Source organism: Pan troglodytes, chromosome 6, assembly GCF_028858775.2.
Source record: "Pan troglodytes isolate AG18354 chromosome 6, NHGRI_mPanTro3-v2.0_pri, whole genome shotgun sequence".
NCBI lineage: Eukaryota > Metazoa > Chordata > Mammalia > Primates > Hominidae > Pan > Pan troglodytes.
Window position 1 is genome coordinate 109,348,302 of NC_072404.2, and position 143,118 is coordinate 109,491,419.

Genomic DNA, 143,118 nt, shown 5'->3' on the forward strand with positions numbered 1-143,118 from the left:
GAGTCCCTTGATTGTTTTTCACTTGGGAACCCAGATTTCTGTAACGCCTTTCCACGCAACCCTTTTGAGAAGACAGTCTGAGTAATAATATCTAGTCTCTTTTGCCCACAGGACCCTTTTGAGGGTTTCCATGTGCCATATCATAGGAAAGAAGTCAAGGAATAGAGGCAGGCAGTTCCCATCCTAGCTGTTGATCGTACTCCAATTTCACAGACAACATGAATATAACATGTCAAGAGATTTCAGGTCGAGTGCGGTGGGTCACACCTTTAATCCCAGCACTTTGGGAGATGGAGGCAGGTGGATTACTTGAGGTCAGAAGTCTGAGACCAGCCTGGCCAACATGGCAGAACCCTGTCTGTACTAAAAATACAAAAATTAGCCAGGCATGGTGGCACACATCTGTAGTCCAAACTACTCGGGAGACTGAGGCAGGAGAATCACTTGAACCCGAGAGGTGGAGGTTGCAGTGAGCTGAGATCGCACCACAGCACTCCAGCCTGGATGACAGAGTAAAACTTCATCTCCAAAAAAAAAAAGAAAGAAAGAAAGAAAAAGATTTCAGACACAGAGGGAAAAGAAAAAAATGGCATAACCCTACCTCTCCTTCTTATGCACTCCGATATCATTCTCATACCCTGCTCTTCCTTTCCATTATAGGGATATGTTGACCTCTTCTTTGTTTCTCCATCTCAACTCAAATCCTAAAATGTTTTGCTTCACTGATATTTGCTGGTTGTTTAAAATTGTGTAGCACTCTCCCCAACTCTCTCTCACTCCTGCTTTCTCCATGTGACCTACCTGCTCTCACTTTGCCTTCTACGGTGAGTAAAAGCTCCCTGAGGCCTCCCAAGAAGATCATCAGACACAAGCACCAGGCTTCCTGTACAGCCTGCAGAACCATGAGCCAATTAAACCTCTTTTCTTTATACATTACCCAGCCTTGGGTACTTCTTGTAGCAATGGAGGAATAACCTAATACAGATTGCAAATAATTTCTCTCATTCAATAGGTGGGCTTTTTATTTTTATTTTTTATCGTTTCTTTGCTGTGCAGAAGCTTTTGAGTTTGATGTCTTCCCACTTGCCCGTTTTTGCTTTTGTTGCCTTCTTTTGGTGTCATACCCAAGAAATCATTATAAAGGCTAATGTCAAGAAGCTTTTCCCTTATGTTTTCCTCTAGGAGTTTTATGGTTTCAGGTCTTACATTTTGGTCTTTAATTCATTTTATGCTGATTTTTGTGTATGGTGTAAGAGAAGGGTTTAATTTCTTTGTTTGCATGCGGATATCCAGTTTTCCCAAAACCAGTTATTTAAGAGACTATCTTTTCTTTTCTTTTTTTTTTTTTTTTTTTGAGACGGAGTCTCACTGTTTCGCCAGGCTGGAGTGCAATGGCATGATCTCGGCTCACTGCAACCTCTGCCTCCCAGGTTCAAGCAATTCTCCTGCCTCAGCCTTCCAAGTAGCTGGGATTACAGGCACATGCCGACATGCCCAGATAATTTTTGTATTTTTAGTAGAGACGGGGTTTCACCACGTTGGCCAGGATGGAAAAGAGACTATCCTGTCTTTATTGTGCATTCTTGGCACACTTCTTGAAGATAAGCTGACTGTATATGCATGGGTTTATTTCTGCACTACCTATTCTGTTCTGTTTGTCTATCTGCCTGTTTTTATGCCAATACTGAAGGACATCATTTGTCTGGGGAAATACCCAAGGTTCGTTGTCTTGTGCTAAGGAAATCAAATATGAGGACACATACAAGGAGTGGGTTTAAGAGCAGAACTTTAATTAAAGTGAAAGAAAGAAGACAGAGCTTCCTCATGCAGAGGAAGGGAACCAAAGTGGGTTTCCAGGTTTGGGGTGAGATGCAGTTGACTTTATAGAGGGGCTTAGAAAGGCAGTGTCTGATTTTCATAGGGCCCATGGGATTGGTTGGACCAGGTGTGCCATTTACATAGCCCATAATTAGGCTGGCCATCCCACCCTAATCTTTTATTATACAGGTGGGGTCTCCACCTGGCCAGCACCATGACATCTGCACATGTGGCAACAAAGAGAAGGGAAGAGAAAACCTCCATGTTGGATGTACCTGGCTTCCAGGTATCTCTTTTGTATTGGCACGGCTGCCAGTATTCACCTATGCAAGCTTCCAGCTTGTGTATCAATGCTTGCAGCTTGATTTTTCAGGCTGCTTTTTGTTAGAAAAGAAATGATGTGGGGGTTGCTTTTTATTAAAAGGAAATTCCACTGAGAATTCTTTTACCCTTACTAACTGCCTAAATAATTCCTTTTTAACTTCTATATCAGTATCATGCTGTTTTGATTATTGTAGCTATGGAATATAGTCTTAAATCAGGACTTGTAATGGCCCCAGCTGTGTTTTTCTTGCTCAAAATTGCTTTGGCTATTTGAGGCCTTTTGTGGTTCCATGTGAATTCTAGGATTTTTTTCTATTTCTGTAATAAATACCATCAGGATTTTGATAGAGACTGCACTGATTCTGTAGGTTGCTTTGGTAATATGAACATTTTAACAATATTATTCTTCCAATTCATTAACATGGAATGTCTTTTCATTTATTTGTGTTTTCTCCATTCCAAAAACAACATAATACACATTCTTATCATCTGCAATGGCACATACTCTAAAATCAACCAATCAGCCATAAAACAATTTTCCACAAATTCAAAAAAACCAAAATCATACCAACCACACTCTCAGACCACAAAACAATAAAAATAGAAAACAATAATAAGAATAGCAATCAAAACTAAACAATAACATGGAAATTAAACAACCTGCTACTTAATGACTTCTAGGTAAACAATGAAATGAAGGCAGAAATCAAGAAATTCTTTGAAACTAGTGAGAACAAAAGATATAATATACCAAAATCTCTGGGACATGGCCAAAGCAGTATTAAGTGGAAAGCTTATAGCACTAACTGCCCACATCAGAAAGCTAGAATCTCAAATTAACAACCTAATATCACACGTTGAGGAACTAGAAAAACAAGAGCAAACCAAATCCAAAGTCAGTAAGAGACAAGAAATAACCAAAATCAGAGCTGAACTATATGAAATTCAGGTGCAAAAAAACCATACAAAATATCAATGAAACCAGAAGTCGATATTTGAAGGAATAAGTAAGATTGATAGACCGCTAGATAGACTAATAAAGAAAAAGAGAGAAGATCCAATTAAACACAATCAGAAATGACAAGGGGACATTACTACTGACCCAATAGAAATATTTTAAAAAAACAAAAACCTCAGAGAGTATAACAAACACCTCCATGCACACAAGCTAGAAAACCTACTAAAAGTGGCTAAATTCCTGGAAACATACAATCTCCCACGATTGAACCAGGAAGAAATTAAAAATCTGAACATACCAATAACAAGTTACAAAATTGAATTGGTAATAAAAAGCCTATCAACCAGATAAAGCCCAGGATCAGAAGGATTCACAGCTGAATTCTACCAGATGTATAAAGAGGAGCTGGTATCATTCCTGCTGAAACTATCCAAAAAACTGAAGAGGGACTCCTCCCTACCTCATTCTATGAGGTCAGGATCATCCTGATACAAAAACATGGCAGAGACAAAACAAAAAAAGAAAACTTCAGGTCAATATCCTTAAAAAAAAATAGATGGAAAAATTCTTAACAAAATACTTGGCTGGGCTTGGTGGCTCACACCTGTAATCCCAGTACTTTGGGCGGCCGAGGAGGGCGGATCACGTGAGGTCAGGAGTTTTAGACCAGCCTGACCAATATGATGAAACCCTGTCTCTACTAAAAATACAAAAATTAGCCAGGCGTGGTGGCACGTGCCTGTAATCCCACCTACTCGGGAGCCTGAGACAGGAGAATCGCTTGAATCCGAGAGGCGGAGGTTGCAATGAGCCGAGATCATGCCATTGCACTCCAGCCTGGGCAACAAGAGCGAAACTCCATCTCAAAAAACAAACAAACAAAATGCTAGCAAATCTAATCCAGCAGCACATCAAAAAGGTAATCCACCACTATCAAGTAGGCTTTACCCCTGGGATGCAAGGTTAGTTCAACATATGCAAATCAGTAAGTGTAATTTATCACATAAACAGAACCAAAAACAAAAACCATATGATTATATCAATATATGCAGAATACATTGGGAGTCATCCACCTGCCCTCCCACCTGGGGGTTGGGAGGGCAGGTGGATGACTACAAAGCGGATACATAGGGTAATGATAGGATGATGAAACTATTCTATTTGGTACTGGAGTGATAAATACATAACTCATGCATTTGCCAAAACCCATAGAACCATACATCAACAAGGAGTGAACTTTGATATACACAAAATTTTAAAAATTAAACAGGATGTTCAAAGAATTCCAGGATGAAATGCAGACTGTGAGGATGACTCTAACTATATTACAAATCTATTACACAATCTCACTGAAGAATGGAGTGGTAGGGGAAGGAGCTGAATAACTTTGGAAAATGCTGTTTTGATGGAAAAACATAAGGTGAAAAATAAAAGGAATTGTGCACAAACACTGTACTCCAGTTGATAAATTTCTCACTGGGATACAGGTTAACAATTCTGAATCTGCTTTGCATGTATGATGGGGTTATAAATAAACAGATGGTGGATGATGAGAGCCAGGTTTCTATCAGAGAAGAAAATTACAGATGATAAGAAAGGAGGGAAGGCTAGAATGAATCTCATGGAGCTGGATTACAGTTGGAGACATTAGTATTAATTCATGCTTAGCTGAATATAAATATAGATGGGTAGACAAAGAAATAATTCTAGAAGTGTGTATATATATGGGTATTGTGATGGTTAATAATGAGTGTCAACTTGATTGAAGGATGCAAAGTATTGATCCTGGGTGTGTCTGTGAGGGTGTTGCCGAAGGAGATTAACATTTGAGTCAGTGGGCTGGGAAAGGCAGACCCACCCTTAATCTAGGTGGGCACCATCTAATCAGCTGCCAGCACAGCCAAGATATAAAGCAGGCAGAAAAATGTGAAAAGGCTAAACTGGCTTAGCCTCCCAGCCTACATCCTTCTCCTGTGCTGAATGCTTCCTGCCCTCAAACATCAGACTCCAAGTTCTTCAGCTTTGGGACTCTGACTGGCTTCCTTGCTCCTCAGCTTGCAGACAGGTCTACATGATATGCAGATACCACCGGAAAGTGGACAACTGCAGCACTACAGCCCCTTTCTAGGACATCCCTGAAGGACAGGAAATCTGTTAGCTAATTCACTGCATCAGACTGAGCTGTAAGGGTGTGTGACTTAAGGTCTGTCATGGCCTTAGGTCTTATTTATAATTTGGTATCTTATTGTCACAGAGCCCATTTTGTTAATCCTGTTGTCTCTATTTTAATATTAATGTTGGGCAGCTGTTGTGTCTAAACTCCAAAAGGGAGGAGGTGCACCTGAGACACGTCTAACTTCTCAGCCCATCATGGCCAGAAATTTGTTTTTCAGGCTTCTCCGGAGTCCCCTTAGCCAAGAGGGGGTTCATTCAGTCAGACGGGAGGCTTAGGATTTTTAGTTTACAACTGACAGTTTATTTTCAATCCTGTTTGTATATCAAGAAGCATGGGAAAGAGTTTATGGGTGGATTTTTTTTTTTTTTTGGTTGGCTTTTTAAATAAAAATGAACACCTAGGTCCCATTCCATACCTGAGGAGACCAGAGGGGTCAATATCAAGACTCAAGCACAGAGACAAAGAATTGTGAAGAATAAGAAGGGTAGGGGAAAAGAATTTTTTCTATGTTGAAGATGCAAGTTCTTTGCAATCGTATGAAGGGGAACTCATGAAGGCTTAAAAGGAAAAGTTTGGAATCATTGCCACCAAAGACGTTAAAACAAGTCAAGTGATTAAAAAAAGTTTACCATGCAGCTCAAAGGGCCCACTTGAAGGCAGAGAGCAAGGATTCATAGCAGAATCAATCAACCTTTCAATAGGCAGAAGGAAGAGAGGAGGGAAGGTACTGATGAGTTTCCAAAGGATTAGCTATTAGTAAGACAGGCACTGAAGGACGTCCTGAAGGGCAAGTGTAGTCATCATTTCCTAAGGTGGCCATAACAAACTGGGTGGCTTAAAACAATGGAAATTTACTGTCTAACCTCAGTTTTGGCAGTTAGAAATCAGAAACCAAAGTGTTGATGGGGCCATGCTCCCTTCAAAGCTTCTAGGGGAAGATTCTTCCTGGCCTCCCCCAGCTTCTGGTAGCCCCAGGTTCCTTGGCTTGTGACAGCATAACTCCAATCCAATCTCTGCCTCCATCTTCCAGAGCCTCTTTCACGTTGTTTCCATCTGGCATTTTCCTGTGTGTGTGTGGGCATGAGTGTGTGAACATATGCATAAGTTTCCTTCTTTTTATAAGGACACCAGTCATATTGGGTTAGAGCCCACCCAAATGACCTTATCTTGTTTACATCTGCAAATATCCTATTTCCAAATAAGGTCATATTCACAGGTAGCTCTTCAACATATGTTTTTGGGGAACATAATTCAACCTATAACAGCAAATATCCTGGGAAGTTGAGAACTCAGTAGAAACTGTTGAATGAGGGGGCTGCTCAGGCTGAATAGGAAGACAAGCCAAGATGGTTGATGTATAAGAAGGGGAGGAGGGGAGGAGGAGTTAGGGAAGATGCTGTAAGTTGTGTAAGAATCCTCACTACCACCATTCAACCCAGCAATCCCATTATTCAGTATATGCCCAATACCCAAAGACATCATTCAACCATAGAGACATATGCATGTATATATTCATTGCAGCACTATTCACAATAGCAAAGACATGGAATCAACCTAAATGCCCATCAACAGTAGACTGGATAAAGAAAATGTAGTACATATACACCATGGAATACTATGCAGCCATAAAAAAAGAATGAGATCATGTCTTTGCAGCAACATGGATGGAGCTGGAGGCCATTACCCTAAGCAAACCAACACATGAACAGAAAACCAAACATCACATGTTCTCACGTATAAGGGGGAGCTAAACATTGAGTACCCATGGACACAAAAAAGGGAACAACAGACACCAGGGACTACTTGAGGGTAGAGGGTGGAGGAGGGTGGGGTATCAAAAAAGTACCTATTGGGTACTATGCTTATTACCTGGGTAATGAAATAATATGTACACCAAACCCCTGTGACATGTAATTGATCTATAGAACAAACCTGCACGTGTTCCCCTTAAACTAAAATATAAGTTAAAATAAAATCCTCGTTAAATCACTGCCTGAAAGTCTTTATTGAAAATCTGGGAGAAAATATATTGAAATGTTAGTAGTGCATAACTTTAATTTTTATACTTTTTGCATCTTACAAACTTTCTACAATAAGTACACATGACTTATATAAACAGAGAAAAGCAATCATTATCTTAAAAATAACTATCCAGTAACTGCCACAATCTCCTGAGTCCAGACAATCTAGAGCAGAAGGGTAGACTGAGGAAAATATACACAGTATAAAAAAGTAACAAAATCAAAACCTGAAACAAAGATCAACATCCAATAAATGCTTCTGAATAAAGGGAGAGTAGATAAGAACATGGGCTTTCATCTCAGACAAATCTGGATTTTAATCCCAACACTGCCATTTACCAGCTAGCCAATACTGAGCTAGTTACTCTAAAGAGTTTGGTTTTCTCATTTGTACAAATAGGATTTGACTTTCCATCTCACTGAGTTGTGATGAGAGTCATATGCAACAGCATATGAAGAGGCTAGCAAAAGGTATTTAACAAGCGTTCCAACATTCTCATGATGACATGAATAACACTGTACATACAACATACCAACTTGATAAATACACAGCACAGTTAATAGCTGAGGGCAGAGTCATGGTTGGGAAGAGAGAGAGTGCAACATGGGCAGAGTGAGGGGGGATTCCCACAATTTTCTAAGACAGAAAAGTGGGGGAATCAGTAGTTACTGGAAAGAATAGGCAATGCCTGACTGGATAGAAAAAGATTCTATGCCTTTGTCAAATTTCACAAAAGTGACATAAGCCTATACTGCGGGATGTTCACACTACGTCCCTTTAGTGCAGTTACGGTACTTCAGGCTGCAAGTAACCAAATACAACTAAAATTGTCTTATACAATAAGGGCATAATTATCTCATATAACAAGAAGCTTGGCATGAAGGAAATTTCAACAATTTCACAACGGCAACAAAAACTCTGTTTCTTCTACCTTTCCACCATTCCTGTGTTCTCAGTTCCAATATGGCTGCTAACATCCATATGTCTTCCCCGCACATCTCTTTAAAAGCTACAAAAAGATTTCCCAAAAGCATCTTGGAAAATTTCCTGTCCCATCTCCATTGGCCAGACCCACCTCCCATGGGACTGCCTCTTGTGAAGCACACAAAGGGCAGATACCAAACGGTACCGTTAGGGAGACCCAGAAGATGGACCATCCAGGATAGAGACATGAAGGGCAGAAGAGGGCCCAGGGATGTGTGTCCCTCATCTGGACTACAGGGAAGGAGTTTTGGTCAGGGGAAGAAAAGCCTCATTTCCTATCAGTCACTGGTGGAATGACTAAAGATGCTAATGGACTCAACCAAAAAAATGGCCGGAGGCGTGAGACAGAAGAACAAGAAAAGGTGTGCAGGTGCACTCCGTCCACAGCGCTGTAGAAGGAGACATTCCCAGTCCCACGATCCAGGTAAACCCCCACTCGGTGGAGAGCTGGCTCTTGCTGGGTGGGAGTTCCAGGGAAGCCTATCAAGGGCCAATAGCCAGCAGCACTCCAATAAATCGCCCAGATGCCCACATCTGGGGACATTTTTGAACGATCAGTAATTCCCATGACGTCCTCCCGACACACCCCAACGGCAACCTCCAGACTATCTCTACTCTCAACTTCCCAGTAATGTTTCCCTGAGGTGAAAACGTTTTTTCCCAGAACACAGGGTAAGTGCTGAAATCTCTCTACAAAAGCAGTCTTCTGAGGATTCCTCCATCCAGCAAAGTAGTTCCATGCTGAAGAAAACACTGGCCAAGAACTGGCTGATGCTGTATTTTTCACGTATCTCCCTTCCTGGGAGAAGACAAGTTTGGGATGAGCTGTGTCTTCAGCTAGGTTTACAGCCACTGTGGAGAAAATGAGAGCTAAGTAGTGCAGCAGCTTATCATCAACCCTTCCCCAGAAATGCCCATCTTTTCCAGCATCAGTTTCATCTTTCTCCTCCTAACAAACACTCATGACTCCACTGCTGCCCAACTGATCCTCACCAGGCCTAGCAGGCCACAGCATGGCCTTTAGCAACCTGAAGTCCTCATTTCCCTTCTGCTCTAAGCAGAAGACTAAGCCCTAGACCGGGCACAGTGACTCATGCCTGTAATCCCAGCACTTTGGGAGGCTGAGGCGGGGAGATCACTGGAGGTCACGAGAGTGAGACCAGCCTGGCCAACATGGCGAAACCCCGTCTCTACTGAAAATACCAAAAAACAAACAAAAAAACTGGCCCGGCATGATGGTGGGCACCTGTAATCCCAGTTACTGGGGAGGCTGAGGCAGAAGAATCACTTAAACCCAGAAGGCGGAGGTTGTAGTGACGCGAGATCATGCCACTGCACTCCAGCCTGGGCGACAGAGCAAGATTCTATCTTTAAAAAAAAAAAAAAGACTAACCTCTAGAAACTGGGGATCTAATTATTTCATGCCCCAAGTTTTCACAATCAGCCTAAAATTTGGAGAGATATTAACAAATTCTCACATGTTGAATCAAAACTAGAACCAAGGCTGCCGACTAGCTGATTCTTTGGCTAGATACACACAGGTGTCACATAGGACAGAATAATGAGGTCTCTTTTCACGGGTTCCAGTTGTTTATGGGGCATCTCCACAAATCTCCCCACAGATCATTCAAAACTGAACTAATTATCTTACTTACACCCCCTTCTATACTCTCGGGACTAATCCACTTCATATGCAGACATCTTGCCTTCTATGTTCTCTAAGGTGTCAGAGTCCCCTCCACCTGAACACTCATGCTTTTAAATCTTTATTTTCGACTCTTTTTCCTCTAACCTTCAATAGCTAGTTAGTCACCAAGTCCTACCAATTCTACCTCTGAAATTTGTCACTCAGGTTCTTTTCCTCCCCTCCACTCCCATTGCCACTGCCTTTACTCCAATCTCCAGTGTCACTCAATGTGTTAATAATGTCCTCCCTGGCCTCCCTGACTCCAAATTCCCTTCCCTCTAACTCTCCATGTCTCTTGAGTTTGAGGACTTTTTTTAAAAAAAATCAGGAATGTATGCTAGAGTTTGACAAATGCTTTTCCTGCTTCCACTGAGACAATCACATGGTTTTCCTTTTTTTTTTTTTTTTTTTACTTTAGTGATATAAACTACATCGATTTTCAAATATTAAACCAACTATGCTCTTCTGGGATAAATCTCACATATTGTGATTATTATACATTATCCTTTTTGTATACCAAAGGATATATAAATTGGTTGTGATTATTACATATTATCCTTTTAATATATTGTTGGATTCAATTTGCTAAAGTTTTCTGAGAATTTAGGTATCTATGTTCATGAGAGACATTGATGTATAATTCTTTTCTCTTGTGACGTCTTTGTCTGATTTTGGCATCATGGTAATACAGGCCTCACAGAAAGAATTGGGAAATATTCCCTCTTCATCAATTTTCAATAGGAGTTCTTGAAGAATTGGCATTTATTTCTTAAATGTTTGGTGAAATGTTTCACCAAGAAAATCATCTGGGGACCAGGCGCGGTGGCTCACGCCTGTAATCCCAATGCTTTGGGAGGCCAAGGCAGTGGATTACGAGGTCAGGAGTTCAAGACCAGCCTGACCAACATGGTGAAACCCCATCTCTACTAAAAAAAAATACAAAAATTAGCCAGGCATGGTGGCGCGCACCTGCAGTCCCAGCTACTTGGGAGGCTGAGGCAGGAGAATCACTTGAACCTGGGAGGTGGAGGTTGCAGTAAGCTGAGATTGCACCACTGCGCCCCAGCCTAGGCGACAGACCAAGACTCCATCCCCCCCCCCAAAAAAAAAAGAAAAGAAAGAAAAGAAACAAAACGAAAGCCATTTGGAAGGTTTCTAATAGCAATTTCTTTCATAGAAATAAGATTATTCCAGTTATCTCTATCTTCATGAGTCAGCTTTTGTAATTTGTGTCTTTTAAGGACTTCATCCATTTCATCTATATTGTCAAGTTTATTGGCAAAAAGTTGCTCTTAATATTCTATTATCCTTTTAATATCTGCAGAATCTGTAATGATGTCACCTTTCTCATTTCTGACATTAGTAATGTGTGTTTTCTTTTTTTCTGATCATTTTGATTAAAGGTGTGTCAATTTTACTGAAATTCTCAAAGGACCAGCTTTTGGTTTCATTGGTTTCTGTTGGCTTTCTGTATTTCATTGCAATGATTTCTGCTCTGATTTTTATTATTTCCATTCTTCTGTTTACTTTGGGCTTTACTTGCTCCTCTTTCTCTAGTGTCTTAAGGTGGAAGCTGAGGTCAATGATTTGAGAAGTTTCTTCTTTCCAATATAGCACTATACACTTTTCTTTAAGTATTGCTTTAGGTGCATCCCACAAATTCTGGTATGTTGTCTTTTCCTTTTCATTCCATTCAAACTACTTCCTAATTTGCCTTTTGATTTCTTCTTTAATTCAAGGGTTACTAAAAAGTCTATTATTTAGATTCTTGATATTTAGGGGGGTTTCTAAGGATATTTTGATACTGATTTCTATCAATTCCATTGTGATCAGAGAACATACTCTGAATGATCTGAATCCTTTGAATTTGACACTTGCTTTACAGCCAGCTTAGTCTATCTTGGAAAATGTTTCACGTACACTGAAAAAAATATGTAGTATATAGCTGTTGGGTAGAGTGTTCTATAAATAATGGGATCAAGTTGATTGATAATGTTATTCAAGTCTACTATATCCCTGCTGATTTATTGCCTAATTATTCTAAAAATTATTAAAAGGTATTGAAAACTCCAAACGTAATTGTGAATTTGTCTATTTCTTCTTGCAGCTCTATTAGTTTTTGCTTAATATGTTTGAAGCACTGTTAAGTGCAGAAATGTTTAGAACTTACATTCTCTTGACGAACTGACCACTTTATCATTAGGATATAACATTCTTTATCTCTGGTAATATCCTTTGCTCAGAAATCTACTTTGATACTAATATACCCACTCCAGATCTATTAACATATCTTTTTCCATTCTTTTGCTTTAAACATATATGGTTCTTCATATTTAATGTGTTTCTTTTCCAGCAAAAAATTGGGTCTTTTTTTTTTTTTTAGCCAATCCAACCAACTTCTGCCTTTTGATTAGCGCATGCAGACCATTTATAGTTAATGTGATTATTAGTATGATTAGATTTGTGTCTATTATTTTGCTGTTTTCTATTTGTCCTATATGTTTTCTTCTTTTTCTGCCTTATTTTTTATTAATCTTTTTTTATAATTCCACTTTATTTCCTTTTATTGACTAGCTACAACTCTTTTATTTTAGTGGTTTAAGGTTTATAGTATCGTATGGCAGATGCACCTGACAGCAATAACTCAAGCATACCCTAACAATGACCCTATGGTCCAAGTAGAATGTGGGTTCACACTTCCAAGCTAAGAAATGTGGGAGTGGCCAACTCAGAGATCTGCTCCTTTTCTAGGAAGGACATCTGAACATCTGAACCTCTGGCCCGTTCTTGGAATGCAGGCTGTACAGAGGATCAAGGCCCTTTGATTCGGGTTAAATGGAGGTTGTTAGGAGCAGGTTGCTAAGTGAAAATGCTACATAATCTGCATGCTTTTTACAAACAGTAGCAACTGGTTTTCGTGTCCAGCCCACTGCTCCTGGACCACCCAGCATATAAGTCCTCAATAAATCCTATGTCTCATTCACCGGCTCCAGGTTTCTTCCACCTCTCAGACACAGTGCCATCCGTACTGAAATCAATAGGGGTCTAGCACAACAATTAGCCCAGCAGGAGGTTGGAGAAAATTCCACGAGTGCCAAGACAATGGGATCAGGGGAGAATCCACGGGGGAAATCCTGGGCTGGCTGTCCACATGTATGTGGGGCCCAATAGCCACTATCCTTGATGGGTGGGGCCCACCAGGTGAGTATGGGGATACCCCCAAAATGCCAAAAGTTCTGGAAGAACTGCTGCAGGGGGTGGATCCAACTAAGGGAAAGTCAAATGCCCAAGCTGTGGCAGCTGCAGTTGGCTGGCCAGTCCTGACTGTGCTTAGAGCAGCCCCCAAGGTTGAGCTTGTGGCACAGGCAAGGGTGTACCACTTACAAGATGAGCTGCAACTAGGGAGATATTAGCTCAGGCTAATTTCTGTCCCACCCGTGGGAACAGGATGACAAAATGGAGACACTGGTTTGTTGCGTAGCCTGTTTGAAGGGCCACTGACTGCCACATGGAGTTAGGACTATCATGACTAAATTGTCCTGGAACCCTAAGTCCTGGGACCTCATGAAGAGATCTAGTGGTGGGGAGGATGAGGACTGGGATGAGTCCATAGAGGTTCCCATCCTCTCAGCCTGTCTGATGGTCACTACCAAGATAAAAGAAGACCAACCACACCCACAGAGGGTAGCCCTACAAGACTTGCCTCCACCTGAAAGAAGGCAGACCACCACAATGCAGGATTATACCGCTGTGGAAATGGTGAAGCTGGGAAGTAAGTTCAAACAGAGTGGGAGACAGTCGATCCCACCCTCCCTGGGATTTTACACTCTCCCACTTAGTAGAAATGGATTTTGAATGTTCCCGATGCAGATAATGATAAATGTTTGAGGTGATGAATATGCTAATTACCCTGATTTTATCATTATGCACTGTATACATGTATTGAAACATCACACTGTACCTCATAAATATGTAAAATTATTATGTAGCAACTAAAAAAAAGAGCAAAAGATTTCTCAAGTCGGTTCTTGCACTCCATGGGGGAAAGGCCTAGAAAAGAATATACAGGTCACACCTATTTTACATCCTACTCCCCAACCCCCTGTATTTCCAAAATAATGAATCCCAGTCTTCCTTGTGCAAGGGGACAATCATCCTCTTATAGAACATTATAATACTCCCCACTGTCTTACTCTGGCCACTTGCAAAGCATTGCAAAGGGCCCAATCCACTTTGTATTATAAACCAGGCGCCAGGCCACTGCCAGGGGTGGTGCTCTCAGAATGACACAACTTCCTGTGTCTTACTAAATGGCTTCCCCTTTCTTGTACCCACTAAACATCTCACCTGTTGCCCACAGATGGGGTGCAGCAAACCGCTTCACCAACTGGGTGCACATGGTGACCTCTTTCCAGAACACAACAGACTATTGGGTCTGCAGAGAGTTGCCCCTCTCCTCCACAATGGGCCTGCCATGGGGCATCCATGCTGCTAACTTGAGTACCTGGAGCCATGTCTATATTTGGCATGGTAAGTCTCACCCACTTCCCTTCAGCACCACCACCACATTATGCAGTGCGTTTCCCACCATCAGTGAGACAAGATGACATATTTTCCACCTAGTATGGGAGCAGGTTAGTGCTACCCCAGCTGTGGGGTATTCCGTACACGATGGACAAGGGTGAGTAACAGGAGTGCAGATACAGGTAGTAAAGGCATGTACTGAAAGGCATGATAATAGCATGTCACAAGCTAAACTCTTAATGTGGGGTGGCTACCCCCACAGCAATGCAACCAATCCCTTCAAATAGCCAATAATATGTGGCTAGGGTGGCACAGTAACTGTCTCCACGTAGGGGCCCATGCCCTCCCCTTGGGGATGGCTACAGGTAGACGGCAACCACAGCTGGCCTTACTTACCCTAAAATTGGGCTGGTAGATGCACCTGGGGTCGTCTTCACCTGCCGGACACATTCTGTCCCATTGAGACACCATTCTTACTAACTGGGAGAGTATAAAAGCCAGGCACTTCCAGAAGTGTGCATTCTGGTGGTTCTAACCCTTGGCCATTTTTGCCCCCAAGTGGCAACAACAGACACAGAGTTGCAATTTGGAGACCTCGCTAAACATACGGCTGCAGCCTTCAAGGATACCTGTGCCATGCCATTACTCTTCTCACTGGGCAACTGTGTAAAATCGCATGGCCCTGGATATCTTAACTGCTGCCCTGGGTGGAAGCTGCACATTAATTAAAACCAAATGTTGTGTATATATCCCTATTACTCTCACATTATAACCGGGGCTATGTGAACCCTGGAAACCCATATTTCAGCTAAAAATTCTCTATCTTATCAAGTGCTTGGAAAAGCTTTCTGTAGAGTATGATTGCTACTATGCTTGTCATTGTCTTTTGTTGCTGTAGTTTCTAACGCTGCTGCAGCATCTGGCAGCAATGCTACTGCACACACCTTGCCCCAGGGAAGTTGCAGAGAATGATGTGATAAGAATGTGGGGGCCATTCAAGGGTATGCTGGACTGCAGTGTACGGCAGACACACCTGACAGCAATAACTCCAGCACACCCTGAGAATAACCCTATGGTCTAAGAAGACTGTGTATTCAGAGTTCTGAGCTAAAGAATCCAGGAGTGGCCAACCCAGAAATGCACTCCTCATCTATAAAGGCCATGTGAACTCCCGGTCCATTCCTTGGAATGCAGGCAATACAGGGATCGAGGCCCTTTCTTTTGGGTTAAATGGAAGGTCCCAGGTGGAGATTGCTAAATGAAAATGCTATATACAACCTGCATGCTTTTTACAAATAGCAGTGGTTTGTTTTCCTGTCCAGCTGGCCATTCCTGGACTGCCCTGCATGTAGGTCTTCAATAAACCCCATGTCTCATTCACTATTCCAGATCTCCTCTTCGGCCTTTCAGACACGGTGCCATCCTTAATGAAGTCAGTAGGGGACTGGCACAAGTATACACCTTTTTATCAGTCTCCCTTCAAGTGATATTATACCACTTCACACATGAGAACTGTATCATAGTATACTTTCATCTCTCCTCTCCCAATCTTCACACTACTGTCATGGATTTTACTTTTAAATATAAGTTCCAAAATACACCATATTTTGTCTGTTGAAATAGTCAATTATTAGGGTTCTCCAAAGGAACAGAACCAAAAGTATATATATGTCTGTGTCTGTGTATGGTGGGTGGGTGTGTGTGCGCACACGTGCATGCATGCACCTGTGAGTTTTCTGGGTTTTCTTTTGAGATGGGGTCTCGCTGTTGCCCATGCTGGAGTGCAGTGGTGCAATCACAGCTCACTGCGGCCTCAACCTCCTGGGCTTAAGCCATCCTCCCGCCGTGGCCTCCCAAGTAACTGGGACTACAGGCACACACCAGCACACTAATTATTTTATTTTTTGTAGAGACAGGGTCTCACTATGTTGCCCAGGCTGGCCTCGAACTCCTGGCCTCAAGCAATCCTCCTAACTCAGCCTCCCAAAGCATTGGGATTACAGATGTGAGCCACCACACCCAGCCAGTGTATAAGATTTAATATAAGGAACTGGCTTGTGTGATTACTGCTACTGACAAGTCCGAATCTGCTGTGTGAGTTGGCAGGCTCAAGACCCAGATAGAGCCAGCGTTCTAGTTGGAAGGCCATTAGGCAGGAAGAGCCAATGCTGCAGTGAAGGCCAAGGTAGTATGCTGTAGAAATCCATCAGAAAGGTCAAGCCTTTTTTTTCTATTCAAGCCTTCAACTGATTAGATGAGGCCGACCCACATTATGAAGGGCAGTCTACACAGGCTTACTGACTTAAATGTTAATCTTATCCAAAATCACCTTCACAAAAACACCCAAAATAATTTTTGACCAATATCTGGGCACTCTGTGGCCCAGTCAAGTTGATGTATAAACTTACCATCGCAATTCCTTTTTAAAGGAATAAATAATGACAATAATATATATTTATTCATGTCATTACCATTTCTGGTGCTCTTTTATTCCTTTGTGTAGAGAGATTTCCATCTGGCATTTTCCTTCTGTCTGAAGGACTTCTTGAAGTGTCAGTCTGCTGTAAACTCTTTCTTTTAAGCTTTAGTTTACCTCCAAACTTATTTATTTCACCTTTGTTTTTGAAGGATATTTTTTGCCAGTTCTAGAACTCTAGGTTAACAGTTTTTTTCTTTCAGGACTTTAAAGAGTTTGCTTACTGGCATTGTTTCCAATGAGAAGTGTAATGTCAACTTTGTCTTTGTTCCACTGCAAGTAACTATCCTCTCCCCTGGTTGCATTTAAGATTTTCTTTTTATCACTGGTTTCCAGCAAGTTATGATGAGCCTTGGCATATTTTTCTTCATATTTCTCATACTCAGGGTTTGTTGAGCATCTTGGATCTGTGGACTTAGTTTTTATTATATTCAGAAAATCTTTGGCCATTATGTCTTCAAGTATTTTTCCTATTCCATCTCCCTCCCCACTCCTCTCTTTCAGGGACGCCAATCACCATAGATAATAAGGCTGCATAAAGTTGTCCCACAGGTCACTGATGCTCTTTGTGTTTTTGTAAATTGTTTTATTCTGTGTATGTTTCATTTTTTTGTAGTTTCCATTGCTCTGTCTCCAAGTTCACCAATTTTTTCTTTTGTAATATTTAATCAACTATTAATCCCATCCAGTGCATTCTTCACCTTAATCACCACATTTTTCATCTTTAAAACTTTGATTTGGTCTCTATATACCTCTTTACAGAATACACTCATAATAAATGTTTTAAAGTCCTTCCATGCTTATTCTAACATCTGTGTCAATTCTAGGTCAGTTTCAGTTGATTATTTTCCTCCATTATGGGTCACTGCTTTCCTATCTTTTTGCATGCATATTTGACTGGATGCCAGACATTGTGAATTTATATTGTTAGGTGCTCTTTTTTTGTTTATTTCTACCAATTTTCTAGGGCTTTATCCTGGGATGCACTTAAGTTAGTTGGAAAGAGTTTGACCCCTTTGGGTCTTGCTTTCATGATTTGTAAGGTGGGTGTGGAGCAGCACCCAGTCAAGGGCTAAATATTTTCTGCTAATGAGGCAAGATTTTCCTGAGTACGCTACTCAGTGCCCGTGAACTACGAGTTTTCTGGTGTGGCTGATAGGAACTGGCACTGTTCCTGGCCCTGTGTGAGCACCAGGAACCGTTCCCTCTAATCGTTTTAGAAGCTTCTATCTCCAGCCTTGAGTAGATTTTCACAGGCATGTGCTGATCAGAACTCTGCCAAACAACTAGGAAGCTCCTCCATAGATGGCGAGGGTTCTCTCTGTGTCCGGCTCTCTCCTCTCCAGGATACTGCCCAGTACTTTGCGAACTCCCACTACTTTGTTCTCCGTGAACTCCCAGGTCTATTCCTCAACTCAGCAAGTCTCCCTGGCTCTACCTCAGTTACCTCAGCCTTACATGGTCTGGAAACTCCCTCAGGCAGAGGGTAGGGCAATCATAGGCTGACCTCATTTGTTTCACATTTCTCAGGAATCACCGTCCTTCACTGCCTGACGTCTGGTGCTTTGAAAACGGTTGTTTCACATATTGTGCCTGTTTTGTTTTTGTGTTTTTATTTTAGTTGCTGCAGACAAGAAAACAACTCGTTTATTTACTCCATTTTGGCTAGAAGTGAACATCTACAACATGGTTCTTTTTTGTTTGTTTGTTTTTTGAGACAGAGTCTCACTCTATCGCCCAGTCTGGAGTGCAGTGGATACAATCTCAGCTCACTGCAACCTCCACCTCCCAGGTTCAAGCGATTCTCCTGCCTCAGCCTCCTGAGTAGCTGGGATTACAGGTGCACACCACCATGCTCAGCTAATTTTTGTATTTTAGTAGAGACAAGGTTTCACCATGTTGGCCAGGCTGGTCTCGAACTCCTGACCTCAAATGATCCGCCTGCCTCGACCTCCCAAAGTGCTGGGATTACAGACATGAGCCTTCGTGCCCGGCCTACAACATGGTTCTTAATCAAACATGTGCACATAAGAATCGCCAGCACAGCTTCTAGAGCATGTACCTGCCTTGGTGCCTCCCTGGAGATCCAATGAGTTTATTTTCATTCTGTCCTACACTCTTCTTCTCAACCTCAACCTCTACCTTTCCTCAAAATACACCTTGTTCTTTAGCCTCTTTGGATACCCACCCCTCCATGTTCTCCACACCTTAGCTCATGCTGCTGCTTCTGCTTGAAACAGTCATCCCTGTTTTCCACCTGCCAAACTCCTACTAATCCCTCAAATCTCAAAACTGTTGCCTCTGCTGTGAAAACTTTCCCATCTCGCCCCCAACAGAGCCCTTCCTCTGGATTTCTGTAACATTTTATTCCTACCACCAGCAAACACTGGCTCCTACTATATCACTGTGAGTGCTGTGTGTCTGTCTCTCCAATGTGCTTACGAACTCATGAAGAAGTGAACAGGTCTCTTCTTTTTGTATCACTAGCACCTTGTAACAGTGTGTTAAATAAATGTTTCTTGAATGAAGTGTATACCCATTTATTAACCACCTTTCCTGACACTCTATTAGCTGCATGCTGTTTCCTCTTTCCTCTTTATTCTCCTATTTGAAAGATTTCTAAGGAGCCCCAAGTCCTAGAAATTCTGCTCACCTTGGAATCGCTTTAGCATTTCCTTCATCAATGGTATCTGGCACACTGTCTTCACCTTTACAGCTTCAAGGGAATAGTTCACATCCTGGATCTCACTCCTAAGAAGGTAGAGAAGACTGCTCTTAGGGGACAACTAGGGTAGCCAAGACCTCCACTCCCGGTCAAAGGTTCTTAGCCCAAAGTTCAGATGGCTTCTGTTCCCATTCCTCCTCCCAGAAACAATCAGGAAAATTTTTCCTCAGACCCCCATTAGGGTGTGCCCAGACTGACCTATGGATCCTAGGCCTTGTTTCCCCTCTGCTCAGCCTGTATCTTTACCATGCCACCCAGGTCCCCATAAGAGAACAGGAGTGCATACCTGGTCAACACTTCTTTTGGATTCTGTGAAAAGAAGGAAGACATAAGCAAATTACGAACCTTCTCCTGGAGACCTGGAATACAACTGTGTGAGCAGGTATTTTCTGACGGTTGCTTTTGCTCATGTCACATATGATCTCCTGCTGCCAAAGCCAACAGATGGACAGAATCTGGTCCTTTCTTTCACGTGACCCCTCTGCACTTATTCAACAATGCTGCCTGCGCCCCTCCTCTTTCTCCTTTGGCACTATGACATAAACTGGCTCCTGGCTTCCTGCCGGCCTCCCCAACTAGTCTCAATCACAGAGCCTGCTCCTTTGCGTGCCTTTTGGTGGGTCCTCAGCAGCTCCAGCTTTGAGCTTCCACTCTTCTCCTTCCTGTTGTTTTACAAGATTGCTTTTAAATTATAATCGCAAGGGATATTTTATCATGCCCAAGTCCAAAGAGATTTTCTACAGGTGAATTTTACTAAACTTTATGGAACTGAAAATACCCTAAGTTATAACACAAAAGAGAAAAATATAAATTTTCCCAACTGATTTTTCAGAGACTATTATAACCTTGTTCCTTAAGCCATGAAATGAAACAGTAGAAAAAAATTACAGACCCATTTTACTTAAAGACATAGATGTGAAAATTCTAAGTAACATATCAGGTAACCAATGGCAACGTGTATTTAAAAAATACAGCTCCTCCAAAAACCTGTAACTCAGCCTAATCAAGAAAAAAACAGACAAATTCCAATACGGGAGCATCCTACAAAATACCTGACCAACACTCCTCAAAACTTTCAAGATCATCAAAAACCAGAAAAGTCTCAGAAAATGTCACAGCCAAGAGGCACCTAAGGAGAGACAATGACAACCAAATGAAATCTGGTATCCTGGGTGTGGTTCTAGAAAATAAAATGAATACTAGGTAAAAACTGAGGAAATGGAAATAAACTACAAACTCTAGTTAGTAAACTGTATCACTGGTTCATTAATTGTAACAAATGAACCATATTAACACTAGATGTTGACAATAGGGGAAACTGGGTGAAGGGGTATGTGGGAACTCTGTCCCATCTTCTCAACTTTTTGGTAAACCTAAATTGTTCATTTTTTTTTTTAAACTGGTTAATTACCACATGAAAAGTGCTCAATCTCACTAGTTATCAGGAAAATGCTTTATCTGGATGGGTACAGTGGCTCATGCCTGTAATCCCAGCACTTTGGGAGGCTTAGGTGGGTGGATCACTTGAGGTCAGGAGTTCAAGACCAGCCTGGCCAACATGATGACACCCCATCTCTACTAAAACTACAAAAATTAGACAGGCATGATGGCGGGTGTCTAATCCCAGCTACTCGGGAGGCTGAGGAATGAGAAATGCTTGAACCTGGGGGGCGAAGTTGCAGTAAGCCAAGATGGTGCCACTGCACTCCAGCCTGGGTTACAAAGCGAGACGCTGTCTAAAAAATAAAAAATAAAAATTAAAAAAAAAAAGCTTTATCAAGGAAAGGTGTACATACATATATATATATATCCATATACCTTTAGGAAGAGGGAAGGGGTGCTGACTGAGGGCAGGAGATGACATTTTGCACCTTTCAGGATGGCTAAAGTTAAAGAACTGACAAATCTAAGTATTGGTGAGGATACATAGCAACTGGAACTCTTAACTTTACACACTGGTAACAATAGTGTAAACTGGAACAATCACTTTGTACCAGTTTGAAAATGGTTTGGAATCATCTACTAAAGCTAAACACACATGTATGTCCTATGACCAGGAATTGTTCTCACAGGTATACAACTGATAGAAATGTATATAAATGTGCACCCAAAAAGATATGTTCACACATATTCCTGTTTTTAATAATAGAAACAGAAATCATCCAAATTTCCCTCAAAAGAAAAATGAATAATATGCTTTGGTATATTAATATAATGGAATACGACAGTACTATACAGCGGGCACTACTGACATTTTGGGCTGGATAAGTCTTTGCTGGGAGCTGAAGGCAGGCATGTCCTGTGCATTACAGAATGTTGGCAGCATCCTACACACAAGAGATGCTGGTAGTAACCACCCTCCAGTTGTGACAACCAAAAATGTCTCTATATAATATCAGATTTTGCCCTTGGAGGGAGCAAAATCACCCTGATTCAAAACACTGGTGTACAGCAATGAAAACAAATACCTACTGCATGGATTCATCTCACAAACGTAATGTGAGCAAAAGAAGCCAGTACGAAAGAGTGCGTCCTGAAAGATACTCACTCAAAAATAAGCACAACGAGTGCTGGGCGTGGTGGCTCACGCCTGTAATCCCAGCACTTTGCGAAGCCAAGGCAGGTGGATCACTCGAGGTCAGGAGTTCAAGATCAGCCTGGCCAACATGGCAAAACCCCATCTCTACCAAAAATAGAAAAATTAGCCGGGTGTGGTGGCACATGCCTGTAATCCCAGCTACTTGGGAGGCTGAGCCCAGAGAATAGCTTGTACCCGGGAGGCAGAGGTTGCAGTGAGCCGAGATCGCTCCACTGCACTCCAGCCTCGGCCACACAGCAAGACTCCATCTCAAAAAAAAAAAGTAAAAAAAAATTAGAGTGTGAGAAGTCCAGAGGGAGGCTACCCTTTGAGGAGAAGGGAAGAGGTACTGATTGGGGACATGAGGAAGCTTCTAGGATGCTATGTGTGTTCTATTTTTTTGACTTGGATAGTAGTTACATGAATGGTCACTTTGTGATAATCTGTCAAGCTTTTGATTTATACATTTTTCTCCACGAGTGTCATACTTTTTTTTTTAAATAGAGACAAGATCTTGCTAAGATGCCCAGGCTAGTGCAAACTCCTGAGCTCAAGAGATCCTCCCATCTCAGTTTCCCAAAGTGCTGGAATTACAGGCGTGAGCCACTGTACCTGGCCTTAAAATGTGTTTTAATGTTTATTTTATTATGACAATAAATATAACAATTTGTCAAAATCTGTGGAATACAGAGCAATAAAGGTAAAAGTATAACTTAAATTTACCAGCAAACAAAGGGGTAAATATAAAGGAGCCAAGCATTCCAACTCAAGAAGTTGAGAAAAGAGCTAGAGAAGAAACCCAAGGACCAATTTAAAAAAAAACAGCTGGGGGCGGTGGCTCACACCTGTAATCCCCGAACACTTTGGGAGATCAAGGCAGGAAAATTACTTGAGCCCAGCAGCTTGAGGGTGCAGTGAGCTATGAGCACACCACCGCACTCCAGTCTGGGTAACAAAGCAAGACCCTGTCTCAAAACCTAAATAAAATAAAAATAAAGATAAACAATAAAGAGCAGATATTAATGGTTTCACTGCAGCATTATTTGTAGTGGTAATGGTGTTGGAGGCAACTCAGGTAGCCATTACCGGAAAAAGAAACAGGTAAAATGTGGAAGATGTACATTAGAAGTGGGTCATGGGGTAAAAGTAAAGGAAATCAATTTTAAAAATGGGTAGGTAGATAGATAAGTACAGTAGTTCTCTCAGGCTCTGAGATTCTATGTTCTAGTTTCATCTGTTTGTTTTGTTTTGTTTTGTTTTTTGGTATGGAGTCTTGCTCTGTCGCCCAGGCTGGAGTGCAGTGGCACAATCTCGGCTCACTGCAATCTCTGTCTCCCGGGTTCAAGCGATTCTCCTGCCTCAGCCTCCCAAGTAGCTGAGATTACAGGTATGTGCCACCATCCCCAGCTAATTTTTAGTAGAGACGGGGTTTCACCATGTTGGCCAGTCTGGTCTCAAACTCCTGACCTCAGGTGATCCACCCACCTCAACCTCCCAAAGTGTTGGGATTACAGGCGTGAGCCACTGCACCCAGCCCCAGTTTCATCTTTTTTAATCGTTTCCCTAACTTTGCATTTCCATTTGCTGATATAATTTTTTGTAAACATTCTGCTGGCTCACATGTATCTTAGAGGTTTCAGATTCTAATTAGATGTTAAGCCTGTATTTTAAATGTGTTATTTCAGAGATTCTTTTATGACACATATTTGGATATGTACTTGCAACTGCATTGCTTAAGCATGTTGTAAAACTTTTATATAATTCTTGGAAGTCATTACATTTAATTTTAACTGTTAGGTTATATCTATCATATAAAACCTAGCTAGCAATTTCTTATTGATAATAACTACTGGGTGGGTCCAGGTTTCTGACTTCCTTAAGAGTAGAACAGAATGTTGTCTCTTGCTTATGAAAAAAAAATAGTAATGGTAGACAGAAAATGTTCTTGAGAACACCTTTTAGAGATCTTTTCATCTTCATTCACGTGATATGGAGGAAAGAGAGGTTCTGAGGCATCCGATACTCAACATGAATTATTTCAGCAAAAAGAAAAAGCAAAGTCACAAATGTAGGACCCTATCCAAAAACTAAAAGAAGCTATAAGGACACTTCACCTACAGAGGATATAAAGGCAAAGATTAACTCAAAGGAGGGGCTTTTGATAACAAACTGGCCTAAAGACCCAAACTTAAGTGCTGAGTTAGAATTATAATCTTTTAAAGGTTGCTAGTCATTGGAAATTATTTAAATGAAAGTACCACTCAAAATATGGGGATAAGAACAAAGTTTTATCAAGCTGTGATTGTAATGATTAAAAATAAGCAAGAAAGTTAAGTGTCTCTTAATTGTTGATAACAGTTATGTACTTGGGAGTTTTATGCTTGCTTTGTTTTATTGTTTAATAATTATAAATGTACACATAAGATGAATGAAAAAAATCTTATATGTGCTAAGTCTCAGATCCTAGATGAACTATGAGACCGTGTGAATCAACTTATCTCCTATGAGCTGAGCTCAGCATACCTACATTTCACATTAATTTCCTTTGAATGGTGAATCTTTGGCTTTTTAGTTATGTGACAGCACAGAACTAGCAAGAGATAAGACATGTCTATGAAACCCACTCACCAGGAAGGACATTCAGCTCTAAAGACAAGAGAGAGTTCAGTTAGTGAAGATGAGATCACCCCCACCCGTAACTGTCTCACCTGAAGCAGCTCCAGGGTGGGGGCCTGGCTCTTCTCCCCCACCTCTAAGATGAGCTTCTTCAATGAAGCGATCGTTTGATTGAGTTTTAACGTGTTCTCATTCAGCTTCTTCTTTGTCTCTTCTTCTTCTTTGTTCAATCTCTGAAGAAACAGGTCCTCTTCTTCAACCAGGAAGTTGTGCAGCTTTGAAAACTCCGTGCTGATTCTCATTCGCTGACTCTTTATCTTATCCTAAGGCCACATGAGATTTGCTCACTCCTTTTTCTGCCTGACCCCAGCTACTAAATTCCTTACACAATTCCCCAGTAATCCACAGTCAATCCTAATCAAACCCTCTTGAAAAGCTCCTGCCCACCCCCACTAAAATTTCCATTACTCCTTTATTTATACCTACTTGATAGCTCTGTCTAGTCATTATAGTATTCATTCATTCTTCCTAACATTTCAGTCTCTACTACTGACAAGTTTTAAACTAAAACAAACTTTCACATCTACTACTTAGTTTAGCCTTCAGAACTCGTTTAGTTTTACCAAATCTTTAGGAGTGTGAGGGTGTGTGTGTGTGTGTGTGTGTGTGCATCCATTCATCTGTTTCTTTCCACAATGCCATGGGCCCAAACCGACTCTAACCTAGGGAGTATATTTAGGAAAAAGTAGGAAGGAGAGGGGTGCTACCTTAAAGTAGAGACATGGGGATGAAGTATGCGGAACTCATTATCACCCAAAGCCACTAGCAGCAGGGACAGGTACTTCCTCTCCTATCCCCGTATCTACAAGGGGCCTGATAACTGAACTGACACCCAGAAAGCTCTTCTTTCAGTCACATGATATGGAGGAAACAGAGGTTCTGAGGCATCCAAGACTCTACGTGAACTGCAAAACCCCATGACCAAAAGGACCTCAGAAGCAAGAAATGTCCCAGACCAAAAGGACCTCAGGAGCAAGAAATATCCAACCACTTCTGCCATTACCTTCCACTGTGTGGCGTTCTTCACTTCTACATCCTGTAAATGCATGACTTTCTTCATCTTGGCCACGAGATTACGCTGAGACTTAAGAAGTTTCTCCTGCCAGCAGAAACACACACAGGTAAGAAAACACATCTCCAACCATCATCATCTTCTTTTTTCTTTTTGGTTTTTTTTTTTTTTTTTTTGAGACAAAGTCTCACTTTGTCACCCAGGTTAGACTGCAGCGGCCTGATCATGGCTCACTACAGCCTCAGCATCCCAAGCTCAAGTGATCCTCCCACCTCAGCCTCCCAAGTAGCTGGGACTACAGGCATGCTCCGTCAGGTCCAACTAATTTTTTTATGTTTCGTAGAGACAAAGTCTCCCTATGTTGCCCAGGCTGGTCTTGAACTCCTGGGCTCAACAGATCCTCCCACCTCAGCCTCCCAAAGTGCTGGCATTACAGCCATGAGCCACCACGCCTGGCAACTTCATTTTTTAAGAGCTAAAAGTCACCTAATCAAAACAGAGAATGAGATTGAGAAAATGCTGAAGACGGTCACAGGCCTATGATAAGAACTATTCTGGTCTGAAATCATCACAACACTATATTGAGTTTTCCTGGTAAGTTAGCAAAAACTAAAAACTGTTAGAAGATTAGCAAATATCTACTACTGGCAGGGAGAAGGCCTCTGGCACCACAGGAGATTAAAAAGGTGCCATTTTTTGATGGACAACTGGCAGAATTTAACAAAATTTTAAATGGGTATAATGCTACTTCTAATAATCTATGCAACAAAACACTAGCAAAAATAACCAATATGTAAAGAAATGGTCACTATAGCATTATTCATTATCCACTAATTAGGAATTATTAAATAAATTATGTTATATTGATACTTTGCATCAATTTCAGGTAGCTGTCTATATATTGACATGAAATACACAATAAGTTGAAAGCAAGCCATAAGACAATATGTATTGTACAATTCTGTTTTGAAAAGAATAAACGTGTCTATGCGCATACGTGTTTATCTATGTGTGTGTATTTGTATGTGAAAGCAAGGGAAATCTGGAAGGATGTATACCCAAGTATTAACATTGGTGACTTCCAAGGAAAAAGAATCGCTTACGAATTTGGAGGTGGGGTACTAGAAATTTTATGCATTTTTGCTTTAATTTCTACAAGTGGCATATGCCATTTTTGTAATTTAAAAACCCGAGTAAGTTATTAAAAAATAAAGCAAGTCAATCAACATTGACAAATTGGGCTGAGGGGCAGCACCCGATAGTAGGATGTCAGCTGCGAGTGCAGAGATGGAAGCAGAAATGTTAGAGAAACACACAAGAGAAAAACCCACAGGAACTGATGATCAAATGGCTGCAGGAGGAAAGGGTCCAGATTTAGCCCCTCAGTTGTGGTTTAAGTAACTGGATGGACTGCAGGTTATTTATCAAATTAGAAAATATAGGAAGAAGAGCAGTGTGTAAATGGGAGGAAGGAAAATAAATTTCACCTAAATAAATTGAGTCTGAGATGCCTGTGGGACATCCAAGTGGATATGTTAGCAATTAGAGTTGGGAAGGAGATCTATGCTGCAGAAGCAGATTTCGGGATTAAAGCACAGGTGGCAGTTGGAGCCTTGGGTGAGCGTAAAATCACCCAGTAAGATTCTACAGAGTAAGAGGATCAAGGCTAGAACTGGCAACAACTACATTTAAGCAGTATGTAGAAAATAAAAATCCTGCAAAGAAGCTAAGGTGAGCAGTTGGTGAAAAACCAAGAGAGAATGGTTTCTCCTATGCCAAAGGAAAAGACCATTTAAATTACAAAACTAGTGAATAGTGTCAAATGCTGGAGGGTGGCCTGGGCAACTTTCTGTAAGTCTCACTATATGTCAAAATAAACAAAAAATTAAAAAAATTAAAAATAAATTTAAAAAACTAAAAGAAAAGAAATGATTAGAACTAAAAAATAATCTGTACAACTTTTTAAATTCTTCCCCAGAAAACTAACAATTACTAATAGGTATAACTTTTCATCCAATCATTTACAAGTGACAATGGTTAAAATCAAGTTAAATAACTGACAAGGTTGATAACATCAAAGTTGGCAAGGGTATGGAGCAACTGGAACTCTTACACAACATTAGCAGGCGAATGAAATGCTACCACCATTTTGGAAGAAGGTTCAGTGTAAAACTAAACATACATTAATCCTAGGGTACAGCAATTCTATTCCTAGACCCAGGAAAAATGAAAACATGTACCCATAAATAGACCTGTACAAGAATATTCATCGCAGCTTTATTCACAATAGCTAGAAGCTGGAAACAGTCCAGGTATTCATTGATAGGAAGGTGGATAAATAATGGCAAAAACCGCAATTACATTTGCACCAACCTATACAAAACGGATAAATCTCAAAATCAATATGCTGAGCAAAAGGATCCATACAGACAATGGAATTCCATTTATATGAAGTTCCGGAACAGGCAAAACCTAATTTGTGTTTGAAAAAAAATCAGAACGGTGGTTGCCCTGGTAGGGGAAGGGTGCAGAGAATAACTGGGAAAGGGCATGAAGGAATTCTCTGGATGGTAATATCCTTTATCTTGAGAAGGGCATTTGTCAAAGCTCAGCAAATGTACAACTAAGATTTGTGTTTTTCATGGTATTAAATTTTACCTCAAAAAATACCATAGGCCAGGCACGGTGGCTCACACCTGTAACCCCAGCATTTTGGGAGGCCAAGGCAGGTGGACAGCTTGAGGCCAAGAGTTCGAGACCAGCCTGGGCAACATGGTGAAACCCTGTCTCTACTAAAATACAAAAGAAATAGCCAGGTGTGGTGGCACAAGCCTGTAATCCAGCTACTTGGGAGGCTGAGGCATGAGAATCGCTTGAACCCAGAGGCAAAGGTTTCAGTGAGCCGAGATCACACCACTGCACTCCAGCCTGGGTAACAGAATGAGACTCTACATATTAAAAAAAAAAAAAATACCATAAACAAATGTTAAATCTGGTTAATGATATACATGCTGAAGTATTTTGTTTGCAATTGAATTTTAAAAGCATCAAAAGGAAATAAGAATTGATGTATTCAGAGAGATACAGACAAATGGACAGCTATGTGATAAAAGAGTCAAATGTTAATGGTAGAATCTACATGTGGGTACACTGGTGTTACTACAAAATTCTTCCAACTTTGATGTATGCTTGAAATTTTCATAGTAAAATGAAATAGGAAAACAAAATTAAATTATAAAAGGGATTCCTACAGTTCTGTTAAATGGCACAATACCATCTGTGCTATTCTGTTTCTACCATGATGTTTCCTAACATTATATCATCTATTTACTATCTCTAGTAGTTAACTTTAATAGGCATGTAACCCTGCTACTCTCTCATGTAATTTCACTTTATTCAATTATAACTGCCGCTTTGTGGTCACTGTCAAATTTGATGTATATGAGGTTTGTAATGAGATATATATTAGTTCCTTCAAATAGGACCAAGTTTTTGAAAGTTTTCACTTTGCTTGATAATGAAAAATATAATAATCTACTAAATAGAGATTTTCTATGTCTTAAAAAGCCCTAACAAGTCAGTATGCATGAATTCTCTCATATGGTTCTACTACTCAAGACTCTACCCAAGTTTTTTTCAATCTGGCCACAGTTGGAATCTAAACTGGGAGGTGAGTTAACTTGACAGCCTTGGTGGAAGTTAGAAAACACTTTCCCTGCAACAACAGAAACTGCCAGGAGGTGGCAGGAGCGCAACACCAAGCATTTCAATCTGGGTTAGAAATACCAGAAATTTTAAAAATCACTCTCTCAGCTAGGTGCGGTGGCTCACGCCTGTAATCCCAGCACTTTGGGAGGCCAAGGCGGGCAGATTACGAGGTCAGGAGTTCCAGAGCAGCCTGACCAACATGGTGAAACCCCGTCTCTACTAAAAATACAAAAACAAATTAGCCAGGCATGGTGGCGCACACCTGTAATCCCAGCTACTCAGGAAGCTGAGGCAGGAAAATCGCTTGAACCCGGGAGGTGGAGGTTGCAGTGAGCTGGGATCGCGCCACTGCACTCCAGCCTGGGCAACACAGTGAGACTCCATCTCAAAAAAATAAATAAATAAATAAATAAATTTTTTTAAAAATCACTTTCTCTTAATTTAGCACCAGAAAATTGTATGTATATGAAAACACAAGTGTAATAAAAGAGCATACTTTTATAGAATGAAGACATTTACTGACTTGTGATCATGTAGCTCAAACAACATTAAACTTCCAAAGATCTTAGTTTCACTCTAGACCTTCAAACCAGCTGTGCATCTGTGAGCAAGTCAGCCTTGCTTATTTCCTGGATCAAGGCTTCCTTAACTATAAAATGAAGACAACTGGACTAAATGTCTCTTAAATACCATCCCAGCTCTTGAGTTCTATGAATTTCAGTCACTGTAACTTCTGCAATTGATCCAAGCTGGTAGGTGTACTTTGGAAATATACCTCAAATCTACCTACATGCCAAACCCCACTGCCACCGCTAGTTGAAGCCACCATCATCTTTTGTCTGACAACTACAATAACCTCCCGACTGCTCTCCCTACTTACAGTCATGTCCTTCTCTCATACAATATCCACAACGCAGCCACAGTGGCACGATCATAGCTCACTGCAGCCTCGAACTCCTGAGTGCAAGTGATCCTCTAGTCTCGGCCTCCCGAGTAGCTGGGACTACAGATGTGCATCACTACATCCAGCTAATTTTTGTATTTTTTGTAGAGATGGGATCTCACAGTTGCCTAGGCTGGTCTTGAACTCCCGGACTCAAGCAATCCTCCTGCCTCAGCCTCCCAAAGTGCCAGGATTATAGGCATAAGCCACCACACCTGGCCTTGGAATAACTTTTCTAAAAACTAATCAGATATTGTCACTCTCCTGCTCAAGATTCTTCACTGGCTTTCCTCTTCACCAAGAAAATCTGAACACTTCATTGTGGCCCAACATAAGCTGACCGCTGCCTACATCTCGTTTCACATCTCATGCCACCTTTCCCCTTGCTCTTGGTCCTCCAGGTGCAGAGACCTTCTTCCTACCCCATAAACATATCCAGCTCTCCCAGCCTCAGGGCCTCTTCCCACAGTTCCTCAGATGGCAGACTCTGCATCCAGCAAGTTTCAGCTGCAATGTCACCTCCTAAGAGAAGACTGCTCCCTTCTCTGGCATAGCACTTTTTCTTTTTTTCTTTTTTTTTTCTTGAGACGGAGTCTTGCTCTGTCACCCAGGCTGAAGTGCAGTGACATGATCTCGGCTCACTGCAACCTCCGCCTCCCGGATTCAAGCAATTCTCCTGCCTCAGCCTCCCAAATAGCTGGGATTACAGGTGCCCACCGCCGCACCTAGCTGATTTTTGTATTTTTAGTAAAGACAGGGTTTCACCATGTTGGCCAGGCTGGTCTCAAACTCCTGACCTCAAGGGATCCTCGCGTCTCAGCCTCCCAAAGTGCTGGGATTACAGGCGTGAGCCACTGCACCTGGCCTAGGATAGCACTTTCTTTTTCTTTCCCAGCATGCCATCACCATCTGTGATTATTTCATTTATTTGTCTGTCTGCTATCTGCCTCCCACCCTCAGCCCAACTGGACTGTGAGCTCCATGGAAAGCCTTTACTTGTCTTGTTCACCACTGGATTCCCAGTGCTGCATCTGGTGCTGTGCCACAGCATCTGACACAAAGCCAGTGCTCAATAAACATCTTAAATTAATTAACAGAATGGAGGGATTAGCTCCTAGAGTCAGGCATGAAGGAAAAAAGAGCTGCACTTGGAGGCCTTTTCCATGCAAACAATTTGCATCTGGAGATTTATGAAGCTATTTCTCTTTCTCTTTTCTCTTTTTCTCCCCTCACCATAACGGGTATAGGATGGGGATATTTTCCATGGATTTAGGGAACTTCCAGCTGTCCAACTTTTAAAACACAGTCCATCCATCTGAGTATATGCTGAGAATGGGATGCTTGGAAATAAAGCAGCTTCACCCAGGGGCAGTTTATGTTTTTCTAACTAACTTGGGGTGGGGATGGAATGAAAGGTGGTTGAATAGGGCAGTGACTAAGCAGAGGAGGATGGAGAGATGGGCAGGTATCAGGGAATTCCGGCCAGTGACCTGGCTCCTGAACACCTACGAAGTCAACCTTGTGACATTCAGCCCATCCCAGCGTAACCCTTACCCATCCACTCCTGTCCTGTTGGGCCATTGTGTTTAATCCTGAAATCCCACCTCTTCTAAGAAGTCTTCTCAGATTAGTTGTGGCAGAGTGAAAAGTGTAAAGGATTAGGGGTTAGAAGACCTCAGTTCAAGCATAGCCACTTCCTAGTTCTGTGACCTCGGGGGCATGTAACCTCACATCTCTGTGGCACAGTTGCCTCATCTTCAAAAAGGGAATAACAGAATCCACCTAATAGGATGTCTATGAAGATTAAAGAATTACAGTATGAAAAATGCTTAGAACTGTGGGTGGTACGTAAGAAGTAATGAACAACTGATAGCTATTACTGCTGAAGATGGAAGATTTAAGGGCTATGTTCCCCTTTCATACCCATCCACTTATATTTCCCTCGGCCCCCACCCACAAGTGTATTTTCCCTTCCATTTATCTGATGGGTCCTCTCCATGTCTTTTGCTGGCTACCTACCATTGGTGTTTCCCAAGCTTCTCTTTGTGCCTTTTTTTACTCTCTATGTGGTCCTCCTAGGAGAATCTCATCTTCTTACTTCTTCCATGACTTCAAGAACAGGCTGAGGATTCTAAAATATTATCTCTAGCCTCCAAGGCACCCCACCTCCTGTCCCTCTTCCTTGGACTTCCTGTCACAATTACTTCACACTCAGTACATTCCACAAGCATGGGATCTTCTGTCCTAAGACTACGCTTCCTCCTGTGTACCTTACCTCGGTTAACCTGACAGTCATCTACCTGCCATCTGAAGCAGAAATCTGAACTACCATCCAAGACTCCTCTCTCTCTCACCCACCAAGTCTAATTGATCACCAAGTCATTCAACTCCAGCTCATTATCACTCCATCCCTCCCTCTCCATCATCCCTGCCCTGAACTAATTCAGGTCTTTATTACCTCCTGCTTAAAATGGTACAAGAGCAGCCTAATTAGTCTTCTCTTCCATTCATCCACGTGGATGTCAAAGTTACCTGTCTAAAACAAAAAAACCGATCATATCATTCCCTGCCTTAAAACCCTTTAATAACTCCCCACTGCCTGAAAGAGAAAGTTCAATCTTTTTACTATGGCAAACAAGATCCTTCATGATAAGGCCCTGCCTTTTTCTTCAAGCTCATGGCCCACCATCCTCCTTCCCATGCTCCATGCTCCAGAAGTACTGAGCAACCTCCAGTCCTCTCACACACCACATGCTATCCCACTCCACCACATTTGGAATATGCTGTTCCTTTGGCCTGAAATACCTTCTTTCCTACCTCTACTCACCCTTGAAGAGCTAACACATTTAACTCCTCAACGGAGCCTTTCCTCACTCTTCAGTGATCACTCCGACCTCAGACCTTCTGTACACTTGGTAAATACTTCAGCTACTCTCACACACACTGAAATTAATGTTCTACACGCTTAAGTTCCTTACAAGACAAAGCCCATGTCTTTCTCATCCACTTATGTCCAGATTCTAAAACAATGTTTGGCAAATAGTAAGCATCAATAAAGGTTACTGAGTGAAGGAATGAACATACACTTTCTAGTCCAGCTTTGCGTCTGTTTCCTGTTCATAGTCAGCTGGTACAACTGTACAGTATTTTACAGTTTCCAAACATTTTCACTGTGTCATTAAATTCATGTGTTTGGCCAGGAAAGGTTGCTCACGCCTGTAATCCCAGCACTTCGGGTGGCCAAGGTGGGTGGATCACCTGAGGTCAGGAGTTCGAGACCAGCCTGACCAACATAGTGAAACCCTGTCTTCACTAAAAATACAAAATTAGCTGGGCATGCTGGCAGGTGCCTGTAATCCCAGCTACTCGGTAGGCTGAGGCAGGAGAATCACTTGAACCCGGGAGGTGGAGGTTGCAGTGAGTTGAGATCTCACCACTGCATTCCAGCCTGGGCAACAAGAGCGAAACTCCGTCTCAAAAACAATAATAATAAAATAAATAAATAAATTCATGTGTTCATGTACTTACTGCATATCAATTCTGCTGGAGACCACTGGAGTTACACCATCAGTAATGGGAGGGGGTGGGGCTACTCTGGAAAGGATGATCAGGGAAGGTCTTCAAGCTAAAAGCTAAAAGGATCTAAAGGATAGATGTGGGTAGAGAAAGAGAACAGACTTGAAACAAAAGCAAGAAAGCCAGTATGGCTGAAGCAGAGTAAGGTAAAGTGATTTATTCAGCTGGAGCTTCTTAACCCATGAGATAGGACGGATAATCCCCAAATTCAAATGTTACAGGATTTTCCCAACTGATGAAGGAAGCTAGTAACAAAACCCAGCCTCATCATTACAAGCTAGGCTTTTCCCAAATCATCAGCTGTCTATGACATTTACAGATACAGACAGGCACTGTCCAATACAGTATCCATTTAGCCATACAAGCACCTGAAACGTGGATATTCCAAACTGCTATGTGTTGTAAATGTAAAATACACACCAATTTCAGACCTATTATGAAAAAGGAGTATAAAATATCTCATTGAGGCCGGGCGCGGTGACTCACACCTTAATCCCAGCACTATGGGAGGCCAAGCAGGGCAGATCACTTGAGGTCAGGAGTTCGAGACCAGCCTGGCCAAGATGGTGAAACCCCTCTATACTAAAAAACAAAAATTAACCGGGTGTGGTGGCGTGTGCCTGTAATCCCAGCTACTCGGGAGGCTGAGGCAGGAGAATTGCTTGAACCCAGGAGGAGGAGGTTGCAGTGAGCCAAGATCGCGCCACTGTGCTCCAGCCTGGGCAATAAAGTGAGACTCCATCTCAGAAAAAAAAAAAAAAAAAAAAAAATCTCATTGATAATTTTCATCTCAGCTTTGAATATTTGGGGTAATCAGATTAAATAAAATATATTATTACAATTAACGTCACCTCGTTTCCTTATCTTACCAGAAAGATTTTAAATTACATATGTGGTTTCTATCGGACAGCAGCAGCACACACCCTCTCAGTATGTTTTTCTTTATTATGAGCTCCCCAAGGGCCAGTTTATTGAAAATTCTGCACAATGATTGCTGAGGTTTGCACCTCCCCTCCTCTCATTCCAGTTTTAACCCTAGCTCTGAAATTCGTGTTTTGCTTAACTTCTCTGAGTTTCAGGGGCTTTTCATGCTTCCAGTAGGAATGACAGCCACTTCGTGGTTCTTTTAGGAGCATTAAGTAAACTTTATCGGGCAACACTGACAGCCCCGTCATAGTCACCGCGACGGCCAGCTCACCCGGTAGCTCTCGAAGGCCTCGTCGATGGGTGCCATGGCGTGAGTCTGGTGCTCCTGGGACTCCCTGCACACCAGGCACACTGGCCGCTGGTCGTCCTCGCAGAAGAGCCGCAGCGGCTCCCAGTGGCGGCCGCACAGGCCCGGGGGCACGGGGCCCAGGCGCCGGCGCTGCGTCTTCTCAGTCAGCCTGGCCAGGGCCCAGTTGGGTCGCAGCGCGGCGGGCGCCGATGGGTGCCGACATTCGGGGCAGGGGAACGGGCCGCCGCCCGGCGCCCAGCTGCGGTGCAGGCAGCCGCGGCAGAAGTTGTGGCCGCACTCGATGGACACCGGGTCCTGGAAATAGTCCAGGCAGATGGGGCAGGTCAACTCCTCCTGGATGTCCTCAGCTTCCATGCTGCTTCCCTGCCGCGGAGACGGAGTCCGACGTGAGGCGCGGGAGAGGCCAGCAAGCTGCGAGCGGCCGCGGGGAGGCCAGACGACTTCCGAACCGCCGCCACCGCCTCACGTAAAAGGGTACAACGCAGGTTCTCTTCCGGGGTTCAGGACCCAAAAAGAACGCGCGGACGTTGCCCGGCCTGAGCGCGCAAGACCGGAAGCTGCTGGGTATCCGCGCCGGAACCGCGAGGGGGTTGGTCCAGGCCTAGGCGCGGGGCAGGACGGGACCGGTGAGCAGCTCCTCCAAACAGCTATAGAGACCCAGAAATGCCTGTGGAAAGCTACAGAGGACTTGGGCAAGGCGTTAGAGCCGGACGTTGTGGTCCCTGGGGGAGCCAACCGGGGAGGTGCCTATGATCTTTCTTTCCAAATTTGAGGGTTCAGGTCTGTGTTCGCCTGCTGGTTAGACCGATTTAAGTTTTAGAGTCCCAGGAGTTCTGGGCGAGCTGCAGCCTAGGGGCCTGGAAGGCCAGGAAGACTTGAAGGATCTGTGTTGGTAGGCCTGGAGTTTGGCTAACGTGGGGATGATTTGGATTCTGAGATGCAGATACATTGCCTTTTTGGTATCCAATTTGAAAAGTAGCAACCATTTTGCTATCCCAAAGAACATCCATGGAGGCTTTCAACAAATAATATGCTCACCTGTTTCAGGGAATTATCTATATCCCTTAAGTGGATTTTCGATCTTGTGTTTCTGAGGTGCTTTGCTTTTTATTCTTCCCACTTTCTTCCTTTTCTTGTGAATATTTGTTTAAAACAAAAAAAACTCTGGACTGACAAATTTAATAGAAGCTATTTGCACAAAGAACAGTTCATGAATTGGGCAGCACTCAGAACCAAAAGAGGTTCAGAGAGCTCTGTCCAGCAGTGTGACCTGCTAGCTTTTATAGGAAGCAAAGTAGAGAAATCACCTGATTAGCTAACATCTAGCTGTCTGCCTTATTTGACAATGATATGATGAGGCATTTGCCTTATTGGGGCATGGTCTGATCAGTTGGCTGTCTGTTATTTGCTGAAGCTCGGCCGTGATTGGCTGAAACCCAGCTGTTATAAAAAATAAAGTAAGTTAGGCTTCAGTTCGTTTACATACTAAGTCAGGTTGTATTTTGTTATATGGGAACTCAAGTACCAAGACAGCCTCAGGCTAATGGGCTTTTGCTTATTTAACAGATTTTTCATTCTTTTTATGTCCCAATATCAAATACTGCCTTTCCTATAATAATTTTTCTCAGTAAGTAGTATGATTAAATGATTAGAAAAAGGGGTTCTTGAGGTATCTGTTTGGGGGTTATTGATGAAAGTTCCACTGAATATTTCTAAAACATTTAAATTGGACAACTAATGAATGGATTTTCTTTGCAAATTGGAATACTCTATGGAGAAGGGATCTGGTTCTTTAATAGGGACCAAGGAGGAAGGAATACTCTTAACAGTTACTGATGTTTACCATGAGTGTTTATGGCATCTGTGTGTCTATATGTTTACCTAAGTATTGAATGAGAAGTTTCAGCATTCCTGCAAAGTATTTATTCCCCTTACAGTAGTCATTTAAATCTTTTCAGGTAAATCCCTTAAAATCCTTATGTCTTTATTCCTGCCATACCAGAGATGACCTTCCTTCTTTACTAAGTGAGGCTCCCTAATTAACAATTTTTCTCCATCACAAAATGTCTATAAGTCTGTATACTAGCCAAGGTTCATTCAGAGAAGTGGAATCACTATGTTTCTTTATGTTCGCAGGGCAAGCAGTTAAGAAGGGAAGATGAACATAAAGTAGGGAAGAGCAAGAATGAATTGGAACCTAAGACACGAGCTGGTCATTCTTTCACTGTCTCCAACTTTAAAGATATGAGTATCCTTGCTAGAGGAGCTGACACTCTTTGCCACAGGACTAGACACACACACGGCTCAGGAATCAAAAAAGGTGAAGGAAGACTCAGGGAAAAGCTTCTGCCCCATCCCAACAAGGTGAACCAGCTGATTGGTGACAAAGTAGATGAGCCGCAGTAGCACCTAGTGTCCCTGCACCACCGTTTCAAGTATAAAACTGGAGGGATGCTTCAGTTCTCCCCTTCAAGACTTACACAACCATGTCTCTGTTGGGCTATTCTAACCAGAAACAAAAGGAAAGGAAATTCTGGGAAACATAGTTTAGCTTAGCAAAGTTGATACATTACAAAATTACCACTGTCCACTCTGCATCGAGTTGACATCCATACAGACCTCTTTAAAACACACTTTCAAAATAAAGCCCACACCCTACACATAAGCTATCTCTAGAGAAATTTGAAGTCTGTTGTGCACTGAGGATAACCACAACAACAAACTGTAAACCTAGCCCAATTTCTGACTAGACTGATACCACCGAACCACCGCTATGCACTCAAGAGCACTAAAGGCCTAGCAGAAGGAAAGACACACTCATCTCCAAGCATAAAAACAATCTTTACTTCATACTGTGAAGAGAGAATTGAAAAAATAATTTAAGCAAAAAAAATACAACATGACCAACTTCTAACAGAAAGAAAAAAAGACGCATACAGAAAGGCAAGAAAAAACACAGTCCAAAGAGATAAAACAATCATTAGAACCAGATTCATAAGACATAGACATTAGAAATATCAGAGAATTTTAAATAACTGTGATTAATGTGATGAAGGCCCTAAGGGGAAAGGTGAACAAAATGCAAGCTCAGATGGGTGATTTTAGCAAATAGATGGAAACTATCAGGAAAAATAAAATGGAAACTATAAAAATAAAAAAATATAATAATAGAGATGAAGAATGCCCTCCATGGGCCCATTAGGAGACTCAACACAGTTGAGGAAAAAATCAGACTTGAAGGTAGGTAAATAGAAATTGCTGAAACACACACACACACACACACACACACACAAAAAGAGTGACAGAAACAGAACACAGCATCCAAGACTGGTGGGAAAATATCAACATCAAATCAAGAAATAGGCGCAGTGGCTCACGCCTGTAATCCCAGCACTTGGGGAGGCCGAGGCAGGCAGATCACGAGGTCAGGAGATCGAGACCATCCTAGCTAACGCAGTGAAACCCCGTCTCTAGTAAAAATTCAAAAAAATTCCCAGGCATGGTAGCAGGCACCTGTCGTCCCAGCTACTTGGGAGGCTGAGGTAAGAGAATTGCGTGAACCCGGGAGGCGGAGCTTGCAGTGAGCTGAGATCACACCACTGCACTCCAGCCTGGGCAACAGAGCAAGACTCTATCTCAAAAAAAAAAAAAAAAATCAAGAAATAATGGCTGAGAATTTCCAAAATTTGTAAGACACCAAACCAATCCAAGGAGCTCAGAGAACACAGAGCAGGATAAATTCTTTAAAAAGAAACTAAGCTTATTGTATTCAAACTAAGCTTATTGTATTGATACCTGGTAGTTATAACTTACCAAATACACTGCCCAACATCTCCAGATGATCTATTATTTCTGAAAGTTTCCTTTATTACATTTCTTACTTCAGGGAGATATAGCCTTCGCTTCATGTTATGGTCAGTGGTGCAGTCAGTATTCTCAGAAAGAAAGTACTGGTTCCATTTTACCTCCATCTTTTGTTTCCTGTCAGAAAACCTACCATACCACCAAGTACTCCTTCTCTACACTGCCTCTGATATTTAAGTAATTTGAGAATTCTGTTGAGACTATCTCCCTTTTTTGGTATGATGAATCTGGTCCTAAATTGCATGCCAAAGACTTTGAGAACTAAACTGTAGACCCAGATCTCATGTCCCAGACTGGCCTTTTGTTACCCACACAATGAATGGGTTAAATTGCTTGGCAGGGGACAGTCCAATGACCACAACCAAGGAGGATTTCCCAGGGGGATTTTATTACTTGCGATAAGTAAGGAGGACACTGGGGAATAATTCCCCAAAGCAATGCCTCCCTGAGCAATGGTGCAAACATGGCTTTTATTAGTCTGGTTAGCTGAGTCATTGTATGTAGAGGTGGAGTCAAGGCAGCGCAGTCCCAGTTGTCGGTCATGCTGCTACATATGTCACATGTATAGAAAATGGTGAATAAGCTCCTCCTTGGACAGGATTTTAAGTATGGTGATGAGGAAAGTTGGCCAAAGTTCATCTCCAACTCAGGCATCTCTGGGTCCAACTGGTCTTTGTTTTTCCTGGGCTAAGCTTCTTCCTGGAACTTTTTAAAACAAAAATTCAAGATGTAACAGTTACAAGTGTGTAACTTTTTCACAGTGCGTACCCAAAAACCCAAGGACCCTGGGTTACACTTTAGGTGCCACCCATGTGGGACCTATCAGAAGAGTACTACAAAGGCTTTGAAAACTGAACTGACATTGGAACCACAACCCTCAGAAGGCTGGTCAAAACTTATGACTTGAACCCAAGTGGGTTAATTACCTTTTAAAACATAAATATCAACATCCTCCACCAAATTTAACCAAGACCCAGAGCATCCTAATGACATTCAAAATGTCCAGGATACAATCGATATTAATTGGCAGGTGAAGAACCAGGAAAATCTCAACTCACGTTGGGAAAAAATGTAACAGATGCAGAATGTAAGTTGCCACACATGTTGGAATTATCAAGACTATAAAGCTGCTATTCAAATGGAAAGTTTAAAAGTCTCAGAGAAGTAATAGAAAATATAAAGAATAGCCCCATGGAAATTTTAGAACGGGAAAATACAAAAACCGTCATCACATCATATCCGGGGCACATGCTGTCAACATTGCTTATCACTGTTGATGTTAACCTTGATCACCCGGCTGAGGTAGTATTTGACGGGTTTCTCCCCTGTAAAGTTATTCTTTCCCCTCCCCCTATTTTACTGTTTAGTGGGAAGTCACTATGTGCAGCCCATGCCTAAAAAGGGAGTAGTTGGTGGGCACGGTGGCTCACGCCTGTAATCCCAGCACTTTGGGAGGCTGAGTGGGTGGATCACCTGAGGTCAGGAGTTCGAGACCAGCTTGGCCGACATGGTGAAACCCCGTCTCTGCTAAAAATACAAAAATTAGCCAGGCATGGTGGTGCACGCCTGTAATCCCAGCTATTCAGGAGGCTGAGGCAGGAGAACTGCTTGAACCTGGGAGGCAGAGATTGCAGTGATCCTGCCATTGCACTCCAGCCTGGGCGACAAGAGCAAAATTCCATCTCAAAAGAAAAAAAAAGTGAGTAGTTATATTTCCCCTCCTTGCGGTGGAGTATCTACATTCTTCTGCATGAGAAATTTGTCAGTTATCTCCTATTTATTCAATTATTTATATTATGAACTCATGGATTCCTATTTTATACTTTGGGTATAATCCAATACTATGTTGTTTATTTTACTGCTCAGATTATTCCTGTGTTGGCCATTGGGAACTTTTTCAGTTGACATCTGTGTCCCTTTGACAAACTCCTGTCATTTTGTGGGGAAGAGGGAGTAGCACTTTCTTACTTTCTACCGCTACAAAATCCCCCAGTCTTATCTTGTATTTCTCTTCCCTAACCCTAAAGTCAATCATTCTCATTTCTCTAATGATAAATGATGTTAAACATCTTTTCATATGCTTTCTTATTATCTGTATATCTTCTCTGATGATTACCAAGGATGGGAAGGGTAGTAGGGGGAAAGTGGAGATGGTTAATGGGTACAAAAAATAGAATGAATAAGAATTAGTAGTTGATAGCACAACAGGGTGATTACAGTCAAAAATAATTGTACATTATAAAATAACTAGTATAATTGGATTTTTTATAACAAAGGCTGAAGGCTTGAGGTGATAAATACCCCATTTACCCTGATGTGACTATTACACATTGCATACCTGTATCAAAATACCTTGTATACCCCATAAATATATAACCTACTATGTACCCATTTAAATAAAAAAGTTTTTAAAAAAGAAATAGTGCTGAGACAATTGAATATCCACATGCAAAAGATAAAGTTTGACATTTATCTTACACCATACACAAAAATTAACTCAAAACCAACCAGAGACCTAAATGTAAGAGCTGAAACTATAAAACTCTTATGGAAACATAGGCATTAATCTTTATGGCTGTGAATTAGGCAATAGTTTCTTAGGTAATACACAAAAATCATAAGCAACAAAAGAAAAAATTGGATGTTAGACTTCATTAAAATTTAAAACTTTTGTGCATCACTATCAAGAAAGTGAAAGACAATCATAGAATGGGAGAAGATATTTGGAAATCATACATACAATAAGTATCTAATACCCACAATATATAAAGAGCTCTTACAATGCAACAACAAAAATACAAAAAACTCTATTTATAAATGGGAAAAGGATTTGAATAGACATTTCTCCAAAGAAGATATACAAATAACCACTAAGCACATGGAAAATGTTCAATGTAATTAGCCATTAGGCAAGTGCAAATCAAAACTACAATGAGATACCACTTCACACCCACTAGGATGGCTAGAATTTAATAGATAAATAAAAAGTATTCCCACATTGCTGGTAGGAATGTAAAAATAGTGCAGCTGCTGTGGAAAAGAGTTTGGCAGTTCCTCAAAAGTTGAAATGTGGAGTTTCCTTATGACCCAGACATTCTATTCCTGGTTATTTACGCAAGAGAACTGACAACATGTGTTTACACAACACTAAAACTGGGGCCAGGTGTGGTGGCTCAGGACTGTTGTTCCAGCACTTTGGGAAGCTGAGGCAGGCAGATAACCTGAGGTCAGGAGTTTGAGACCAGCCTGGCCAACATGGCAAAACCCTGTCTCTACAAAAAATACAAAAATTAGCTGGGTGTGGTGGTGCGCACCTGTAGTCCCAGGTACTCAGGACGCTGAAGCAGGAGAATCACTTGAACCCAGGAAGTGGAGGTTGCAATAAGCCAAGATCACACCACTGCACTCCAGTCTGGGTGACAGAGTGAGACTCCATCCCAAAAAAAAAAAAAAAGTGGTACACATATGTTCATAGCAACAGTGGTCATAAGAGCCAAAAAATGGAAACAACCCAAATGTCCTGAAACTGAAGAATGTATAAACAAAATGTGGTATCTCCTTAAACAAAATGTGGTATATCCCAACAGTGGAATAACACTCAACCATATAAAGGAATGTAATACTGAAACATGCCACAACATGAATGAACCTCAAGTTATGCTCAGTGAAAGAAGCCAGACATGAAAGACCACATATTGCATGATTCCATTTGTATGAAAGAGTAGGAAAACCAATAGAGACAAAACCATATGATGGTTGCATGTTTTGGGTGCTAATAAGAGTTTGAGAGTAACATGAGGGGGTAGGGTTTTTTTAAGTTGATGAAAATGTTATTAAATTGGTAGTGTTGATGGATATACAACTCTGAATATACTAAAGGCTATTTAATTGTATACTTTTGTCACTGGTAGAGGATAATGACTGCAAGTTGTCCAGGTTCTTGGCGTTTTGAACAAGGAATTGGACAAAATTCCTAGCAAAGCAAAGAAAGGATGAAGCAACAAAAGAACGAAAGCAGGGATTTATTGAAAACCAAAGTACACGCCACAGTGTGGAAGCAATCCGAGCAGTGGTTCAAGGGCCCGGATACACAATCTTCTTGGGTCCCAATACCCACTAGAAGTTTCCCTTTGGCCAGTTCATGCTTTGCAGAAAGCAACCAATCAGAGGCTAGGGAGAAGTTACGAAGTTGCAAAGGAAAACTCATCTGCAAACAGCCTGATTTGTTGGGGACAGGCAATTTCCCATCTGCTGCACAGAAAAGGTGGGGGTGTTGCAAAGGGAGTAGCCTCTGGTCCTTGTGTTACTTAGGCAAGGAAAGTTAGAGTTTTCCTTTCAATTTAGTCCTAGGAAGTTGGCGTGAAACAGCCTTAGGTTCCCTTCCTCCAGAACCTATTCTCCTGCCTCACTTTAAGTGGATAAATTATATGGTGTATGAATTATATCTCAATAAAGCTGTTTTAAAAGGGGGTGGTATAAGGAAGAATTCCAAATGATGCTATTTGCGTTTTTCCTTGGTCACTTTGGCTGGGCTCTGGCTACAGTGGATGAGGGATTCTTATGAAGCACTTGTGTAGCAGGAAGAAAAAAAATTTTTCCTAGCTATTGCCAAAGCATCCCTTGGGATCCCCTAACTTACTTGGGGATAATTTGGGATTCAGAAAGAGAAAAAAAAATAGATAACTGCCTTTGTTGAGAATTTCAGGGCAAGAGAAAACTAAGAAAAGGGGGCAGCGTTCTGTTAAAAAAAAAAAAAGGGATAGAACAACACTGTCCAACAGAAATGACTAAGAGACTCGAGAAGACTGATATTCAGATTGCAGTTATCCGCCGAATCACACTGTGATGTCAGCCTCCCTTGCTGTGACTCCCAAATCAGCAAATCAGCAGTAGAACTCTACTGCCTTTTCTGTGTGGTATTGAGGGTTATGAACTTAAAGAGTAGGAACTTGGTCCAGCATGAGTTGCTGCAGTTCTGGAGACAATTGTAACAAGCTGCAACGAGAACTGCAGAAATGAAGAATGAGAATTGAGCAGAAATCAGAGCTATCAGTGATCAAGGGGGCCTAAGCCCCTGAATTCACAGTAATTTTCCTTAAGGATATGGCCGGGTATTTGAATAAATCTATAGATATTAGAGGACACTGACTTATATATGCTTGAAGCCCAGAGTTTCTGGCTTATGACATGTGCTGCAGGTCTGAGGGGCATTCGTTTACAAAACTTTGATGATAAGGGGAGCAGAGAATGTGGAAAAACAGAAAAGAGGTAAATGAAGCCACTGAGACAGGAAGGGGCATTATCTTCAGCAACAGGAATGCCAACAGCAGTCATCAATATTTATTGAGCAGGACAGGGGAGAGACACAGTTTAGGGAGGCTTCTCCCGGCTGACTCTTGAACCAAGCCCATAAAAATTGTGATGCTGACACCAGAAAATTCCAGTGAAAAGGCACAGTCAGGAAATGCTTTAGACTACATGGCCCAAGGGGCCCTTAGAGATCCTTCAACAGCCTCTAATTTGTCACAGACATGAATCCCCACTCACTGGATGTGGGAAAGAAGATTCAATCACAGGGTTTCCTTCAGGCAAGTCAGGTGTCTTTATAACTCTGCAAAGTAGAGAATCAAGAAGAAGCTGAGATTTTTCCTAAGTGGAGAGAGACCTAAATGGAAGTTCAGGAGGGACAACGGACTAGCACTCTTGTCCTTGTTCGCTGGAAGGAACCACCAAGTTGATGGGGATGGACATTGGGATAGATTTTGAGAGCAAGAGAGAACAAAGAAAAGGGTTGGGAGTGGCGGTCAGAACACATCTGCCTAGAACCCGGTTACCTACTTTGTAACATGCAGAAGTTGTACTTCCCAGAAAGGTGAGGGACCTGCCCCGGGAGGAGATCATCAGGACACAGACATCAGTGACAGGAAGAGAGCGTGTCCTTCTCACCTGCTTCTTGAAATTGCTCTTTGGTTTCCACCACTGGGAGGCTATCGGTTGCTTTCTTGTGTCTTCTGGTGCTCTCTGAAGTTGGGAAGTATTTAGAAGAGGAAGATTTGTGCTTCCAGGTCCTCCACCATCTCCCCAAACCCAGAAGCACAAGCTCCAAAAAGGTAAACAAGAGACAGAAACCGCTGACTCCAAACATGGTCTTTAGGAAAATGGTCTTCTCAGAGGGGCGGGACAGATTGCAGGTTATACTACCAAGGCAAGGTTCTCGGCGACATGCAAAGGAGCTGGGCATCTGGAACCCATACAGGTGGTACTGCAACCCCAGGGCTGCCCCCTCCAGGACAAGCCGAGCCCCCAGCTGAGCCACATAAGCCCAGAGCAGCCTGAGGCTTCCAGCCCCTGGGACATCTGTGTTGCCCTCCCGTCCCTGGATCAGGGTCTCCTCCTCCTTCCCCTTTCCTGATAATTCCCAGTGCCAGATCACGTGATACAGAGTGAAACCCATATAGAGGGCGCTGGGTACAGCCACCAAGATGACCTGGAAGACCCAGAAACGCAGCGGGGAGAGGGGGTGGAAGGCATCGAAGCAGGCAGCCTTGCAGCCCGGCTGCTGGGTGTGACACACGAATTCACTCTGCTCATCACCATAGACTCCAGGCCCACTGGCAGCCAGCAGCACAAGACGGAATCCCAGGAGCACGGGAAGCAAGAGGCGCCCCACGGGGGTGGAGCGCCGGCTCTCCTCCGCCAGCAGCCGCCGCAGGAACCTGCCACACATCCTGTTTTGGAGCAGAGGACAAGAGATCAGTGTTGTTCACTGTCCTTCAGAGGGAGCTCCAGTCCACCTTGTCACTCCTAATCCAAGGATCACTGAAGGCAAGCTTTTTTATTCCTCTCCAAGTATCTGACTGATTAAATACCAAGACTCTGATTGCACCTCTTTACTACTTAATGAAATCATCTATGTAAAATAATAACAGTGAGTGTGTGTGGTGTGGCTCTCTCTTCTGCCCTCCCCTTCTGTACTGCTGGAGTGGAGAGGAACTCTCAGGTTGGAGAGACCAGGGTACATCTTCATCTCTCTCTTTCCCTCCTTCCCTCCGTCTCTCTTTCCCAAAGGCTGAACGTAAGAGAGTAGACTGGGATGTTTCGTTAATTTTCCTTTGAGAGGTATTGCTTCCCCAGCTGATGGCTGCCAGGCCTGGTGCTCCTACAGCATCATCTTAAGCAAATTAGTGCTGATGCTGAGAGGGAATGTGCATTCTCTTGCTGTCTTCTTTTCTCTGCCTCGATGCCCTTGGATGATCACAGGTGTGTCTGGATGTCCTCTTCTCCCATCACAGTGGTAAAGTTGAGAGGTAGTTAGGTTATGGGGCTAGATGTGATGGATGAAATGAACAGAGCAAGCATCGAGGCTTGCTTTAGTCTGATGCTCTTAGGCCTTACAAGCTGAGGAAGAAGAGAACATTTGGAAGGTAACCCAGCAGAATTTACCAGAATTACGTACTATAGGATTTGGGGCCAGAGCCAGAACTGACTAGATAGAAATTCAGATTTCGACCCCCACTTGCCGTTGTTCCTTGGGCATATTATCTCCCTCATGGTGACAGGCGACCATGATCAAGGATAAGTTTCAGAAATCCCTCTGTTCCCCAGCCAAAATACCACAATGCTACAAGCCCAAGTTCACCATCTCTATATTTGTCCTAATCAGCTGCCTTCCCCAATGCCCAGCAGCTGTTTCAAACCGTCCCCATTTAGCCTAAATTCTCACTCATCTGGTTACCCTCACACTCAGAAGACCATGTGGTATGGTCTGAATGATGATCAAGATGCATATGCTAGAACCTAATACAGTAGTCCCCCCTCTTATCTGCGATTTCACTTTCTACAGTTTCAGTTACCCACAGTCAACAGAGGTCCAAAAATATTAAATGGAAAATTCCAGAAATACAAAATTAATGTTTTAAATTGTGTGCTGTTCTGAGTAGCACTATGAAATCTCACACCATCCCACCCAGGATGTGAATCATCCCTTTGTCCAGGGTATCCACGCTGTAGACGCTCCTTGCTGGTTTGTGACTTAATCGCCATTTTGGTTATCAGATCAACTATCAGTATTTTTGTATTTTAGTAGAAACAGGGTCACTATGTTGGCCAGGATGGTCTCAATCTCCTGACCTTGTGATCCACCTGCCTCGGCCTCCCAAAGTGCTGGGATTACAGGCATGAGCCACCATGCCCAGCCACAATTGTTCTATTTTCTTAGTAGTTATTGTTGTTAATCTCTTACTGTGCTAATTTGTAATTAAACTTTATCATAGGGATGTACATATGGGAAAAAAAACATAGTATATATGGAGTTTGGTACTATCCACAATTTCAGGCATCCACTGGAGGTCTTGGAACATATCTCCCACAGATAAGGTGGAAGTGCTGTACTCAGTGTGATAGTATTAAGAGGTGGAAAGGTGGAAGTGCTGTACTCAGTGTGATAGTATTAAGAGGTGGAGCCCTTACCAAGTGTCTTAGTCCATTTTGTGTTGCCACAAAGGAGAACCTGAGGCTGGGTGATTTATAAAGAGGTTTATTTGACTTACAGCTCTGCAGCCTGCACATCTGCTTAGCTTCTGTTGAGGGTTTCCATACTGTGTCAAAACATGGCAGGGAAGGTCAAAGGGGAAGAGGGACCAAACCCAAGGGGCATCCTGGCTTTACAACAACCCACTCTTGAGGGAACTAATCCATTCCCTCGAGAATGAATCCAGTTTCACAGAAGCAATAACCCACTCACTGCCACAAGAATGGCACCAAGTTATTCATGAGGAATCTGCCCCCAGGACCCAAACACCTCCCCCTAGACCCCACCTCCCAACACCATCAAACTATAGGGATTAAATTTCAACATGAGATTTGGTGGGAACAAACAAACCGTATCAAACCAGAGGTGATTAAGCCTTGAGGAAAGAACCTTCATGAATGAGATTAGTGCTCTTATAAAAGATGCTCCAGGGAGCCCCTCCATCCCTTCCCACTGTGTGAGGATACACAAGAGGTGCCATCTAAGAGGAACAAGCCCTTGCCAGACACTGAATCTGCTGGTGCCTGGATCGTGGACTTCTCAGCCTCCAGAACTTTGAGAAATAAATATCTCTTATTTATGAATTACCCTCTCTAAGGTATTTTGTTATAGCAGCCCAAACAGACGAAGACACCACGAAAACCTCTTACTCCAAAGAGAAAATAGAGACACTGATGTGAAACCCCACAGATACTACTTTCTCTTATCTTAATATTTACTTCCTTTTCTAACATTGTAGAGAAAGAAGTGGACCTACAGTTATCCAAGTTTACTCTGCCTTCCAAATCTGTGTCCTTGGGTCTCATCTTTCCTGCTTCTTCAAGGATTTGTTCCCCAAATTATCTTCCCTGTAATTTGGACTTCCCCTGTGGTCTCAGTCAGAAGGATGGGTTGAGATGAGTCCCAGGGACAATTCTAAGGGTCTCAATTGACCAGAGAAATATGTCATCATTCACCAACTGCAAGACACTATATTTTGAGCCATTAAGAGTCAGAGTTTGAGTTCATCTAGGTTGGTCACGCATCCTCCCTCAACCAGCCCCATCTGTGAGGATACCTGCAGCCCTGCCCCATCTTGTAAGTCTAGGGGGGGTGTCCCTGGATTTATGGGAAGCATCCCCAGGGCTCTGAGGGTTTCTGTCCTTCCTGTCTTGAGAGTTATCAGACTAGATGATCATTAGGTAAATTCTCAAGTCTTGCTGTCAGCCTTGTTTTATTTCGAAGTGCAGGTCCAGCACCCTCTAAACACATTTCCGTCACATTTCCAGCAGACGTGGAATTTCACACAGGGTGGGTCTGACATATTTCAAGGGTCAGGGATTCAAATCATTTCCACAGGCCGTATCTAGTGTCCCCTTTCTTTCTGTCTCTCCCATTCCCACCCCAGGCCCATGAAGAGACACCTAAATCCTCTCAGAGGCTCTCAGAACAAAGCTGAGGTCTCCAGAGCTCACCACAGAGCTTTGGGGTTTTGGAAAGGAGAGAGGGGCAACAGTAGAACAAAAGGACCTGCCCAGGGCCCCTTGATTTGGAGCTCTCATATCTAACCCTAAGCACCCTTCCTTGTCATTCACCTGCCTTCACCTGCAGCTGTTATCGCCAACACAATGCTTATGTCCCATGCTTTCAGGGCCTTCTGGAGGGTTCAGACAAAACTGTGCTTTCTGTCCCAAAGTCTGCATACCAAAGGGACCTCCCTATATGATAGCTTCCTACCCCCTTACCCCCTGCTTTTCAGGGACCCTGTGGTCTCTCCGATCTGGTCCAGCTGTCCCCAGCTCACCTTTCTCTTTCCCTAAGACCCACATCCTCCTCTCATCAACAAGTCTGCAGCTTTGCCCCACGGTGGACAGGGCCCCCAGGTCAAACTTCAGGACCTAGAGAGCTGAGGCTGAGAAGGAGGGGGAGATGTACCAAAGCCCCCAGCTCAGCATTGTTGGAAAAGCTCGGCTGAAGGGACACCCCTGTTTCTGAGTAGAGAAACAGCTTGCAAATAAAGTTGTCTGGGAGGTAGTAGAATTGGAGCTCTGTCAGGATTTTAGTCAGTGAAGCAACACCTGTGAGCTCAAGAGTTGGGAGAGGAAGGAAAGGCCAGGGTTTGGAGAAATTTTCTAATATCCAAAGAGATTTTGAAATTCCATCATGATTTTGGTGTGAATTTTTCTTATCATCTCTTGGGAGAAAATGTCCAGGATTCTGTTGGTGGCAGAATCCATGTCAAAGATTTAAGGTATGAGGGAGGGAATGCCCACCCCATCTGGCCTGGAATACCTTCTAGATGCTTTTATCCAGTGTGGCAACAGCAGCAACACTGGCATCACCAGGCATGCAGAATCTCGGGCCGTATCCTAGGCCTCCTAAGTCATATCTGAATTTTGATAATATCCTCAGGTATGATCATGTCAGAGTTGGAGAAGCCTCTCGAGAACCCAGAGCAGCCCCCCTACCACCACCACCACCACGAGGCCCTGAGCCAGCTCAGTGGCTCTCTGTCCCTGCACTCACCCAGTGGCTTTCAGCAGAAGCATTCACAACAGGGGAGAGGAGTCCTCAGGCTGGAGCCTGTGGGGTCCCACTCTTCCCTGGCCCAGCCTCCTGCCACCACCCACTTCTTTTCCCTCCCCTTTTCATTCCTGGCAGCCTTCATGAAGGGGAAAAGAATTGCAGCTGGAGCAGCAGCAGGCCTGCTGTTAAAGAATGAGTTCTGCAGAATAACCAACCCTCTGTTGTTGAGAGTAAGGGGTGTTTTCAAAGTGAACCGAAACAGGGATTTTCAGATCATCTGAAGGGGGAGCAATGGCTTCATTGTGTTTCCAGCACTGGGGCATGAAGGCAATGACAGGTAGAATAAAACCCCCCTGCTCTCCTGCCCAAAGTAGCTGAAGCACAAGCTTACCCACAGAAGAATGTGTGTGTGCACGTATGTATAAGTGTGAGTGTGTATTTGTATGTCTTTGTGTGTTTGTGTGTGTTTGCTTCATTTCCTCAGGCAGCCTTCATCCCAGAATTTGTGGTGATTTCGGGATGTCCTCTCCTCTTGGATGGGAGAATAGCACAGACTCCCCGCGACAGCATGATGGGAATCTGCTCCACGTCCCTTCAGGAATCCAGAGAACCCAGACCCCTCTCCATCAGGCCCAGGGAGAACTGTGACGCCTGTCCCCATGGCCATTCCTAGCCCCACTGCTAGAGCCAGGAATCTCTCCAGAGATACCGCCAAGAATGGGAAGCAGCAAAGTGAGGAGAGTAACTCACAGGGCTGAGGGAGTGTGCAGAGAGGGACTGGTCTCCTGTGTTCGAAGTGACAGTGCTCAGGGTCAATGCTGGACTCTTCACAGAGGAGATGCCAGAGGCAACCTCATGTATTAGTCCATTTTCACGCTGCTAATGAAGACATACCTGAAACTGGGCAATTTACAAAAGAAAGATGTTCAGTGGACTTACAGTTCCACGTGGCTGAGGAAGCCTCACAATCATGGTGAAGGCAAGGAGGAGCAAGTCATATCTCACATGGATGGCAGCAGGCCAAGAGAGAGCTTGTGCAGAAAAAAAAACCTATGAAAACATCAGATCTCCTGAGACTTATTCACTATCACGAGAACAGCACAGGAAAGACCTGCCCCCATGATTCAATTACTTCCTACCAGGTCCCTCCCACAACATGTGGAAATTCATGATGAGATTCGGGTGGGGACACAGCCAAACCATGTCACCTCGGTTCCAGATACTGCCCCTCACTAAGGCATGAGGCTCAGTCACAGTAGTCCTTTCTATTCACGAGAACAACCACTTCCTGGGTGCAAAACATCCTCATAACCCAGGACTGAAACAGACGTCCGCCACCCAAAATCCTATTCCCAGATGGCCTTCCTTTCCTCAGACCCTCTCCAGGACTCTAGTACCTTCTTGTCCAAAATATCTGCTGCCAGCAATTGGCTCTGCAGGACTGTGGTCCCTGCAGCAGCTAAGATGTCCTAATTCTCTGGTGCTCTCCATGGATTCAAGGAGGGGGTCTTGAGAACATTCTCCAGCCAGTGAAGCTTCTTGACTGAAAGGGGACTATCCTAAGTGCCTCTGGGAAACCTTGCAACCTTCCTATGATTCCCAGAATGGAGCAGCCTGCAGAGCATCCTAAGAGAAACTAAGGTCCAAAGAGAAATTTTCTTCGCACCTCTCTCTAAAGCAAAGGAAAAAAATAGCACAAAATAGCATATCAAAAAAGCATCTTACTAAAATTATATTGAGAGCTTATACAAATTATAAGATAATTCTAAGTGCACCGGTACATAAACTTAGCAAAGACATGAAAAGACCATTCATAGAAAAGGTTATTCAAAGCCTGTAAATGTTTAGTCCAGGTAGGAATCAAAGAAATAGTAAAATAGTGATGAAATACTATTTTTATCCACTTGTCACAGACTAGTTTTGTGTAAAGTGATCATATCACACTATTTTTTTTTTTTTTGAGATGGAATCTCGCTGTGTCACCCAAGCTGGAGTGCAGTGGCGCAATCTCAGCTCACTGCAACCTCCACCTCCCAGGTTCAAGTGATTCTCCTGCCTCAGCCTCCCGAGTAGCTGGGACTATAGGCACATGCCACCATGCCCGGCTAATTCTTATATTTTTAGTAGAGATGGGGTTTCACCATGTAGGCCAGGCTGGTCTCAAACTCTTGGCCTCAAGTGACCTACCCACCTCAGCGTCCCAAAGTGCTGGGATTACAGGCTGAGCCACTGCACCCGGCCGTATCACACTTTATAACCTGGGCATGCAGGCCAATTCCAACGTCTTCCATTCATCTGCTGATGGTCTTAAGATTCCAAGGGCAGCACCCTTAGCCCTTGCTCTTGGGGAGAAGAACTCACAGCACACCTCTCTCCAAAAAGATCTTCTCTCTTGGCTGGTCAAAGTGCAGTGCTGTTTTCAACCAATTTATCACAACCAGTTACAAATGTCTTTGTTCCTTCTCTACTCCCACTGCTTCACTCAACTAGCCTAAAAAAAGAAAATAAATTTAAAAAAAAAAAAACAAAGATATCTTCTCTCCAAAGTTAATTCTCTCTCCCTGTGATTTCCAACAACTCTGCCATTTTATACAAACTTTGATGTGGGTGTAGATTTTAAGAGTAGCTTAACCTTTATTTATTTATTTATTTATTTGCTTTTCCTTTGAATTGCTGCATCTCAGACCAGCAAATCACTTTGGAATATGATATGTGTTGTATTTCCTAAACATTGCATCTCGAAATCCCAATCAAAATTTCCAGTTTAACATCCTGTTTGACTAACATTATTCAGTGCTTAATAAATGATGGATTTTTTTTTTTTTTTTGAGACAGGGTCTCACTTTGTCACCCAGCTGTAGAGCAGTGGTATGAACACGGCTCACTGCAGCTTCAATTTCCCAGGCTCAAGTGATCCTCCCACCTCAGCCCCCCAAACAGCTGAGACTACAGGTGTGCACCATCATGCCCAGCTAAGTTTTGTAGTTTTTGTAGAGACAGGGTTTCTCCACATTGCCCAGGCTTGTCTAGAACTCCTGGCCTCAAGCGATCTGCCCACCTTGACCTCCAAAAGTGCTGGGATTACAAGTGTGAGCCACCATGCCCAGCCTTGAGTTAATTTCTGTGTATGTTGTGAGGTAATCTCATTCTTTTGCATGTGCATATCCAGTTGTCCCAGCACAATTTGTTGAAATGACTGTTCTTTCCTGACTGAATTGTCTTGACACTCTTATCAAAAACAAATTGGCCATAAATTTAAGAATTTGCTTCCCAGCTTTCAATTCTATTCCACTGATTGAATTTATGTTTATGTATATTGTTCTTCTTTTTCAATATTTTTTATCTACTTTGGGTCTTTTGTAATTCTGTTTGAATTTTAGGATCTGTTTGTCTATTTCTTCAAAAAAGGAAACTGGAATTTTTATAAGGATTGCAATGAATTTTTTTATCAATTTGAGAGCACCACCATGTTAACAACATTAAATCTTCTAATCCATAAGCATGGAATATCTATTATTTATGTTTTCTTTAATTTCTTTCAACAATGTCTTGAAGTTTTCTGTGTAGAAGCCTGGCACTTCCTTGATTACATTTATTTCTAAGTATTTTGTTCTTCTTTATGCTATTGTAAATTGAATTGTTTTCTCATTCTCCTTTTTGTATTGTTTATTGCTAGTGTATAGAAATAGAATTGATTTTAATATACTCATCTTGTATACTGTGATGTGGCTGAACTAATTTACTAATTATAGTAAGCTGTTGTGGGTTCCTTAGGATTTTCTCTACACAAGATTATGTCATTTTCAAACAAAGTTTTATTTCTTCCTTTCTAATCTAGATGTCTTTTTTTCTTGCCTAATTGCCCTAAATAGAACCGCCAGTACTAGCTAGAGGTGTTGTTGAATAGGTGTGATAAGATCACACATCCTTCTCTTGTTCCTTCTTCTAGGAGGAAAGCTTTCAGTTTTGTATATGTCTTTTATGTTTACCTATGTCATTACCTTTGCAACTGTTCTTTATTTCTTCATATGGACTCTTACTAGCATTCTTTCATTTCAGTCTGTAGGACTTCTCTTAGTATTTTCTGTAGGGCAGTTATGCTAACAATAAATTCTCTCAGTTTTTATTATCTAGAATTGTCTCAATTCCTCCTTCATTTTTGAAGGATACTTTTGCTGGTTGTAGAATCCTTGACTGACAGCCCTTTTCTTTCTGCATTTTGAGTATATCATTCCACTGTCTTCTGGCCTCCATGGTTTTGAGGAGATATCAGCTGTTAAACTTATTGAGGATCCTTTGTCCTTAATGAGTTGCTTTTCTCTTGCTACTTTCAAGATTCTCTCTTAAGTTGTTGTTGTTTTATCTGGTCTTTGGCTTTTGACAGTTTGATCATCATGTACCTAAGTATGGATGTCTTTGAGTTTATCCTACTTGGAGTTTGTTGATAGCAAATGTGATGCATTTGCAACCGTATATTTTCTCCATGGAAACACTGTTTTCTATTAGCCATCTCCACAGATCCCTGAAGGTCAAGGCCCTTTGGCCATAATTTCAACCTTCCTGATTATTATAATAATAATAACTACTTTGCTTCTGATTATTAAATGCTGCCAAATAGCTTCTGCTGATTCAGAATCCTATCATTCCTATTGCTATTAGGGAACCAGTATATCCAGTATGTAAGGGCATCTGCTGTCAGCCTCTGTCTACAGAGGATGAACACTACTGAGATTCTTACAGCTTCTAAACTCCTCATCACCAGCACATTCATTATTTCTTTGGTGAAAATGAGTATTATCCAGGACTTCCCAAGGAATAGAGTCTGGTGGTGGATTTTCCAATCTTTTGTTATAGATCTATTCTCCCACATCCATTTCTCTGAGAACTGTGAACCCTTTACTCACAATTTTCCATATGAGTTCTGACATCTCAACTTTATTAATAGAAGCTCTTGTTGTTTTCCAGCTTTCCAAAAGCCACCCCAGTATCATTTCATATCAACCTCCTAAGAATAAACTTGCTAGGGTGTTAAATCCTGTGTCCCATAAGAATGCCCTATATTGACAAACTCCTACATCCAGCTTTCTATTTTTAGTCCCCTCCCTTTGATCCAGGATCTTCAGAATCTTCTCTCTGATTTATTTTGCTTGCTCCTGATGACACATGTTGTCCAAGCCTTGAAGCTCCTTTAGTATCTAATCCATCCCTCTCCTTAGTAAGTCAAGTACTTCCCCAGTTGGGCCATGCTAAGATTTGATTTTTGTTATGGGTCTAGTGGCCAAAGGGGGAGGTGCAACACATCCTGAGGGGAGCCAGCATTTCCTTACAATGAATTTGTCTAGTGTAAGACTTTTGCAAGGTTTTCAAGCAAGAGTGGGCCTCTATCTTCCAATAAAAAGTGTGAGCCACTTCTGCAGGTCCAAATGGTCCAGAATAATCTGATGATCCAAGGACCTCAAAGGGCATCTACCTAATATCACCATCCCACATCTCAGGGTCTTATTCTTTCCTATTGAGGTCCTGGTTTTGGTACTAGAAACTTCCCTAGGCTGAAAAATTTGAACTTCTCTGTAGTTGTGCCACTCTTAAAGTTAAATATTCAGCCTGGTCTCTCTGCCTTCAGGCAACGAGAGATAAGGGTCTCTTTAAATGTTGCCAAGAAGGCATTGTAACTCTTATATTTTGCTTTAAATTGATTACTTATTGTCCTGAGCCTTTCATTTTTTTCTCTTTAAGGCATCACTGAAGCTCAGTAATAGCCACCTAATTCCATAGTCCTTTATTTTATTTTATTTTATTTTATTTTGTTTTATTTTATTTTTGAGACAGAGTCTCACTCTTGTCACCCAGGCTGGAGTGCAATGGCGCGATCTCAGTTCACTGCAACCTCCGCTAAGTGATTCTCCTGCCCCAGCCTCCCAAGTAGCTGGGATTCCAGGTGCCTGCCACCATGCCTGGCTAATTTTTGACTTTTTAGTAGAGACGGGGTTTCACCATGTTGGCCAGGCTGGTCTTGAACTCCTGACCTCAGATGATCCACCTGCCTCAGCCTCCCAAAGTGCTAAGATTACAGGCGTGAGCCACCACACCTGGCTCCATAGCCCTTATACTTGCAATTTGTCTTATATCTCTTAAATGCCAGACACATTGCATCAGCCAGTGAATCTAATTCCACCTGTGTCCTAGCCTAGTTATTCCGAGTAAAAGTCTTAACACTTGCACTGCTAAAGCAAGTCAGAAACTATGCCTGCCATCAACATGGCTGTCCCCCTTGCCAGAGGGCTGACAAGTAACCCAGCCCTAGAATCCCATTCTTATGTTGTGCTTCCTAGGACCGCTCCTGGTACCCACTGTCTTAGGTTTGATTCCTTAGAAGCAGAACTTAAAAGAGACTTGAATACATGTGATTTTTTAGGTTGGACTCACCAGTAAAAATCTCTAAGGAAATAGAGGAAGCAGAAAAGGTAATGTAAAAAAAAAAAAACTGTGCAAAATGTGATCTCAGGTAAGGTTTGAACTTGATCTTGTCCACAGGGGACCCTGAAGCATAAATCATACCACAGATTTTATCCACTTAAGGTAAAAGGGCTGTTCTTTTGTACTCCAATAACATTCAGTCATTGGCATTGGGATGCCATCGGGGAGAGGAAGAAATCATATTATCCCAGGTGAAGCCATCTCTTTTTTTTATTTTTATTTTTTTTGTTTGAGATGGAGTCTCACTCTGTCACCTAGGCTGGAGTGCAGTGGCGTGATCTCGGCTTACTGCAAGCTCCGCCGCCCCGGTTCACGCCATTCTCCTGCCTCAGCCTCCCGAGTAGCTGGGACTACAGGCGCCCGCCACCATGCCCGGCTAATTGTTTGTCTTTTTAGTAGAGACAGGGTTTCACCGTGTTAGTCAGGATGGTCTTGATCTCCTGACCTCGTGATCCGCCTGCCTTGGCCTCCCAAAGTGCTGCGATTACAGGCGTGAGCCACCATGCCCGGCCAAGCCATCTGTTTAGAAAAGGAGAGAGTTCATGAGCCAATAATAGCCACCATTAACAACAGCCTGTGAGTGGGCATGCCAGCCCAGAAAAGGACATCTAGACAGGTCACCAACAGTAGATAAGAATGACAGTAGCTTTCTTGTTGGAAACAATATAAGCTAGAAGACAGTGGAAAAACATGTTTAAAGTAATCAAAGGAATAAATTGCCAATGTAGAATTATATACCCAGCAAAAATATTTTTCAGGCCAGGTACGGTGGCTTACACCTGTAATCTTAGCACTTTGGGAGGCTGAGGTGGGCAGATTGCTTAAGCTTGGGAATTCAAGACCAGCCTGGGCAACATGGTGAAACCCCGTCTCTACAAACAAAAAAATACAAAAATTATCCAGGTGTGGTGGCACACGCCTGTAGTCCAGCTACTTGGGAGGCTGAGGTGGGAGGACAGCTTGAGCCTGGGAGGTGGAGTTTGCAGTAAGCTATGATCACATCACTGCACTCCAGCCTGGGTGACAGAGGGAGACCCTATCTCAAAAATATTTTTTTTCAAAAGCTGAGGCAAAATTAAAACTTTTTAAGATATATAACAGTTGGAAGAATTCATCTCCAGAGTGAATGAAAAAACATATATGCACCATGATAAATGGTAAAGGAAGTCCTTTGAGCTAGAAGAATTTGAAACCAGATAGAAACCTGAATCTACGTTAGAGAATAAAGAACACCAGAAGTGGTAACTATGAGGGTAAATATAAAGATTATTTTTGTTATTATTTAAATCGTTTTAAAGATAATTGATAAAGATAATTAACAAGGACAAACTTAAGAGAATATAGATGATAGTCGTGAAAAGGCACTTCACAGAAGAAATCCAAATGGCCAATGGACAAATGAAACGTTTCCAGAGTCAACCCTTCCCTACTTTATCTCTAAAGATAAAGACAAAGATAATCTTTCGCTTAAAGCGAAAAGATAACAATGTATTATGGGGTTTATAGCATATATTGAGGTAAGATATATGGTAACAATTATATAAAAGCCAGGAGGGAAGAAATGGGAATATACTGTAAGGTTCTTACAATGTGTGAAGAGTGCTAAAATATCAATTGAAGTAGACTAGTAACATGAAGATATAAACCATAAGCCTAAAATAACCCAAAAAGGGTTATAGTTAATAATACAAACATGGAGGCAAAAATAAAATTATATATAAATATATGCTCAATCCAACAGAAGGTAGAAAAAGAGGAAAGGGGGAACAGATCAAGCAAATGGCACAAATAGAAAACAAATAGCAACATGAGAGTTTTAAACCTAACCATACAAATCATCACATTAAATATAAATGATCTAACCATTCCAATTTATAGGCAGAGATTAACATATTAACTTACAAAGCAAGACCTAACAGTATGCTGCCCAAAGATAACTCACTTTAATTATAAAGGTACAAGGTTAAAAGTAAAATAATGGAAAAATATACCATGCTAACACTAATCAAAAGTAACCTACAGTGACTATATTAATATCAAAGTAGATTTCAGAGCAAAAAATATTACCAGAGATAAAGAAGATATTTGATTGTTACAAATGAGTCCATTTATCAAATCCTAAATGTTTACACACGTAATAACAGAGCTTCAAAATACGTACAGCAAAAATTAATAGAAATACATGGAGAAATAGACAAATTCACAAAATAGTTAAGGAGCCAACACCCATCTCTCAAAAATTGATAGGACAAGTAGACAGAAAATCAGTAAACAAATAGAAGGCTTGAACAATACTATAAGCCAAATTGACCTAATCAACAAAATTGACAATAGAACATTCTACGCAACAATACGTTCTTGTCAAGAGCACACAGAACATCTACCAAGATAGATCATGTTCTACACCATAAAATAAGCCTGGATACATGTAAAAGGATTTAAGTGATACAAAATATGTCTTTGATCACAATGGAATTAATAGGGATGGTTTCAGTGCATATATATATATATGTCAAAACATCACATTTTACATTTTATGTGCAGATTTTTGTATGTTATACTTCGCTAAAGCTGCTTTTAAAAATATATATAAAGAGCATGAAAAAGCAAGCCTTGTTATCAGGGATATATAAAGAACTACAAATCAATAACAAGGACAAACTTAAGAGAATATAGATGATAGTCATGAAAAGGCACTTCACAGAAGAAATCCAAATGGCCAATAGACAAATGAAACGTTTCCAGAGTCGACCCTTCCCCGCTCTGCAAAATCACTTCTCAAGAAGAAGCCACAGAGTCAGGTGTGTTCAGCACATTTTTGCTCACAACATGTGATTATATCCTTGGAAACCAAGAGTTGTGACCCCACCATTCTGGGTTACACAGATGGTCTAGCCAGAGTGACCAAAGTCCTTGTCTAAATGTCTGAAGTGGGAGTGGAAAGTGGGGAGCTGCCTAGGACCCAGGAAATAGGGGACATTTTTCAGTTGCATGAGTTTCTCCTGAGTCCTCAATGGCTCCATTTATAAATGTCCCTAACCCCGGGTCAGTGTGGGTATCGGGGGAGGAGACTAAAGTTGGTGATGGGGATTGGGGGGATGGGGATTCTGCCTAATTATTTCTAAGCTTCTGACAGCACCCTAAAGCACAAAGACAAACTTCTCTTTCACAATTATTTTCTGAGGATTAATGCCAGAAAAGAAGCCCCCAAGGGTAAAGGGAGCTCTCATTCCACTTCTTCTTTCAACAATGCCCTCTTTGTCTCTCTCCTTCCCACCAGACAAGACCAGCCTCCTCCCACAGCCATACATTGACAACACGTGCCAAGGCCTGGGGCAACAGGGTACCCAGGGTGAAGGGCTCACCCAAGAGTAGGGAGTGAAGAGAAATGTGGAAGCTCAGCACCTCTGTGCCCCAAGAATGATGATGAAGTGGCGTCATTTGTCTGGAGTAATACCCAAGATTCGTTGCCTCACGCCAAGGAAATCAAGAAGGTGGAGACGCACAAGGAGGAGTTTAAGATTGGAGGTTTAATAGGCAAAAGAAAGAGAAAAAAGAAAAGCTCTCTCTCCTGCAGAGAGAGAGGGACTCCCGAGTGGGTCTTCCGGTTTTGTGGTGAAATGCACATGGGGGTTTTATAGACAAGCTTGAGGAGGCAGTGTCTGATTTACATAGGGCCCGAGAGATTAGTCAGACCAGGTGTGCCATTTGCATAGCGCACCAACGAGTTGGCCATCTCACCTTAACCTTTTATTATGCAGATGGGGTCTCTACTTGGCCATCACCACGTTGCCTGCTTTTTTACTGCAAGCGTGTTGACAAAGGAAAGGGAAGAGGGCACCTCCATGTTGAATATACCTGGCTTCCAGGTGTCCCTTTTCTATTGGCACAGCTGTTGGCATTTACCTATGCAAGCTTTTAGCTTGCTTATCTATGCTTGCAGCTTAATTTTTCAGGCTGCTTTTTGTTAGAAAAGAAATTATTTGGGGGCTGCTTTTTATTAAAGGGAAATCTTACCACGGACTCTCTTACCCTCACTATCTGCCTAAATAATTTTTTTCTAGCTCCTGTATCAATGACAGAAGGGATCTTTCTTCTCCCTCCCTCTTTTCCACACCTGGGTGCATCTACCTGGTTTGGGGGAGGGTGAGCGACACAAGGAACAAAGGTTGAGAAGGAATCAGCAGAAGAAAAGGCTCAGAACTGAAAACAAAGCATCTTCCACAGAGTCAAATATAACAGCACAGGGCCTAGGATACTGTGTGACCTAGAGAAAAGGGAGCAAAGCCAGCCTTGGGCCCATCTTTCCGCAGAAATCTGGAAGAAACAAAACTATAAACTGGTGAGTTCTTAAGAGTGCACAGGTTTTAAATCTGTAATATTGACCAACAGTCAGCAAATACATTTCTTTCTCACCAGTATGGCAATGATTCAACTGAGCAACAAGTTGAAATCAAAGAACTGGTGGTACGGAGGCAGCATCCTGGTTTTATTCCATGCTCATCCCTTCCTGTTCATGCCTGGATTTTTTTAATTCTTTTTCTTTTTCTTTGTGAAACAGGGTCTCACTTTATCGTCCAGGCTGGAGTGCAGTAGCACGATCTTAGGTCACTGCAACCTCAACCTCCGGGCTCAAGTGATCCTCCCACCTCAGCCTCCTGAGTAGCTGGGACAACAGGTGCACACCACCATGCTTGGCTAATTTTTTTTGGTTTTTTGTGTGGTTTTTTTTGTTTGTTTGTTTGTTTTGAGACGGAGTCCAGCTCTGTCACCCAGGCTGGAGTCCAGTGGCGTGATCTCAGCTCACTGCAAGCTCCGCTCCCGGGTTGACGTCATTCTCCTGCCTCAGCCTCCCGAGTAGCTAGGACTACAGGCACCCACCACCATGCCTAGCTAATTTTTTTTGTATTTTTAGTAGAGATGGGGTTTCACTGTGTTAGCCAGGATGGTCTCGATCTCCTGACCTCGTGATCCACCCTCCTCAGCCTCCCAAAGTGCTGGGATTACAGGCTTGAGCCACTGCGCCCAGCCATTTTTTTTTTTTTTTTTTTTTTTGTATTCTTTTCTAGCGCCGTGGTCTCACTATGTTGTCCAGGCTGCCTGAATTTTCTAATAAATTCTCCTTCCTGTACTTTCTTTCTTTCTTTCTTTCTTTCTTTTTTATTTTGGAGACAGAGTCTAGCTCTGTCACCCAGGCTGGAGTGCAGTGGTGCCATCTCAGCTCACTGCAACCTCTGCCTCCCAGGTTCAAGTGATTCTCCCGCCTCAGCCTCCCGAGTAGCTGGGATTACAGGTGCCTGCCACCACGCCCAGCTAATTTTTTGTATTTTAGTAGAGATGGGGTTTCACCATGTTGGCCAGGCTAGTCTCAAACTCCTGACCTCAGGTGATCCACCCACCTCAGCCTCCCGAAGTGCTGGGATTACAGGAGTGAGCCACCGCGCCCAGCCTCCACCATGTGCTTTCTAGCATATAATGGCAAGTCTTTCTGCCCATATGAGCATGCAACACTAGAAAGCTGACAGGAGAAAAAGGCTGGACATGAAGAGCATGTGGGCAGCTCTTGACCCCAGTTGCCAGGTCCTCCTTCTTGACTTCTTGCTGCCCCACAGTAGGACTCTGCAGTTCACCCCCACTGCAAAGTCCTCTACATTTTCACAAGTCCTTACTTAGTGACTTTCTCTACACCAGAATGTGTAGGCCCAGTGAAGTCCTCCCTAGGTTTCAGGCCACTGCCCACCCCAGCAATCAGGCCTTCTTCCACTATGGTTTTGAATGCAGGAAGGCTGAGTCTCTGGGATCCTGGAGCCAGGTGGTGGGGATGGAGGATAGGAGAAGATCCAAGTTCAGAAAGTCAGGAAAGAAATCTTGTGGGAATGTGAATTAATTCAACCATTGTGGAAGACAGTGTGGCGATTCCTCAAAGATTTAGAACCAGAAATTCCATTTGACCCAGCAATTCCATTACTGGGTATATACCTCAAAGGAATATAAATAATTCTATTATAAAGATACATGCACATATACGTTCATTGCAGCGCTATTCACAATAGCAAAGACATGGAATCAACCCAAGTGCTCATCGATGATAGACTGAATAAAGAAAATATGCTACATATACACCATGGAATACTATGCAGTCATAAAAAATAATGAGATCATGTCCTTTGCAGGGACATGGATGAAGCTGGAAAACCATTATCCCCGGCAAACTAACGCAGGAATAGAAAACCAAACACTGCATGTTCTCACTTATAACTGGGAGCTGAACAATGAGAACACATGGACACAGGGAGGGGAACAACACACACTGGGCCCTGTCAGGGGAGGACGTAGGTTAGGGGAGAGCATTAGGAAAAACAGCTAATGCATGCAGGGTTTAACACCTAGGTGATGGGTTGATACGTGCAGCAAACCACCATGGCACACGTTTACCTATGTAACAAACCTGTACATCCTGCACTTGTACCCAGGAACTTAAAAAATAAAATAAAGCCAAGCACAGTGGCTCTTGCCTGTAATCCCAGCACTTTGGGAGGCCAAGGTGGGTGGCTTACCTGAGGTCAGGAGTTCAAGACCAGCCTGACCAACATGGAAAAACCTTGTCTGTACTAAAAACACAAAATTAGCCAGGTATGGTGGCACATGCCTGTAATCCCAGCTACTTGGGAGGCTGAAGCAGGAGAATCGCTTGAACCCGGGAGGCAGAGGTTGCAGTGAGCTGAGATCGTGCCATTGCACTCCAGCCTGAGCAACAAGAGTGAAACTCCATCTCAAAAAAAATAAAATTAAAATTAAATAAAAAAGAAAGAAATCTTCATGGTAACCTTGAAAAACATCGTAGACTCTGCCAAGGAGAGAGAGGGCCAATGCACTGAGGTGTGGTTGGAAGGTAGAAACATGCTGTTTTCACAAGCTCATGGGGCAGCCCCAAGCAGGTGTGAAAAGGAGGATTAGCAGGAAGAAAATATCAAAGCCCTGAAGGAGAGATCAAAGGTAAAAGTAGAAATGCACAGACATTTCCCCATTTCCCAACCCAACAACACATCTGCTTCCTCCTTCCCCATCATTCTCTCATCTTCTCTCCAGGCCTCAGCTCACACAGGAAGTGATAGCAGAGTCACTTCTTATCCAGGCACCCCTGACCTCTCACCTCCACACCCAACTCATCTGAGGATGATCCCTCTTAGAAGGTATCAGACTTAGGGCTGGACATGGTGGCTCATGCTTGTAATTCCAGTGCTTTGAGAAGCCAAGGCAGGAGGATGCTTGAGGCCAGGAGTTCCAGACCGGCCTGGGCAAAAGAGCAAGATTCCCACCTCTACAAAAATTTAAAAATTAGCTGGGCATGGTGGTGTGCACCTGCAGTCCCTGCTGCTTAGGAGGCTGAGGCAGGAAGATCGCTTGAGCCCAGGAGTGAGACTGCAGTGAGCTATGATGGCACCACTGCACTCCAGCCTGAGTGACAGAGCGAGACCCTAACTCAAAAAAAAAAAAAAAAAAAGAAACTAAGAAAGAATCAGAATGGTGGCTCTGCTAGTCACTACCTGCTTGACAATGAGCAAGTAACTTAATTCTAGGCTGCATTGCATCAATGAGTTGTGAGAATTCAGTGTAGCAAAACCAGCCTTTATGAGTTTCCTGAGGGCAGGGAAGATGTGCCTCTTGATCTTCCCTGAAACCCCTTTGCCAAAGACAATATTCAGCATTTAGAACTTGCTTGGTAAATAGAGCCCATAGTTTGCAGTCCATGCTAGCTACTCACAAATTGTTGTTTTCCTTGCCACAGACTGTGAGAACTACACGGAACCCTAAGGAGCTACTAATCCAGCTGACACACGTGGAAACTGACTCAGACTAAGTGATACATACAGGCCATATGGACTACCAGACACAGGGCAAGACTAGATGCTGGTTCCTCAGACCAGGTGAAGTGCTGATACCAAGGCATGCAATAAGGGGTAAAGGGTGAAATTAGAGAACAAAATGCTGAGAATCTGGCTCCAGGAAGAGGGATAAGAAGGTAGCCTGGACTGTCTCCTAAGCAGGAGTGATTAAAGCACGGGGAACTGGGAAAGAAGAAGTTATGAGTTACAGGGATGATGGGCACTAGGTATTTACAGTAGACGGGATTTATTAAGTACTGTGTACCAGGTGCATGTTATCTCTTTTATTTTACCTTAATTGTTTTAGAAACAGGGTCTCACTCTGTTGCCCAGGCTGGAATGTGATGATGCAGTACAGCTCACCGTGATCTCAAACTCCTGGACTCAAGCAATCCTCCCACCTCACCCTGAGTATCTGGGACTACAGGCATGCACCACCACACCCGACTAATTTTTTTAAATTATTTTTTGTAGAGTCAGAGTCATTAATCATAATGCTCACTATATTGGGTAAAATCCTTATTAGGAGTTACTCTTTTAAAAAATCAGATGGAGGAGGTTGAAGCTCTAAGCCCAGGTTGCACTGATCTCAGAAAGTGGGATTCAAGGAGAGGAAAACAATGGAGAATTATTACAAATGGATGGTAGGGATGGGGACACCAGGAATTTGGGATGAGGATGCTAAAAGTAAGATAAATGATGGCCAGGTGCAGTGGCTCACGCCTGTAATCCCAACACTTTAGGAGGCCAAGGTGGGCAGATCACCTGAGGTCGGAAGTTCGAGACCAGCCTGACCAACATGGAGAAACCCCAACTCTACTAAAAATACAAAATTAGCCGGGTGTGGTGGCGCATCCCTGAAATTGTGGCTGCTCGGGAAGCTGAGGCAGGAGAATGGCTTGAACCCAGGAGGCGAAGGTTGCAGTGAGCCAAGATAGCACCATTGCACTCCAGCCTGGGCAGCAAGAGTGAAACTCCATCTCAAAAAAAAAAAAAAGACTAGAAGTAAGAATTCTACAATCATTAGACTGGGCAGATGAACTCTTAAGACGGGAAGAAAAGTTGCAAAACGTTAGAGCTTTAAAATAATTTTACTTGGTTTTGGAATACTTATGAATGTCATGTCTGGTTCTCTTACTATTTACAATATATCCAAAGAAACTGTTTACTGACTTCAGCGGCTGCAAATCTGATTTTTCTCTTCCAGCCCACTCATAGGCTCCTTCTTGTGGCAAAACATGATATTACTCCTAAGACTCAAACACCAACCTAAGCACAAATGTCTGGCAAGTGAAGACATTAAGAGTTTTGTTTTATTTGCAAACTATGCATCTGACAAAGGTCTAATAGCTAGCATCTATAAGGAACTTAAACAAATTTATGAGAGAAAAACAAACAACCCCATGAAAAAGTGGGCAAAGGAGAGGAACAGACAGTTCCCAAAAGAAGACATACAGGTGGCCAACAGACATATGAAAAAACTCAACATCACTGGTCATTAGGGAAATGCAAATCAAAACCACAATGAGATAGCATCTCATACCAGTCAGAATGGCTATTATTAAAAAGTCAAAAAATGACAGATGCTGGCAAGGTTGCAGAGAAAAGGGAACATTTTCACATTGTTGCTGGGAATGTAAATTAGTTCAATCATTGTGGGAAGCAATATGGCGATTCCTCAAAGAGCTAAAAGCAGAACTACCATTCGACCCAGCAATCCCATTACTGAGTATATACCCAGAGGAATATAAAGCATTCTACCATAAAGACACATGGGCCAGGCGTGGTAGCTCATGCCTGTAATCCCAGCACTTTGGGATGCCAAGGCAGGCAGATCACCTGAGGTCAGGAGTTCAAGACCAGCCTGGCCAACATGGTGAAACCCTAGGCTCTACTAAAAATACAAAAGTTAGCTGGGCACAGTGGCTCACACCTGTAATCCCAGCTACTCAGGAGGCCCAGGCAGGAGAATCATTTAAACCCAGGTGGCAGAGGTTGTAGTGAGCCAAGATTGCACCACTGCACTCCAGCCCGGGTGACAGAGCTAGACTCCATCTCCAAAAAAAAAAAAAACAAAGACACATCCACATGAGTGTTCATTGCAGCACTATTTACAATACTGAAGTGCCGAGACCAGCTCGGCTGGGGAGACCCTAACCCAGCGGCACTAGAGGAGTTAAAGATGCACACACAGAAATATAGAGGTGTGAAGTGGGAAATCAGGGGTCTTACAGCCTTCAGAACTGAGAGCCCCAAACAGAGATTTAGTAACTGCAAACCAGTTATTATCATTGTTTCTATAGATATTAAATTAACTAAAAGTATCCATTATGAGAAACAAAGGGATGGGCCAAATTAAAGGAATAGGTTGGGCTAGTTAACTGCAGCAGGAACACGTCCTTAAGACACAGATCGCTCATGCTATTGTTTGCGGCTTGAGAATGCGTTTAAGCGGTTTTCCGCCCTGGGCAGGCCAAGTGTTCCTTGCCCTCATTCCTTCATTCCTGTAAACCCACAACCTTCCAGCTTGGGCGTTAGGGCCATTATGAACATGTTACAGTGCTGCAGAGATTTTGTTTATGGCCAGTCTTGGGGCCAGATTATGGCCAGATTTTGGGGGGCTTGCTCCCAACAGTGAAGACATGGAACCAACTTAAATGCCCATCAGTGACAGATTGGATAAAGAAACTGTGGTACATATACACCATGAAATATTATGCAGCCATAAAAAAGAACAAGATCATGTCTTTTGAGGGAATATGGATGAAGCTGGAGTCTATAATCCTTAGCAAACTAATGCAGCAACAGAACACCAAATACCGCACATTCTCACTTATAAGTGGGAGCTAAATGATGAGAACTTATGAACACAAAGAAGGAAACAACAGACACTGGGGTCTGCTTGAGGGTGGGAGGAGGGAGAGGAGCAGAAAAGACAACTGTTGGGTACTGGGCTTAATACCTGGGTGATGAAATAATATATACAACAAACCACGATGACACGTGTTTACCTATGTAACAAATCTTCACACGTACGCCCAAACCTAAAATAAAAGTTTTAAAAAAGAGTTTTGTTTTCAAAATCCTTTCCTCCTAGGAGGTTGCAAATTTTACTGAATAAGAATAACCAGGGATGGGGCCTGGCACGGTGGCTCACGCCTGTAATCCCAGCACTTTGGGAGGCTGAGGCAGGTGGATCACCTGAGGTCAGGAGTTCGTGACCAGCCTGACCAGCATGGAGAAACCCTGTCTCTACTAAAAATACAAAAGTTAGCAGGGCATGGTGGCGCATGCCTGCAATCCCAGCTACTCAGGAGGCTGAGGCAGGAGAATCACTTGAACCCAGGAGACGAAGGTTGCAGTGAGCCGAGATTGCATCATTGCACTCCAGCCTGGGTGACAGAGCGAGACTCTATCTAAAAAAAAAAAAAAAAAAAAAGTAGTTCCTTGGAAGTTAAAAGTTAAGCTTAAGGACTGATTCAAAGGCAGGTGCAAAAAATAAACCCTCTTTTGTAACCCAGAACTCATTTTTCAGTATGAGTTTTGATACATATAAGAAGGAAAGCTAGGCATGGTGGCTCACACCTGTAATCCTAGCACTTTGGGAGGCCGAGGCGGGTGGATCACAAGGTCAGGAGATCGAGACCATCCTGGTTAACATGGTGAAACCCCGGCACTACTAAAAATACAAAAAATTAGCCAGGGGTCGTGGTGGGTGCCTGTAGTCCCAGCTACTCGGGAGGCTGAGGCAGGAGAATGCCGTGAACCCAGGAGGTGGAGCTTGCAATGAGCCGAGATTGCGCCACTGCACTCCAGCCTGGGTGACAGTGAGAGGCTCCGTCTCAAAAAAAAAAAAAAAAAAAAAAAAGAAGGAATATGATACCTGAGATAGTTTAAAATAATGGAGGTATTGATAACCATAAAGGTTGGTTCCAGGACTGTAGGGTTGATCATTTAAAAGCATAGGACATAAGGAAAATCTCAGCTATGTTGATTTAGTATTCCATTGTCATGCTTACATGATATGTCAAGACAGCTTTTCTTAAAGGCTTTTATCTTGAGAACATGATTCCTAGAGTTGTAATGGCATATCCCACAGATTTGTACTATGCTTGAGTGTGATTCCTCAGGAACGAATATGATTTGAACTCATTCACGTTTAGAGAGGGTGTCAAGTTGAAAACCAGGCAGATTCATTTACCCTAAAAATGACTCTAAAGTAAAGTGATTGAAGAAATTAGATCCCAAAGATTCTGGGTGGGAATTTTGAAGTATATTTACATTCAAGTGGACATAAAAGAGGCCAAAATTCAAGAACTGTGGGCTGACAGGAGAGCTGTGGATTAAGCATCAGTTCTATTAAAAGCGAGGCTGGGCACAGTGGCTCACACTTTTAATCCCAGTGATTCAGGAGGCTGAGGTGGGAGGATGGCTTGAACCCAGGAGTTCGAGACCAGCCTGGGCAATATAGCAAGACCCCATTACAGGTATGAGCCACTGCACCTGGCCTCATCTTTTAATTAGCATAAAGCCCTTAGTTCCTACACCTTTGCTCCACAAGAGTGAAGTCAACGCTGAGCCTCAGCGGGACATCTCTTCCCACTGTGGGCCCCGAAGCTCAGTGAAGCTAACTTGCTGGCCTCTGGAGAACCAAAATCTGTGTCTAGAAATGGTTCCAGCAACTTCTTCACACCCCATGATGAAATAGATTACTGGGCTTTTTCCTGATGTGATGCAAGATCAAATACACTTTGCATAATTCAGATTTTAGACTACACCAGCCAAAACCACAAGGACACTGTGCTACTGTCTTGAGTTGGTGACTCTCTTTTCATTCTACCTAATCACCCTGCTGCCCTGGGTGACAGCCAGCCTCTCTCCAGCCAAGAAGATCATGACTACAGTTGTGTAGTATTTGGTTCATAAAAGATCTGAACAGGAAATTCAGGCCATTGCAGGCTGGAGTGCAGTGGCTCAATCATAGCTCACTGCAGCCTCGAACTCCTGAGCTCAAGCAATCCTTCCTCCTTAGCCTACTCGGTAGCAAGGACTACAGGCATGCACCACTATGCCTGGCTCATTTTTTTTTTTTTTTTTTTTTTTGGTTTTTGTAGAGACAGGGGTCTCAATATGTTGCCCAGGCTGGTCTCGAACTCCTGGACTCAAGTGATCCTCCCACTTCAGCCTTCCAAAGCACTGGCATTACAGGTATGAACAACCATGCCTAGCCCCATATTAGTATTTTCCCTTTTTTTTTTTTTTTTTTGTACTTTTAGTAGAGTCGGGGTTTCACCATGTTAGCCAGGATGGTCTTGATCTCCTGACCTTGTAATCTGCCTGCCTTGGCCTCCCAAAGTGCTAGGATTACAGACGTGAGCCACCACACCTGGCCCCATATTAGTATTTTTCCTGTACAATATCGGATGAGCAATATGTAAAAATACTGATTTGAACAGGTTTATTCCATTTAGTCAGAGAAGATAAGCCAAAGCACTCAGGAGGAAATCGCCCAGCCAGTGACATTTCACAGTAATGTCGAATACTTTGAGCAAATAAAGAATAGCACATGACAGGAGGAACATTTCAATTTTTTTAAAAAAAGCAAAGGGCAACATGAGCAGGCCAGGGCAAAGGAAGATTTGAATGTGAGCTCTGGCCTCATGACAGGAGAGATGGGTAGGGGTAGAAGAAGGGGAGGAAACCTCAGAAGATCCAAGTCTTGGCCAGATGTGGAGGGGGAGCAATGGGGCACAGAGCTACTCAGAATTCTGCAAACTCTATTTATTTATTTATTTATTTATTTATTTATTTATTTTTGAGATGGAGTCTTGCTCTGTCACCCAGGCTGGAGTGCGGTGGTGCAATCTCGGCTCACTGCAACCTCCGCCTCCCAGGTTCAAGCAATTCTCCTGCCTCAGCCTCCTGAGTAGCTGAGATTACAGGCGCCCGCCACCACACCCGGCTGATTTTTGTGTGTTTAGTAGAGATTTTTGTGTGTTTTAGTGTGCTTTGTGTGTTTAGTGTGTTTAGTTCACCATGTTGGCCAGGCTGGTCTTGAACGCCTGACCTCAGGTGATCCACCCACCTCAGCCTCCCAAAGTGCTGGGATTACAGGCGTGAGCCACAGCGCCCGGCCTGAAACTCTTTTACACAAACCCAAGCGTCTTCTGTGCCTCAGTTTCCCCACACTCCTTGGCTCCCTGGGAGACCCAGCCCTCCACTCCAGCCGCTCCGCATCTCCACACCATGTTGGTCTTGGCTCACACAGCCAGAGCTTGTTTGAGAACCCTCAGCTCTCCAGGGCACAGCTCAAGGATACAGGAATTGGCCCTGGGATTGTCAGATCCCCTCCAAGTCCCAGGGAGTGAGTTTCCTCAAATGAGTCACCAACCGCCATGCACAGGTTTCAACCGCAAAAGACACAGCAGAGCTCTCACCTTGACCTTCTCATGAAACCTCACCTGCCTGTGTCTGTGCTTTTCCTTCCCGTGGGACAAGAACTTTCCTTACATCCTGTCCTCAGCCTCCCACTCTGGATTATTCCAAAGTCCATCCTCCAAGCTGGGCTCCTTAAGGAAATCATTCCCAGCCTTCAGAATTCTAAGTCAAACATCTCATCTTTTTGGAAAGCCTAAATTTGAAGTTATCCTTCCCCACCACCCGCTTTTTTTTTTTTTTTTTCTTAATGCTTTGGGTTCAACTTGGAAATCAAAGCTGAGAAATTACTTCTTCAGACTAATGAAATCCGCATTTCCTCTTCTGGGGCAAAAAGTTCTATCTGAACATATAGAGCCCCAGGGAAGAAAGCTCAATCAAGAGGGAAAAATACAGCAACTGTATTTTTCAATTCAAAAAGGATGACACCCTCAACAAATAAAAGGATAAAGAATCAACAGCTTAGGTCAATAAGGAAACCAAAAGCTCATGTGAGCAGGTCAGGGCTAAAGAACATTAAAAATGGGATCTGGCCTCATCTGTAACAGGAAAGAGGAGTGGGGTGGACAAGGGGGAGGAAACCTCAGAAAACTGAAGTCCTGGACAGGTGTCAGGGTTGGGGAGAGGGGCACAGAGCCACTGAGTCACCCAGAGAAAAACCCCTGCAGGGAATGATGTATCAGAGATGTGAAGACCTAAGAGCTTGCCAAGAGGCGGTCAAAAGAATGTTTCTGCCAGGGGAGGTCAGTCACTACTGTAATCCCAGCACTTTGGTAGGCTGAGGCTGGTGGATCACCTGAGGTCAGGAGTTTGAGACCAGCCTGGCCAATATGGTGAAACCCCATCTCTACTAAAAATACAAAAGTTAGCTTGGCATGGTGGCAGACACCTGTAATCCCAGCTACTCACAAAGCTGAGGCAGGAGAATCACTTGAACCCAGAAGATGGAGGTTCCAGTAAGCCAAGATCACGCCACTGCACTCCAGCCTGGGTGAGAGAGCAAGACTCCATCTCAAAAAAAAAAAAAAGAGTGTTTCTAACCAGGTCAGCATGAAACAGCAGGTGGGTGTGGGGGACACAGGAGCCTGACAAGGGAGGTGACCTGGGGGTAGGGCTGAGCCATGAGCATAGACTAGGCATCAGGGATGATAAAGGAGTCCAGAGAACCCAATGTGGTTCCTTCGACAGTCACTGCTTGCTCCCCCAAAGGAGGACCACCGTTAGATTCTCCCACAGGTAGGACCAAATCCAAGTGCAAATTGAAGAGGCCCCAACCCAAAGAGTCTCATTGCCAAAAATGATCTCTTTTAATAATTTCTCAGTCACCTTAGAATAGCATGTCACTTTGTACACCCCATGTTATACTGTTCATAACATTTAACAGAAGAGAGGATGATATTACTCCCAATATCACAGGAGGTGTACACTCCCCTATGATATTGTTCCTAATCTCCAGAGGGGAAGAGGATGATACTACTTCCAATATCCCAGGGGGGTGTACAGCTCCCCTGTGATATTTTTCATAATATCCAAGAGGAAAGAGGGTGATATTACTCCAAATATCACGGGAGTGTACACCCCCCATGATATTTTTTTAAATATACATGAGGAGAAACAATGATATTACTCCCAATATTGCAGGGGGTGTACACGCCCTTGTGATACTGTTCATAATATTAAGGGAAAAAAAGAATATTATTCTCTCCCGCCTGAATATTACAAACAATATCACGGGGGGAGGTTCATCCCCTGCGATATTGGGAGTAATATCATCTTCTCCTCCCCTAAATAGTAAAAACAATATCATAGGGGAATGTACACCCCCTGCAATACTGGGAGTAATATCATCCTCCCTTCCTGTGAATATTACGAGCAATATCACAGGGGGTGTGATATTGTTCGTAAAATTGTTCGTAATACACCCGCTGATATTGTTCGTAATATTAAGGGGCAGAGATGATAATATTACTCCCAATATCGCAGGGAACATACACTCCCCTGTGATATCATTTATAATTTTCAGGGGCAGAGAGAAAAATGATCTCCTTTAATAATTTCTCAGCCACCTTAAAATAGCATGTCACTTTGTACACCAGATGTTATATTGTTCGTAATATTCAACAGAAGAGCGGATGATATTAGAAGAGGGGAGGTACAATCCCCTGTGATATTGCCCGTAGCATCCAGAATAGAGAGGATGACATTATTCCACATATCGCAGGGTGTGTACACCCCCTGTGATATTGTTTGTAATATCCAGGGAGGAAGAGGATGATACTGCTCCCAATATTGCAGGAGATGTACACCCCCCTGTGATATTGTCCCTAATATCCAGGGGCAAGAGGACGATATTACTCCCAATATCGCAGGGGGTGTACACTTCTCCTGTAATATTGTTCCTAATACCAAGTGGGGGAGAGGAGGATACTACTTTCAATATCGCAGGAGGTATACATTCCCCTGTGATATTGTTTTTACTATTTAGGGGAGGAAAAGATGATATTACTCCCAATATCACAGGGGATGGACCCCCCCCCCCGTGACATTGTTTGTAATATTCAGGGGGGAGATGATACTATTTTCGATATCATAAGCACTGTGTGTGTACACTGTCTGTGACATTGTTCCTAATATCCACGGGGAAAAAAAGATGATTTTACTCCTTATATCATAGAAGGTGTACACCCCTCTGTGATATTGTTCGTAATATCCAGGTGGGGAGAGAATGATATTACTCCTTATATCGCAGGGTGTGTACAACCCCCTGTAATATTGTTTGTAATATCCAGAGGGGAAGAAATGATATTGCTCCCCATATGGCAGAGGATATAGACCCTCCTATAATATTATTCGTAATATCCAGGAGGGGAGAGGATGCTATTACTCCCCATTTCACCGGGGGTGTGCGCCCTTCTGTGATATTGTTCATAATATCCAGGGAGAAAGAATATAATATTACTCCCCATATCGCAGGGGTTGTACACCCACCTGTGATATTGTTTCTAATATCTAAGGGGAAGAGAATGATATTACTCCCATAAACAGGGAGGTGTACACCCCCCTGTAATATTCTTCATAATATCCAGGAAGGGAGATGATATTACTCCCAATATGGTAAATACCCTGTGTGTACTCCATCTGTGATATTGTTCGTAATATCCAGGAGGGGAGAGGGTGATATTACTCCCAATATCGCAGGGAGTGTACACTCCTCTGTGATATTCTAGGGGGGAGGATAATATTACTCCCGATATCGCAGGCAGTATACACCCTCCTGTGATATTGTTTGTAATATCCAGAAGGGGAGAGGATGATATTACTGCCCATATTGCAGGATGGTCACACCCACAAGTCATATTCTCCAAAATATCCAATGAGGGTCAGGATGATGTAACTTCCCATATGGCAGAGGGTGTACACTGCCCCGTGATAATGTTCATAATATTCAGTGGGGAGAGGATAATATTACTCCCCATATCGCAGGGTATGTACATCCCCCTGTGATATTGTTTGTAATATCCAGGGAATGAGAGGATAACATTACTCCTTATATGGCAGAGGGGGCACACCCCCCCGTGATATTGTTCATAATATCCCTGGAGGGAGAGGGTGACATTACTTCTTATATCGCTGATGGTGTAAACCCTCCTGTGATATTGTTGGTAATACCCAGGGGAAAGAGGATGATATTACTCCCCATATTGCAAGGAGTGTACACCTTCCTGTGATATTGTTCATAACATCCAGGGGGGAAGAGGATGATGTTACTTCCCTGTGATATTGTTCATTATATTCAGAAAGGGAGAGAGTGATGTTACTCCCAATATCGCAGAGGGTGTACACCCTTCTGTAATATTGTTCGTAATATCCAGGAGGGAAGAGGATAATATTACTCCCAATATCACAGGGGGTAAACACCCCGTTGTGATTTTGTTCGTAATCTCCTGGAAGGGAGATGATATTACTCCCAATATGGTAAACACCCTGTGTGTACACCGTCTGTGATATTGTTTGTAATATCCAGGAGGGGAGAGGATGATATTACTCCCAATATCGCAGGGGGTGTACATCCCCTGTAATATTGTTCATAATATCCAAGGGGGAGAGGAGATTACTACTCTTCATATCGTAGAGGGTGTACACCCGATTGTAATATTGTTTGTAATATCCAGGAGGGGAGAGAATGATATTACTCCCCATATCACAGGGGGTATACATCCCACTTTCATATTGTTCATAGTATCCAGAGGGGCAGAAAATAATATTATTTCATATATCGCAAGGTGTGTACACCCCCCTGTAATATTGTTTGTAATATTTAGAAGGGGAGAGGATGACATTACTCCCCATATCACAGGGAGTGGACATCCCCCTGTGATATTGTTTGTAATACTTAGGGAGGGAGAGGAAGATATTACTCCCCATATCGCAGAAGATGTACACCCCCCTATTATATTGTTCCTAATATCCAGGGGGGAAGGCATGATATTACTCCCCATATCACAGGGGGTGTACATCCCCTTGTGCTATTGTTCATAATATCCAGTGGGGGAGAGGATGATATTACCTCTCCGTGATATTGTTTGTAATATCCAGAGGGGGAGAAAATAATATTATTTCCTATATCACAGGGTGTGTACACCCCCCTGTAATATTGTTTGTAATATTCAGAAGGGGAGAGGATGACATTATTTCCCATATCACGGGTGGTTCACATGCCCCTGTGATATTGTCCATAATATTTATGGAGGAAATGGAAGATATTACTCCCCATATCGCAGGGGGTGTACATTCTGCCTGTGATATTTTTTGTAATATCCAGGGAGGGAGAGGATTATATTACTTCGAATATCACAGGGGGTGTACACCTCCATGTGATATTGCTTGCCATATCCGGGGGGGAGAGGATGACATCAATTTTAATATTTTAAACACCCTGTGTGTACACTCCCCGGTAATATTGTTAGTAATATCTAGGGAAAGAGAGGACAATATTAAACCCAATATTGCAGGGGGGGTACACAACCCTGTGATGTTGTTCATAATATCGAGGGTGGAAGAGTATGACACTACTTCCAATATCGCAGGCAGTGTACACCACACTGCGATATTGTTCCTAATATCGAGAAGGGCAAAGGATGATATTACTCCCAATATCGAAGGTGGTGTACACTCCCCCTTGATATTGTTTCTAATATCCGGGGGGAGAGGATGATATTACTCCCAATATAGCAGGGGGTGTACACTTCCTTTGTGATGTTTTTTCTAATATCCAATGGGGCAGAGGATAATATTACTCCCAATGTCGCAGGGGTGTCCACCCCCCACTGTAATATTGTTCCTAATATCCAGGGGAAATGAGGATGATATTGCTCCAATATCGCAGAAGGTGTATTCCTCCCTGTAATATTTTTTCTTATGTCCAGGTGGAAGAGAAAATGACATTTCTCCCAATATTGCAGGTTGTGTGCAACCTCCGTGATACTGTTCCTAATATTCAAAGCGGGAGAGAATGACATTACTGCCAATATCACAGGGGGTGTACAACCCCCACTGTGATATTGTTCCTAATATTCAGAATGGGAGAGGATGATATTACTCCCAATATCGCAGGGGGGTAACACCCCCTGTGATATTGTATTTAATATCCAGGTAGGGAGAGGATGATATTACTCCCAATATAGCAGAACGTGTACACCCCATCCCTGTGATATTACTCCTAATATCCAGTTGAGGAGAGTATGATATTTCTCTCAATATAGCAGGGGGTGTACACTCCCCCTGTGATATTGTTCCTAATATCCGGGGGGGGAGAGGATGATATTACCTTAATATCGCAGGGGTTTTACACCCCCCTTTAATATTGTTTTTAATATCCAGCGGCAGAGAGGATGATATTACTCCCAATGTCGAAGGGGGATACACCCCTTCTGTGATATTGTTCCTAATATCCAGGGGCAGAGAGGATATTACTGCCAATATCGCAAGGAATATACAACCCTCTGTGATTTTGTTCCTAATATTCAGAGGGAAGAGGGTGATATTTCTCCCAGTGTCGCAGGGAGTGTATCCCCACTCCGTAATATTGTTTCTAATATTCGGGGGCGAGAGGATGATGTTACTCCCAATATCTCAAAAAGTGTACACCTCCCTGTGATATTGTTCCTAATATACAGGAAAGGAGAAAATATTACTCTTAATATCGCAGAGGGTATACACCCCCACTGTGATATTGTTCCTAAAATCCAGGCGGGGAGAGGATATTATCCCAATGTCTCAGGGGGTGTACACTTCTCTGGTAATATTGTTCCTAATATCGGGGGGGTAGAGGATAATATTACTCCCAATATCGAAGGGGGTGTACACCCTTAATGTAATATTTTTCCTAATATCGAGGGCAAAAGAGGATTATATTATTCCCAATATCAGAGGAAGTGTACAACCCCCGTCATGTTGTTTCTAATACCCAAGTGGGGAGAGGATGATATTACTCCCAATATCGCGGGAGGTGTACACCCTTTCTGTGATATTTTATGTAATATCCAAAGAAGGAAAGGTTGCTTTACCCCCAATATCGCAGGGGGTGTACATACCCCCTGTGACATTGTTTTTAATATCCAGGTGGAGAGAGGATATTACTACCAATATCGTAGGGCGTGTACACACCTTCTGTGACATTGTTCCTAATATCCAGGGGGTGAGAGGATGATGTGACTGCCAATATCGCAGAAAGTGTACAGCCTCCCCCCAATGCCGTGATATTGTTCCAAGGAGGGAGAGGATGATATTACACCCATTATCGAAGAGGGTGTACACCTTCTCTGTGATATTGTTCCTAATATCCAGGTGGGGAGAGGATAATAGTACTCCCAATATCGCAGAGGGTGTACACCCCCCTTGTGATATTGGTCCTAATATCCAAGAAGAAAGAGCATGATATTATGGTCAATATCGCAGGGGGTATACACCCTCCCTGTGACATTGTTCCTAATATTTAGGTAAAGAGAAGATGATATTACTTTCAATATCACAGGGGGGGTACATACCCCCTGTGACATTGTTCTTAATATCCAAGTGGAGAGAGGATGATATTACTCCCAATATTGCAGGGGGTGTACACCCTGCCTGTGATATTGTTTTTAATATCCAGAAGGAGAGAGGATGATATTACTCTCAATATCGCAGGAGGTGTACAACCTCCTGTGATATTGTTTCTAATATCCAGGAAAAAAGAGGATGATATTACTTTCAATATGGAAAGAGGTGTACACCCCCACATGATATTGTTCCTAATATCCTGGTGGGGAGAGGTTGATATTACTCCCAATATTGCAGGAGGTGTACACACCTCCTGTGTTAATTTTCCTAATATCCAGGGGATAGACAATGACATTACTCCCAATAACTCAGGGGGTGTACACCCCCTTTGTGATGTTGTTCCTAATATTTAGGGGTGAGAGGTTGATACTACTACCAATATCGCTGGGGGTGTACACCCCCACCCCGTGATATTCTTTCCAATATCCCGGGGGAAAGAGAATGATATTACCCCCAATATTGAAGGGGGTGTACACCCCCCCAGAGATATTATTTTTAATATTCAGGAAGGAATAAGATGATATTACTGGCAATATCGCAGGGGGTGTACCCTCCGCCTGCAATATTCTTCCTAACATCCAGGTGGGGAAAGGATGATATTACTCCCAATATCGCAGAAGGTATATACACCCCTGTGATATTGTTCCTAATAACCATGAAAAGAGAGGATGATATTATTTCCAATATAGCAGGGGTTTTACACCCCAAATGTGAAATTGTTTCTAATATCCAGGAAGGGAAAACGATACTACTTTTTTTTTTTTTTTTTTTTTTTTTGAGACGGAGTCTTGCTGTCGCCCCAGCTGGAGTGCAGTGGTGCGATCTCGGCTCACTGCAGGCTCCGCCCCCCTGGTTCACACCATTCTCCTGCCTCAGCCTCCCGAGTAGCTGGGACTACAGGCGCCCACCCCCTCGCCCAGCTAATTTTTTATATTTTTAGTAGAGCCGGGGTTTCCCCGTGTTTACTAGGATGGTCTCAATCTCCTGACCTCGTGATCCTCCCGCCTCGGCCTCCAAAAGTGCAGGGATTACAGACGTGAGCCACCGCACCCGGCCTGAAAATGATACTACTCTTAATATCGCAGGAGGTGTACACCCCTCCTGTGATATTGTTCCTACTGTCCAGGGTGAGAGAACACGATATGACTCCCAATATTGCAGAGTATGTACACCCCCCCCGAGATATTGCTCCTAATACCCAGGGAAGGAGAGGATGATATTACTCCCAAAAGCACAGAAGATGTACACCCCTCCTGTGAAATTCTTCCTAATATCAACGGGAAGAGAGGATGACACTACTCCCAATATCTCAGGCGGTGTACGACCTCATCCTCTCCCAACCTGAACATTAGGAACAATATCACAGGGAGCGTGTACACCCCATGCGATATTAGGAGTAATATCATCCTCTCCCAAATTGGATATTAGAAACTATATCAAAGGGGGGGATATACATTCCCTGCGATATTGGGAGTAATATTATCCTCTCTTCCCATGGATATTAGGAACAATATCCCAAAGGGGGAGTACACTCCCTGTGATATTGGGAATAATATCATCCTCTCCTCCTCTGGATATTAAGAACAATATCACAGAGGGTGGTGTATACCCCCTGCAATACTGAGAGTAATATCATCCTCTCCTCTCCCAGAATATTACGAACAATATTACAGGGGGGTTTACACCCCCTGCGATATTGGAAGTAGTATCATATTCTCCCCTCCCCCCGCATATTACAAACAATATCACAGGGGAGTGTACATTCCCTGCGATACTGGGAGTAATATTATTTTCTCCCCCCCCCGGATATTATGGACAATATCACAGGGTGGTGTACACACAGGGTGTTTACCATCTTGGGATTGATATCATCCTCCTCCCCGGATATTGCGAACAATACCACAGCAGAGTGTACACCCCTGCGATATTCGGAATAATATCATCCTCTCCCCCCTGGATATTACGGACAATATCACAGGGGGGTGTACACCCCCTGTGATTTGGAAGTAATATTATCCTCTCCCCTTCTGGATATTACAAACTATAACACAGGGGCTTGTACACCCCCTGTGATATTTGCTGTAATATCATCCTCTTCCCCCTTGCATATTACGCACAATATCACAGAAGGGTGTACATTCCCTGAAATTTTGGGAGTAATATCGTTCTTTTTTCCCTGGGTATTACAGACAATATCACAGGGAAGTGTACACCTACTGCGATATTGGGAATAATATTACCCACTCCCCCTCTGGATACTGCGAACAATATCACAGAGGAGTGTACATCTCCTGCGGTATTGGGAGTAATATCATCCTCCCCTTGACTGGATACTACAAACAATATCACAGTGGGGTACACACCCACTGCGATATTGGGAGTAATTTCATCCTCTCCCACCCTGAATATTACGAACAATATTACAGGCGGGTGTACACCCCCTGTGATATTGGGAGTAATATTATCCTCTCTTCCCCTGGATATTATGAACCATATCACAGAGGTGTGTACACCCCTTAGATTTTAAAAGTAATGTCATCATCTCCTTTCCTGGATATTACAAACAATATCACAGGGGAATGAATACCCAAAGCGACATTGGGAGTAATATTATCCTCTCTTCCCCTGAATACTACAAGGAATGTCACAGAGGGGTGTACCCCCGCTGAGATACTGGGAGTAATTTCATCCTCTCCCCTCTTGGATATTTCGAACAATATCACAAGACAGTGACCACCCCCTGTGATATTTGCATTTATATCATCCTCTTCACCCCTAAATATTATGAAAAATATCACAGAGGGGTGTACAACCCTTGCGATATTGGGAGTAATATTATCCTCTCCCCTCCCTGGAAATTACAAACAATATTACGGTGGTGGTGTACATCCTTTGTGATATTGAGAATAATAGAAATTTCTCCGTCTTGGATATTAGGAACAATATCACAAGGGGGGCTGTACACCCCCTGCGATATTGGAAGTAATACTATTCTCTCTTCCTTTGGATGTTAGGAACAATATCACAAGGGTGTATGCACTTCCTGTGATATTAGAAGTAATATCATCCTCTCCCACCCTGGATATCAGGAACAATATGACAAAAGGAGTGTACACCTTCTGTGATATTGGGAGTAATTTCATCATCTCCACCCCTGGATATTAGGAAAAATATCAAAAAAAAGTTTTCACCCCCGGCGATATTGGGAGTAATATCATCCTCTCCCTCCCAAGATGTTAGGAACACTATCACAGGGGGGTGTACACCCCCCGTACACTATTAAAAGTAATATCTTCCTCTCCCCCCTGGATATTAGGAAAAATATCACAGAGACCTGTACACTTCCTGCATATTATCCACTCCCACCCTGGATATTAGCAAAAAAATCACGGGGGGGTGCACACCCCCTGCGATACTGGGAGTCGTATCATCCTCTCCCTTCCTGAATATTAAGAACAAGATTACGACGGGGGATGTAAATTCCCTGCGCTATTGAGAGTAATATCATTTTCTCCCCTCCTGGATATTAAGAACAATATCTCATAGGGGGTGTACACCCCCTGTGGTATTGGGAGTAATGTCAGCTTCTCACCTTTTGGTTATTAAGAACAATGTCATGGGGGGAGGATGTAGACCCCTGCAATATTGGGAGTAATATCATCCTCTCCACCCCTGGATATTAGGAACAATATCAAAGGGGGGGTGTACAACCCCTGCAATATTTGGGTAATATCATCCTTGTCCCCCCTGAATATTAGGAACAATATCACAGAGAGTTTAAACACCCCTTGTATATTGGGAGAGATATTCTCCCCTCCCCAACTGGGTATTAGGAACACTATCAAGGGGGGGTGTACACCTTCTGTGATATTGGGAGCAATATCATCTTTCTTCACTCTGGACATTATGAACAATATCACAGGGGAGTGTACACTGGCAAGTAATATCATCCTCTCCCTTCATGGGTATTAGGTACAATACCACAAGGCGTCTAGGGACACCTGAACAATCCCCAAGGGAAAGGGGGTTCAGGCCACACTTGGGATTGCCCAGGTCAAGGTGCCCAGGAACCATGGCCTCCAGGGGAAACCAAGAGTTTCAGATGAATTCAGTGCTTGAGGGCAGAACCAATGAGAAAATCTAGTCACATTTCTACAGCGCATCACCGTTAAAAAAAGGATTCTCTGTTATGCTAGGCAAGGAGGGATGATTATTTATTAGCTTCTACAGATTAAACAATGGGGTAGGGGTGGGCTCAAGGTGAGATGATTTTTTGGGTCCAAGTCTACTCAAGACAGGCATCCCAGTCTTCGGTCTCCAAATCCACCTCCTCTCTGTCCCCCCACACTGCTCCTCAGGCCTTATGGATCCATTGACTGTGATTTCTGTGGTTCAGCTCCCACATCAGGCAGGAAGGGCAGCTACTGGGGCTGAAATCCCACAGTGCCTCCAACCCTTGCTTCCTACCTGGCCTCCCAGGGCACCACGAGGGGCTGGGCCAGGCTGCTGTGCTGCACGTGGCAGGAGTAGGGGGCTGTGTCCTGCGGGGGCACTGCCACCACCACCCAGGACTGGTAAGTGCCATTTCCATTGTGAAGAACATCTCCCCGTAACTCAGGCTCCTGCACCTCGCCGGCCCGAGTCCAGTGCACATCAATTTTCCCTGGGTAGAAGTCGTAGGCCAGGCACTTGAGTTTCTTCTTTTCTCCTGGGGCCTGGTGGCTGGTGACCACCACAGAGGGAGGATCTGTGGAGGGATAGAGTGTGACACTGCAGGCTTGAGGTGGACTTCTCCCGGCCCAGGTCTCTTCCCACCCCCACCCCTGGATGTCAGCGATCAGCAGAGCTCGAAGCTCTGTACCTGCCCACCCCCAGCCCCGGGAGACTTTCCAGAATATCAGGGAAGGCTGACGCTTTCCCTCTTGCCCAATCCCCACCTCACCCATGTATTGACTCTGACGGCAATAAGTTGTGAATGCTCCGTGTGCTTCTCCATGTTTTCCCACATCTCAGTGGGCTTTGGAGTTCTGTCCCCCAGTCTCAGTCCAGCTGCTTAGTTCAGCCCATGCCTCTATCCAGCAACGGCTTCCCTGCAGCACTGCACAATCCTGAGTCTCACTACGTCTCCAATCCAAGTCTCAGCTTGCAGCCATCAATTCCGCTCACACTGGCTCGCTCTTGCCCTTCTGGGGCTGACATTTTACACACCTCCCTTCTCTCCACCACCCAGATGGGAGGCATCATTGTAGAGATAAAAAACGATGGGATTTGGAATCTGAAATCTGGAATTTGAGTCCCAGCTCTGCCTCTTACAGACAGTGTTACCCTCACCTCCCTAACCTCAAGCTCCTTGTCTGTTAATTGGAGATGATCTGGGGACACTCATCAAGAAAGAATGGCCTTCCTGGCCCATTCTGCCTGAAATTTTGATGATGTTCTTTTTGGACCACAAATTATATCATCCCAGGGAAGGAATAAATCCTAAAAGATGAAAGCTGGGGGTCTGAGGGACATCCAGGAACAGATGAGACCGGACTAAGATGTTGCCTGAGCTCCTAGCCTGAGATCATCTTTTATTCTGGGCTCAGTACTGGGGAGCAGGAAGCAGTGAATACCTTGCCGGTCCAGGATATTTTTGCTGTATTTCAGGTATTTCCGCAGAGTCGCAGGGCACTCCTCCTCCAGGTAAGCCTTGGCCCGCTGCACGTAGACTGGTTCTGCCTCCCACTTCTGCTTGGTAATCTGGGCTGCTGGGTCGAAGGGGACCCAGGCTGGGATTTCTTTGTTGAATTCAATGTAGTCCTTTCCATCATAGTAATATTTCCAGAATGCTCCGCTGCTTCTGTTATTCTCGATCTCACAACCAAACCTTCCCTGCAATACGTGAGAACCTGAAAACTCCCCCGACCCCACAGAGAGACAGTCAGCCTGGTGCAAAATTTATCAAAATAACTCTTAGTCTTGCACATTGGGCAACCCAAAAGAAATAAAGGTTTTTGCAATTCAAGCATGCAATCCCTTTATCAAGACAAATAGGTTATTATTCCAATATATACAACAGACAGAGAGGGGCTAACTCAGTTTGGTTTGGCATTTCAGGTTTGTCTCAGATGAGATATGTTCCTCCTTAAGAGAGCTACAGCCTGGGCGCTGTGGCTCATGCCTGTAATCCCAGCACTTTGAGAAGCTGAAGCGAGTGGATCGCTTGAGCCCAGGGGTTCCAGACCAGCCAGGGTGATATGGCGAAATCCCACCACTACAAAAAATATAAAAATTAGCGCAGCATGGTGGTGCATGCCTGTAGCCCCAGCTACTCAGGAGGCTGAGGTGGGAGGATCACTTCAGCCTGGGAAGTCAAGGCTGCAATGAGCCAAAATCACACTACTGCATTTCAGCCTGGGTGACAGAGTGAGACCCTATCTCAAAAAAAAAAAAAAAAAAAAAAACACCGGGCCCAGTGGCTCACACTTGTAATCCCAGCACTTTGAGAGGCTGAGGAGGATGGATCACCTTAGGTCATGAGTTCGAGACCGGCCTGGCCAATATGGTGAAACCCCATCTCTACCAAAAATATAAAATTAGGCTGGGCGCAGTGGCTCATGCCTGTAATCCCAGCAGTTAGGGAGGCTGAGGCCAAAGGATCACCTGAGGTCAGGAGTTTGAGACCAGCCTGGCCAACATGGTAAGACCTCATCTCTACTAAAAATACAAAAATTTGCTGGGTGTGCTGGCACATGCCTGTAATCCCAGCTACTCATGAGGCTGAGGCAGGAGAATCGCTTGAACCTGGGGGACAGAAGTTGTAGTGAGCCGAGATGGAGCCATTGTACATCAGCCTGAAAGACAGAGCAAGACTCAGTCTTAAAAAAAAAAAAAATTAACCAGGAGTAGTGACACATGCCTGTAGCCTGTAGTCCCAGTTATCGGGAGGCTGAGGCAGGAGAATCCCTTGAACCCAGGAGGCAAAGTTTGCAGTGAGCCGAGATTGCATCACTGCACTCCAGCTTGGGTGACAAGAGCAAAACTCCATCTCAAAAAAAAAAGCTACAGAATATGAATATATTTCTATCTCTTCTATAGCATCTCTTCTAAGGACAATTATTTGTTTGAATTTATGCTGAGTCCTGAGGAAGCTGTCACAACTACACCAAAGTGTACTTCCAAATTGGATAGAAATTATTTGTGATTTCATATGAGTAAAGGAAGGCTCTCCTTTTCTCTCAGTTCTAGGAAGAGTTCATATCATCACCTAAGTAACCCTAATCTGATCACTTCTTTCTACCTTTCTGGTGTTTGATATCTTTATCCCAAATCTCTAAAGCCCCAACCTTCTTGCCCATTAGCCACAACTCTCAGAAATGGACCTCATAGGGCAGGGGACACAGCCTCTTTGTTCTGATGATAAAAGCAGGTGTTTACCCAGCACTGGTTGGTGCTGTTGGCATAGACTCTGAAAGCTCTCAAGCTGTCTGGGCTCACGTCCCAGGTCTCTCCCCAGCCCCCCACCCCCACCTGGTGTGTTGCCTGAACTGGAGCCACTCAACTCCCTGTGCCTCTATTTCCTCACCTCTGAAATGGCAATGCCAAGAGCACTGTTTTAGGGGGCTATTCTGAGCATTATATATGCTCATAGATGGGCCTGGCACAAAGTAAGTGCTCAGTAAATGTCAGCTACTATTATTTCCTTTTTTTGTTTTTTGTTTTTTGTTTTTAGACAACGTTTCACTCTTGTCACCCAGGCTGTAGTGCAATGGTAAGATTTTGGCTCACTGTAACCTCTGCCTCCCAGGTTCAAGCAATTCTCCTGCCTCAGCCTCCTGAGTAGCTGGGACCACAGACGTGTGCCACCATGCCAGGCTATTTTTGTATTATTAGTAGAGACAGGGTTTCACCATGTTGGCGGGGCTGGTCTCGAACTCCTGACCTTAGGTGATCTGCCTGCCTCAGCCTCCCAAAGTGCTGGGATTACAAGAGTGAGCCACCAAGCCCTGCCTACTATTATTTTCTAACACCCTGTGTTCATCTCCTCATCCTCCTTCCTCTTAATTATCCACTTTGCCATTTCTATTCCTGTCCATCAATGCTTCCCCCAGTGTCTTTTCTGATCACCTGTGCCCCCTCCTCTCCTATTGCTGACACACAGCCTGGGCCATTTTCCTTACCAAGACCTCCCCCACCCCACATCCTTGAAACGTCTGCCTATCTCTTTCTTGCCTCCTTTTGAAAATCTTCAGATCCCATGTAGCACCTTGGGCATTTTTGTACTTAGTAGCCCATCTTTTGACACCCACTCTATGATAATTTAACACCAGCAGTTCACCAGACCTGAGGTTGGCTGCCTTGGGGCTGGCAGTGTGGTTTAGGAGAAAGAGCACTGGGCCGGGGGCACAGGGACCATCTCTGCACGGGCTCTGCCACCAGCTCCTCTGACCATAGCGCAGGTGGCCCTTCCTGGGTCTGCATCGTATGGTAAGGAGGAACTTTAGGGCTCCAAGGAACTCTAACAGCCCACGGTTTTGAATCCAGCACTTCCTGAGCCCCCAGCATGGGCTACGGTGTGTGCCGGGTGCTTTTCTCTGTGGATTCCACAAATTTCAATTGAGCCAATATTGACTGTACCCTGTGCTAGGTGATGGAGCTGCAAGGGAGATCAGGACAGACTGTGACATCCTTCATAGAACAGACACAGTTAAATATTACAGACTTGTTTGGAGGTAGGTCTCAGTGCTCCAATGTTTGCAGATTTCGACCAGATATTTTGGGAACGTTTCACTGTCAACAGCTAGGACTGGCAGAACCACCAAGTGAGCCCAGGTCTGAGTGACTTTGAGAGTGGCTCACTCTCCAGGCAACCTCCCTGGACAGGGGTGAGTCTGATGCCTTCTCACGGGGGTATCAGCCTCCGATGGGTGGGGTGTGGAGGTGAGAGGTCAGAGGTGCCTGGATAGGAAGTGACTCTGCCATCACTTCCTGTGTGACTTGAGGCCTGGGATGAGGATGGGGCAATTGATGGGGAAGCGGGGAGCACCTGTGCTGTGGGGTGGGTGGGATGCGGACATGTCTGTGTTTCTGCTGTGTCTCCTGTTCTTCCCCTGGGATTGGGACTATTTCCATCCTGCTGATCCCTTGCCACTCACACTTGGGGGGCTGCCTCTTGGGTTAGACCTTCCACCCCTGTGGTCTGTTATTCACTGACCATTACTGTCATTGTAATACTCCACGATGTCTTTCAGGGTCTCCATAAAGATGTCCTCCCTGGCCTTCTGAAGTTGGCTGTCCTGCTTCCAATCCTCCATTCCTTCCACCTGTCTCCAGAGTCCCATGGGCTGAGACTTCCTGTCTTTACTGTTGTATCTAAAGAACTGGAGGTCATTGAGTGAGCCAAGGGCCTGAAACGCGGGGACGTCTTCAACATGCTTGGACAGCCCAGTGTAGATATAGGTCAGAGAGTAACGACCTGCAAAAGAAAAGATTCTGATGGTTGAGGTCCATGCAAGGGTCCCACTGTGGGGCTGCATAGGGCTAGGAGGGGAGACCTGCCACTGGCCTTTTCTTCCCCAGCTCTTTCTCCTGCCATCAACTTCACACCACTGGAGGCTCACTCAAGTGAATATGCTCTACTTTCATGCCTGGGATGATATTTCAGAGACCATCCTGTGTCTTCACTACATTATTTCCTCTGCTTGACACATAAGAAGATAACATTACTCATCCACGTCGAAGATATATTGGGACCATGTGACTGAGTTTTGTCAAAAGAGAATGTGAGCAGAAGTGATGTCTTTCTTCTTGTCCAAGACCCTACCAGCTGGCTTGTCCCTTTTGTTTCTCATCCCTAGAGGTGACGACTTTGAAGGCCACAGGATAATATGAAAGAGTCTCAATATGCAATTGGCCTGGATCCCTGAGTCACCCCATGGAGGAATGGAACCTTGCCCAGTGTGCATGGAATCTGACATGCGTTAGAAATTAACATTTCTAGGCTGGGCTCCGTGGCTCATGCCTGTAATCCCAGGACTTTGGGAGGCCAAGGCAGGCAGATTACTTGAGATCAGGAGTTGAAGACCAGCCTGGCCAACATGGTGAAACCCCATCTCTATTAAAAAATACAAAAATTAGCTGGGCATGGTGGTGCGGGCCTGTAATCCCAGTCATGCTGGAGGCTGAGGCAGGAAAATCACTTGAACCAGAGAGGCAGAGGTTGCAACAAGCCAAGATCATGCCACTGCACTCCAGCTTGGATGACAGAGTGAGACTCCGTCTCAAAAAAAACAAATTAACATTTCGTCCGGGCTCAGTGGCTCACGCCTGTAATCCCAGCACTTTAGGGGGCCGAGGCGGGTGGATCACGAGGTCAGGAGATCGAGACCATCCTGGCTAACATGGTGAAACCCCGTCTCTACTAAAAATTCAAAAAATTAGCCAAGCATGGTGACGGGCGCCTGTAGTCCCAGCTACTCAGGAGGCTGAGGCAGGAGAATGGCATGAACCCGGGAGGCGGAGCTTGCAGTGAGCTGAGATCATGCCACTGCACTTCAGCCTAGGTGACAAAGCAAGGCTCCGTCTCAAAAAAAAAAAAAAAAAGAAAAATTAACATTTCTAGCTTAACCTGACAAATACATATAGTTAGAAAGGGTAGAAAGGAGAATTTACCAGAAAATTCAAGAAATGACCCAGACTGAATTAGCACAGGGTAAGACTAGGATGGAGCTCAGAATTCCCGGGGTTGTACCTTGCATTTTGGTACAAGGTGGGATCTGGGAGAGAGGGACATTTCCATAATAGTTCCATAATTATTTTATGATACAATTTACACAGGTGCTAATGATGTTGGAGGTCATATGGCAGAATCCTAGTTCAATTACTAAAATTATTCTTGCTCCTGAGTGTCTAAATGTGATTAGCCTTTAAATCAGTAGACCCTACAATTGAATTCATGGACATAGAGAGTAGAAGGATGGTTACCAAAGGCTGGGAAGGGTAGTGGCAGGGTTGGGGGAAAATTGGGAGGGTGGTTAATGGGTACAAAAAAAATAGTTAGAAAACTATTTGATAGCACAACAAAGTGACTCCAGTGAATAATAATTTAACTGGGGCCAGGTGTGGTGGCTCATGCCTGTAATTTGGGAAGCTGAGGCAGGTGGGTCACTTGAGGTCAGGAGTTCGAAACCAGCCTGGCCAACATGGTGAAACCCCATCTCTACTAAAAATACATAAATTAGCCGGGCGTGGTGGCACACACCTGTAGTCCCAGCGGCTCAGAAGGCTGAGGCAGGAGAATTGCTTAAGCCCGGGAGGCAGAGGTTGCAGTGAGCCAAGATTGTACCACTGCATTCCAGCCTGGGCAACTCTGTCACAAAAAAAAAAAAAAAAGAAGAAGAATGAATAAGACCTACTATTTGATAGCACAACAGGGTGACTATAGTCAATAATAATTTAACTGGGGCCAGGTGTGGTGGCTCGTGCCTGTAATTCCAGCACTTTGGGAGGCTGAAGTGGGTGGATCACTTGAGGTCAAGAGGTCAAGACCAGTCTAGCCAACATGGTGAAACCCTATCTCTATTAAAAATACATAAGTTAGCCGTGTGTGGCAGTGTACACCCGAGGCAAGATAATTGCTTGAACCCAACAGGTGGAGCTTTGCAGTAAGCCAAGATCACGCCACTGCACTCCAGCCTGGGTGACAGAACAAGAATCCATCTCAAAAATAATAATAATAATCATAATTTAACTGTACACTTTTAAATAACCAAAAGAGAGGCCAGGCGCAGTTGCTGACACCTGTAATCCCAGCACTTTGGGAGACCAAGGCGGGCAGATCACGAGGTCAGGATATCAAGACTAGCCTGGCCAACATGATGAAACCCGTCTCTACTAAAAATACAAAAAAATTAGCCAGGTGTGGTGGCAGGTGCCTGTAGTCCTAGCTACTCAGGAGACTGAGGCAGGAAAATTGCTTGAACCTGGGAGGCGGAGGTTGCAGTGAGCTGAGATCATGCCACTGCACTCCTGCCTGGGTGACAGAGTGAGACTCTGTCTCAAAAATAAATAAATAAATAAATAATCAAATACTTTTAAAAACTAAAATAACCAAAAAAGTATAATTGGATTGTCTGTAACACAAACGATAAAAGCTTGAAGGGATGGATACCTCATTTTTGATGATGTGATTATTTCACATTGCATGCCTGAATCAAAACCTCTCATGTACCCCATAAATATATACACATACTATGCACCCACAATTTTTTTTAATTTACAAAAAAATCAGTAGACCTTGAGTAAAGTGGATTATTCTCCATAGTGGTGGGCTTCATCCAATCAGTTGAAGGCCTTAAGAGAAAAAGCCTCAGATGTCCCCTAAAGAGGAAAGAATTCTGCCTACAGTCTGCCCTTGGAATCAAGACTAAGACATCAACTCTTCCCTGGGTCTCCAGCCTGCTGGCCGGCTCTGAAGATTTAGGACTTGTTACTCCTCCCAATAGTGTGAGTCAATTTCTTAAAATAAATCTCTACTCTCTCTCTCTTTTGTATACATATATGTAAATCTCTTCCTATGTGTGTGTGTATCCATGTGTATACAGTGTATGTAAGTATGTGTACGTACATATATATGTATATATGTACCACCTATTAGTTCTGTTTCTCTGGAGAACCCTGAGTAATTCAGATTTTGGCACAGAATCGGATTAACATTCCAAAGTGATTGTTATATAACGAACATATAACACCTTTTCTGATAATTTGTAAATGTCATGAATTTTAAACTCACACAACTGAGAAGCCATTCGCTTCCATGTCTTTATCCTGCACATTCTAATGCCACAAACAGCCTCCTTCCCTTATCCTAGGAGTGACTCTTGATCTCCCGGAGCTCCCACTCTCTTCTCTTCCAACCACTCGCCTTCCAGACCCACTGCAGTGGTGTCTGAGTGTGGGATTTGGGCATGGGTTTCCTTCTAGCACCATCCCTCCAGCCAACCTGCCTTTCCACTTTCCCCTTGGGGCTGCTCTCTCTTTTCCTCAGCGTCAGGCAGGTGTACCCAGCCATCGGAAGGAGGGAAGGAACAGGAGCAGAAGCAGCTCCGGGCATATGGTTCCTACTCCGTCCTGGCTGTCTACCCCAAGCAGGTCGCTTGGTCTTTGGAGTCTTTGTTTTCACTGTAAACTAGGGGTTTTAGATTCAGATTCCTGAAGGTCTTATTTTGGGTGAGGGCAGAGGCTCCCTGAATGCTCCTGGAAGTGTGTGAGCTGAGGGAGTTGACAGCCTTGGGCACCCATTCCTGCCGTATGCCAGGGTATCCCAGCTGCATCCAGCCTGTCTCCCAGCCACATGTCCTGTTCCTCACCTCCTTCCAGTCCTCTCCAGCACCCATCCCTTGCTTTCCCCACTCACCATCTTGGTTCTCCTGGGGGACAGCAGGACCCAGAAGCAGCAGCAGAGACAGCAGGACAGGCACCATTCTTACCATTGTGTCTGCTTGGAGGGTTCTGGGCAGGAGGCACAGATATTATCCTGGGTCCTGGGGCCCTGCCCAGGGGAGGTGAATCTACAGGCCAATGGGAGTGCCAGGACGGGCTCCTCCCCTAATAGAGAAAAAAAAATGATACACAAGCTAGGCTGGGCAGAGGTTATGAAGAATGAATCTACACACAGGATATGCAAATTCAGAGCTGAGTCCAGAGTTGATCTCTGGACTGAGGCTTTGTGTGTGCCTGGGGTGGAAGGATGCCAGTGGGTAGGAGGTGCGTGTGATGGGTGGCAAGCGCCTGGGATGTGTCACCCTTCCAGTCTATTGTGACAACCCCTGGGCCAGTAGGGGCATTTGTGTGTTTTTGGACCACACTGTATCCCTGCCTTCCGGAAAAACTCTCAACATGTCCAAGACATGGACCTGGGTAGACCCCAGCTGGGGTGGGACCCTCACTCTCCCACATCCGATCCTGCCAGAGGCTGTGTCTGGAGGACAGTCACATTCCCATCTCTCCCTCCTTCCTTTCTGTGCCTGTGGAATCCCAGCCTTCCATGATGGAAGCAGAAATAGCCGCATCCTCCTTTTGCAGCCTCCCTGGCAACAGAACGAGCCTCCCAAAATGCTGGGATTAAAGGCGTGAGCCACCACGCCCAGCCAAGATAATTTTTAATGCATACAACAAGACTCGTTTTACACAGACGAAGCCAGTTATTTGAAAACCAGGTCTTTCCAGGCACGCTCAGTGTTGATGGGCTATTTGCAGAGAGCCCCTCCGAATACAAAGCAACATGCTATTCTAAAGTGACTGGGGCCCGGGTGCGGTGACTCATGCTTGTAATCCCAGCACTTTGGGAGGCTGAGGTGGTTGGATCACCTCAGGTTGAGGTCAGGTACTCGAGACCAGCCTGGGCAACATGATGAAACCTCGTCTCTACTGAAAAAATACAAGAATTAGCTGCGCGTGGTGGCACATGCCTATAATCCCAGCACTCGGGAAGCTGAGGCAGGGGTTTCACCATGTTGGCCAAGCTGGTTTTGAACTCCTAACCTCGTGATCTGCCCGCCTCGGTCTCCCAAAGTGCTGGGTTTACAGGTGTGAGCAACTGTGCCCGGCCTCTCTTTTGGTTAAAGAAACCTACAAAGGGACCTTTTATAGTGACTTCAATTTTATGGAATAATTGTAATGCTCCTAAGGCCGTTGTGCTCCAAAGTCTAGCCACGGGTATTGTTATTGATTGGGCTCCAAAAGGGCATTATTGGCAAGATTGCTCCAGCAAAAATACCTCATGCTCAGAGTTTAATTATTTGTTAGATTATGTAGAGGATGGATGGCAGTCATACAGGCTGAGACAATGGGTGTCCCCTTACCTATTTAAATGGATGGACGCAGGCATTACTCCTCCTAAACCAAAAATGATTCATCCCTTTGTTACCCCAGAACATCCTCAACTATGAAAATTAGCTGCAGCTATGACAGGAATAAGGATATGGAACACTACCTATCAACTCCTTCACACTAATACCAAAACACCCACATTCAACATCACCCTCATATCTGAACGGGTGATACCCATCAGGAGCTATGTCAAACCCCCTTACATGCTGTTGGTTGGAAATATAATTATCATTCCCAATACACAAACTATAGAATGTGATAACTGTAAGCTGTTCACGTGCATTGATGCTACTTTTAATCCCACTACAAGTACTCTGTTGGTAAGGGCTAGGGAGGGGGTATGGATACCAGTTTCTTTACATCGTCCATGGGAGTCTTCCCCCTCTATTCACATAGTCAATGAAGTTCTTAAAGGTATCTGCAAAAGAACAAAGAGACTTATTTTTACTCTTATTGCCGTCATTGCAGGACTAATTGCGGTTACTGCAACAGCAGCAACTGCTGGAGTTGCCATCCACAATTCTGTTCAAACCGTTCAATATGTTGAAGCATGGCAGAAAAACTCCTCCAGACTTTGGAATTCTCAGGCTCAAATTGATCAAAAATTAGCTAATCAAATTAATGATCTCCGCCAAAGTGTAATCTGGCTGGGAGATATGAATTTGGAACACCGTATGCAATTACAGAGTGATTGGAATACTTCTGATTATTGCATAATGCCTTATGCTTATAATAAATATCAACATAGCTGGGAAAATGTCTCAAGACATTTAAAAGCCTGGGATGATAACTTAACCTTGGATATTTCAAAACTTAAAGAGCAAATTTTCGAGGATTCACAAGCTCATTTATCCACTGTTCCTGGCTCAGACATTTTTGAAGGCATAACTAAACAATTATCTGATCTTAATCCCTTTAAATAGATCAAACCCCTTGGAGGATCATTGTTGTCACTGACATTATTAATATTGGTATGCTTACGTTGTCTCCTTTTAGCCTGCAGATGCCTCCAAGGAGTCCGAAAACAAATCCGAAGTCAACGACAAGCAATGATGGCGATGGCGATCCTAGTTAATAAAAAGGGGGGAGATGTGGGCGGCAAGCCATCCAGGTGCCAAGCCAAGAGACCGAGGGCATGAGTTGTTCCAGTATAATAAAATATATAAAACAACAAGAGTTATACTAGATCTAGATCACAGATATGATTATATATCAATATCATTAATCATTAGTTTTTTCCAAATTTATTATTCCAATATTATAATACTATAATAATCCTCCAATATTATAATTTATTCCAATATTATAATAATCCTCGCTGCATAATCATAACCTAAGAAAAAGCAGGCCATACAGAGATAGGAGCTGAGGGGACATAGTGAGAAGTGACCAGAAGACAAGAGTGCGAGCCTTCTGTTATGCCCAGACAGGGCCACCAGAAGGGCTCCTTGGTCTAGCGGTAACGCCAGCGTCTGGGAAGACGCCCCTTGCCGAGCGGACGGTGGTCTAGCGGTAGCCTCAGTGTCAAGGAAAACACCCGCTACTTAGCTGACCGGGAAAGGGAGTCTCCCTTTCCCTGGGGGAGTTTAGAGAAGACTCTACTCCTCCACCTCTTGTGGAGGGCCTGACATCAGTCAGGCCCGCCCGCAGTTATCCAGAGGCCTAACCGTCTCCCTGTGATGCTGTGCACGCTCCTAGTCCGCCTTCATGTTCCATCCTGTACACCTGGCTCTGCCTTTTAGATAACAATAGCAAATTAGTGAAAGTACTAAGTCTCTGATAAGCAGAAATAATGGCATAAGCTGTCTCTCTCTCTTCCTCTTTCTCTCTGCCTTGGCTGCCAGGCAGGGAAGGGCCCCCTGTCCAGTGGACACATGACCCACGTGACCTTACCTATCATTGGAGATGACTCACACTCTTTACCCTGCCCCTTTTGCTTTGTATCCAATAAATAACAGCGCAGCCAGACATTCGGGGCCACTACCGGTCTCCACGTCTTGGTGGTAGTGGTCCCCGGGGCCCAGCTGTCTTTTCTTTTATCTCTTTGTCTTGTGTCTTTATTTCTACACTCTCTCGTCTCTGCACACGGGGAGAAAAACCCTCCGACCCTGTGGGGCTGGTCCCTACACCAATCTACTATAACAGATACCTCAGCCAACTGTTGAAGTTATCACTGCACACCAGGCCTGTCAGAATCCCCCAAGACTCTTGTGTTTTCACTGCGCAGCCCCAATCTGGCCCAGGAACCAACCTCAGCTTCCCAGCCCTCCATTTCCCTGAGTAAATACTGCCTGGAAACAATCCTTGTACCAATCTCTGTATCCGCCAGGAGTATTTGTTACTGGAAACATAATGCAGTTCTGACCTTAAGCAGAAAATAAACGTATTTATTGGTTAGCTCTCAGAATCCACAGAAAGGATGGAGAACCCAGGCTCAGAATTCCAGAGGAGCGCAACAGTCAAAATCACACCTGCAACCGGCCCGGTAAATATACAGAAGCTGCCAGCAGGGGGCAGCAGAGGCCACAGCACGGGACCTACAACATCCCGCGGGACTGAAGCTCAAGACGTCCCCCGCAGCTACTGCAGCCCCACTGCCTCGGGAGCTGGCAGTTGCAGCCCCTGCCAAGACCACCAGAAAACATTGTCCACTGTGCCCTCCTCTTTGTTTCCCTAACACTTGACCTGATATCCAAGGCGGTAGCTTCGACTTGCTGAGCATAAACCCTGTGCACACCTGCTCATTCTATTGCCAGGGAGGCTGCAAAAGGAGGATGCGGCTATTTCTGCTTCCATCATGGAAGGCTGGGATTCCACAGGCACCTAAAGGAAAGAGGGAGAGATGTGAATGGGAATGTCCTCCAGACAGCTCTGGCAGGATCGGATGTGGGAGAGTGAGGGTCCCACCCCAGCGGGGGTCTACCCATGTCCATGTCTTGGACATGTTGAGAGTTTTTCCAGAAGGCAGAGATGAAGTGTGGTCTGACAACACCCAAGTGACCCCAGAGGGTGTCATAATAGACTGGAAGGGCGACACATCCCAGGCACCTGCCACCCATCACACACACCTCCCACACACTGGCATCCTTCCGCCCCAGGCACACACAAATCCTCAGTCCAGAGATCAACTGTCTCAGCTCTGAATTTGCATATCCTATGTGTAGACTCACTGATCACAACCTCTGCCCAGCCTGGCTTGTGCATACTTCTTTCTTACTGTCAGGGGAGGAGCCCGGCCTGGTACTCCCATTGGCCTGTAGATTCACCTCCCCTGGGCATGGCCCCAGGACCCAGGATAATACCTGTGCCTCCTGCCCAGAACCTTCCAAGCAGACACAATGGTAAGAATGGTGTCTGTCCTGCTGTCTCTGCTGCTGCTTGTGGGTCCTGCTGTCCCCCAGGAGACCCGAGATGGTGAGTGGAGAAAGCAAGGGATGGGTGCTGGAGAGGACTGGAAGGAGGTGAGGAACAGGACATGTGGCTGGGAGAAGGGCTGGATGCAGCTGGGATTCCCTGGCATATGGCAGGAACAGGTGTCCAAGGCTGTCAACTCCCTCAGCTCACACACTTCCAGGAGCATTCAGGGAGCCTCTGCCCTCACCCAAAATAAGACCTTCAGGAATCTGAATCTAAAACCCCTTAGTTTACAGTGAAAACAAAGACTCCAAAGACCAAGCGACCTGCTTGGGGTGGAGAGCCAGGATGGAGCAGGAACCACAGGCCTGGAGCTGCTTCTGCTCCTGTTCCTTCCCTCCTTCCGATGGCTGGGTACACCTGCCTGACGCTGAGGAAAAGAGAGAACAGCCCCCAAGGGGAAAGTGGGAAGGCAGGTTGGCTGGAGGGATGGTGCTAGAAGGAAACCCGTGCCCTCACCCCACACTCAGACACCACTGCAGTGGGTCTGGAAAGCGAGTAGCCGGAAGAGAAGACAGTGGGAGCTTGGGGAGATCAAGAGTCATTTATAGGAGAGGGGAAGGAGGCTGTTTGTGGCATGAGAATGTGCAGGATAAAGACATGGAAGTGAATGGCTTCTCAAGTTGTGTGAGTTTAAAATTCATGCCGGGCGCGGTGGCTCACGCCTGTAATCCCAGCACTTTGGGAGGCCGAGGTGGGTGGATCACGAGGTCAGGAGATCGAGACCATCCTGGCTAACACGGTGAAACCCCGTCTCTACTAAATATACAAAAAATTAGCCGGGCGTAATGGCGGGCGCCTGTAGTCTCAGCTACTCGGGATGCTGAGGCAGGAGAATGGTGTGAACCCGAGAGATGGAGCTTGCAGTGAGCAGAGATCGCGCCACTGCACTCCAGCCTGGGCAACAGAGCGAGACTCTGTCTCAAAAAAAATAAATAAATAAGTAAAATAAAATAAAATTCATGACATTTACAAATTGTCAAAATAGGTGTTTCCCGCATATTCTCACTCATAGGTGGGAATTGAACAATGAGATCACATGGACACAGGAAGGGGAATATCACACTCTGGGGACTGTGGTGGGGAGGGGGGAGGGGGGAGGGATAGCATTGGGAGATATACCTAATGCTAGATGACGAGTTAGTGGGTGCAGCACACCAGCATGGCACATGTATACATATGTAACTAACCTGCACAATGTGCACATGTACCCTAAAACTTAAAGTATAATTAAAAAAGAAAAAAAGAAAAAAAATCTAAATAAAAGGAATTAAAAAAAAAGGTGTTTCACGTTAGTTTTATAATAATCACATTTATAATATTAATCCCATTCTGCACCCAAATATGAATTATTCGGAGTTCTCCAGAGAAACAAAACTAATATACATTGTATAAACACTCACATATGTATATATGATATACATTGTATATTCATATGTACACTAAATATGTGTGTATATGTATAATATACATATATAAGTGTATGTATATACAAAACAGAGAAAGGGAGGAGTTTTATTTAATATTTCTTGTGGCTCACACAATTCTGAGGGCTAAAAGTCCTAAACCAGCAAAGCAAGCCAGCAGGCTAGAGACCAAGCAAAGAGTTGGTGTTGCGGTCCTGAGTCCAGGGGTAGTCTAGAGGCAGAATTCTTTCTTCTCTGGCGGACCTCAGCCTTTTCTCTTGATGCCTTCCACTGATTGGATGAGGCCCATCCACATTGTAGAGGGTAATCTGTTTTACTCAAGGTCTGATTTAAAGGCTAATCACATTCAGAAACTCATGAGCAAGAATGACTTCAGTACTTAAATTAGAAATCTGCCATATGACTTCCAACATTACTAACACTCGTGTAAATTATATTCTAAATTAACTATGGAACTAATTGTGGAAATGTCCCACTCTCTCAGCTTCCATCTTGTACCAAACTGCAAGATACAATGCCAGGAATTCTGAGAGGTATCCTAGCCTTACCCTATGCTGATCCATTCTGGGTCACTTCTTGAGTTTTCTAGTAAATTCACCTTCCTACACTTTCTAACTATATGTATTTGTCCGGTTAGACTAGAAATGTTTATTTCTCATGTCAAGTTCAATGCAGATTGGGCAAGGTTCCTCTCCTCCGCAGGGTGACTCAGGGATCCAGGCTGTTTGCATCTTGGGACTCTTCTGTTTCATCCTGTGGCCTCCATAGTCAACGAAAGGGATAAGAGACCGTAGGGGCAAGCCAGGTGGTAGAGCCTTGGACCAGAAGAAAGACATCAGTCACTTCAACTCACATTCTTGTTTGACAAAACTCAGTCACATGGTTCCAATCTATCTATAAGGAGGCTGAGAAATGTTATCTTCTTCTGTGCCAAGCAGATTAAACTCTGTAGTGAAGAAACAGAATGGTCTCTGAAATATCATCCCCAGCATGAAAGTAGAGCCTGTTTCCTTGAGTGAGGCTCCAATGGTGTGAAGCTGATGGCAGAGGAGAGAGCTGGGGAGGAAGAGGCCAGTGGCCAGGCCTCCCCTCCTGGCCCTCTGCAGCCCCACAATGGGACACCCTTGCATGGACCCCAGCCCTCAGAGTCTTTTCTTTTGCAGGTCATTACTCTCTGACCTATCTCTACACTGGGCTGTCCAGGTCTGGCAAAGGCACCCACAGGCTGCAGGGCACTGTCTTCCTCAATGGCCGTGCCTTCTTCCACTACAACAGTGAAGACAGGAAGGCTGAGCCCCTGGGACCATGGAGACATGTGGAAGGAGTAGAGGACTGGGAGAAGCAGAGCCAAGTTCAGAAGGCCAGGGAGGACATCTTTATGGAGACCCTGAACAACATCATGGAGTATTACAATGACGGTAACGGTCAGTGAACAACAGACCGCGGGGGTGGAAGGTCTAACCCAAGAGGCAGCCCCCCAAGTGTGAGTGGCAAGGGATCAGCAGGATGGAAATAGTCCCAATCCCAGGGGAGGAACAGGAGACACAGCAGAAACACAGACATGTCCGCATCCCACCCACCCCACAGCACAGTGCTGTCCCCTTCCCCATCGATTGCCCCATCCTCATCCCAGGTCTCAGGTCACACAGGAAGTGATGGCAGAGTCACTTCCTATCTAGGCACCTCTGACCTCTCACCTCCACACCCCACCCATTGGAGGCTGATACCCCCGTGAGAAGGCATCAGACTCACCCCTGTCCAGGGAGGTTGCCTGGAGAGTGAGCCACTCTCAAAGTCACTCAGACCTGGGCTCACCTGGTGGCTCTGCCAGTCCTAGCTGTTGACAGTGAAACGTTCCCAAAATATCTGGTTGAAATCTGCAAACATTGGAGCACTGAGACCTACCTCCAAACAAGTCTGTAATATTTAACTATGTCTGTTCTATGAAGGATGTCACAGTCTGTCCTGATCTCCCTTGCAGCTCCATCACCTAGGACAGGGTACAGCCAATATTGGCTCAATTGAAATTTGTGGAATCAACAGAGAAAAGCACCCAGCACACACCATAGCCCATGCTGGGGGCTCAGGAAGTGCTGGATTCAAAACCACAGGCTGTTAGAGATCCCTGCAGCCCTAAAGTTCCTCCTCACCATAAGATGCAGACCCAGGAAGGGCCACCTGCCCTGTGGTCGGAGGAGCTGGTGGCAGAGCCCGCGCAGAGACGGTCCCCCTGCCCCCGGCCCAGCATTCTTTCTCCTAAACCACACTGCCAGCCCCAAGGCAGCCAACCCCAGGCCTGGTGAACTGCTGGTGTTAAATTATCATGGAGTGGGTGTCAAAAGATGGGCTTCTAAGTACAAAAATGCCCAAGGTGCTACATGGGATCTGAAGGTTTCCAAAAGGAGGCAAGAGATAAGCAGACGTTTGAAGGATGAGGGATGGGAGGTCTTGGTAAGGAAAATGACCCAGGCTGTGTGTTAGCCATAGGAGAGGAGGGGACACAGGTGATCAGGAAAGACACTGGGAGAAGCTTTGATGGACAGGAATAGAAATGGCAAAGTGGATAATTATGAGGAAGGAGGATGAAGAGATGAACACAGGGTATTAGGAAATAAGAGTAGCTGACATTTACTGAGCACTTACTTTGTGCCAGGCCCATTTATGAGCATATATAATGCTCAGAATAACCCCCTGAAACCGTGCTTTTGGCACTGCTGTTTCAGGGGTGAGGAAATAAAGGCACAAGGAGGTGACTGGCTCCAGTTCACACAACACACCAGGTTGGGGCGGGAAGAGACCTGGGACTTGAGCCCGGACAGCTTGAGAGCTGTCAGAGTCTATGCCAACAGCACCAACCTGTGCTAGGTAAACACCTGTTTTTATCATCAGAATGAAGAGGCTGTGTCCTCTGCCCTATGAGGTCCATTTCTGAGAGTTGTTGCTAATGGGCAAGAAGGTTGGGACTTTAGAGATTTGGGATAAAGATATCAAACACCAGAAAGGAAGAAAGAAGTGATCAGGCCAGGCGCAGCGGCTCGCATCTGTAATCCCAGCACTTTGGGACACCAAGGCAGTCAGATCACCTGAGGTCAGGAGTTCGAGACCAGCCTGGCCAACATGGCGAAACCCCGCCTATACTAAATATACAAAAATTAGCCTCGCGTGGTGTTGCGCACCTGGAATTCCAGCTACTCAGCAGACTGAGGCAGGAGAATTGCTTGAACCCGGGAGATGGAGGTTGCAGTGAGCCAAGATCATGACACTGCACTCCAGCCTGGGCAACAGAGTAAGACTCTGTCTCAAAAAAAAAGAAACAAAGAAATAGTCAGACAGATTAGGTTGATTTAGGTGATGATATGAACTTCACCTAGAACTGAGAGAAAAGGAGAGCCTTCCTTTCCTCATATGGAATCACAAATAATTTCTATCAAATTCGGAAATGTACTTTGGTGTGGTTGTGACAGGTTCCTAAACACTCCCCATAAGTTCAAACAAATAAAAAGAGATGCTACAGAAGAGACAGAAATCTGCCCACAGCCTGTAGCTCTCTTAACTTCCCTGGCTGGGAGGAATGCATATTTCATCTCAAATTGGCCCGAAATGCCAATCCATATAGTCTTTGCCACTCTGTGTCAACTGTACGTCCAGATAAAATCATATGCCATGATTACGGAACTGCATGCTTAGATTGCAAAAGCCTTTCCTCCTATTGAGTTGTGAAGAGTGCAGGACTAAGAGTTATTCAGTTGGCACTAGGCTGACTGGCTTCCTGTGGGGTCAGGGGAGGTTTCAGGGTCTCACGCCTTGCAGGAAAGGTTTGGTTGTGAGATCCAGAATAACAGAAGCACTGGAGCATTCTGGAAGTATGCCTATGATGGAAAGGACTACATTGAATTCAACAAAGAAATCCCAGCCTGGGTCCCCTTGGTCCCGGAAGCCCAGAACACCAAGCAGAAGTAGGAGGCAGAACCAGTCTACGTGCAGCGGGCCAAGGCTTACCTGGAGGAGGAGTGCCCTGCGACTCTGCGGAAATACCTGAAATACAGCAAAAATATCCTGGACCGGCAAGGTACTCACTGCTTCCTGCTATCCAGTGCTAAGCTGGGAAAAACCAAGGTGATCTCAGGCTGGGAGCTCAGAGAGCATCTTAGGCCAATCTCTTCTATCCATGTAAGTCACGTAGAACCCCAGTTTTCAACTTCCAGGATTCATTCCTTTCCTAGGAGGACATCAAAATTTCAGGCAGAATGGGCCAGGAAAGCCACTGATTCACTGGTAGGCTTCCCTAAATATCACCCATTGAGAGATGAGGAGCTGGAGGTGACAGAGGTGAGGGTAACACTGTGTGTAAGAGGCAGAGCTGTGGCCAGGCGTGCTGGCTCACGCCTGTAATCCCAACACTTTGGGAGTGAGTCCAAGGTGGGCGGATCACTTGAGGTTAGGAGTTCGAGACCAGCCTGGCCAACATGATGAAACCTCGTCTCTACCAAAAATACAGAAATTAGCCTGGCGTGGTGGCAGGCGCCTGTAATCCCAGCTTCTCGGGAGGCTGAGGCATGAAAATTGCTTGAACCCAGGAGGACTAGATTGCAATGAGCCAAGATCGCGCCACTGCACTTTAGCCTGGGCAATAGTGCGAGACTCAGTCTCAAAAAAAATAAAAAAAAAAGGAAAAGCTAGGACTTGAATTCCAGATTTCAGATTCCAAATGCCGTCGTTGTTTCTCTCTACAATGATGCCTCCCATCTGGGTGGTGGAGAGAAGGGAGGTGTGTAAAATGTCAGCCCCAGAAGGACAACAGCAAGCCAGTGTGAGTGGAATCGATGGCTGCAAGCTGAGACTTGGATTGCAGACATAGTGAGACTCAGGATTGTGCAGTGCTGCAGGGAAGCGGTTGCTGGATAGAGGCATGGGCTGAACCAAGCAGCTGGACTGAGATTGGGGGACAGAACTCCAAAGCCCACTCAGATGTGGGAAAACATGGGAAAGTGCACAGAGCATTCACAACTTATCAGAGTCAATACATGAGTGGGGTGGAGAATGGGCGAGAGGGGAGCCAGGACATTCCATGATCCAACAGAGAAGGATCAGGGAAAGCTTCAGCCTTCCCTGATCTTCTGGAAAGTGTCCCAGGGCAGGGGGCAGTGGGGCGGGCAGATACAGAGCTTAGAGCTCTGCTGATTGCTGACATCCAGGGGTAGGGGTGAGAAGAGACCTGGGCCGGGAGAAGTTGACCTCAAGCCTGCAGTGTCACACTCTATCCCTCCACAGATCCTCCCTCTGTGGTGGTCACCAGCCACCAGGCCCCAGGAGAAAAGAAGAAACTCAAGTGCCTGGCCTACGACTTCTACCCAGGGAAAATTGATGTGCACTGGACTCGGGCCGGCGAGGTGCAGGAGCCTGAGTTACGGGGAGATGTTCTTCACGGTGGAAACGGCACTTACCTGACCTGATTGTTGGTGCATGTGCCCCTGCAGGACACAGCCCCCTACTCCTGCCACGAGCAGCACAGCAGCCTGGCCCAGCCCCTCGTGGTGCCCAGGGAGGCCAGGTAGGAAGCAAGGGCTGGAGGCAATGTGGGATCTCAGCCCCAGTAGCTGCCCTTCCTGCCTGATGTGGGAGCTGAACCACCGAAATCACCGTCAATGGATCCTCAAGGCCCAAGGAGCAGTGTGGGGGGACAGACAGGAGGTGGATTTGGAGACCGAAGACTGGGATGCCTGTCCTGAGCTGACTCGGACCCAAAAATCGTCTCACCTTGAACCACCCCCCGCCATTGTCTAATCTGTGGAAACTAATAAATAATCATCTCTCTTTGTCAAGCACTACAGAGAACAGTATTAACTGTAAAATGCTATAGAAATGTGATGTGATTTTCTCATTGGTCCTGCTCCCAAGCATTGAATTCATCTGAAACTCTTGGTTTCCCTTGGAGGCCATGGTTCCTGGGCACCCTGACTTGGGCAATCCCAAGCATGGCCCGGACCCACTGTCCCTTAGGGATTGTTCAGGTGTCCCCTGCTGACATCCACAGGCGTGGCCATGGCCACTCTGGCTGTGAGGTGCTAGAACCCTGCAAGCTCTTTCACACAACCAAGACTCTTCTGTGCCTCAGTTTCCCCACACTTCTTGGCTCCCTGGGAGACCCAGCCCTCCACTCCAGCTGCTCCACATCTCCACACCATGTTGGCCTTGGCCCACCAGCCAAAGCTTATTTGAGAGCTCTCAGCTCTCCAGGGTACAGCTCAATGAAGCGGGAATTGGCCCTGAGGTTCTCAGACTCCCTCTGAGTCCCTGAGAGTGAGTTTCCTCAAATGAGTCACCAACTGCCATGCACAGGTATCAACCCCAAACACACAGCAGAGCTCTCACCTTGACCTTCTCATGAAGCCTCACCTGCCTGTGTCTGTGCTTTTCCTTCCTGTGTGAAAAGAACTTTCCTTTTTTTCTTCCTTTTTCTTTTTCTTTTTTTTTTTTTTTTTGAGATGGAGTCTTGCTCTGTTGCCCAGGCTGGATTGCAGTGTTGCAATCTTGGCTTACTGCAAACTCTGCCTCCCGGGTTCCAGCGATTCTCCTGCCTCAGCCTCCCAAGTAGCTGGGATTACAGGCATCAGCCACTACGCCCGGCTAATTTTTCTATTTTTAGTAGAGACAGGGTTTCACCATGTTGGCAAGGCTCGTCTCGAACTCCTGACCTCAGGTGATCTGCCTGCCTCGGCCTCCCAAAATGCTGGCATTACAGGCGTGAGCCACTGTGTCTAGCGACAAGAACTTTCTTTACATCCTATACTCAGCCTCCCACTCTGGATTATTCCAAAATCCATCCTCCAAGCTGGGTTCCATAGAAGAATCATTCCCAGTCTTTGGAATTCTGAGTTAATCATCTTATCTTTCATGAAAGCCTAAATTTGAAGGCTCCAATTTTTTGTTTTAACTCTTCGACTCCAATTTGAAAATCAAAGCTGAGAAATTACTTTTTTTTTAAGTCTACATGAAATCCACCTTTCTCCCTTCCAGGGCAAAAACATCCTATATGAACAGTAGCCAAGTTCAGGAAAGAAAATGCAAATAGTCGCCAGGCGCGGTGGCTCACGCCTATAATCTCAGCACTTTGGGAGGCCCAGGCGGGCGGATCACGAGGTCAGGGATTAAGACCAGCCTGGCCAACATAGTGAAACCCCGTCTTCACTGAAAACACAAAAAATTAGCCGGGTGTGGTGGTGTGTGCCTATAATTTCAGCTACTTGGGAGGCTGAGGCAGGAGAATAGCCGGGTTTGGTGATGTGTGCCTGTAATCCCAGCTACGGGGGAGGCTGAGGCAGGAGGATCACGTGAACCCAGGAGGCGGGGGTTGCAGTGAGCTGAGATCTCGCCACTGCACTCCAGCCTGGGCGACAGTGCAAGACTCTGTCTCAAAAAAAGAAAATGCAAATAATCAAGAGGAAAAAATATAGCATGTGATATGTGAATATGAGGACACTTGGAGCAAATAAAAGGTGAAAGTTAAACATTTAAGATCAACGAAGAAACCAAAATCCACATGATCAGACCAGGGATAAGGAAAATTGGAATAGGAGATGTGACCTCATCTATAACAGGAGACATGGATGATGATAAAGGAGGAGAGAGAAGCCACAGGATTCAAGTCCTGGGCAGGTGTGGGGCAGGAGGAGAGGGACACAGGACTACTGAGATACTCAGGGAAAGCTTCCTGGAGCAATTCGGATTTCAGAGAGATGTGGAGGCCTAAGACAGCTTGCCAAGTCGAGGTCAAAAGATTTCCATGCAGAATGGGATTTTACATTCCCTGTTCTTTTGAGTCTCCAGTGCCTACCAGAGAATCAAATATACAATAGGTCCGGGCACAGTGGCTCATGCCTGTAATCTCAGCTCTTTGGGACGCCAAAGTGGGAGGATTGCTTGAGCCAGGAGTTCCAGATCAGTCTGGGCAACATAGCAAGACCCTGTCTCTACATTTAAAAAAATAAAAAATTATCTGGGCATGGTGGCACACACTTGTAGTCCCAGCTACTTGGGAGGCTGAGGCAGGAAGATCACTTGAGCATGGGAGGTCAAGGCTGCTGTGAGCTATGATTGTACTATTGCACTCCAGCCTGAGCAACAGAGCAAGACCGTGTCTCAAAAATAAATAAATAAATACACATTTTAATACAATAGGTAATTAATACATAATTTCTGGATGAATCAATAAATACGTAAGCAAAGGCAATAGAAAGCACTAAATATTTCTGACGACCAAGAAGAACCTTTTGGCTGGGACAGTGAATTCTACTGGGAAAGAAGTTTGAAAAAGCAAAGCTCAGAGAAATTGAAGAGGACCTTAACATATGTATACCTTGCTATACCTGATTGATGTCTTTTGCCTGATTCAGTGTGCATCATTCCTCCAGCCTACCTGGGAACTATCCCCAGGAGAGTCCACCAGAGAGAGACAAGATAGTCTAAGGCAGGGGTCCCCAACTCCCGGTACCCGTTCATAGCCAGTTAGGAGCCGAACCACACAGCAGAAGGTGAGCTGCAGGGTCGAAGCTTCATCTGTATTTACAGCTGCTCCCCCACCCCCCGACCATTGCTCCAATTACCTCCTGAGCTCACCTCCTGTCAGATCGGCAGCAGCATTAGACTCTCACAGAAGCACGAACCCTATTGTGAACTATGCAAGAAAGGTATGTAGGCTGCACGCTCCTTATGAGAATCTAACGCCTGATGATCTGTCACTGTCTCCCATCAACCCCAGATGGGACCATCTAGTTGCAAGAAAACAAGCTCAGGGCTCCCACTGATTCTACACCATGGCGAGTTGTAGAATTATTTCATTATATATTACGATGTAATAATAATAGAAATAAAGTGCACAATAAACGGGATGCACTGGAATCATCCCAAAACCATTCCCCTCCCCAGTCCGTGGAAAAACTGTCTTCTACGGAGCCGGTCCCTAGTACCAAAGAGATTGGGGACCGCCGGCTTAAACAAAGAGGTCTTTTTCTCAAGCAGGTTCCAATCAGCGCTAGGCCGGATTCGCTATGGCTTTTGCCTGCCCCCTAGTGGTCAAGGAAATAGTTGCAGCCAAGTGTTAGGATCCAGTCCTTGAGAATTTGGCTCAAAGCCTGGATGCAAAGGCCATGAGATAACGGTCATCCAGTCTTCCTCACACAACTCGCACAATTCCCGCCGTCTTTTTTTTTTTTTTTTTTTTAAGAGGGAATTTCACTCTTGTTGCCCAGGCTGGAGTGCAATGGCGCGATCTCGGCTCACTGCAACTTCCAACTCCTGGGTTCAAGGGATTCTCCTGCTTCAGCCTCCCATGTAGCTGAGATTACAGGCGCCCGCCACCACACCCAGCTAATTTTTTGTATTTTTAGTAGAGACGGGGTTTCATCATGTTGGCCAGGCTGGTCTCCAACTCCTGACCTCAGATGATCCACTCGCCTCGACCTCCCAAAGTGCTGGGATTACAGGCATGAACCACGGCGCCCAGCCAATTCCTGCCTTTTATTATGGAGGAAAACCTCCGCGGGATTACAGCACACCCAGTGGACGTCTGTTACCTCATCGAACTTGGGTCCAACCACCGAGTGCTGCAAACACTGACATGTGGATTCCAGTGAGAGAAACTGAGGCATTTATTGCAGGGTGCCAAGCAAGGAGAATCAGCCAGCTCAAGTGTAAGACCTAAATTCCCCAATGGCTTGTAGGTAAGGGTTTTTAGAGGCAGAGAAGCAGAAGTTACAGGCAAAGTTATAAATCAATACATGGCCCGGCGCAGTGGCTCACGCCTGTAATTCCAACACTTTGGGAGGCCAAGGCAGGTGGATCACCTGAGGTCAGGAGTTCAAGACCAGCCTGGCCAACATGGTGAAACCCCATCTCTACTAAAAATACACAAAATTAGCCAGCTGTGGTGGCGCACGCCTATAATCCCAGCTACTCAGAAGGCTGAGGCAGGAAAATCTCTTGAAGCCGGGAGGCAGAGGTTGCAGTGAGCAGAGATCGCGACACTACACTACACCCTAGGCGACAGAGCAAGACTCTGTCTCAAAAAATAAAAAATAAATCACTCATAACCTGGTGCAATGGTTCACACCTGTAATCCCAGCACTTTGGGAGGCCGAGGCAGCAGGATTGCTTGAAGTCAGGAGTTTGAGACCAGACTGGGAAACATAGCAAGACCCCATATCTATAAAAACATTAAAACTTAGCTGGGCGTGGTGTCATGCACCTGTAGTCCCAGCTACTCAGGAAGCCGAGGCAGGACGATTGCTTGAGCCCAACAGTTGGAAGCTGCAGTGAGCTATGATCACACCATTGTACTCCAGCCTGGGCAACAGAGGTCTTTAAAAACAAAAAATCATTAACGTGTAGTAATCTTTTTTTAAAACTCCCTAACAGGATGTGTGGCAGGTTCCTGAGGTGGTGGCTGCTGGCGGAGGAGAGCTGGCACTCCACCCCCGTGGGGCGCCTCCTGTTTCCCGTGCTCCTGGGATTCCGCCTTGTGCTGCTGGCTGCCAGTGGGCCTGGAGTCTATGGTGATGAGCAGAGTGAATTCGTGTGTCACACCCAGCAGCCGGGATGCAAGGCTGCCTGCTTCGATGCCTTCCACCCCTTCTCCCTGCTGCGTTTCTGGGTCTTCCAGGTCATCTTGGTGGCTGTACCTAGCGTCCTCTACACGGGTTTCACTCTGTATCACGTGATCTGGCACTGGGAAGAATCATGAAAGGGGAAGGAGGAAGAGGACACCCTGATCCAGGGAGGGGAGAGCAGCAGAGATACCCCAGGGGCTGGAAGCCTCAGGCTGCTCTGAGCTTATGTGGCTCAGCTGGGAGCTCAGCTGGTCCTGGAGGGGACAGCGCCGGGGTTGCAGTACCACCTGTATGGGTTCCAGATGCCCAGCTCCTTTGCATGTGGCCAAGAGCCTTGCCCGTATAGATTAACTTGCACCTTTTCCCACCCCTCGGAGAAGATCATCTTTCTAAAAGCCATGTTTGGGGTCAGTGGGTTCCGTCTCTTGTTCACTCTTTTGGAGATTGTGCTTCTGGGTCTGGGAAGACTGTGTAAGCCCCTGCGGAACTTCCTGGGTGGGGCCTCTTCCTCCAGCCATGCCCTGGCCCTGAGCAGCAAAAGGAACCTCCAGCAGACACTGTGAGCCACCCATCGGCCTGGTCAGCCTTGTTCCATTTCAGAGACCATGTTCCCCACAGCCCCAGTGACTAGGGGTGTCATCTCCTGACCTCCCCCACCTGTGGATATGGCCAAGTCAAGGTACCGGTTAACCAAAGATGCTGAAGGAGTGAAGGACCAGCCATCCCCTAATACGCAGGATGGTTATATTGATTATGTCAAACTGAAAACTTTGGAGAAACTGCTCTCTCAGAAAGCGATAACTGGGCCAGACACGGTGGCTCATGCCTGTAATCCCAGCATTTTGGGAGGCCTAGGCAGGTGGATCACTTGAGGTCAGGAGTTCAAGACCAGCCAGGCCAACATGGTGAAACCCATGTCTACTAAAACTACAAAAATTCTGGGCATGGTGGTGGGTGTCTGTAATCCCAGCTACTTGAGAGGCTGAGGCAGGAGAATTGCTTGAACCTGGGAGGTGGAGGTTGCAAAGAGCCGAGATCATGCCACTGCACTCCAGCCTGGGTGACTCCGTCTCAAAAAAAAAAAAAAAAAAGTGCTGGTGTTCCTTAGGACTGTGTTGCGGGCCCTCTCTCTCCCCATTCCACACCCTCACTCTCCCTGGATAACTTTCCCTTTGTCTATAGCTCCAGCCACCACGTCCTTGCGGATGACTTCCCAGTGCAGATCCCCAGTCTGGGCTACCTCTCGAGTTCAGGTTTGAAATCCTGTCGTTCGGCCAGGCACGGTGGCTCACGCTGTAATATCAGCCCTCTGGGGGTCGAGGCGGGCAGATCACCTGAGGTCAAGTGTCTGAGACCAGTCTGGCCAACATGGTGAAACCCCGTCTCTACTAAAAATACAAAAAATTACAGGCATGCATGGTGGTGCGTGCCTATAATCCCAACTACTTGGGAGGCTGAGACAGGAGAATCGCTTGAACCCTGGAGGCAGAGGTTGCAGTGAGCCAAGATCGCACCACTGCACTCCAGCTTGGGCGACAGAGACTCTGGTCAGATGCCTCCTAGGCTCAGGCACCTGCTCTGGGAGCAGTGGGCTCCTCTGCATCCTTGAGCACCTAATCTTTATGTGCAGGATCATAAAACACACTGTGCGGATCAGTGTCAGATTTCCTTCTTAAGCTAATAGAACAGAATGCAGCTTTCAGGATTCAGGAAAGATTTTTCTGCACAGGCAAGTCAGTTGCAGTTGCGTGTTATTGCCACCAGAGGACACAATGATCCTGCTAACATGATGAAAGACTCTCCCAGCGGATTTAATAACAATCTTAGCAATTTTTTATTTATTTATTTTTTTCTCGCTCCGTCGCCAGGCTGGAGTGCAGTGGTGCCATCTCGGCTCACTGTAACCTCCGCCTCCCGCCTCCTGGGTTCAAGCGATTCTCCTGCCTCAGTCGGCCGAGTAGCTGGGATTACAGGCGCACACCACCATGCCCAGCTAATTTTTGTATTTTTAGTAGAGACGGGGTTTCACCATATAGACCAGGCTGGTGCGTGATCCGCCCATCTTGGCCTCCCAACGTGCTAGGATTACAGGGGTGAGCCACCGCGCCTGGCCTTAATCTACTTTTTATATCTGTGGTTTTGCCTTTCCTGGTCATTCCATCTATGTTGAATACTACAATACGTGGCCTTCTGTGCAAGGGCAATTGGTTCCATGCTTAGTCCCACCGGATGATAGATGTTAACCAATATTTACTGATAAGTTGGGGCCCTCCGACAAGGAGACCAATGAGGCTGTCTCCTTCAAAAGCATCTCAGCTCTGTCTTGGAGCTTTGAGTTGAGAGTTTTTTTTTTCAAGCCAGATTTTATGTTGTTCCCAGACACGTTCACAAGCCTTGCTGGACCAAAGAAAAAAAACGAGTTAGCCTGGGCACAGCGGCTCACACCTGTAATACCAACACTTTGGGAGGCCAAGATGGGTGGATGGCTTGATGCCAGGAGTTCGAGACCAGCCTGGTCAACATAGCGAGACCCCCCCATCTCTAAAAAATAAAATAAAGTACATATACCAGCAATGATGTATAACCGAAAAATAAATAAATAAACAAGTTAATATTGAAATGTCGTGTTTGCCCCCAACCCAAATAAGCACTATAACCTCTTGTTATTCACTTCTCATGCAACCCGTCTTCTGTTCTCTGTGAGTCTTTGGGAAATGAGGAGCATGATCTTCTAGCAGTAAAACACCTGTAGAGAATCGCCTTATGTTTTTTGTTTGTTTATTTGTTTGTGTGCTTTGGTTTGGTTTGCTTTTTTTTTTTTTTTTTTTTTTTTTTTTTGAGATGGAGTCTCGCCCTGTTGCCCAGGCTGGAGTGTAGTGGCGAAATCTCGGCTCACTGCAACCTCCACCTCCCTGGTTCAAGCAATTCCCCTGTCTCAGCCTCCCGAGTAGCTGAGATTACAGGTGCACACCACCAGGCCCGGCTAATTTTTTTGTATTTTTAGTAGAGATGGGGTTTCACCATGTTGGCCAGACTGGTCTCGAACTTCTGACCTCAGGCAATCCGCCTGCCTCAGCCTCCCAAAGTGCTGGGATTACAGGCATGAGCCACTGCGCCCCGCCTCCATGTTAATCATTCTTTCTGATTTCAAATAACTCATTATCCCCATGAACTTATGGATTTGTTTTTCCTCTTCATCCACAAAATTCTCCAGAGAAGTCTCCCTTGTTATCTCTTGGCTGTGCTTTCTATCTCACCAGTTATCTTTCTCCAAAGAGCTTCCTCTGCAAAGAAGCTTTGTATATGAAGACCATGTGGGGGCTGAATCAAGACCAAGTTTCACAACCTAAAAGTAGTTCACAAAGCTTCCTTGCCTCTATTCTCTGCAAATCTGTAAACTCTTCAGCTGACCCAATTTCTCTCTTTAGCCTTCAGAGATTATTTTATTTTATTTTATTTCATTTCATTTCATTTCATTTTGACAGAATCTAGCTCTGTCGCCCAGGCTGGAGTGCAGTGGCACCATCTTTGCTCACTTTAACCTCCCCCTCACAGGTTCAAGCAACTGTCCTGCCTCAGCCTCCCGAGTAGCTGGGATTACAGGCGTGAGCCACCACGCCCAGCTGATGTTTTTTGTATTTTTAGTAGAGACAGGGTTTTGCCATGTTGGTCAGGCTGGTCTGGAACTCCTGATCTCAAATGATCCGCCTGCCTTCACCTCCCAAAGTGCTGGGATTACAGGCGGGAGCCACCGCACCAGCCGATTCTATTTTTAATTTTATTGAAGAAGCGCTGTACTATTTCTCACGGGGGCTGCACCATGTTATGTTCCCACCAGCAATGCACAAAGATTCCAATTTGTCCACATCCTCACCAAACACCTGCTATTTTGTTTTGTTTTGTTGGTGGTGGTGGTGGTTTTTTGTGTTTGTTTGTTTGTTTTTAGTACAGGGAGAGTATCCCTAATCCAAATATCTGAGCTCCAAAAGTTACAAAACCAGAACTTGAGGGCCATCATGGCACTTAGAGAAAATGCTCATTAGAGCATTTCAGACTTAGGATTTTGGGATTAGGGCTGCTCAACCAGTAAAGCAAATATTCCAAAGTCAAAAAAAAATTCTGAAATCTGAAACATTTCCGGTCCCAAGCATTTCAGATAAGGGATATTTAAACTGTAGCCATCCCGACGAGTGTGAGGCGTCTTCTCAAAAGTCTTGCACACTATTTTGTCTGCTTTGATCTGTCATGTGTTTCCTACCATTTTGAAAGCATAACGAATTTTATCAGTATTCATTTATGATGAAAGGCAGTCCAGGCAGTGCAAAGGGCACAAATCGTGGTCCCACAAGTCCTGGCTTCTGACCCGGATCACTGTGAGACCCTGAGCAAGCAAGAACTTGCTCCAGGCCTCAGTTTCCTTGGTCTCTGGGGGAAGCCAGGATGATAATCAGCCATGCTCCAACCCCTCAGCTGAAACTCAGGCCTGGATGCATTGTAAATGGATTTCCTCTTCCACAGGTGAGCCGCTGAATTTGATTCCTTCTTTCTTCCTTCCTTCCTTCTTTCCTTCCTTCCTTTCTTCCTTCCTCTCTTCCTTCCTTCCTTCTTTCCTTCCTTCCTTTCTTCCTTCCTCTCTTCCTTCCTTCCCTCTCTCCCTCCTCCCTCCCTCTGCCCTTCCTCCCTCTCTCCTTCCCTCTCTTCTTTCCTTTTTTTTCCTTTTTGAGATGGGGTCTCACTGTGTTTCCCAGGCTGGAGTGCAATGGTGCAAGCAAAGCTCACTGCAGCCTCTGACTCCAGGGCTCAAGTGATCCTTCCACTTAAGCCTCCCGAATAGCTGGGGCTACAGGTGTGCCCCACCACACCCGGCTCATTTTATTAATTCTTGGTAGAGACCAGGTCTCTCTCTGTTGCCCAGGCCAGTCTCGAACTCCTGGCCTCAAGCGATCCTCCCACCTCGGCCTCCCAAAGGACTGGGATTACAGGTACGAGTCACTGCGCCCAGGCTTTTCTCCCTTTTGACTCATTTTGAGGCCCCCGTCGTAGGGTATACGCCCTGGGAGTCGGGGGTCTTTCAGTATAGGGAACCACCGAGATGCGGGCCCTCCGAAGTCCTAGAGAGGGCGCCTCGGCCGCCGGCACACGCCACACTTCCGGCCTTTGTGGGCCGCAGCGACGGCGGTCTGCGGCTGTCGGTTCTGTTTGTTGCTGTCACTGCTGTTTGTTCCTGCCAGCGGCTAGGTGTGTAGTTGCTTGGGGCTCCTAGCACGAGGCCTCTGTCCCCAGGCACGCAGCGCCAGTCTCCGGCTGTTGCGCCCTGGGCGCCGCCTCTCTCCGGCCCCCCTTTGTTTCCTGAGCCAGCTGGGAAGACTAAAAGGGTGGGGGCTGGGAGCGGCCCATGGTTCGACCCCTCTTTTCAGGCATCCTTGGAGCATGCAGGCTGCAGATTTCAGGCCGACCCCGCTAGCACCAAAGTCCATGCTGCTGTCCGTGGCAGCTCAGTTTGAAAATGGCCTGGTAGAAAGTCCAGGTTGTTGAACTGGTAAACGCACTCTGCATCCCTTGACTTGAAGTTTTCATTATTCTCTAACGTGCACTTACCCCCAGTAGAGAGCAAATGAAGATTCATACAAGAAATACTGCCTTTCCCAAAATGGGACATTCCAGCAAGGGTGCCGGTACTGACTTGGGTTAGCTTAAGAGAGAGATGCAGTTGAAAAGCTTGTCGGCAGGGATCAGGGAAGACTTCCACTAAGTGGTGTGTATTCAAAGGAGAGGTAGGAATTGGTTAGGTGGACGACATGCTCCACCATCCAAAAAGAACATTCCAGATGGAACTCAGGCAAAAGCACAAAGCTCGAAAAGTCAGAAGTGCAGGGAAAGTGGTAAATATTTCGACACCATCCAGATAAATGGTTGTTTTTGGTTTTTTGGGATGGGGGACAGGGTCTTGCTCTGTTGCCCAGGCTGTAGTGCAGTGGCAAGATCTCGGCTCACTGCAACCTCCGTCTCCCGGGTTCAAGCGATTCTCCTGCCTCAGCCTCCCCAGTAGCTAGAATTACAGGCGCCTGCCACCAAGCCCAGCTAATTTTTGTATTTTTAATAGAGACAGGGTTTTGCTATGTTGGCCAGGCTGGTCTCGAACTCCTGACCTCAGTGATCCTCCCACTTCGGCCTCCCAAATTGCTGGGATTACAGGCGTGAGCCACCTTCCCCGGCCCCATCCTGATAAATGTTTATTCTCTGTCGGGGAGTGGTGATTAAGATCTGTGTGACCACAGATCACTTCTGCTCAAAATAGCCAAGCCCCTTAAAAAATAAAGGTTTGTTTTCTAGAAATGGTATAGCAGGAGAACTGACTGCCACTTACTGGCCAATTTATTTAACCTTTCTGACTTTCAAATCCCTTGTTTCTAGGGGCATAGCAATAATATCTTGTAATAGGGAGGAATGGATTAGGTTAATTTGTAGAAAGCATCCACCACAGTGTGTGTGGCAGGTAGTATTAATACGTCGGAGGTTTATCATTGTTTTTACTGTTAATAATCATTAAAAATGTGATAGTATCCCTTCCCATTATGGAGCCTCCTTCTCTGTACAGTAAGCAATGTGGAAAGAGGAAGAGGAGTAAATTCCAGAAAGTGTTAAGAAAGATGTATGTAGAAATGATAGCAACCTATTCAATTTTCACAAAATTTGAATAGGGCATCATACTGTCTCTTACTATACCCATAAAATATCTTGTAGCATTTTTATCTGAGTGAAAGCAAGCATGATAATGTATCTTTTAAAAAATAAATATACTTTGTAAATCACTTTTTTTTTTTTTTTTTGAGACAGGGTCTGGCTGTTTTGCCCAGAATGGAGTGCAGTGGCGTGATGGTCTCGGCTGACAGCAGCCTCGACCTCCTGGGCTCAAGCCTTGGCCTCCCAAAGTGCTGGGATTACAGGTATGAGCCACCATGCCCAGCCCTCCCTTTCTTTTGTGTCTTTGGATTTGTCTTTGTGGAGAGGGTACCAGGTAGGTCTTTTTTCCTCTGAGCAATTATTAAACCTGTGTTCCTTATGAACTGTATTGTTCTGTTTGAAAGCCCCTGTCTGGCACACAAAACAAGACCAAAATTAATAGAGTTGGGCAAACTACCGAAAACTATATATATTTGCAATCAAAACTTCAAGAAAAAGCAATAACAATCCTCATTAAAGAGGTTAGCACTGGCCAGGTGTGGTGGCTCACGCCTGTAGTCTTAGCACTTTGGTAGACCAGTGCAGGAGGATGGCTTGAGCCCGGGAGTTCCAGACCAACCTGGGCAACATGGCAAAACCTCGTCCCTACCAAGAAAATATACAAAAATTCCCTGGGTATAGTGGCACACGCCTGTAGTCCCAGCTACTCAGGAGGCTGAGATGGGAGGATTGCCTGAGCCCAGGAGTTTGAGGCTGCAGTGAGCTGTGATCACATCACTGCACTCCAGTCTGGGTGACGGAGGAAGACTCAGTCAAAAAAAAAAGAAAAAAAAAAGGTAGGAGCTTTCCTCAAACATCTTCTCTGTCCATTCAAATGTCTGTGTTGTAACTGAATCGCAGGGTTCAGTCACTTGCTGTTTGCAGAGTCTGATTAACAAGAGCAAAGTGTGGTATAAAGTGACCTTTTTTTTTTTTTTTTGAGACAGAGTCTCACTCTGTTACCCAGGCTGGAGTGCAGTGGCACGATCTCGGCTCACTGCAACCTTTGCCTCCCGGATTCAAGCGATTCTCCTGCCTCAGCCTCCCGAGGAGCTGGGATTACAGGCGCCCGCCGCCACACCTAGCTAAGTTTTCTATTTTTATTAGAAACGGCGTTTCACCATGATGGCCAGGCTGACCTCGAACTCCTGACCTCAGGTGATCTACCTGCCTCAGCCTCCCAAAGTCCTGGGATGTCAGGCGTGAGCCACCATGCCCGGCCAGTATCTGTAGCTCTTAGCCCTGGGTTAGTTTCTCCAGAGGAACACCTTCCAGTCTCCTTCCTGAAAAGTCCAAGCCCAGCCGCCACTCTGTACCAACAGAAGTAAAGACTTAACCATTGAAGGTGGGAGAAGGAAGGTTAGGGCTGCCCATCCATGGTGGGTCTGAGATCCCACACCCCTCAGGCCAGCAATCAGACCCCGCTGGCCTGAGGAATACCGGGCACAGTTGAGGGTGTGGACGCTACAGAGAAAACAAGAGGATTAAATAGATATTTACCTCCCGAATGGTGAGACCCTCCCTCATCCCTGCTCAGATGGCTACTTTTATCTAGAACAGGAGATGGCAAACGTTTTTCTATAAAGGGCCAGATAGGCAGGGCACAGTGGCTCACACCTGTAGGAGGTGGGAGGATCGCTTGAACCCAGGAAGCAGAGGTTGCAGTAAGCCAAGATCGTGCCACTGCCCTCAACCCTGGGTGACAGAGTGAGACCCCATAGCAAAAAAAAAAAAAAAAAAACAAAAAAAAACTAATTTTTGTCTGTAGGCGTAAGGGTTGCTGGCTCTTTCTCCCTCATGCAGCCTCCAAGATGTACTATGGAAATTTAGACATTTATGAATTGCCTTGCAATGGAAAAGGTAGTAACAGCAACTTCGAGAGTTCCTGCCAAGTTCTACCCCGAGTGGAACAAGTTGCTGATTGTTCCCTTCCCTGGATTTTAACCAAGGTGATAAATACAGTGGGAGGAGATATCTGGGAGAGGTAGAGGCTTTGACTCCAGACCTTGAGCTTTTTTTTTTTTTTTTTTTTTTTTGAGACAGAGTCTCACTCTGTTGCCCAGGCTGGAGTACAGTGTTGCAATCTTGGCTCACTACAACCTCTGCCTCCCCGGTTCAAGCGATTCTCCTGCCTCAGCCTCACAAGTAGCTGGGATTACAGGCGACCACCATCACCCCTGGCTAATTTTTGTATTTTTAGTAGAGACGGGGTTTTACTATGTTGGTTAGGCTGGTATCAAACTCTTGACCCCAAGTGATCCGCCCGCATCGGCCTTCCAAAGTGCTGGGATTACAGGCATGAGCCACTGTGCCAGCTGATCTTGAGTTTATGGAAGTCAGAAACTTTGTCCCTAAGCAATAAAAATAGTTTTTTTTTTCTTTTTCTTCCTTTTTTTTTTTTTTTTTTTTTGCCTTTGGGTTCAAGTGATCCTCCTGCCTCAGTCTCCCAAGTAGCTGGGACTACAGGTGCATGCCACCACACCTGGCTAATTTTTTATATTTTGTAGAAACAGGGTCTTGCTGGCTGGGCGCAGTGGCTCATGCCTGTAATCCCAGCACTTTGGGAGGCTGAGGCGGGTGGATCACCTGAGGTCAGGAGTTCAAGACCAGCCTGACCAACATGGTGAAACCCCATCTCTACTAAAAATACAAAAATTAGCTGGGTGTGGTGGTACATGCCTGCAATCCCAGCTACTTAGGAGGCTGAGGCAAGAGAATCAGTTGAACCCAGGAGGTAGAGGCTGCAGTGAGCCAAGATTATGCGATTGCACTATAGCCTGAGCAACAAGAGCAAAACTTTGTCTCAAAAAAAAAAAAAAAAAAAACCAGGGTCTTGCTTTGTTGCCCAGGCTGGTCTTGAACTCCTGGCTCAAGTGATCCTCCTGCCTCGGCCTCCCAAAATGCTGGGATTACAGGTTTGAGCCACCACCCCGCCCCCACCTTTCTTAGTTGCAGGGGCAGAATGGGGGTTTGGAATACAAAAGAGCTGTTCCTGCTACTTACACATACATATTTTTAAGCAAGTCAGTTCTCCTAGCTAAGTCTTAATGTCTTTATCTCTAAAATGGGGATAACTCACCCTACCTCATTGGGTATTTGTGTAGATTAATAAAATAACAGGTAAAAATCCCTGTCATATCAAGGGTGTTCAAAAAATGGCAAATATTATCATTCTGATTTATCTAGACAAGGAAACTCCAAGATGTTAAGGCATCATCCAAAGGGCACACAGCTCATTAGGGGTAGGAGCAGGAATACAATTTGTTTTCTTGACTCTCCAGCTAATATTCTTGCTTCTAACCTGTACTACTTGAAAAGGAGGCTTTAGTTCTTTTTATTGTATTTATTTATGTATGTATGTATTTATTTATTTATTTATTTATTTTGAGATGGAGTTTTGCTCTTGTCGCACAGGCTAGAGTGCAATGGCGCCCTGTCACCTCACTGCAACCTCCACCTCCAGGGTTCAAGCAATTCTCCTGCCTCAGCCTCCCAAGTAGCTGGGATTACAGGCGCGTACCATCATGCCTGGCTAATTTTTGTATTTTTAGCAGAGACAAGGTCTCACCATGTTGGCCAGGCTGGTCTCGCCTGACCTGGGGTGATCCACCTACCTCAGCCTCCCAAAGTGCTGGGATTACAGGCGTGAGCCACCACACCCGGCCTAGTTCTTTTTTTTTTTTTTTTTTTTGAGAAAGAGTTTCTCTCTTATTGCCCAGACTGGAGTGCAATGGCACCATCTCGACTCACTGCAACCTCCGCCTCCCAGCTCAAGCGATTCTCCCGCCTTAGCCTCCAGAGTAGCTGGGATTACAGGTGCCCACCACCAGGCCCGGTTAATTTTTTGTATTTTTTTAGTAGAGACAGGGTTTCACCATGTAGGTCAGGCTTGTCTCAAACTCCTGACCTCAGGTGATCCACCCGCCTCAGCATCCCAAAGTGCTGGGATTGCAGGTGTGAAGTACCGCACTTGGCACCCCCTCCTTTTTTTTTTTTAACCATGTTTGAATTGCTAAGGTAAGAAAAGTGTCAGGGCTGCAGGATGTTAGGAAATAAAGGTTCTCCCCTTTTCTTTCTTTCTTTTTTTAGAGACAGGATCTCGCTCTGACACCCAGGATGGAGTGCAGTGGTGTGATCGTACCTCATTATAGCCTCCAACTCTTGGCCTCAAGCGATCCTCCTGCCTCGGTCTCCCAAGTAGCTAGGACTATAGGCACATGCCACCACGCTCAGCTAATTTTTGTATTTTTTGTAGACACAGAATCTTCCCATGTTGCTCAGGCTGATCTCAAACTCCTGGCCTCAAGCAATCCTCCCGCCTCAGCCTCACAAATTGCTGGGATTACAGGTGTGAGCCACCATGCCCCACCCCAGTTCTCCCCTTTTCTAACACCACCCTTCCTACCACCTTGGTTTCTGCTGCAGACAACAGGCCCTCTCCTATCACGGCCAGACTTTGAGCAAAGCTGGCTTTTCTGCACCACATAGTACAGGAGGTATTGGCAAGCACCACTCCTGCCCCACCTTTGCCCCTCCTCCCTACTCTTCCCCCATCCATCTCCACCCCCAGTCTCACCCCCTCCGGATGCAGGCTCTCTTCCCCTGAGCAGAGCTGCTCTTCCTGGGCAGTTACAAAGATTCTTTGTAATGTGTTTACAGGAGGAGGGGGTGAGAGCGGGGCCTGGCTGTACTGATGGGCCCACCAGCCCTGTTTACATAAGCAGAGAAGGAGCCAAAACAGATGACCCTGTAGCTCAGGGACCTAGATTAAACACATAACCAAAGTCCAGAGCCCTGTGCCCCAGCCGCCCAGTTCCTAGGCTACACCACACAGAAGCAGCATGGAGGAGCCTCTTGACCCAGGGAGGGTTGTTGACTCGGCTGGGTGAGAGATGTTTGCACAGAGAGGGAACTAGCAGGGCCATCTGGCTGTTCTGCTAAGCGCTGGGCATTTGCAGGTCAGGCACCCTCAGGATTCCAGGGCCCCTGGGAAGGCAGCCCCAGCCAATACTGTTTCTTCTTTGGGGAAATTTCTAAAACATTGTTATTTTTACATTTTCGCCCGGTAATTATACCCAACCCAAATAAACTGTGAAGTTTTATTTTGCGAGGTGATGAGAAATGCAGTTCTCCGCATTTAAAACATGGCGATGGCTGGCACCTAAAAGTCCTCTGCAGTTTACAAAGCATTGCCACCTCCACAATGTCATACCGTCCTCAGAGTAGCTAAGTGGGTAGCTATTTGCCAAAATCATCCCTATTTTACAGATGAGGGAGTCAAGACTTAGAGAGGTCAGGTCATTTGCACAAACCACACGCCCAACAAGAGTGACTCCAAATTTTACACCCGTACTACTCTGACCCCTACTTCCTCTCCATTGGGCTGTAAAATAAGGCAAGAAGAGAGCTTGTTCCAATACATAATCACCTTGCAGGTGGCTCCCAGGAGAGAGTGTCACATCTCATCTCAGACATGCTGGAAGCCAAAGTGGTCAGCCTCAAGGGGCACCATAGAGGGCCCTGCAGTCCACCCAAGGACACCACCAGCGGGGCGTTCCCAGTACGCCACTCAAAGCCTTACGTGGAGAGGCCAGGCGCGGTGGCGCAGACCTGTAATCCCAGCACTTTAGGGAGGCTGAGGCGGGTGGATCACCAAGGTCAGGAGTTCGAGACCAGCCTGGCCAACATGGCGAAACCCTGTCTCTATTAAAAATATAAAAATTAGCTGGGTGTGGTGGCAGGCACCTGTAATCCCAGCTACTTGGGAGGCTGAGCAGGAGAATCACTTGAACCTGGGAGGCGGAGGTTGCAGTGAGCTGAGATTGCCCCATTGTGCACCAGCCTGGGCAACAAGAATGAAACTCCGTCTCAAAAAAAGAAAAAAAAGAGAAAAGAAATAAAATGCCTTATGTGGAGAGACTGAGCCCCCAACTATGTGAAACTGCATGAAACATACACAGAGCATCCCACCACTAGCTGAAATCATGGAGATAAGAGAGGGAACGTGTTTAGAATCACAGAAACTTTCCTCCAAGTTTGTTTCCTCTTGTCTCCTCGTGGGCTTTGTCTCCCCGCATTCAAACCTGTACAATCTACCTGAAGCCATTACCTGAGTCCCAATTAGTGCTCTTTCTACTTTCTCCTACTTCTTTATCCTCCCTTTTACAACCCAAAACACCAAACCTACCCGAAAGGCATCATCATTCCATCTTCTTCGCCGCCTTTGTCTCTCTGCCTCTTTTTTTTGTTGTTTGTTTGTTTGTTTTGTTTTGTTTTGAGACAGGGTCTCACTGTGTGGCCCAGGCTGGAGTACAGTGGCACGATCTAGTCTCACTGCAGCCTCAGTCTACTGAGCTCAAGCGATCTTCCCACCTCAGCCTCCTGAGTAGCTAGGACCACAGGCACGCACCACCACACCTGGCTAATTTTTTAAATTTTTTGTAGAGACAAGGCCTCAGTATGTTACCCAGGCTGGTCTCAAACTCCTGGTCTCAATGATCCTCCCACATTGGCCTCCCAAACTGTCGGGATTACAGGTGTGAGCCACCAGGCCCGGCCTGTCTCTGTCTCTTAACCCCAACTCTACTGCTCCATCCAAATAGCTTTGCCCAGTTTCACTGATTAGAACTTCTCTGCCACCCAAAGGTCCCAGCTCTGCTCCCATCACCCTTAGTCCAGCCCCAGCATCTGGCTCAGCCACCAGGTCCTCCTGGGCTTTTCTTTCTTGTCACTGTCAAATCCTGGTTCCCCTGCCTTCTCCTCAATTTATGTATTTATTGTTTATACACACACACACACACACACACACACATATATATATATATATATTTTTTTTTTTGAGATGGAGTCTCGCTCTGTCGCCAGGCTGGAGTGCAGTGGCATGATCTTGGCTCACTGCAACCTCTACCCCCCAGATTCAAGCGATTCTCCTGCCTCAGCCTCCCAAGTAGCTGGGACTACAGGCGCCCGCCACCACACCCAGCTAATTTTTGTATTTTTAGTAGAGACTGGGTTTCATCATGTTGGCCAGGATGATCTCAATCGCTTGACCTCATGATCCGCCCACCCACCTCAGCCTCTCGAAGTGCTGAGATTACAGGCATGAGCCACCGTGCCTGGCCCTTTTTTTTTTTTTTTTTTTTTTTTTTTAACAGAGTTTTTGCTCTTGTTCCCCAGGCTAGAGTGCAGTGGCGCAATCTCGGCTCATTGCAACCTCCACCTCCCAGGTTCAAGTGATCCTTCTGCCTCAGCCTCCTGAGTAACTGGGATTACAGGTGCGCACCACCACACCTGGCTAATTTTTTAAATATTTTTAGTAGAGAGAGGGTTTCACCATGTTAACCAACCTGGTCTCGAACTCCTGACCTCAAGTGATCCACCCACCTTGGCCTCCCAAAGTGCTGCGATTACAGGCATGGGCCACTGCGCCCAGCCTGTATTTTATTTATTTTGAGACAGAGTCTCACTCTGTTGCCCAGGCTAAAGCGCAGTGGCACAATCTCTCCTCCTCCGGGGTTCAAGTGATTCTTGTTCCTCAGCCTCCCAAGTAGCTGAAATTACAGGCATGTGCCACCACGCGTGGCTAATTTTTTTGTATTTTAGTAGAGACAGGGTTTCGCCATGTTGGCCAGGCTGGTCTCGAACTCCTGACCTCAAGGGATCCACCTGCCTCAGCCTCTCAAAATGCTGGGATCACAGGCGTTAGCCACCATGCCCTGCCCCAACCCCAATTTATTCTTTAGTGATCACGTTTCTGTAACAACTGTGTGACTGTGTTTTGCAGCTTTTAAAATAGTTTTACGCAAATGCATATAGAGGTACCTTCATACAGAGTCTCATTTACAAGTTAACTTCGCCTCCCCGTAGGATCTGTGTTCATTTCCTGCTGAAATTGCTAAATGTGGCTTGTTTTTTTCCGTCTTCATCTTCAATGTGCCTGCATTCTTCCTGCTATCATGCTTTTAACCAACCTACATTCAGGTCTTTCATTACCTTCCTGATAAAGTGCTATTTATAAGTTTTCAGTACTCTTTCTACTTTGAAGCCCTGACTTCTTTTCCCCCAACCACTTTATTCTCTCTCTACAGTCACTGGTTTTTTGTTTTTGTTTTTGTTTCGTTTGTTTGTTTTTTTTTGAGATGGAGTCTCACTGTGTTGCCCAAGCTGGTCTTAAACTCCTGGGCTCAAGCCCTCCTCCCACCTCAGCCTCCCGAGTAGCTGGGATTACAGACGTGAACAACCACACTGGCTCTTCTCTGTCTACATTCAGCACCACCATAGATTATTTTTTGTTTTTTTGGGTTTTGTTTTGTTTTGTTTTGTTTGAGACAGAGTCTCCCTCTGTTGCCCAGCCCAGAGTACAGTGTACAGTGGCGCGATATTGGCTCACTGCAACGTCTGCCTCCTGGGCTTAACTGATTCTCATTCCTCAGCCTCCAGAGTGGCTGGGAATGCAGGCGTGCACCACCACACCCGGCTGATTTTTGTATTTTTAGTAGAAATGGGGTTTCACCATGTTGGCCAGGCTGGTCTCAAACTCCTGACCTCAAGTGATCCACCTGCCTCAACCTCCCAAAGTGCTAGGATGACAGGCGTGAGCCACGCACCTGGCCCACCATAGATTGTTAAAATCAGACTGTGACTCCTGGAACCAGATACTGGAAGGATCATGTTGCAGGTAAATGACAGCTTACTTCCTGGCCACCGCCCTGGGCTGCCTGGATATGTTTGCACATCCACCCTGCTCTGCCTTATGCCATAGGCCCCTTGGAGCAATGACAGTTCTTTTCATTTATAAACTATTCAGGTATTTAGAGGAAGTTCCAAGTTGGTCCAGCTGCTCTCCAGATTCCAGCCCAACTCTGAGATGTGTCCCCACACTGTGTGTTCTCTGTCCTCTTACATTTGTCCTGTACCAACGGCAAAACTGGGGAGGCCCTGCTAGAAATGACCCCCAGTTTGCATGTGATGGAAACCCCAGGGATCAGAGAAGTTTGAGCATTGCATGCTAGGGTTGAATCCCAGGATTTCAAAGGAAGTCATGCAAAATTTATAGAATGTGAGCCAAGAGCAGTGGCTTTGTTGTTGTTGTTGTTGTTGTTGTTGTTGTTGTTGTTGACAGAGTTTTTGCTCTTGTTGCCCAGGCTGGAGTGCAGTGGTGCTATCTCAGCTCACTGCAACCTCCACCTCCCAGGTTCTCCTGCCTCAGCCTCCTGGGTAGCTGGAACTACAGGTGCGTGCCAACACACCATGCTAATTTTTTTTTTTTTTTTGAGATGGAGTCTTGCTCTGTCGCCCAGGCTGGAGTGCAGTGGTGCGATCTCGGCTCACTGCAAGCTCCGCCTCCCGGGTTCACACCATTCTCCTGCCTCAGCCTCCCAAGTAGCTGGGACTACAGGTGCCTGCCACCATGCCCGGCTAATTTTTTGTATTTTTTTTTTTTAGTGGAGACAGGGTTTCACTGTGTTAGCCAGGATGGTCTCGATCTCCTGACTTCGTGATCCGCCTGCCTCGGCCTCCCAAAGTGCTGGGATTACAGGCGTGAGCCACTGCGCCCAGCCAATTTTTTGTATTTTTAGTAGAGACGGGGTTTCACCATGTTAGCCAGGATGGTCTCTATCTCCTGACCTCATGATCTGCCCACCTTGGCCTCCCAAAGTGCTGGGATTACAGGCATGAGCCATCGCGCCCGGCCTCATAAGTCAGGTTTTATAAGCATAGGTTAATGAGAGCGATTGGCTCTTGAAATGAGGTGATGGCAGGAGGTGTGATCTGACTGAGTCCTGTCATGGGGTGATGCCAGAACTCAATCTGATTGGATCCTGGATCCTGCCATGTGGTGTCCACTTCTTAATTCAGTCCCCCTCTTCAGTCCGAGCACTTAGGTTCCGCCCTGTGGTTGCATGCTTGGTTCATCTGGGCGTGCTCAGGTTACCTGACCTTCACCCAGGGGTCCATGGCAACTGAAAAACAACTCACAATTTTGTTACATAAAAGTCGAATCAGATTGATCTGATGCATTTACACTTCGTGTACTGTAGACAGAGGATGCCCTCTCATTGGCCCTGATGCAAAGTAGGCGAGCCCCAAAATGGGGCTTAGCCCACAAGGTTTCTTGGCTTTGCCCAGGAAAAAATCCAAGGTCAAGCCAGAGGGAGAAGAAAATTGCTTTATGGAAGAGGCAGTGTTACAGCTGCAGTGGTGTTACAGCTCCATGACTGCTCCTGCAGAGCAGGGAGCAGTATCTCAGGACAGTTTTGCAGTCATATTTATGCCTACTTTTTTGGTTTTTTTTGAGACTGAGTCTCACTCTGTTGCCCAGGCTGGAGTGCAGTGGCACCATCTCTGCTCACTGCAACCTCCGCCTCCCAGGTTCAAGCGATTTTCCTGCCTCAGCCCCACTAGTAGCTGGGATTACAGGTGCGCACCATCACACCCAGCTAATTTTTTGTGTTTTTTTAGTAGAGACGGGCTTTTGCCATGTTGGCCAGGCTGGTCTCGAACTCCTGACCTCAAGTGATCCACCTATCTCAGCCTCCCAAAGTGCTGGAATTACAGGTGTGAGTGTGAGCCACCACACCTGGCCTACCTACTTTTAATTACGTGTAGATTAAGGGGCAGTTAGTGCAGAAATTACTAGGGAAGAGGTAGTAACTTCTAGGTTGTCAGCTCATTGCCATGGAAAGGGGTGGTAACTCCCGGGTGTTGCCATGGCAACGGTAAACTGACATGGCACTCTGGTGGGCATGTCTTATGGAAAGCTGCTTCTGCCCTGGCCCCATTTTAGCTAATCCTCAATTTGGTCCACTGTCCAAGCCCCACCTGCAGAGTCAAGTCCCTCCTCCCACCTCAGCACTGCTAGAAAAGAGCTTCAGGATGGAGCCACACATGCCACTCAAGCCCAAGGGTCAGTCAACAGCCCACAGCCCTAAACTCATCTGTGTCCAATGCCAGACCCAGCAACTGCTGATTTACATGAATCAACTCCATCATGCAAGCCTCATGACATCCCAATGAGGTAGGTGCTGTTTGAATCCTCATTTTACACTTAGAGAAACTGAGGCTCTAAAAGTTCAAGTAACTAGACCAAGAGTACATGGTACAGACAAGATGAGAACCAAGACCATCTGAGTCCTGCGCCCCTCTACTACACACCATAGCTAGGAAGGATATGGCTTGGGCTGACTTGGGAATGAGGCCACAAGGCTGGGGGGCTGTTTGGTTTGTTTTGATTTGATTTGATTAGGCACCAATGTTCTCATAAACATCCGTATCCAGACGCAGGTGCTTTTGCAGTCACGTGACTGGACGTGGGCTAGGACTCTGTTGTCCGTGGCTGGAGTCCATAGCTGAGAACAAAGAAGGAAAAACTTCAGGAGGACACTCCCAGCCCACAGCACGGCACATCAAAGATCCCAGATGCCACCTACGTGACAGGCAGAAACGCTCGCGAGCTTTGCTTGCTCAGCCAGTTTTTCTGCTCCTCAAGTCTGGACGAAAGCAGCAAGAAAGAGAGAAAGGACTTGGTAGAAGCCAAAGAGAAAGGACTTTGCCTTCTGCCTATTGGTGGGGGCTTCCCTCTCCTCCTCCATGACTGGTTCCCTCGCCCCCTCACCATGAAGACAAGTGAGAATGTCTTCAAAACCTGGGGACAGAGGCTGGGTGCGGTGTCTCTCACCTGTGATCCCAGCACTTTGGGAGGCTGAGGTGGGCAGATCACTTGAGGCCAGGAGTTCAAGACCAGCCTGGCCAACATGGAGAAGCCTCATATCTACTGAAAATACAAAAAATTAGCTGGGCGTAGTGGCAGGCACCTGTAACCCCAGCTCCTGGGGAAGCTGAGGCAGGAGAATCACTTGAACCGGGAAGCAGAGGTTGGAGTGAACTGAGATTGCACCACTGCACTCCAGCCTGCACAACAGAGGGAGACTCCATCTCAAAAAAAAAAAAAAAAAGAGCAGGGGGCAGGGCGGGCAGGAGTCCCAGTCACCGGGGAGACTCCATATCTACAAAAAACCTCATCCTCGGCCAGGCACAGTGGCTCACACCTGTAATCCCAGCACTTTGGGAGGCCGAGGCAGGCAGATCACAAGGTCAGGAGATCAAGACCATCCTGGCCAACATGGTGAAACCCCATCTCTACTAAAAATACAAAAATTAGCTAGGTGTGGAAGCACAGGCCTGTAGTCCCAGCTACTCAGGAGGCTGAGGCAGGAGAATCACTTGAACCCAGGAGGCGGAAATTGCAGTGAGCCGAGATCACGCCACTGCACTCCAGCCTGGCGACAGGGCAAGACTCAAAAACAAACAAACAAAAAAAAACCCCTCAACCTCTAGTTGAGCATTATTTTAAATAGGAGACTCTCGTGCCTAGGCAGGTGGCGGGTGATTCAACAAAGCCACTAAGAGGGGAAGGTGGCCAGGGAGGGGCAGGAGCACCACAGGAGGTCCACGTTCCAGCCATTTGAGTGGCCAAGGGTGCCTGAGTTTGTCACAGATCAAATGGACCCAGGAGCCAGGTAGCTGGACTTGAGTTGTCCAACTGGTGCCCCCACCCAAGAATCTCCACAAAAGGAGGTTGTGCAGTGCCCTGCTAGGGGCAGAAGGCAGAACGACTGGGACAGGGGACTGAGTAGTAAGCAGGCCCCCAAGGCCCCCTGAGGATTTCATCCCTGAACACCACAAGCCAACGTTTGTGTGGCTGACGCACAGTAGCGGTAGACTGTGTTTTCCAAAAGTGACCTTGGCAGCGTTTTTGGTCCCACATGCAATTCCAGAACCACATCACTTCCCATCAAAAGGTGGCATCTGGCTGGGTACCATGGCTCATGCCTGTAATCCCAGCCCTTTAGGAGGCCAAGGTGGGCAGATCACCTGAGGTCAGGAGTTCGAGACCAGCCTGGCCAACATGGCCGTCTCTACTAAAAATACAAAAATCAGCGGGGCACGGTGGCAGGCACCTGTAATCCCAGCTACTCAGGAGGCTGAGGCAGGAGGATTGCTTGAACCCGGGAGGTGGAGGTTGCAGTGAGCCGAGATCGAGTTACTGCGCTCTAGCCTGGGCGACAAAAGTGAGACTTAGTCTCAAAAAAAAAAAAAAAAGATGGCATCGCCAGGCATGGTGCCTGTAAAACCAGCACTTTGGGAGGCCAAGGCAGGAGTATCCCTTTAGCCCAGGAGTTTAAGACCAGCTTAGGCAACATAGTGAGACCCCATCTCTAACAAAAAATAAAATAAAATTAGCTGGGTGTGGTGGCGTGCACCTGTACTCCCAGCTACTCAAGAGGCTGAGGTGGAAGGATTGCTTGAACCCAGGAGTTTGAGACCAGCCTGGGCAACATAGTGAAACCCCCATCTCTACAAAAAAAATTTAAACATTAGCCGGGCATAGTTGCTCATGCCTGTAGTCCCAGCTACACGGGAAGATGAGGTTGGAGGATCACTTGAGCCCAGGAGGTCGAGGCTGCAGCGAGTCATGATTGTACTCCAGCCTGGGTGACAAGATTGAGACCCTGTGTCATAAAAAAAGAAAAAAAGAGGGGGGAACATATTTTCCCTTCCCTTGAAACTAGGTGTGACTTTATGACTGCCTCAAGGCATTGAATGCAGTGAAAGGGATGCTGAGTGCTTCTAAGATTAGGTTATAAAGGACATGTGGCCTTCATTCACCTGTCCCCTCTGTCTCTCTGTCACCCACTCCACTTCCTTCCTTCCCGTACCTCCTTCCTTCCCTCCCTTCCATTCCCTTCCCTTTCCTTTCCTTCCTTCCTTCACTCCCTCCCTCCCTCCCTTTCTTTCCTTCTTTCCCTCCTTCCCCTTTCCTTCTTTCCCTCCCTCCCTCCCTGCCTTCCTTCCTTCCTTTCCTCCCTCCCTCCCTACCTGCCTGCCCGCTCACCTGCTCTTCCTTCCTTCCTTCCTTCCTTCCCTTCCCTTCCTTTCCTTCCTTCCTTCCTTCCTCCTCTCTCTCTGTCTGGATACTTGTCCTTGGACCCCAGCCACCATCCTGTGAGGAAGCCCAGAGCACATGAAGAGACCACCTGCACATGTTCAGATCCACTGCCCCAGCTAAGATCTCCGCTGACAGCCAGACCAATCACCAATCTTAGGAGCTGGCGAGCCTTCAGATGGTCCAACCTTTGAGGCCCCCCAGAGGAGCCAGGTGGAGCATAGATGAGCCATCCATGTGGATCCCTCCACCAAATGGAAGATTTAGGAGCAAAATAAACAATGTTGTCATTGCTTTCACCCACGAAATTGTTGAATAATTTGTTTTGCTGCTTAAGTAGCTGGAACACTGTGTTACCAAGGGAAGAGCAACAACCAACAGGAGAGAATAGTTAAGTATGAGATTTTTGACCCTCTCCCTATCTGTCCACTTTGCTCAACACAACAGAGAAGCCACAGCTTCCAATAGGAAAATAGAGAGGGAAGGTGTCTCCAAGAGTCAGATCACTCACTCCTGCCACCCCAGGGAGAGGGAAGGTGTCTCCAAGAGTCAGATCACTCACTCCTGCCACCCCAGGGAGAGGGAAGGCGAGGAGGAAAAGCATAGATGAAAGTACCCTTCCCACAGCAGGTTCCCCAGCCACAGCCCTAGCCGACAGTAAAGAAAACTCAGGCTGGGCACGGTGGCTCACGCCTGTAATCCCAACACTTTGGGAGGCCGAGGTGGACGGATCGCTGGAGGTCAGGAGTTCGACACCAGCCTGGCCAACATGGCGAAATCCCATCTCTACTAAAAATACAAAAACTAGTCAGGCAGGTGGCACATGCCTTTAATCCCAGCTACGTGGTAGGCTGAGGCACGATAATCGCTTGAACCTGGGAGGCGGAGGTTGCAGTGATCCCAGCCTCGGTGACAAAAGCAAAAACTCCGTCAAGAAGAAAGAAGATGACTCAGTAAAATGGGACCTTTGGAATCAGATATAAGACTTGGGTTTGTTTTTTTTGTTTTGTTTTGTTTTTTTTAAGACAGAGTTTCGCTCTTATTGCCCAGGCTGGAATGCAATGGTTCAATCTCGGCTCACCGCAACCTCCACCTCCTGGGTTCAAGCGATTCTCCTACCTCAGCCTACTGAGTAGCTGGGATTACAGGCATGCGCCACCATGCCCAGCTAATTTTGTATTTTTAGTAGAGGCGGGGTTTCTCCGTGTTGGTCAGGCTGGTCCCGAGCTCCTGACCTCAGGTGATCTGCCCGCCTTGGCAGCAGCACCCCATCTGGAGTGGCCACTGCCATGATGCTGGCTGCAGTGAGTGAGGCACAGCTGGGATCGCAGCACTCCACAGAGCTGGAGGGAGCTGGGAACACATGGAAGCCCCCACTCCTTCCAAGTTGGAGGGACAGGAGACCCTCCCTCCCAGGAGTAGCTGCAGCCACCCAGTCACAGCCGCAAACCCGGGCTCCCCTTCAGCATTGACTCCACCGGCTTTCACAACACAGAAGTCAAACTTAGGCAACCACAGTTTCTAGGGTGCCCTTCAGGAACTTTTATTTGTTCAGGGCAGCCAGCCAATTTTTAAGCACAATGTCTCTTTGTAATCATAAATCATTACGTTTCATGATTCTTTCAACACTTTCATCTTTGAGTCCTTTCAAAACTCTTGGGTGGATACCACCTGATCTTGTCAGCTGAGCTTGTTTGCTGACAGGTCTAGAACCGTGGGGTTACAAACGTTATTGCCTATATTCCCTCTGACTATCTGTGGGACCAGTAATCTCATTTCTTGGAATCCATCCTTAGGAAGTAATCAAAGATGTCGAGGCCAGGGGCGGTGGCTCACACTTGTAATCCCAGCACTTTGAGAGGCTGAGGTGGGTGGATCACTTGAGGCCAGGAGTTCGAGACCAGTATGGCCAACATGGTAAAACCCCATCTCTACTAAAAATACACAAATTAGCCAGGCATGGTGAGTGCACACCTGTAATCCTAGCTACTTGGGAGGCTGAGGCATGAGAATCACTTGAGCCCAGGAGGCGGAGGTTGCAGTGAGCCGAGATCACGCCATTGCACTCCAACATGGCAACTGAGGGAAACTCTCTCAAAAAAAAAAGAAAGAAAAGAGGCCAGGTGCAGTGACTCACACCTGTAATCCTAGCACTTTGGGAGGCCGAGGCTGGCGGATCACTTCCTGCCTCTGCCACCCCTGAGACAGCAAGAGCAACCCTTCCTCTTCCTCCTCAGCTTACTCAGTGTGAAGACGATGAGTATGAAGACCTTGATGATGATCTATTTCCACTTACTGAATAGTAAATATATTTTCTCTTCCTTAAAAAACAGTGTTCACATGATATGAATGTAGCAGATACTTCCAGGATACCAGCCTCCTCTTCAATACAACTGCAACTATGGTTTTGAACAGTGTTTAAAATAATATCAATAAATATTTATTTGTATATGAAAACAGGAAAAAGGTAAACTAAAGCCATGGGGATTGTGTTAGGGTGGAGACATTACCGGTAATTATTTTTCTCCATTTTGCAAATTTCCTTTAATGATACTGTCGTTGCTTCTTTTTTGGATACAGAGTCTAGCTCTGTCCCCAGGCTGGAGAGCAGTGGCACGATCTCGGCTCACTGCAACCTCCGCCTCTGGAGTTCAAGCGATTCTCCTGCCTCAGCCTCCCAAGTAGCTGGGACTATAGGCGTGTGCCACCACGCCCAGCTAATTTTTGTATTTTTAGTAGAGACGGGGTTTCACCATATGGGCCAGGATGATCTCAATCTCTTGACTTCGTGATCCACCCACCTTGGCCTCCCAAACTGCTGGGATTACAGGCATGAGCCACCGTGCCCGGCCCTTTTTTTCTTTTTTGAGATGGGATCTTGCTCTGTGGCCCAGACTGGGGTGCAATGGCACAATCATAGCTCACTGCAGCCTCAACCTCCTGGGCTCAATCTATCCTTCTACCTCAGCCTCCCAAGCAGCTGGGACCACTGGCACACACTACCCTGCACCCAGCTAATTTTCGTATTTTTTGTAGAGAGAGGGTCTCATTACGTTGCTTAGGCTGGTCTCCAACTCTTGGGCTCAAGAATCCTCCCGTCCCAGCCTCCTGAAGTGCTAAGATTACAGGCTTGAGTCATCGTGTCTGGCCCTGTCATTGCTTTTTAGTTTTCAAACATTTTTTAAAAAGTAAATCTGGCCGGGCACAGTGGCTCACGCCTGTAATTCCAGCACTTTGGGAGGCTGAGGCGGGTGGATCACAAGGTCAGTAGATCGAGACCATCCTGGCCAATATAGTGAAACCCTGTTCTCTACCAAAAATACAAAAATTAACCAGGCATGGTGGTGTGCGCCTGTAGTCCTAGGTACTCAGGAGGCTAAGGCAGGAGAATCGCTTGAACCTGGGAGGTGGAGGTTGCAGTGAGCCAAGATGGTGCCACTGCACTGCAGGCTGGGTGACAGAGCGAGACTCCATCTAAAAAAAAAAAAGTAAATCTCTCCAAGCAGTAAGAGTCATGCAACCAAGCTACTGGGTTTCTCCCATGAACTTGTCTCGGAACATAGTGGAAAGTCACAACCATTAAAGCCTGTAGTCCCCCCCACCCTTGCACAAGGTGGCCCCCTCTTATGCGTGCCTTACCCTGCAAGGCAAAGATGAAGGCTGTAACTGTGGTAGGTTGTGAAAGCACTTTGAAGGTAAAAGTGTCTGTTGTTACTCTGAAAACTCCTTTTAAACGGCTATAATAGCATATGCCACATGAGCAAAGCACAGAACCTTATAACTATGCTTGCTTGTGGAAAGACATCCCTTGTCCACGGGCCAAGTATTTGAAAATACCACTCCATATAGCTCCAGGGCCCTGAGAGAAGCTACCGTGGCAGCTTTGGGAAACCAGCCACCCTTGGCTTCACTTTGATCTTCCTCTGTCTACATCCTTGTTTCAGTTCCTTTGCCACAGACATACAATTACCAAGTACTATTATTGCTTGATAATAACTATAATTACTACAAGGACTGCCTGAGATGAAAAAGACAGGTGAAATCGAACTTTCACATGGACTGGTGTCTGAGCTGGAGAGTCTGTTTGAGTTTGAGTAGGGGAAAGCCTGAAACCCCCCACCACCCGCTCCCGTTAGTCCCTGCATTAACTAGGGGCGGACTGGGACCTGATCCTCCAAGCTGGAGGCTTGAAAACTCAAGGGCAGGCGCCTGGTCCAGCGATTCGGAAACCGAGATGCAAAGTCCTCCCGCGCTCCTAGAGAGGACCCGGAAGCGCGGCGCGGTCCCGGAAGACGAGGTGGTGACACGCTTCCGGCCTTTGTGACTCATTGTGTCTGTGTCGAGGCGTCGGGAGGGCCTAAGTCCGTGTGCGGTGCCCTTCGGCCGGCCTGAGCCCCAGAGTCAGCTCCCCTTTCTCGCCCAGCGCCCCCAGGCCGCTCCCGGGGCTCACGGTGAGACTTGGGGCCGGCCTCTGGGGTGGGAGGGCGGGGCCGCAAGGGTGTGTGCGCGAGGGTGGGCTCCGCATCTGCGGCCCTGGGACCCCCTCCAGGCGGCCCCGGTGTTGTGCGAAGAGAGTCCATGCCCCTGCCTCCTGGCCGGGCCCGGCCGTAGAAAGCATCGTTCTTCCTGGGAGACGTCCCCGCCCCACCCCCAGGATCAGGCGGGGAGGGGGCGAGGGTTTCAGTGGCTGAGGGTGCCCGGAGACCCGGGGAGAAGCCGTCTGTGGGCCCCTCTCCCGCAGTGTCGTCATCGCCCTTTGACGTTTCTGCAAACGGGGTCGCGAGCGAACCGACCCCGGTCTTGATTTTTCTGCTCTCCCTTAGTCGCCATTTGCTTTGATTCCGGTGAGGTGTCTTTTTTCCCCCCTGGGTCCTTCGGGACCTCGAGGTGAAGTGAGCGGAAGGGTGAGAGATGGACACATTTTGAGGTGCCGCATACGTTTCCAGACCTGCCTTTCCTTCTCCCACCCTCATCACTGAGCGGTGATTAAAGAGTATTTGAAGCCTAGTCATAGTGGATAAATAAGTGATTGCGATCTAGTAGAGATTATATACACCCCACTCTTTCAGCTTGATGGAATGCTTTGAAGGCTTTGGAAAAGAGCTGTCTGGGACGTTAGGTGGATTTTTCAATTCTGGATAGTTGATCTGTTTGACATGGAGTGGGGTGAGAAGTGAAGGGAATTTGTGGAAATTGCACTGTGTCACTAGGAGACTGATTAGCTGAGTGACCTTGGATAAGACGAGACACTCACCAAGTCTTAATTTCGTCATCAATAAAACTAACTGGATTTTCTCAAAAGGCCCTTCCGACTTCGAAATGATTTGGTCAATGTAATTGAAGAATTAACTACAGTTTAGCTTGACACTCCTCCATCCCTCCCCTCCCTTTCCTGCAGTGCCCCCGGTACACAATAAGATACTTTCATTATAGAGAGTGGCTGTTCCATGGCCTGGGACCAAAGAAAGCATTTATTGTACGGGCCAGTGCTAGGCGGATTGGAGGCGGTCAATAAATACTTGTTGAATTGAATTGTGGAGAATTCATTGTAACCACATCAGCAAAGCACTGTTAGTATATATGCTGAACAAATGTGGAGAAATCGCTGTATTACATAGGAAACCATGGTGATTTGCCCCAGAATGTGTATCCGGGTTTGTATCTTCTCTGAATTAACATATAAGATTCTTGTTTATTATTTCAGGCAGTTTTCACCACTCTTAAAATACAAACGAGGAAGCTAGTTACTTAGTCTTTTGCTCATTCTCGATTTAAAAGCATTTAAAATACAGATGAATAGCATATTAAATCTAACATTTTCATTCTGTGGGAGTATCAATATTCTTTGAATAGCTAGCTGTCTTTTAAGGTAGCTTTTTCATATTAAAACATTTGATAGCTCTTTAAAAAAAATGAGTGTAAAGGGCAAAGGGCAATTTATTTAAAAAAAATTTTTTTTTTTGAGACAGAGTCTTGCTCTGTCGCCCAGGCTGGAGTGCAGTGGTGCGATCTCGGCTTACTGCAACCTCTGCCTCCCGAGTTCAAGCGATCCTCCTGCCTCCGCCTCCCGAATAGCTGGGACTACAGGCATGTGTCCCAAGGCCTGGCTGATTTTTGTATTTTTAGTAGAGACAGAGTTTCGCCATGTTGGCCAGGCTGGTCTCGAACGCCTGATCTCAGGCAGTCCGCCAACCTCAGCCTCCCAAAGTGCTGGGATTACGGGCGTGAGCCACTGTGTGCCCAGCCTTTGTTTACATTTTCAAGACTATGCCCTGGAAAAATACTGGGCTGTTTGGAAAACAGCCTTTGAGCTTGTAACTTCAAGCCGTTGTTTAAGAAAATCATTTCTGTTTATCCTAGGTGAGAACTGAGGTATCCTTAGCTGCTGGAGGTAATTTTATTTAAAGTGGATGGTATGTCAGTATGTTTTTCAGCCCATATTCACCCAGAGGTAGTTTCCTACTATCTGGAACCCCCACCCTACCCCCATTTGACTGATAAAGATACAAAATGCCAGAGAAGTTAAATACCTCTCTCAGGGATGTGCCACTTACTTGTGGGAGACTAGAATTCAGTTATTGCCTGTGCAGCTTTCACTATTACAGTTGTTGTCCCATTGCTTAATCTTCTAAGCAGGCTGAAAATTGGAATGTACAGTTACATCTTTTAAGCTTATTGAAAAAAATTAAGACATTTCTGTAGTGCCTACTAAATGCCAGGCACTATTTTAAGTGCTTTATATCTATTACCTCATTTAATCCTCACGGCAACTCTATGGGACAAATGCTGATTTTTATTCCCATTATACAGATGAGGAAACTGACGCATAGAGAGGTTAACTTGTTGACTTGCCTAAGGCCGTCAACTAGTAAGGGGTGGAGCAGCTTTAATGCTAACCTGAAACTCATCCAACTAGTCCATGGAACAAATTTGAGTGCAACATCGGGCTTTTAAAAAATAGTAACGTTGTCAATTCAGTCAAGTGTATTTTTGAAACTGAGGCTTGCAAGGAATCATGCTAAGTGGTCTAAGGAGTACAAAGAGGCCTGCTCTTAATAATCTAGTTGAGGAAGAAGGCAAGAAAAATTACAGAGAAAGAAACATCATGAGAAATTTTTTTTTTTTTTTTTTTGAGACGGAGTCTCGCTCTGTCACCCAGGCTGGAGTGCAGTGGCGCAATCGCAGCCTCCCGGGTTCACGCCATTCTCCTGCCTCAGCCTCCCGAGTAGCTGGGACTACAGGCGCCCGCCACCACGCCCGGCTAATTTTTTATATTTTTAGTAGAGACGGGGTTTCATCGTGTTACCAGGATGGTCTCGATCTCCTCACCTCGTGATCCGCCTGCCTCAGCCTCCCAAAGTGCTAGGATTACAGGCATGAGCCACTGCGCCCGGCGCATCATGAGAAATTACCTAGCAAATGTTTGGTGAAGAGTATTGGGGCCTTTAGAGACAGAAGAGTATGTGCTCAGATCATCTGGGAAACCTAAAATAAAACCCAGCCTTTCCACTGCTGTGATGGCTTTTCCCTGGACCCCAGAGTAGGAGCAGAGAGATACTGAAGGTGAGGAGGATCTGTCCCAGTTGTGGGCAGAGGGAATGTGCCCATGTCTGTGTCTATTTCCCCCTGGACTCATTTCCTCCTTAGAGTCGCATCTTCGCACTGACCCAAGAAGTGTCCTGCTCAATAGCTAAGGCAGGATAAAACTTTCACAAAAGTAGGGATTTCTGGTGGCTGGGCTCGCTATCACACTAGTTCTGCTCAGTTACCATGTTTGAAGATCCCACCTGGTTATGTTGTAGACAGTCCCCACTTGAATCTTCTGCTGTGTCTCCTCCCTTTCCCAGGAAGGGCTTCAGTCACATAGTGACCCTCCAGTGAAAACTGGGTGGTAGATAAGGCCCATTCCTGAGTGATTTTTTTTTCTCTTCGAGAAGGAGTCTCTCTCTGTCACCCGGGCTGGAGTGCAGTGGCGCGTTCTCAGCTTACTGCACCCTCCACCTCCCAGGTTCAAGTGATCCTCCTGCCTCAGCCTCCCGAGTAGCTGAGATTACAGGTATGTGCCACACATCCAGCTAATTTTTGTATTTTTAGTAGAGACGGGGTTTCGTCATGTTGGCCAGGCTGGTCCCGAGCTCCTGAGCTCAGGTGATCGACCCTCCTTGGCATCCCAAAGTGCTGGGATTACAGGCGTGAGCTACCGTGCCTGGCCCTGATTGATTCTTCATTGTCACGTTCATAGGCCTTCATTTTAGGATCTGTGTACCCCACATGTCAGGTACAAGATAAATTTTGTATAATGGTTAAAGAGTTTACATTGGGGAATCACTTTTATTTCAAATTCTGCCTCTACCATATACTTGCTGTGTGACCTTGAGTAAGTTATTTAATGGCAGTATATCTCAGTTCTTCTTTTTTTTTTTTGAGATGGAGTCTCACTCTGTTGCCCAGACTGGAGTGCAGTGGTGTAATCTCAGCTCACTGCAGCCTCCGCCTCCCAGGTTGAAGCAACTCTCCTGCCTCAGCCTCCCGAGTAGCTGGGACTACAGGCATTGCACCACCACACCTGGCTAATTTTTGTATTTTTAGTAGAGATGGGGTTTTGCCATCTTATCCAGGCTGGTCTCGAACTCCTGACCTCAGGTTATCTATCTGCCTTGGCCTCCCAAAGTGCTGGGATGACAGGCGTGAGCCGCTGCGCTCAGCCTCTCAGTTCTTTATATAGTGAGATGATAAGTGTAGCTACCTGCTAAGATTGTTATGTGGTCAAGTGAAAATGCTTAAATACCCGGTACCTAGAAAGCACTCAGTAAACATTGGCTCTTACTGTTATAGTTATGAGAGGGTTCTTGAACAGTGATAAGAGGCAAGTGGCGTTTTAGCTAGCTTTAAAGGATAAGTAGGATTTGAAAAGGCAGAGAGGACTGCGGGGGGAAGTCCCAGGCATGGAGTGTGATGTGAGGAAAGGATGGCAGTCAAAATACAAGGCATATATAGGAAATACTGATGAGAGGGCTTTTGTTGCATAGGGAAGGTTTATGGGGGGATTGATGGGAAAAGAAGCTTGAGGGAAAATTGGGACCAGGCACTGGAAAGTATTAACTGCAAGGCTGTAGAGTTTTAGAAAGAATAATCTGAAAGGTGGATTGTGGGAGAGAAGGGAGAAAATGAAGGCAGGGAACCAAAGAAAGGAAGCTGGACTTCATGGAACTAGATTTAAAAAAATAAGTATGGCCTGTAATCCCAGCTACTCAGGAGGCTGAGGCAGGAGAATCACTTGAACCCGAGAGGCGGATGTTGCAGTGAGCTGAGATCATGCCATTGCACTCCAGCCTGGGCGATAGAGCAAGACTCCGTTTCAATATATATGTATATGTAATTTTTGTGCTGTTATATGTACATGATCCCTTTTTCACCAAAATTAAGAATATGTTTAGTGAGAGCCATAAAACTAAAAATGCTTTTGCTAGTTTAAAACTCGGTTTAACTCATCATGATAAAGCAGTTTAATGGTCTGTTTCTAAAACTTCAATTTGATGCTTAGTTTTGATGGCTGTAGAAGTGAAAAGAATAAATTCAGAAAGATTTGTAGCTTCAGATGGAAGAATCACAGTGTCAGTTCTGCTTAGTAACTTGTGATTGATCCAACCTATCAACTATGCTGAATTTTTGTTGTTGAAATGCAGGGTATAGTCTTACAAACTAATCAGGTGGTGGCATTTTATATTTTTAACAAATAGGCTTAAGACCCACCTGAAATTCTTCATTTGAAAGATTTTTAAACAGGTTAGAAAATATTTCCAAGTTTCTTTTTTTTTTCCTTTTTTTTTTTTTTTTTTTTGAGATGGAGTCTCACTTTGTTACCCAGGCTGGAGTGCAATGGCGTGATCTCAGTTCACTGCAACCTCAGCCTCCTGGGTTCAAGCAATTCTCCTGCCTCAGCCTCCCAAATAGCTGGGATTACAGGCGCCTGCTACCATGCCCAGCTAATTTTTTGTATTTTTAGTAGAGACGGGGTTTCACGATGATGGCCAGGCTGGTCTTGAACTCCTGACCGCAGGTGGCCCCCTGCTCCCTGCCTCAGCCTCCCAAAGTGCTGGTATTACAGGCATGAGCCACCTCACCCAGCCCCAAGTTTCTAAAATGTGAACATAGATGGGTTTTTCCTGGATACTTGACATCATTTTTGGCAGTTAAATTACATAACAATGGAACCATTTCATACAGCTGTTCCTGTAATTGCCCTTTCTTCACACTTTCTTTAAAGAAGCTGATTACTCATTGGTGACTTTTTCTTTGATTTAGACTGACATTGGTTTTTACCTCCTAATGTGGCTAAAACCTTACTCTAGATAGAAGCTTCATCTGTGCCATTTTCTTCTTGTTCACATCTGTTTATATTATTAGTGTGTCCTGTAATTGCAGTTTCTCTACAAGAATCTTTTTTTTTTTTTTTTCCCTGATAGGGCTTTGCTCTGTCACCCAGGCTGGAATGCAGTGGCGTGATCATAGCTGACTGCAGCCTCAAACTTCTGGTTTCATGCAATCCTCCCACCTTAGCCTCCTGAGTAGCTGTGACTGCAGACACAGTCCCCATGCCCAGCTAATTTTTTTCTTTTTCATAGAGACAGGGTCTTGCTATGTTGCCTAGGCTGGTCTCAAACTTCTGGCTTCAAGCATCCTCCTGCCTCATCCTCCCAAAGGGCTAGAATTATAGGCATGAGCTACCATATCTGGCCACAAGAATCTTTAAAGCTGCTTGTCTCTTTTATGACAGAGTCTCGCTCTGTGGCCAGGATGGAGTGCAGTGGCGCGATCTCGGCTCACTGCAACCTCCACCTCCCGGGTTCAAGTGATTCTCCTTCCTCAGCCTCCCAAGTAGCTGGGACTACAGGCGCCCGCCACCGTGCCCAGCTAATTTTTCTATTTTTAGTAGAGACAGGGTTTCACCATGTTGACCAGGATGGTCCCGATCTCCTGACCTCGTGATCTGCCCGCCTTGGCCTCCCAAAGTTTTGGAATTATAGGCATGAGCCACTGCGTCCAGCCAAAGCTAGATTTAGAAATCCATTATTTCACATAACTGGTCTCAGATAAAACAGTCTACATCACAATGTCTAAAATGAACAACACCTGTGACAGGTCAGCACAGACTAAGTAAGTGTATTAGTGTCAATTTATAGCTTAATTTCTCTCTCTTTTAAGATACAGACATTCCAATTATTTTCTTTCTGTATCCTTTGCGGATCATCTTGTACTTTGGAAACCACAATTTAGACTGCCCAAGTCACTCATAAATATAGCAAAAGTAGCTGGATGGTACAAAAGTAGGTCCCAGGGCTTCAAATTTGGTTGAATATTGACTCCAGTAGGCAGCCACCTACTATTGAGCAAGCCTAACCCTCAGTTATGTCATTTGTAAAACAGCACTTAACAGTTTGGCCGACCTGCTAGGGCTGTTGTAGGGACAAAAGAAGATGGTGCATGTACTGCTTTAAGCCTGGCACCTGGCACTCTGCTAACATTCAGCTCTCTGGGCTGGGCACTGTCAATGCTCCATTTCATAACCTGCTGTCAACCTGCAGGTAAATCACTCTGACTCCAAACAAACACCCTGAGGGTGGAGTCGGCCTGTTTGAGGTTTCTGTTTGCAAATCTTGATATATGAAGTGACAGTGGAGATTGTACAGTTTTTTCCTCTATTTGTCAGGATTTTTTTTTTTTTTTTTTTTTTTGACGGAGTTTAACTTCTTGTCTCCCAGGTAGGAAGTGCAGTGGTGTAATCTCGGCTCACTACAACCTCCACCTCCTGGGTTCAAGCGTTTCTCCTGCCTCAGCTTTCCGAGTAGCTGGGATTACAGGCACCTGCCACCATGCCCTGCTAACTTTTGTATTTTTAGTAGAGACAGGGTTTCACCATGTTGGCCAGGCTGGTCTTGAACTCCTGACCGCAGGCGATCGGCCTGCCTCGGCCTCCCAAAGTGCTGGGATTACAGGCGTGAGCCACCACCCCCGGCCTCAGGAGCGTTCTGATAGTGCCTCGATGTGCTGCCTCCTATAAAGTGTTAGCAGCACAGATCACTTTTTGTAAAGGTACGTACTAATGACTTTTTTTTTATACTTCAGGAGTAGTAAAGAAACACATCATAAAACCTCCCAGGACATAAAGGTGAGCACAGACCCTGTTTGGATCAAGTCAGTTCCTGGAGCCTGAATGATGACTGCTGAATCACGGGAAGCCACGGGTCTGTCCCCGCAGGCTGCACAGGAGAAGGATGGTATCGTAATAGTGAAGGTGGAAGAGGAAGATGAGGAAGACCACATGTGGGGGCAGGATTCCACCCTACAGGACACGCCTCCTGCAGACCCAGAGATATTCCGCCAACGCTTCAGGCGCTTCTGTTACCAGAACACTTTTGGGCCCCGAGAGGCTCTCAGTCGGCTGAAGGAACTTTGTCATCAGTGGCTGCGGCCAGAAATAAACACCAAGGAACAGATCCTGGAGCTTCTGGTGCTAGAGCAGTTTCTTTCCATCCTGCCCAAGGAGCTCCAGGTCTGGCTGCAGGAATACCGCCCCGATAGTGGAGAGGAGGCCGTGACCCTTCTAGAAGACTTGGAGCTTGATTTATCAGGACAACAGGTAAAAAGAGGTGAAACCTATTATGTGTGAGCAGGGCACAGACGTTGAAACGGGAACCAGGAGAAGTATTGGCAGTCTTTAGGTTATTAGGTGGTTACTCTGTCTTAAAAATGTTCTGGCTTTCTTCCTGCATCCACTGGCATACTCATGGTCTGTTTTTAAATATTTTAATTCCCATTTACAAAGTGATTTACCCACAAGCCCAACCTGTCTGTCTTCAGGTCCCAGGTCAAGTTCATGGACCTGAGATGCTCGCAAGGGGGATGGTGCCTCTGGATCCAGTTCAGGAGTCCTCGAGCTTTGACCTTCATCACGAGGCCACCCAGTCCCACTTCAAACATTCGTCTCGGAAACCCCGCCTCTTACAGTCACGAGGTAAGAAGCAAGGTTTCATTTAGGGGAAGGGAAATGATTCAGGACGAGAGTCTTTGTGCTGCTGAGTGCCTGTGATGAAGAAGCATGTTAGGCCTGGGCAACATAGCGAGACCCCATCTCTACAAAAAATAGAAAAATTAGCCAGGTATAGTGGCGCACACCTGTGATTCCAGCTACGCAGGAGGCTGAGGTGGGAGGATTGCTTGAGCCCAGGAGGTTGAGGCTGCAGTGAGCTGTAATCATGCCACTACTCCAACCTGGACAACACAGCAAGGACCCTGTCTCAAAAGCTACTTACAGAAAAGAATTAGGCTCGGCACGGTAGCTCACACCTGTAATCCCAGCACTTTGGGAGGCTGAGGTGGGCAGATCACTTGAGGTCAGGAGTTTGAGACCAGCCTGGCCAACATGGTGAAACCTTGTCTCTACTAAAAATATGAAAATTAGCCAGGCATGGTGGCACATGCCTGTAATCCCAGCTACTCAGGAGGCTGAGGCAGGAGAATCACTTGAACCCAGGAGGTGGAGGTTGCAGTAAGCCGAGATCGTACCACTGCGCTCTAGCCTTGGTGACAGAGCGAGACTGTCTTAAAAAAAAAAAAAAAAAAAAAAAGAATTAATTAAAAATTTTTAAAAAATGAAAAAAAGCTGCATGCTTGTTTTTTGTTTTTAGTTATTCTACATTGTTGTCATTATTACCAAATATTGGGGAAAATACAACTTACAGACCAATCTCAGGAGTTAAATGTTACTACGAAGGCAAATGAACTATGCGTAATGAACCTGGTAGGCATTATTTATTGAATTATCAGCATTCCAGATGTCCAGCACATTTTTAATAGGAAAGTATTGGGAACAGATGTCATTATTTTCAGCCTAGGTTTTAAAACATTTTAGTAT

General features: G+C 45.2%; 4 protein-coding genes, 1 long non-coding RNA gene, 1 other non-coding gene and 2 pseudogenes across 16 annotated transcripts in view; 5 read left to right on the forward strand and 3 right to left on the reverse strand.

Annotated features, from left to right (window-relative positions):
* Nucleotides 1–7,262: 7,262 nt before the first annotated feature.
* Nucleotides 7,263–35,966, reverse strand: TRIM4 (tripartite motif containing 4). 2 transcript variants are annotated; one of them, XM_003318628.5, is made up of 6 exons: nt 35,386–35,966; nt 25,952–26,047; nt 24,981–25,211; nt 19,981–20,003; nt 19,623–19,720; nt 7,263–9,134 (listed from the first exon to the last, which is right to left on the reverse strand). In XM_003318628.5, the coding sequence occupies exons 1-6, from the start codon at nt 35,776–35,778 to the stop codon at nt 8,551–8,553; spliced, it is 1,425 nt and encodes a 474-aa protein (XP_003318676.1). In that variant the 5' UTR covers nt 35,779–35,966; the 3' UTR covers nt 7,263–8,550. The 2 variants fall into 2 exon arrangements, with proteins under 2 accessions (XP_003318676.1, XP_009452017.1); XM_009453742.5 differs by lacking the exon at nt 7,263–9,134 and adding an exon at nt 17,398–18,593 and having other exon boundaries at nt 35,386–35,778.
* A 3,939-nt stretch (nt 35,967–39,905) lies between these two features.
* On the reverse strand, nt 39,906–46,074 carry GJC3 (gap junction protein gamma 3). Its single transcript, XM_001143440.7, has 2 exons — nt 45,235–46,074; nt 39,906–39,993 (listed from the first exon to the last, which is right to left on the reverse strand). The coding sequence occupies exons 1-2, from the start codon at nt 46,013–46,015 to the stop codon at nt 39,935–39,937; spliced, it is 840 nt and encodes a 279-aa protein (XP_001143440.3). The 5' UTR covers nt 46,016–46,074; the 3' UTR covers nt 39,906–39,934.
* A 22,053-nt stretch (nt 46,075–68,127) lies between these two features.
* Nucleotides 68,128–68,253, forward strand: LOC112209918 (small nucleolar RNA SNORA40). The gene has a single exon (XR_002944906.1). It is a non-coding gene; the product is annotated as a small nucleolar RNA SNORA40 (small nucleolar RNA).
* Nucleotides 68,254–82,406: 14,153 nt separating this feature from the next.
* Nucleotides 82,407–95,593, reverse strand: AZGP1 (alpha-2-glycoprotein 1, zinc-binding). Of its 6 annotated transcripts, none has more exons than XM_054656031.2 (7): nt 95,456–95,593; nt 94,072–94,157; nt 93,451–93,508; nt 91,616–91,806; nt 87,416–87,676; nt 83,835–84,110; nt 82,407–82,966 (listed from the first exon to the last, which is right to left on the reverse strand). In XM_054656031.2, the coding sequence occupies exons 4-7, from the start codon at nt 91,689–91,691 to the stop codon at nt 82,683–82,685; spliced, it is 897 nt and encodes a 298-aa protein (XP_054512006.1). In that variant the 5' UTR covers nt 91,692–91,806; nt 93,451–93,508; nt 94,072–94,157; nt 95,456–95,593; the 3' UTR covers nt 82,407–82,682. The 6 variants fall into 6 exon arrangements, with proteins under 6 accessions (XP_054512006.1, XP_054512005.1, XP_054512007.1 ...); XM_054656030.2 differs by having other exon boundaries at nt 93,439–93,508; nt 95,456–95,578; XM_054656032.2 differs by lacking the exon at nt 95,456–95,593 and adding an exon at nt 94,701–94,781 and having other exon boundaries at nt 93,439–93,508.
* Nucleotides 95,594–96,400: 807 nt separating this feature from the next.
* LOC472458 (zinc-alpha-2-glycoprotein-like) lies at nt 96,401–103,515 on the forward strand (annotated as a pseudogene).
* A 32-nt stretch (nt 103,516–103,547) lies between these two features.
* On the forward strand, nt 103,548–111,320 carry LOC129135546 (gap junction gamma-3 protein-like; annotated as a pseudogene).
* A 2,244-nt stretch (nt 111,321–113,564) lies between these two features.
* On the forward strand, nt 113,565–129,511 carry LOC107975883 (uncharacterized). Of its 4 annotated transcripts, XR_008536488.2 has the most exons (5): nt 113,565–113,773; nt 115,373–115,482; nt 123,397–123,935; nt 126,074–126,275; nt 126,536–129,511. It is a non-coding gene; the product is annotated as an uncharacterized LOC107975883 (long non-coding RNA). The 4 variants fall into 4 exon arrangements; XR_010158629.1 differs by lacking the exon at nt 123,397–123,935 and having other exon boundaries at nt 113,618–113,773; nt 115,373–115,553; XR_008536487.2 differs by lacking the exon at nt 123,397–123,935 and having other exon boundaries at nt 113,661–113,773.
* A 3,984-nt stretch (nt 129,512–133,495) lies between these two features.
* The window catches only part of ZKSCAN1 (zinc finger with KRAB and SCAN domains 1), a 26,095-nt gene continuing 16,472 nt past the window's right edge, over nt 133,496–143,118 (forward strand). Inside the window, exons 1-4 of one of the 2 annotated variants that reach the window (XM_009453749.5) lie at nt 133,512–133,654; nt 137,141–137,259; nt 141,330–141,843; nt 142,065–142,218. In XM_009453749.5, the coding sequence (XP_009452024.1) occupies nt 141,418–141,843; nt 142,065–142,218 (580 nt within the window). In that variant the 5' untranslated portion in view covers nt 133,512–133,654; nt 137,141–137,259; nt 141,330–141,417. Of the gene's footprint in view, nt 133,655–137,140; nt 137,260–141,329; nt 141,844–142,064; nt 142,219–143,118 lie in introns of both variants that reach the window. The other variant, XM_001144424.7, reaches the window with a different exon arrangement.

What these genes read in the sequence shown, in the direction of transcription:
- TRIM4 (XM_003318628.5), bottom strand. Translation starts at nt 35,778, where the DNA reads ATGGAAGCTGAGGACATCCAGGAGGAGTTGACCTGCCCCATCTGCCTG. An exon ending in AGGCCTTCGAGAGCTACCGG is followed by an intron (nt 26,048 to 35,385) that starts GTGAGCTGGCCG and finishes TTCTGCTGGCAG; the next exon opens with GAGAAACTTCTTAAGTCTCA. An exon ending in AATGCTAAAGCGATTCCAAG is followed by an intron (nt 9,135 to 19,622) that starts GTGAGCAGAATT and finishes TTTTCTCCACAG; the next exon opens with TGGCTGTAAACCTAGCTGAA.
- GJC3 (XM_001143440.7), bottom strand. Translation starts at nt 46,015, where the DNA reads ATGTGTGGCAGGTTCCTGCGGCGGCTGCTGGCGGAGGAGAGCCGGCGC. An exon ending in AGAGCAATTTCAAGAAGCAG is followed by an intron (nt 39,994 to 45,234) that starts GTGAGAAGGACA and finishes TGTTTTAAAAAG; the next exon opens with TTCCAGGAAGAAGCTTAGCC.
- AZGP1 (XM_054656031.2), bottom strand. Translation starts at nt 91,691, where the DNA reads ATGGTAAGAATGGTGCCTGTCCTGCTGTCTCTGCTGCTGCTTCTGGGT. An exon ending in CCCCCAGGAGAACCAAGATG is followed by an intron (nt 87,677 to 91,615) that starts GTGAGTGGGGAA and finishes TTTCTTTTGCAG; the next exon opens with GTCGTTACTCTCTGACCTAT. An exon ending in GTATTACAATGACAGTAATG is followed by an intron (nt 84,111 to 87,415) that starts GTCAGTGAATAA and finishes GGGAGTTTTCAG; the next exon opens with GTTCTCACGTATTGCAGGGA.